This window comes from Canis lupus, chromosome 10 (assembly GCF_003254725.2).
Source record: "Canis lupus dingo isolate Sandy chromosome 10, ASM325472v2, whole genome shotgun sequence".
NCBI classification, from domain to species: Eukaryota; Metazoa; Chordata; class Mammalia; order Carnivora; family Canidae; genus Canis; species Canis lupus.
In genome coordinates, this window is record NC_064252.1 from 4,492,538 (window position 1) to 4,636,716 (window position 144,179).

The window sequence follows — 144,179 nt, forward strand, 5'->3', positions numbered from 1 at the left end:
CAACCGTTGAGCCACCCAGGCACCTCCAAACCTACATTTTGATCTTATATAATGATTATATATATCCGCTGCCATGGTCTGAATGTGATCCCCCAAAATACATGTGCTGAAATTCTAATACCCAATATGATGGTATTAGAAAGTGGGGCCTTTATAATAAGGTGATTAGGTTGGAGGACAAGGCTTTATGAATAGGATTAGTGTCTCTAAAAAGACTTTCCAGGATACAACTAGCAGCCTGAAAATCAGAAGAGTCCACTCATTGGACCATCCTGGCACCCTGATAGCAACTTCCATCTTCAAGAACTGTGAAAATAGGGATCCCTGGGTGGCGCAGCGGTTTGGCGCCTGCCTTTGGCCCAGGGCGCGATCCTGGAGATCCAGGATCGAATCCCACATCAGGCTCCTGGTGCATGGAGCCTGCTTCTCCCTCTGCCTATGTCTCTGCCTCTCTCTCTCTCTCTGTGTGACTATCATAAATGAATTAAAAAAAAAAAACTGTGAAAATAAATTTGTTTTTTTTTTTTTTAATTTCTGTTCTTTATAACCCACTCAGTCATGCTGTTCTTCCTAGTAGCCTGAGCAGACGAAGAAATCCTCTCTGCCCAAATAGAAGTCTTTAGAGACAATATATAAAAATAATAAATAATAGTATGTTCATTGCTAGAACCAAATAGAAGTCTTTAGAGACAATATATAAAAAATAAATAATAGTATGTTCATTGCTAGAATCTTAGTTTAAATAAAATAGAAAATGATCTGTAAACCCTATTGTTTTATAATGATTTTTTATATCAAAAATTGGATATTTGAAGCCATTTACAAAGAAGGATGAGGTAGTTGCTACTTTTATCAAGAGCTAGAGGGTGATTAAAGTTAGTGTTGTATGTGTGTTTCCCAAAATAACATATAATTAAAAATCAATAATAATAAATGACAAAATTTCAGGTAAATGTTTCTGGTTAGATCTAGTATGAATTTCGGGGAAGTAGGATTCATAAAGAATGATGTAGATGGGATGCCATCAGTTTACTCATGCTTAGTGGTGACATTAACATGGATTATTACAGTTTTCTTCTAAAGAATAAGTTCAGGAAGTTTCCCCCAGAGTTTCCAAGGTTACCATGATGTGGACATAGAGAATTTTGAAGCTAGGAAATTGGTAGTCTAGGAAGAATTAGAGATCTTGGGATTGAATGACATAAGAAAACAGTGACTGGCAAGATAGAATCTAAGTTATATAATTGGTCACCCAGTTAGCCTAAACCTGATATTGACTACATAGCCTAAGTTTTTCATTGTAAATCAAAGAAATTCACATATTCTTGTCTAAAAATGGGATTTATCTTTCTGGAAAGCCTGGAAAGGTAACCATGGCACAGCATCTAGATGCTCAAATTATTTCTTCAGTAGAATAACATAGCTCATGTACAAATTACACACTTCACTTTAATTTTTTTGCCATTATAGTTGACACACACTGTTACATTAGTTTCAGGTGTACAACACAATGATTGAACTTCTCTGTATCTTATGCAGTGATCACCACTTCTTTATTCTACATGATAGAGCTTCTGAATCTTCGGTTGCCAGCTTCTTTTCCTTAGGTAGTTTATCATGTCTGAGAATTTGTTAGCACCATTAACCATAGACTTTTCCTGTCAGGAATATGATCATTATGTGGAAATGTATAGTTCACACCCTCATGTGAGGGAAAATCAGTGCTACATGTGGGTGCTGAATACTAACTTTCTTATATTTGTCTAGGCTAGTAATAATTGAAAATAGATAATAGTGTTCATAGATCCTGATTCAGCTGAGTAGAATTTCCATCAAGGCTTCTGTTTGGGGAGTGCTGAAAAAGTTGTGTTTGTCCTAAGAACGTTTGCTAAGTAGAATGTAGTGAGACATCCACTTTAGACCTAATCTAGCAGTCTTAATCCTCTCACAATTCCTTATTCAGTAGTCTTGTGAGAAGTAGGGCTACTTTCTTACTTTCTTCCTCTCTTCCTCTCCTAGGGTTTTTTCATCAGAAGTGATGTCTATTTCTCATATTCACTTACTGCTAAGATTTAGGAGGACTAATGGGCTCATTAGTGCAAATGAGGTTTATATTACTCAAGAAGTCAGATATATCAGGGGTACCTTAGTGTCTCAGTTGGGTAAGCATCTGGCTCTTTGTCTTGGCTCAGGCCATGATCTCAGGGTTGTGAGATTGAGACCCATGTTGAGCTCTGCTCTTTCCTTTTACCCCTCCCTCCACTCTTGCATCTCTCTCTCTCAAATAGATACATTATTTTTTTAAAAGTCTGATATATTAGAACTAGAAAATTTGATGTATATATAACATGTATACATATATCTATGATATGTGTATATCTGTGCTGTATGTATATGTGTGTGTTAACCTATGTATGGGTCTAGGTTTGGTACATTACTTTTAAAAAACTACTCGGGGATCCCTGGGTGGCTCAGCAGTTTGGTGCCTGCCTTCGGCCCAGGGTGTGATCCTGGAGTCCTGGGATCGAGTCCCACGTTGGGCTCCTGCATGGAGCCTGCTTCTCCCTCTGCCTGTATCTCTGCCTCTCTCTCTCTCTCTGTCTCTCTCTCTCTGTCTCTCATGAATAAATAAATAAAACCCTTAAAAAACAAATAAAACTACTTATTTAATCAAAGCAGGCATCCCATATAAAAACACTGTTTCCCATTTCTTTTAGGATTAAATATAATTGCAATATATTTTTGTGAAGATTCCTAATTTGGATACATATCATGGAAGAAATTTCAGTAGGGCTCTCTTAATTACCAGTTCCAGTCAGTTGGTCTATTTGATAAGCTGTCAACCATTGGATCAAAACTCCATTTATTTAAATGGTTAAGACACTGAAGTAAATAATATTAAGGAACGTTTTTATCAGATTCTATAAACTACGTGTACTAGGTTACACTATTGTCAAAATATTTTGCTGCCCATTCTATTTGGGTATTCCTATGGGAGAATTATATTTGCAGGCTCAGTGATATGAAGTTTAGTTAGATTAGTAATTTTGGACATGAATGTGTGGACAAGTATCATGTGAAAATTCCAAGTGGAAGCCTTAGGACTCATTGAACGGTATTGCCACGTCTCCTTTCCTTCAGTTATGAGCCTGACAATATTCCAGATACAGGTTGCTCTGTCAGCCTAGCTCTGCAGTGAGGTGGGTATTGAACAGACTTAGCAGAAGTGAATATTATATAAGCCATAATGATTTGGTGCTCAATGTTTTTTTTTTTTACAATAGCATAACTTAGCTTAAGATTTATGGAGAAATGTTTTCCAAAATAATGTAATACAAAGATGTAATTCAGTTGTTTCTGTTATACAAGCACACAGGCACTAGGGGATACAGCAAATGCAGTAATTGTGTTAATGCTAATGTTATGAAATATAGTAACAGAATTACTGTTAGACATAAAATTAACGACTAGTATTTACAGTTCTGGCCTTTCATACAATACAATGGGAGTGTACATTGGTACATTTCCAAAGGGTAATTTTAAATATATGTTAAAAGTATCAAAATACAGTTTTTCATATAGTAGTCCTACCTTCAAGAGAAAAAATAACAATACAAACAAAACATGTGCAGTGGAACACTGATTTTTTTAAAGAGTAAAAACATTTTGAAACAGTCTAATGTTCAAAAGTAGTAGATTGGTAACATCGTCACCTGTAAAATGAAAATTTATGAGCTATTAAAATAATATTGTGTGAAGGAATAGTATAGGTACTTTTGGCAGAGCAAAAAGCAAGATAAAATTGTAAGTAATGCATAACTTCAGTTCTTTTAAATCCTAAACATACACAGAGACTGGAAAGAAATTAATCAACATTTAACAGTGGCTATTAGTACATAGTATAACTTTTAAAATTAACATATATTACTCTTAGACCTTATGAATTTCATTAAAAATAAAAGAAAGGGAAAAAAGGTAAGACTATCTTTTTCATATACATAAAATTTTAAAATGTGCTGTGTGAGTGGGGAAAGCTTTTTCCTTGGCTTCCCTGCCCAGTTTGTTTATCTGTGAAGTACTAGGTATTAGATCACCTCAACTTGACATGCTATTTTAATTTCATCTTCACTGGTGTTGAAGTTGGGCTAGTGATGGTGTTAAGTCAAAGAATCCCAAATCTTTAAAGTCCAACTAAATGCAAGTCTCTGCTACATTACTGCTATTTCTTTTTCCAACTATTATAAAGACAGAGAATTTGTGGTAATTAAATATTATTTAGTCATTAATTCCAGCTGGAACTGCTGATAATTATGTCCCAATATGATTTCCTCTAAGATATCTCACAGGCCATTGATAAACAGCTGAGAAAAAAAAATCAAGGGATTAACAGTAATTATCGCAAAGTGGTTTGCTATTAAATTAATTGAATAAAAAGTAATTGGATTATGTATGATCTTCAACAGCTATTAGAGTGTAAACTTTAATTAAATTGTCATAGTCCTCATTCAAAAATGAATGTTTGAGCATAAACTATTTTTAAACAACAAGAATAACAGAATACTAATCAGGACAGCTTATACCCAACCTGAAGTTGAAAGCTCTATCAGACTGATTACCAACCAATTTCCACACATTAAAATTATTGGCAAAAAATGTGTTGAGATATGGTAATCATTTGCAGGCTTTTCAAATATTATTACTTGATAGGAAGTCAATTAGCATTGACTAAGAAAACTCATTCTTAAACAATTAGCTCAGTTGTGTGCATTAAAGAAAACCAAGGCTTTTAATTCTGTCTGGGAGTTGTTGGAGTTAGAATCCCCCAGCTAAGTTCAAAATGACAGTTTATCAGCTATTTCCGTATCTACCATGAAAACAATTTTAAACATATTGATAAAACTTTCCATGCCCAGCTTACTGTATTAGTGTTCTAGGTAAAAATAAATAAATAAATAAAATATTATATGTGAAATAGTATGTATGTATATTTATGTGCATAGATACATGTATATAGCATCTGGGATATCTTTCCGGCAGCTACTTGAAGGCTGTAAAGTAAATTGCTGAAGCTTTCTCCAAAAGAAATACAAGCTGTTATTTTTTTCTTTTAATTTTCTAGTTCTGCCCTTCACAAACATGGTAAAAATAGGAAATAGTTTTATTCAGATATACAAATTTTCAGTGAGATCTAAAGGTGAGAATTCGAGTTTTCTGACTTAAAGATTTCTTTTAATGCAATACCTGTACTATCTTCAGAAAAACTTTTTATTAATCTTTTTGAGGCATGCTTGATAAATGATTCTCAATATGTACTACTTAGAATTTCTAAAAAAATTTTTTTTTGAGTTTTAATTTAAGCAAAAGGCTTATTTAACTCTCTATGGTAGATTTGGATCATTTGCCTTTTATATTAATATTTTAACTATAGATTTTTACAGTTTTAATCTTTTATCAATGTTTAATCTTATCTATTTCAGGAACATTTAACTTTTATTTTTAAAGGTGATCAAACAAAATTAAGAAACTACATTTCTATTTTTGGGTGCCATTTTATGAAGTGTACATTACATGCTCTATTTCATTCATCTCTCACAAAAAAAAAATACTGTGAGAAACTTACTTGCTTTTAAAAAGTGGTAACTGTAGTTCAGAAGGTCTCAATACTTTCTTTAAGGTCACATAGTCAGTAGATGCTAGAACAGAGTGTAAGTCTCAAAGCCCTGCTCATTACACTACCCATAAAAGACATGTGGATGCCCCAAGCCTAACATGGAGTGAGATGGAAGGTGAGGGGGGAAGAGGTTGAAAATCTTCTTTTCTTTAATTAGTTCCCCACAGGCAGTTCCTCTACCTCAAAGCAAATCCATTGGATTGACCCTTCCCACACTCCTTGATCCTAAACTTAATTTAGAAAGATTGACAGTCCTGTGTTTAAAATTAACTTGTCACATAATTTAGGCTACCTGGCAGCAAAGTTAATGCCACTGGTTAAATAAAACTAAATATAAAAGCAACTTATGTGAATAGTTAAAATAATACTGTCAAATAAAGATTTTTAAATATAATAACAGAAAAAAGTAGTATGTAATCAAGTAGTGTGTAATCATTTTGTTATTCTGAGTGTTTACTGGTCATTATTAAGGTTATTAATGAAGATAAAAGAAAATAAAATATCAGTAAGATCATACATTATATTGTAACCCTTAGGAACATACAAATCACACTCGTAATCAGTTTTATTCCCTCATTAGCTCAGTACATTTTTATTAGCCAGTTGCTTTGTGTCAGGCAGTGAACAAGGCACTGGAAATACAAGGGCACCTGTGATACAGAATCTGATCTTGAGGAACTCATAGATGAAAAAAAGATTCATGTCATCAAATAAAATAAGATAAAAACAGAGGGAGACAAACCATAAGAGGCTCTTAACTATAGGGAACAAACAGTGTTGCTGGAGGGGTGGGGGTGAGGGGATGGGAAAAATGGGTGATGGTTATGAAGGAGGGCAGGTGATGTGATGAGCACTGGGTGTTATATACAACTGCTGAATAGTAAATTCTATCCCCTGAAACTAACAATACACTATATGATGACTAAATTGGATTTAAATTTAAAAAAAAATCATGCCATCAAATCCATATAAGTTACTATGATAAATGCTTTAATAGTGGTAGAATCAGAGTCTTATGGTATTTAAGAAATGAAATAGACTAAATGATCTTGAATAGACATTTTCCGAAGAAAACATGCAAATGGCCAAAAGGTATATGAAAAGATGCTTAATCTCACTGTTCATCAGGGGAATGCAAATCAGCGCCATGGTAATATATTACATCATACTTGTTAGGATGGCCATTTGAAAAAAAAAGAGAGAGAGAAGGAGAGCAGGTATTGGTGAGGATGTGGAGAAAAGAGAACACTGTGTGCTGTTGGTGGGGATGGAAAATGGTGTAGCCACTATGGAGAGTAGTAAGAAGGTCCTAAAAAAAATTAAAAATAAGACTACCATATGATCCAGCAATCCCACTTCTGGTTATATCCCAAATCATTAAAGTCAGGATCTTGAAGAGATATGCTCCCATGTCCACTCCTGTATTAATCACAATAGTCAAGATATGGAAATAATCTAAATCTTTGATGGATAAATTGAGAGAATATGATATATACATACAACGGAATCTTATTCAGCTTTAAGAAAATAAAGAAACCTTGTCATTTGCAGCAGCATGGATTAACCTAAAGGACATTTTGCTAAATAAAAGCAAACTCCAAAATACTGCATGATTCCACTTACATGTATTTTAAAAAGACTCACAGTGAAGCAAAATGTAGGATGGTGGTTGCCAGGGGCAAGGGGGAGGCGGAAATGGGAAATGCCATTCAGTGGATTGTAGTTTTCTTCATGATCTCCTTGCTTGGGCTTGGTGAGCTTCTTGGATTGATATGTTTACTGTTTTGGTTGAATTCTGGAGAAAATCATTATTATTTCTTTAAATTTTTTCACCACCTCTTCCTTCTGAGGACTCCAGTTAACTTTCTGTTATCCCACAGAGCACTAAAACTTCATTTTTTTACATGTTTTATAGAAATTAGATTTTGATTTTTTTATATCTTCCATGTCTTTACATGTTCAAAATACATTCTAGCCTCTCAAAAAATGTGGAATAAAGGGGCATCTGGGTTACCCAGTCCATTGACTGATCAGCTCTTGGTTTGGGCTCAGATCATGATGTCATGGGTCATGAGACTGAGGCCTACATTGGGCTCCCCACTCAGCAGTCTGAAGATTCTCCAAGCTCATGTGTGTGCAAGGGCGCTCTCTCTTAAAATAAATAAATCTTGCAAAAAATGTGGAATGCAGTTATCAAACTCTTTCATAGTGTCCCTGTCCACAAATTCTATCATCTGTTTCATTTTTTGGTCGTTTCAGTTGTTGTTTCTCCTTATTATGGGATAATGAAGTTTTCCAGTCTGGCTGATGGAACCTGGTGATATTCTTATTCCTCTGTGAGCTTTCGACACTGTTCCTTTCAATTTTTTTCGTGGGATTCTTTTTCTGTCTTTTAATAGTTTCTTCATATTCATGCATTGAACATTACTCAACTGAATACTTGAGATGGACTCTTTGAAGAGCTCTAGATTTTTTTATTTCTGTATAATATGCTCTTCTCTGGTACTCTCAAAACAAAATCTTCCCTTGGTCCAAAGGGACACCATTTCCATCTTCCAAAGTTGTCTGCTATATGAACACATTGGAAAAGAAAATCCAGAACAAAAGCCAATATAAAGTATGAATAAATAGGAGTGATCTATGGAGAATTATATCTTAACAAACATCTACCTCTTACCATCTGACTGCCATTCTGAGCCAGGCCACCACTGTTTCTCACTTGGATTGTCTTAACTTCCTTGTAAACTATCAATACATTCATCTTTCCTATTCCAATCCTTTTTGCATATGGAAGCTAGGATGAACTTTTTAAAATGTGGCATCATATTTTTTTATAAACTGTTGGTGGACTACCAACTGTATATAAAATAAAATCAATCAATAATGAGGCCCGTTTATGAGCTGACACCTCTATGCTTTCCACATATACTCTTTTCTCTCCCATTTCATACTTTTCAGTTGCAATATCTTTATAAAGAATTCAGAACATTCCAAGTATTTCCCACTTTAGGGCCTTCATATATGCCACTGCATCTACCTAGAGGGCTCTTTCCCTGATATGGCTATGTCCTTCACATGATTTTGATCTTTAGTTATTAATAGTTCATTTAAAAAGAGCCAACTCCAACTACTAGTGCTATAGTCAATACCATTCCTTTATTTGATATATATATATAAGATTTTATTTATTTATTCATGAGAGACACAGAGAGAGAGAGAGAGAGAGAAAGAGAGAGAGAGAGAGAGGCAGAGACAGAGGCAGAGGCAGAGGCAGATGGAGAAGCAGGCTCCATGCAGGGAGCCTGATGTGGGACTTGATTGAGGGTCTCCAGGATCACGCCCTGGGCTGAAGGTGGGCACTAAACCACTGAGCCACCCAGGCTGCCCTTTATTTGATATTTTTAACCATCTGATTCCCTGATTTTACTTATCCATTTATTTATTTATTTATTTAGTTATTTAGTTATTTATTTATATTTTATCCACCTCCATTTATAATTTATAAACACGTGGAAAGGACTCATGTCAATATTATTCAGAGCTTATCACAGGGTCACACACAATAATACTTGATATATCTTGAATACATTGATAATTATTTAAAAGCACTGGTTCAATTATGTTATAATTATTTGTATATGGGATTTTCCCCATAGTTCCCAATAGTGTGATATTGAATTGTCTGAGCTACACTTTATCCATCTCAATAGTCTCTCCTGATTTGCCTGACCTAAAATGTTGTGTTCAAAAGTGACTTTGAATGTGATATAACCTATAAAGTCATTTATTCTGTTATAGATCCTGCAAACAGAGCACTGAACAAAACAGGAAATATTTCTTCTTTAGGTTTACTACTTAGTGGAAGGAAACAAATTCTAAACCAACAAATATTTGATATTTATGCTGATGAGAAGTACTATTTTTAAAGAGTTGGACTTGGTAAAGATAGTGAACAATGGGTGGCTAATATTTGATTTTGAACAGTCAGGAAAAGCTTTTTGGATAAAAGACCATTAAGCAAAATTATGTAATTTCAGAGGGAACAACATGTTTTTCTTGTATTAGGCATCCATAGACAAAATGGTGCACCCAAACTCATAAATGTGACACAAACAAAGGCAGTCCACCTCGCTCCAGGAAAGCAGTATTTTTAGACCATGTATTTCTCTAAATAGAAAAACAATTTATTGATATTATACTTTTAACTACAGGGTTTTTTTTTTTACTTTTTACGAGAATTTTTATCTCTGTATAGTCTTTAAATTGTACTTATGTATCTGTACTCTATCACTATGGATGTAATTTCTCAGACTTTTGCAAACTACAAACTTTTACTGTGTGTATGTAAAATGAAAGGTGGAATGATTCTGAACTATTAGGTTATTTGAATTTGAATGTTAATCTATATTGTACATATAAGAAAGTCAGCTTTTTAATGTGGATTTCTCAACTACGTAGAAAACAAACACCTCCAAGTATATTAGGAAAAAGCATGCTGTATTACATGATTTAATGCACATAGAAAGTGATCGATATGAAAAATCTAAGGTATATTTAGTGACCATTTTTCCTCCCCCTGTAGTAAAAATAAAACCAGAGGTAAGATATGACATGAGATTTGTTTCAGGCATGAGACACTGAATTACAAGGTAGAATTCTTAAGTGTTATAGATGTTGAAAATGAGGATGGAAATGAAAGTGCTAAGGCAACTTTTATTCCAAAAGTGCTTTCCTAATAAAATTTACAGGGTTCAGTAAAATTCGTGTGCCTTAGCCCATGTCAATCTTCTTGTGTACTCTTGGGATTTAAATGGATCAAGACATTGAAAAGAGTGACAACTTTGAAAATTACAATACGGTATTTAGTAATCAAAATATTTCTAGAAAAAAACTCTGGGGAAATTTGTGGTAAAGATGTTTTTCAGAGAAGGTATTTTTATTATGATGAAAACACTTCACATGAAATATACCCTTTTAAATTTATAACTGTGCAATATGATATTGTTGAAGTCAGCACTATATTGTGCAATAAATCTCTAGAATTTATCCATCTTGCATACCTGGAACTTTATATATCTGTTGGTCAACAACTTCAAATTTCCTCTTTTAATTACTTTCCTCTTTTAATTTCTTTTTATTCTACTCTCTGCATTCATGGGTTTGGTTATTTTAGATACCCCATATAAGTAGAATCTTATAATATTCTGTGACTAGTTTATTGCGGTTAGTATAATGTCCTCCATTGTTCATCCATGTTGTTGCACATGACAAGATTTACCTTTTTCTAGGGCTGAAAAATGTTCCATTTTATGTACCTCATAATCTTTAATAATCCGACAATGAACCTTTAGTTTTTTTTTTTTTCTTTTTCTTTTTCTTTTTTTTTTAAGATTTCATTTATTTATGAGAGACACAGAGAGAGAGAGAGAGAGAAAGAGAGAGAGAGAGAGAGAGAGAGAGAGAGAGGCAGAGACATAGGCAGAAGGAGAAGCAGGCTTCTTGCTGGGAGCCTGGTATGAGACTGGATCCCTGGACCAGAATCATGCCCTGAGCCGAAGGCAGACACTCAACCACTGAGCCACCCAGGCATCCCATAAGTTTCTTTCTTATCTTCAATTTTAGATAATGCTTCAGTGAACATGGAATGCAGATATATCTTCAACATCCTAATTTCATTTATTTTGGAAATACCCAGGAAGTGGGGCTGCTAGATCATGTGATAGTTATATTTTTAATTTTTTGAGAAATTTCTGCAAGGTTTTCCATCCATGACTACACCATTTTGCATTCTCACTAACAGTGTACAAGTGGTCTATCTTCCCTACATCCTAACAGTTATCTTTTTTAAAATAATAACCATCCATAAATATGAGGTAACATTTCATTGTGGTTTTGATTTGCAAAAATCAGAATAGACTGTGGGCACTAAACTCAAAGACTAAAAATATTAATCTAAAGGTGGAATTTTAAGAATAAAAGATCTGTCTTTTCAGTATCTATAAAAGCTAATTCTTTTTTGAAGAAGAGTTTAGAATCTCAAATTAGGACTCAATATTTCCTTTTTTTGTTATATTTAATATATTTGTTTTTATATATATGAAGCAAAATACTCCTATTGCCACCTGTAACTGTCCCTTTAAAGCCTACTTTTATTTACATATCTGATTTATCACCTTATAAACCTTAAACTAAGGTTTTCATGGTGATGTAACTTGTTTTAAAACTAGGAGATGGTTGCTTTAGATAGTCTGTTCGTCAATAACTTCGGTCATTTTTCTGAGACAAAACTAGTTTTGAAATGGTCTTGTATTTTTCAGAGATGTTTTGCTCCACAGAGAATGTATATCTATGGAAGAACTTTATCCAACCTCTATGAATATTCTTGCTATTTCTTAAATTTTGATAATCATACTGCACATCAATATCAAACCATGATGACTTATCCCCAGACCTGTACAATCAAAAAGCTCAGCAAGATTTCTCAAGCAATACAAACCATTTCTTATATAACATTCAGTATTTTTTCTTTATCTTAATTACTACTGGTATATCACATTTGCACATTTGCCATACACACATAAATTAATGACCAAGACAAGAACTGTGCAAGTCATCTGTATGTTCATTGCCCCATTTTAAAAGATTCTTGCCTACTATGTTACACATTTACAAATACTTTCTGGGCAGCCCGGGTGGCTCGGTGGTTTAGCACCACCTTCAGCCCAGGGCCTGATCCTGGAGACCCAGGATGGAGTCCCACGTCGGGTTCCCTGCATGGAGCCTGCTTTTCCCTCTGCCTGTGTCTCTGCCTCTCTCTCTCTCTCTCTCATGAATAAATAAATAAAATCTTAAAAAAAATAAAAAATAAAAATATTTTTCAAAACCATTTCTAAAATGAATTGTTTTAAAATTAAATTTTAATTAAATTATTAAGACAAATATAACTATTGAGTGAAAATAACTGTACTGCAGACTTGTAGCTTATGGTAATACTATGGTCACACAGACAAACTGATTTGGATAGTTAAAAAATAATATACAAATGTAAAGACTAAGTAAATCACTTGTAACACTTGACAATTCATGAGAAGATCTGCCTTTAGTTAGAAGAGGTGTCAAACAGTGGTTCTTGGAATGGTATTACAACTATTACTGGAATTTTTATGTTTAATATTAAAATAAATTGATATTTTTGTGTCATTCAAAGTATCTTTTTTTTTTTAAACACCACCATATCGGAGCTGGAATTTTTTTTAAACAGTTATTAAGAATATCTAGTAAGTCACAGTTCTTATAATATGAAACTTCAGGAATGAGAATGAGATTTACTTAGCACATTTTTTTTAATGAGAATGTTAAATGCAAAATAATTCCTTTTAGGAAAATGTTTGATTGTGAAGGCATGATTTTCAGTTGCTAAGACTATTCATGTAGAGTCATAGATAGCAAGAGTTTAAGATAAAAAAAAATAGATTACATTTATCACCTAACTAGTCATGTGACAAGAATTAGGCTGAGGTGTTAAGAGAATAGAGCAAGAATTCATTATATATCACAAAAAAGTGAATATGAAAACTTAGTACATAATTTGGAATTCATATTTAATATTCATGGCTTAAATTCATTACTAAGATTTTGCCATGTTAGTAAATATTTTGACATAATTGAATCATTGACGTGTATTATGGTGTGGCTGGTGCTTCACTTTGTTTTGTTTTCACTTTGGAAATATATTGAACTACCTGAGGAAAAGAAATAGAGATTTATTCAACAGGCTTGCCAGATGTTTTATGGGCACTGTGAGCAATTTTCTAAAATTCTACACTTGGAAGAAAATTTTGCTTTATTAAATTTCCTTCAAATCACATCACACTTTAAAAAAAGAAAATGGTTCCAAATCATCAGATTGAATGTGAACTTGTTGCACACAGCTTGGATTGGAATATTTAAAATTTTAGTTAAAATGTAAACAGGAAGATTGTCAGTCAGTAATTACTGCTTTAAAAAATAAACATTTGTATAAATGTAGATGACAATTTGAGGGGGGTATATACTCCACATCAATTATATGTATAACATATTTGGATTTAGATCCCGGAAAATAAATTTTGTGTTGTCATGTGTGGCTGTGTGTATTCAACAAGAACAAATTGAACAAATTTCTATAATCATTAAGGATCATATACCTCAAACACTGACATTTTATACCACATGATATTACATTAGTCTACAATTAAATATTGTTCCATCTCATATTCAGGAAGGACTACTTTATAAGATAACCATACTCTTTATTTTTTTAAAGTATAGGAACAGAATATACTGAAACTTTTACATGTGAGATCTAGGTGGGAAATTTTTTCAAATAGTAATTAAATCTTCTACTAACTTTATAGTATTCTTGTTAATAAAAATAACAGAATTTTATATTTTCAGTATGTACTCCATGAGAAATGCATTTTGTGGTTACCATGTCATGAATTAATAAAGAAAGAAAGAAAATAGAAGAATCAACTTCAATAAAGAAACAAGAGTATTCTAAAAATATTGGTGCCTAAATGTGGAAACTTAGTATAATTACCCTCTGGTACTATACATTACTGAAGCGAAATTTTCCAATTCTTTAGAACGTTTTTGATTTCAGAGGCTTCAAGCCCTCTTCTTTAAATATATGTTTCTACCAATGACTAGATTCCCTGATAATCTTTTCTTTTGAAACCTCTTTTAGGGTTTTGATGCATTTGAGGAGTTTTTTTGGAAGAATATAAGATGTAGGAGAGACCAAGAGGAATTGTGCTGACAGTAGCAGAAAAGAAGCAGTAAGTCACCCATTTAAACATTTTAAAATCAACTGACTGAGTATAAATTCTGTATAGTTCAAATAGTATTTGATGACATATTAAGAACTTTTTTTGCACAAGTGATGCTAAAGCAAGGATTCTAAAAATATGCAGTTGATTCTCATTATTTGCAGGATTCTGTATTTGCTGATTTGTTTACTAGCTAAAATGCATCTGTAACATGAAAGTCAACATACCCAACTCTTTCACAGTCATTTGTAAATATATGCACAGCAGCACTAAATTAGAGTTTCTTGACATGGACATTCCCAGCTCAGGTGGAACGTGGTAAAACTTTTTGCCTTGTTATGTCAGATCTTATGTTGTAAGCAAGTTGTCTTTCCATTATATTTAGTGCCACTAAACTGTTTTCTTAATTTCCTTTTTGTGTGGTTTTTAGTGTAGAGAAATACAACTTATTTTTGTATGTTAATTGTGTGTCCTGCAGCTTAAATGAATTTCTTAGTTTAAGAGGTGTGTGTGCTCTTTAGAGTTTTTTAAATATAAGGTTATGCAATCCATAAATATCAATTTTACTTCTGCCTTTTTGATTTGAACTTTTAAATTTTATTTTTCTTATTGAATTACTCTGGCTAGGACTTCAAGTATCATGTTGAATAGAAGTGGTAAGAGTGGTCGTCCTTGTTTTTCCTGATCTTATAAGAAAAGCTTTTAGCTTTTCACTATTAAGTATAATGTTAGCTGGTAGTTTGTTATGCATAGATTTTTATTATGTTGAGCTACTTTTTATTCTATACACAATAGGTAAAGGATAGTATCCTCAACAAATACTGTTGGAAAAGCTGGATATAGATATGTGGGGAAAAATTAAATTGGACATCTACCTTACAGCATATACAAAAACAAACTCAAAAGAATGACTCAAATGTAAGAGCAAAATGAAACAAGCAAACAAAACAAATATCTCAATTACAAACTAGGCAAAGGCTTTGAACATGGATTTCTCTAAAGAAGACATACAAATGATCAACAGGTATATGAAAAGATGCTCAGAACATTAATTATCAATAAAGTGCAAGTCAAAAGCACAATGAAATATGGTATTATGTATCATATGACCTGCTAGTGAGGCAATTTAAAAAACAAAGGAGATAATAAAAGTTGGCCAAGATGTAGACACATTGAGATTCTTGTACACTATTGGTGGGAATGTAAAATGGTTCAGCCACTGGAAAATGGTATGGAGGTTCCTTAAAACATTAAAAATAGAATGACCATTTGATCTAACAATCCTACTTCTGAGCATATATCAAAAAAAAACTAATATCAGGATCTTGAAAAGGTACGTTCTTTCATGCTCATCACAGCATTATTCATAATTGTTAAGACATGGAAGCCACCTAAATGTCCATCTACAGATGAATAGATAAAGAGAATGTGGTATAAACATACAATGAAATATTATTTCTCCTTAAAAAAGAGAAACTCCTACTCTTCGTGATAATATGGGTAAACATGGAGGACATTGTGCTAAGCAAAATAAGTCACCAAAGAACAGATACTGCATGATTTCATTTATATGAGATATGTAAATTAGTCAGACTCAGAGAAAGAGGAAACAACAGCTGCTGTAAGGAGCTAGCATGGGAGAAATAGGAAATTGTGGTATAAAGTTCTAGTTAAATTAGCTGAATATAGTAAATTCTGGATATCTGCTGTACAACATAGTGGCTATAGTTAGCAATACGCTATTTTGCACTTCAAAATTTGTGTAGATATCATGTTAAATATTCTTAACATGCACACGCAACAAAAAAACAAGAGAAGCAAAGAAATACAAGGAAACTAAGTTATGTAGTATACCCATTAACTTGACTATGGTAATGGTATCACAGGTGTGTGCACATTCTCCAAATCATCAAATGGTGTACCTTAAATATGTATAGTTCTTTATACATTAAGTTTTTCTTTGTAAATACCTCAATAAAGCTGTTTTATTTTTTTTTTAATTTATTTTTTATTGGTATTCAATTTACCAACATACAGAATAACCCCAGTGCCCGTCACCCATTCACTACCACCCCCTGCCCTCCTCCCCTTCTACCACCCCTAGTTCATTTCCCAGAGTTAGCAGTCTTTACGTTCTGTCTCCCTTTCTGATATTTCCCACACATTTCTTCTCCCTTCCTCTATATTCCCTTCCACTATTATTTATATTCCCCAAATGAATGAGACCATATAATGTTTGTCCTTCTCCGACTGACTTACTTCACTCAGCATAATACCCTCCAGTTCCATCCACGTTGAAGCAAAGGGTGTGTATTTGTCATTTCTAATAGCTGAGTAATATTCCATTGTATACATAGACCACATCTTCTTTATCCATTCATCTTTCGATGGGCACCGAGGCTCCTTCCACAGTTTGGCTATTGTGGCCATTGCTGCTATAAACATCGGGGTGCAGGTGTCCCAGCGTTTCATTGCATCTGAATCTTTGGGGTAAATCCCGAACAGTGCAATTGCTGGGTCGTAGGGCAGGTCTATTTTTAACTCTTTGAGGAACCTCCACACAGTTTTCCAGAGTGGCTGCACCAGTTCACATTCCCACCAACAGTGTAAGAGGGTTCCCTTTTCTCCGCATCCTCTCCAACATTTGTGGTTTCCTGCCTTGTTAATTTTCCCCATTCTCACTGGTGTGAGGTGGTATCTCATTGTGGTTTTGATTTGTATTTCCCTGATGGCAAGTGATGCAGAGCATTTTCTCATGTGCATGTTGGCCATGTCTATGTCTTCCTCTGTGAGATTTCTGTTCATGTCTTTTGCCCATTTCATGATTGGATTGTTGGTTTCTTTGGTGTTGAGTTTAATAAGTTCTTTATAGCTCTTGGAAACTAGCCCTTTATCTGATATGTCATTTGCAAATATCTTCTCCCATTCTGTAGGTTGTCTTTGAGTTTTGTTGACTGTATCCTTTGCTGTGCAAAAGCTTCTTATCTTGATGAAGTCCCAATAGTTCATTCTTGCTTTTGTTTCTTTTGCCTTCATGGATGTATCTTGCAAGAAGTTACTGTGGCCGAGTTCAAAAAAGGTGTTGCCTGTGTTCTTCTCTAGGATTTTGATGGAATCTTGTCTCACATTTAGATCTTTCATCCATTTTGAGTTTATCTTTGTGTCTGGTGCAAGACAGTGGTCTAGTTTCATTCTTCTGCATGTGGATGTCCAATTTTCCCAGCACCATTTATTGAAGAGACTGTCTTTCTTCCAATGGATAGTCTTTCCTCCTTTATCGAATATTAGTTGACCAAAAAGTTCAGGGTCCACTTCTGGGTTCTCTAATCTGTTCCATTGATCTATGTGTCTGTTTTTGTGCCAGTACCACACTGTCTTGATGACCACAGCTTTGTAGTACAACCTGAAATCTGACATTGTGATGCCCCCAGATATGGTTTTCTTTTTTAAAATTCCCCTGACTATTCGGGATCTTTTCTGATTCCACACAGATCTTAAAATAATTTATTCTAACTCTCTGAAGAAAGTCCATGGTATTTTGATAGGGATTGCATTAAACGTGTATATTGCCCTGGGTAACATTGACATTTTCACAATATTAATTCTGCCAATCCATGAGCATGGAATACTTTTCCATCTCTTTGTGTCTTCCTCAATTTCTTTCAGAAGTGTTCTGTAGTTTTTAGGGTATAGATCCTTTACCTCTTTGGTTAGGTTTATTCCTAGGTATCTTATGCTTTTGGGTGCAATTGTAAATGGGATTGACTCCTTAATTTCTCTTTCTTCAGTCTCATTGTTAGTGTATAGAAATGCCACTGATTTCTGGGCATTGATTTTGTATCCTGCCACGCTACCAAATTGCTGTATGAGTTCTAGCAATCTTGGGGTGGAGGCTTTTGGGTTTTCTATGTAGAGTATCATGTCATCGGCAAAGAGGGAGAGTTTGACTTCTTTGCCAATTTGAATGCCTTTAATGTCTTTTGTCTGATTGCTGAGGCTAGGACTTCCAGTTCTATGTTGAATAGCAGTGGTGAGAGTGGACATCCCTGTCTTCTTCCTGATCTTAGGGGAAAGGCTCCCAGTGCTTCCCCATTGAGAATGATATTTGCAAAAAAAAAAAAAAAAAAAAAGAGAGAATGATATTTGCTGTGGGCCTTTCGTAGATGGCTTTTAAGATGTCGAGGAATGTTCCCTCTATCCCTACACTCTGAAGAGTTTTGATCAGGAATGGATGCTGTATTTTGTCAAATGCTTTCTCTGCATCTAATGAGAGGATCATATGGTTCTTGGTTTTTCTCTTGCTGATATGATGAATCACATTGATTGTTTTGCGGGTGTTGAACCAGCCTTGTGTCCTGGGGATAATCCTACTTGGTCATGGTGAATAATTTTCTTAATGTACTGTTGGATCCTATTGGCCAGTATCTTGTTGAGAATTTTTGCATCCATGTTCATCAGGGATATTGGTCTGTAATTCTCCTTTTTGGTGGGGTCTTTGTCTGGTTTTGGAATTAAGGTGATGCTGGCCTCATAGAACGAATTTGGAAGTACTCCATCTCTTTCTATGTTTCCAAACAGCTTTAGGAGAATAGGTCCTCACTGTCCTGGGCCCTCCCAGCCTCTGCCTGTCCCGGGGGAGGCCGGATCCTGGGCTGTGTCCCGGCGCCCTGTGCTCCGGGGCCTGCGCTGTTGGATTTGAGCTCCCGCTCCGCAGCCCCCTCCGCGGAGCCGCCCCCGAGCCCCCCGAGCTGCTCCGGGTCCCGCCGTGCGCGCTGCAGCCCTTAGGGAGCTCGGCGCACTCCCCTGGGGCGCAGTTGTCTGTTAGTGTCCCCGGGAGCCCGAGGGCATCCCCGCCCTCCTGGGTCCTGCTCCACCTCCCTGCGAGCCCCTTTCCCCCGGGAAGGTCGGTGCAGCTCCTGCTCCTCCGGGACGGGGCTCTCCTGTCCTGGGGACACTCGCCCCGGCCTCAGCCCGGCTCCTCGCGGGGCCCCTCCCCCTTGGAGGCCTTTGTTCCTTTACTTCTTTTTCCCCGTCTTCCTACCTTGATAGAAGCGCGAACTCTTCTCACTGTAGCATTCCAGCTGGTCTCTCTTTAATTCTCAGGCCGAATTCATAGATTTTCAGGATAATTTGAAGGTTTTCTAGGTAATTTGGTGGGGACAGGTGGTTTGGGGACCCTACTCTTCCGCCGTCTTGCCCCTCCCCCTCTCAGTAAAGCTGTTTTAAAAAAAATCTCCCAAACATAGTGCTGAAGTGCTCTTTAGTGCTCCTAAGCATAAGTCTGTGGTGTGCCATTTAGAGAAAATGCATGTGTTATATAAGCTTTATCCAAGCAAGGGTTAATGAACTATTTACTGTGATTCATGTCAATGCATCAATAATATGGTCCATCCAGATAAAGGAAGAGGAAATTCATCAATTTATATGAGAGTTCCCCCTGAAAAGCACTAAAATGACATCTAAACTGCATTATGAATCTACAGAAACAAATTAAAAAGAGATGACAACCAATTTTAAAAAGCATGTTAGGAAATTGCAAATGTAAGCAACCATGAGATACCACTGCACACCTACTAGAATAGCTAAGTCTAAGATACGGACAATACCAAATGCTGGTGAGGATATGGATAAAAAGGTACTCTCATTTATTGCTGGTGGGAACACAAAATAGGATGCAATTATTTCTGCCAGTTTCCTACAAAACTAAATATAGTTTTACATATGATCCAGTGAAACCTGGAAGCAACCAAGATATGCTTCCCTAAGTGCATAGATAAACAAGCTATGACATATCCAGGCAATAGAATATTATTCAGCATGGGAAAAAAATGAGCTTACAAGTCATGAAAAACACTAACACAACTTAAATGTATATTGCTAAGTGAAAGAAGCCAATCTGAAAATGTTATATACTCCATGATTACAGGAATATGACATTCTGGTTTTGTGGGTTTTTTTTAAGATTTTATTTATTTATTCATGAGAGGCAGAGAGAGAGAGAGAGAGAGGCAGAGACCTAGACAGAGGGATAAGCAGGCTCCATGCAGGGAGCCTGACGTGGGACTCGATCTCAGGACCCCAGGGTCATGCCCTCAGCCAAAGGCAGACGTTCAACCACTGAGCCACCCAGGTGCCCCAGGAATATGACATTCTGAAAAAGCAAAACTGTGGAGATAGTAAACCAGTCAGTGGTTGCCAGAGGTTTGGGAAAATGAAGGGAGGTATATATAGGTAAAGCATGGGAGATGTTTAGGCCAGTAAAACTATTCCATTTGATGCTATAATGGTACACACATGTCAGCACTCCTAGGATGTACTACACAAAGTGAATCCTAATGTAAACTCTGGACAAATAGGAATACCCTATGCATTCAGTTTATTTTTCTGTAAACCAAAACGTGGTCCAAAAAATAAGGTCTGTTAAATAACAGCAAAAACAACAAAACCCAGAAAACATTCTGGATAGCATTCCTGAGACAGAAATCTAAGGAATTTGTCATTTCCCTTGGGTTAAGAAAATGTTAAACTCTCTTGGCCAATGCTGTCTGCCTTCTGCATTTCTAAAAGTGATATATCAGGCATGAAAAATGTTAAACCTGCAAATAAGGCAGGTTTTGCAGATGAGGAGATATGCTACATGTTGTATAGGAAAAGGTAATAAAATAGTGGATTTTCAATACTGATGCTACATCCTTATTTTACAAGGAAGTTGGCAAATGAATCTATATAATTCAAATGGCATTTCAGTTGACAAAAATATTGTGACCTTTGTCTCACAGAGACCTAACGCTATGCTTCCACTTGGAAAAATAGTTCAGCATTTGCTAACTGAGTATTTATGGCAATTTTAGAGAGCAGGACTAGTTAAATAATAATAACTGACAATGTTACACTTATATAAGTGTCAAATTTTAACATTAGGTCATGTCTTGTGAGTAAATTGTATGCAAAGCAACAGGACATGGATCATGCTATGCTTTATTTCGATCCATGTTAAGAAAAAAAAATTTTCCTTACAATTTTTTGTGCACTTATTGTTTGTATATAGTGTTTAATATCACATGGCAGAAACATTTTATGTAATAGGATTAGATTAATTGCCTATCAAACATGAAATGAAAGGAATTCATCAAATGGTAAGTTTAAAAAAGCTGTAAGTTAGTGTAATTAGCTTTTCTGTTACTGTTGATTCAAAGGTCCTCCAGATTATCATGAGGGTAGATAAGTGTTATACAAAAAAATATCCTGCTAATATTCTCCAAAGGAAAGGACAGAGGGTCCCAAATGAAAGACTGATAGATACACATTCTAATTTAACTTATTATAAATCATCTATTGTGAAATTCCCTTTACGAAGAATGAATGTAGAACTATATTTATATAAACTTTATGTGCTGAACTTTCCATAAATAGGAACAGGAGTGAAAGCTAATATGATATACTTGTCAGTAGAAACACCAGAAGTAGATGTTAAGGAACTCGATTTCTTTATTAAACCTCTTTAAGAAGAGTTGAAATAATTCTACTTAAAGAGAGAAGATCCTTTCTTTTAAAAGCTTTTACCTTTCCTATCTACTCTTGCCATGTACTTATCTTACTTCCTTTGACTCATCTTTAGTTATATAGAGTGTGCAAGATTACTGACCCTGATATTTGTTTCAAAGATTTAAAAAGGTATGCATTAATTTACAAATATATTACTTTAATGCGAAGAATATTTTTAACCTAAAACATTCTAGACTTTGTTTTGATAGCTGTAAAATATAGCATGAAGTGATGCAATCATTTTTAAAACAGTTGGTGAAATGAATAAACTGTTACCTTAATGGGAGGGACTTAAGTGATCTATAAAATACTGATTTTATAGAAATTATATCCCTTTATCCTAATGTGCAGAAGCATTTGAAAAAAGAAACAATGATGAACATACTTTTGGAACTTTTGAGTATAGAAGAGTTATTTGGAAAATAACCAAATAGCTGAGAGCTATTTGAATAAACTATTTAATTCTTAGGGTGCTACGAAGGCTACATCGAATAGAAAAGTAGCAGGTGCATTTTGAGAAAAGACGAATAAAGCAAATCACAAAATATGTTTGGTGAAGCTAGCTAGATGAACCAGTTTTAGAATAAGCTTTTTGTTTCGGTAGCAGTTTAGCCTCACATGCACTCCATTTTTTCCTCTGATTTTTTTGGGAGGTATCTTGTAGCAAATATGTTAGTATTTATAATTAGGAATAAAAGTAATCAATTACTCACTTGCTCTTAAACATTTTGGTAGAAGGTCTTCCTTTATTAATTTTTTCAGTTATATGTCTAATTTATTTTGGCACATTTTACCAGTGTAAGACAGGACAAATGAGACCATGACCGTGGCTCCAAGTAGGATTAATTTAGTAGTGGATTTACAGATAGAAAATTTAATTGACAGTGACCATAGTATATATCAGAAGCAACCATATGAAGTTGCAATTTTTATTTATTTATATTTTTTAATAATAAATTTATTTTTATTGGTGTTCAATTTGCCAACATAAAGAATAACACCCAGTGCTCATCCCGTCAAGTGCCCCCCTCAGTGCCCGTCACCCATTCACCCCCACCCCCCACCCTCCTCCCCTTCCATCACCCCTAGTTTGTTTCCCAGAGTTAGGAGTCTTTATGTTCTGTCTCCCTTTTTGATATTTCCTACCCATTTCTTCAAAGTTGCAATTTTTAAATAAAAAATGGTTACCTATTGGCAGTTTGACATAGACTAATCTAGTGCTGTGGTCTGAATGTTTGTGTCCCCTTAAAATTCATACGTTGAAGTCCTAACCACAAAATGAGTATTAAGAGTTGGGGATGTTAGGGGATTCTTAGGGATGGAATTAGTGCCTTACAAAAAAGACCCACACAGCTCCCTGGCCCCTTTTGCCATCTGAGGACACAGTGGGAGACCAGCAGTCTGCTACCTGGAAAAGAGCCCCTCACCTCTCACCATGCTGACACCCTGATTCTGAACTTCCAGTCTCCAGAACTATGAGAAATAAATTTCTGTTACTTATAAACTACCTAACCGGTGCTATTTTGTTGTAGCAGCCCAAATGGACTCTGATACTAGCATTTTAGTAATGTTATGATGAAAGAATACATAAGGTGCAATGAAAGTAAAAATACATTAATTTCAGATTGGAAAAAAAAAAGGACTTGGCTTTTACAAATCGTTGACGCGAATTACATCTTATCTAGGAGGCATTAGAAGATGATGGTGGGGCAGGGGGAGTTTGTAAAATCGCACACACAGGCCGTTGGACGTATCTCTAGTTCTCTTTCAAATCCTCAAGTCTGAATTGCATTTTCTACCAGAACAATAATTGACCCTACTCTTAGAGTGACAAATTCCAATGATAGTAAAATACCGTCTTAACTGAGTATCTGTAAGACGTGAACTGTATCCTCAACTTTGTGTGACACTACACTGGAATGCAGACTTTAAAAGTATTTATCCAGAATTGGTAACATTAGTTAAAAAGAAATCTTTGGTTTGCAATTCTTTCTGAGACAATATCTTGAGCTACTATCTATTAAATAACTTCTATTTTAAAGCACTTATATTCAATGATTAGACCAATGCGCAAAGAGACTCCAGTACACACAATGCGTTGCAGATATTGATTTTTTATATACAAACATAACCCCTCTCGTTGCCTTATATCTCTGTTTATTTTATGAGAATATTGCTCATTACCTCTTCAAGGTGATAGCATATGCTCTTTATTTTTCCTCTTAGGTGTTGATTTTTTTTATTATCTCCTCAACTTTTTATTATGTAATAAATCCAACACAGAGATGAGAATTAATGATAAAAGATGGCAAACCTCTGTGCAAAAGAGAAAATTTTGCAAATACGCAAGTTTTGTCAATAAATGACAAATTTCAAGTTTAAGAAGCTGCTTGTCAAAATAAATCTACTAAACAAACGGTAAATTAGATCTCAATAAAAGTAACAGCCAATCATAAAACCACTGCCTTTCCTTGCAGTATAAAACCCTCTCTTTTAAACACAATATGATGAAACATAGTAAAACAAAATAAAAAATGGCATTGAAAGTGCTAGTAATGTTTCTTCCCTAGCCAGCAAACAATGAGTATTTCTAGTACTTCTAATGTTTGCTCATGGCAAGGTCAGTTTCATCTTTTAGGGTGTCAAAAGAGTGAAATAAATAATAACAAATAAATCTCACTACTTCCATCTCTAGAGTAATAAATACATTGCCAAAGTTCACTGAAATATATTTGACTTTTATTTCTAGCTAAGCTTTCTTTACACACACATATAATTTTAAAATGTTTTATACAATGACTTGCTTTGAATTATATGCCATTGGATTGTGTTGCTGGGTTTTTTAACTTGTTTTCATTAATTTTAATTTTTGATTTATGATAACTTCGTAGCTTTTCTCTTTGATAGTGTTTGTAGATTAAACTTTTATATTCTCTTTTCAATTTCCATTTCTTACATATTTGCATTCTCAAGCAATTGAAGCAAGGCAAATGGGATGCTGTAGACTCTTCTACAAATTATTATTTGTATTCTTAGTTTGATAGTATTGGAAATAAAAGAATAATATATGGACTGTGACTGAATGCAGATTTATGGATTTATACTTTCAAAGTATGCCATTATTTAATCCTTTTATTTGCTATGTGATCTTTTACTTACTTGCTTATCGGGTGTGTATCTTCTTGTGGTCCTATATTAACAAATTCTATTTTCTTTTTTATTCCCTTGTTGAGTTACTTTCTACTTCTCTATGTTGTACAATATTATTAGCAGAAACAAATTCAGTTTTTTTATTAAGCAAGTAAAGTCTCTGTTTCAGAGTATATTTCAAGAGGGTGTGAGCATTTTTTCTTATTATTGACTGGAAAATAAGTTTTCCTTCTTATGAAAAAGTCTTTCTATCTTATCAGTGTTTATTAAATATTCTGTACACTTTTGAACCCATAAGTGGAACACTCCTTTTGTTTCATAGATCTTACTTATAATGTTCTTTCAAAATTATCAAATTAAAAGTGATTTATATAATTCTTAAGAATAATGAGCTATAAAATAAATAGCAATCTTCGTGTTACTTAGAAGTATTTGCTCCCTGCTTCATCATTTCCTGGCATAAAACTTTTTGGTATAAGATGTGCCCCATATTTTGTATTCTATATTCTACTGAATTTGACAAGGCTATGTGTGATCTCCCAGCTTTTGGAATTTCATTTGAAAACTAGAAAACAAATATCATAATGGGCCTATCTTAAATTATGCAAATAAGAAGACAAGGAAATCTGTGATAAAAAAGCATATATTCATAAAAGTAATTCTGTTCGTTGGTTGCTTCATGTCTGGTAGCATCTTGCTTGTCAGTTCTTATAATAGTTAGTGCTTAAGGCCTTGAGCAATGCAGAATGGGTGAGAAGCAGTAAGTGGAAAGCAGCAGTAGGCTCGAGATTTTGTGCTGTAGGATTGCCAGTCCAAACTGACATTTCTGTAGCTAGACAGAAAGTTGAAACAGATATGTAAGCATTCAATCTAGATTGGTAGTTGATCAATGCTAAGCTTCAAATTTAGTAAGAGTATCACCTAGTATCCTCCACTCATTGAAGGGAAGGGGGGAAAAAAAAGAAAAATTTTGAAAGGTGAGGGAACCTGTATTTGAACCTCTTTTGCAACTCATACCAATTCTTATGTATTCTATATGTTTATTTTGAAATATAATTTTTACTTCTTTAAAAAAATGGTTTGATTTTCTAGCACCAAGTCGCATAAAACCTAGGCAAGCTCTAATTCTCAGTTACTTGCCATTTTCAAAGTGTCTATGATTTCTTTGTCAAATCCATTTTATTTATAAAATTTGGGGAAACTCTTGTGTGCCTATGATCTCTTGTGAAACCAGAGCTAAAGAATTAAGAAATTGCATGGCTAGACTAAAAGTGCACATTTTAAAGTGGTATAAATAGTTTGGAGAGTACTTGGCAGGATTAGATTTTAAACCCCTCTTACTAAAAACTTTAAAGCAAATCCTTTCAAGTCTTTTTAAATAGGTAGCATTGTGTAGTGCTTCAGTTCATGGATTTTAAAACCAGGCTGCCTGGATTCACATCCTGTCTTTATGTACCTTTCAGCAAGGTACCCTCCTCCAAGAAAAGAAGGAAAAAAGTTGTTCAAACTACTGCAGATACCAGCCTACAGATGGCTAGAGCTGGTGCAGGAAGGGAAAAATTCACTCTTAACTCTATAGTTTCGATTACTAGGGCTGGTCTGGACTTAATAAATATTGAACATACACTATGCTTAGGAACTTAAACAGATTTTTGTTTCTTTGTTTACTTATTTTCATTTTAAAATAAAAGAGATTAGAAAAGTCTTGAGGACTGATCTTTTTATCTTTGGAGGCAATATCAAACTAGACAAATTAGTGGCCTGAAGGAATAGCCGAAGCAAAAATAAAATTGTTTTACATTTACTGCCCTAAGTCCTGGGTTTTTGCAATAACTGTTATACGCGGATTTTGCAAGTACAGAGCTACCATATTAAGAATTCCTCCAATCCACTGTAAACACTGAACTTTACTGATTGCAACTTAGTGAATAAATATAAAGGGGCCCTATTCCCTTCCGTGAAGAATTTTTCCTGGCATACCCCTTTTTGATTTATTTTTGCTAACCCTCTATCATATTATGGTTCTCTTTAAAATAGTCTTATGTATTTATTGAGTATTGGATTCCTATAATAAAAGAACAATGTCATGACCCCGGGGTCCCGGGATCGAGTCCCACATCGGGCTCCCAGCATGGAGCCTGCTTCTCCCTCTGCATGTGTCTCTGCCTCTCTCTCTCTCCATATCTCTCATGAATAAATAAATATTTTTTAAAAAAAATTAATAACAGCTCAGCACAAATTGTACAATACATAGGAAAGAGAAGTGAGAATAAAGATTGAAAATAATAAAGAGAGCCTTAGTGACTTCAAGGCAATTTCAGTAATTTCAGCATATTTAATTGGACTCCTATGAAAAGACTGAGACAAAATGGAATATTATACTTGAACAAACAATGGCCGATATTTTTTCAAAGTTCATGAAAAATTTAAAAGTTACAGTTCAGGCAGGTCATCAAGTTTGAGGCAAGATAAATGCAAACAAAATCACCTTCCGCATCATATGGTCACAATAACGGAAGCAAAACATAAAGATGAAAGTCTTCAAGGCCATGATGTGGGGAGAGAGAGGGAAAGATTTCATATGAGATAATATCATATAAATGGCAGGTTATTTTCTTGAGGAGCAATGAAATCAAGAAGATAAGGACACTATCTCTCTTTTTCCCTCCAATTTTATTGAGATTACCATTACCATGTAACATTTATAAATTTAAAGTATTCAATATAATGTTAATATATATATTAACATATATATATGAACATATATATATGAATTGCAAGATGATAATCACAATAAAATTAGGTAACATCCATCTACATAGTTACAGTTTTTCTCTAGTGACAGAACTCTTAACATTTACTCTCTTAGCCTCTTCCAAGTATACCATATAATATTGTTAACTTTAGTCATCATATTTATAATCAATGTAATGTACATTATGTTGCCAGTACTTACATATCTTATAAATGGAAGTTTGTACTTTTTGAACACCTGCACTTATACCTCCACTCCACATCCACATCTTGAGTAACTACAGATCTGATCTCTATTTCTATTAGTGTTTTGTTTTGTTTTTCTTTTACAACACATGTAAGTGTCATCATATACAGTATTTGTCTTTCCTTGTCTGACTTATTTCACTTAGCATAATACTCTCAGGTCCAGCCATATGTTTGCAGATGGCAAGATTTCCTTGCTTTTTATGATTGAATAGTATCCTTTTGTGTACATACACCACATTTTTTTTTATCCATTTATCTATAGACAGACACTTAGGTTGTTTCTGTGTCTTAGCTGTTATAAATAGCTGCAAGAACTGTGGAGGTGCAAATATCTCTTTGGAACAAAATGAAGGGGATCCCCGGGTGGCTCAGTGGTTTAGCGCTGCCTTCAGCCCAGGGTGTGATCCTGGAGACCTGGGATCGAGTCCCACGTCCAGCTCCCTGCATGGGGCCTGCTTCTCCCTCTGCCTGTGTCTCTGCCTCTCTCTTTCTCTGTGTGTGTGTGTTTATCATGAATAAATAAATAAATATTTAAAAAATAAGCAAAATGAAATGAATGGTGGTTTCATTTGCTTCAGATATATATACATAGAAGTGAAATGGCTGAATAACATGGTAGTTTTATTTTAATTTTTTGATGAACTTCCTTCTATTTTCCATGGTGGCTTTATCAATTTACATTACTACAAGAGTGCACAAAAGTTTGCTTTTGTCCACATTTTTGCCAGCATTTGCGATCTCTCGTCTTTTTAATGATAGCCATTCTAACAGGTGTGAAGTAATATCTCATTGTGGTTTTATTTTTTATTTTTTTATTTTTAATTTATTTATTCATGAGAGACAGAGAGAGAGAGAGGCAGAGATACAGACAGAGAGTGAAGCAGGTTCCCTGCAGGGAGACTGATGTGGGACTCGATCCTGGGTCTCCAGACCACAGGCAGACGCTCAACTGCTGAGCCACCCAGGTGTTCCATCATTGTGGTTTTAATTTGCATTTCCCTAATAATCAGTGATATTGAATACTTTTTCGCATACCTGTTGGCCATTTGAATATCTTCTGTGAATAAACTGTACAAGTCTTTTGGCCATTTTTAATTGAATTATTATTATTATTATTATTATTATTATTATTATTATTATTCTGTTATATGAGTTCCTTATATATTTTGGACATTAGCCTCTTATCAGAGGTGTGGTTTGTAAACCACATATGTTGCCTTTATATTGTTGATTGTTTCTTTTACTGTGCAGAGCTTTATAGTTTGATGTAGTCTATGGAATATTATCTTCAAAGTTCTGGAAACATAAATGATATAGGTACTTTGCATACATTTGAAGATTTTTTTTTACTTAAGGCTCTTCCTTGAAAATGTTTTTGGTGTTTGTCAAAGACAACCTACAGAATGGGAGAAGATATTTGCAAATGACATATCAGATAAAGGGCTAGTTTCCAAGATCTATAAAGAACTTATTAAACTCAACACCAAAGAAACAAACAATCCAATCATGAAATGGAATTTTGTATTCCTTATTACATAAGCTATTCACATGAAATATTGGTTATTGCTTTTCTTTTCCGTTTTTTAACAGCATGGAAACTTAGACTAATTGTGAACTTTATATTTTTAGGACCACTTTTCTCCAATTCTTAAATTTGCCTTGGCAATACACAAATTAATATTATTTTGGTAGCATGATCTTACCATATCTTCATAATTATTTAATTCAGTATTGACATAAAGAGCTGTTCTTATTTAAGCCATATTTCTTAACACTTTTATTTAATAAAATTTCATAAATAACCATTAATTGGTTTGAGTACAAATAAAACTAACTCTTGGTAAAGATATTCTTCAAATTGTGGGGGTAGAGGAAATAGAAGCTATGAAAGTTAAGCTTTCTCCTTATTTTCAATAGAGTGAATCTATGAATTTTCTGTTTTAAAGTTTTTTATTTAAATTCAATTTAATTAACATATAGATGTTATGAATAACCCAGTGATTCATCAGTTGCATATAACACCCAGTGCTCATTACATCACATGCCCTCCTTAATGTCCATCACCCAGTTACCCCCTCCTCCCACCTACCTCTCCCAAACATGCCTCGGTTTGTTTCTTATATTTAAGAGTCTATTATGGTTTGCTTCGCTCTCTCTTTTTCTCTTATTTTATTTTTTCTTCCTTCCCCATGTTCATCTGTTTCATTTCTTAAATTCCACAAATGAATGAATTTTGATTAAGTGTTGATTAAGTGGAAGTTGGGTAATAGCTTTTTACTTTATTCTGCTTCTCTTATTTTGGCTTGTTTGTTTGGCTGATGGCCTCTTTGTGAGTTTATTTCTGTAGATGGGTTTTTTGGTAAAAAAAAAAAAATCAGTATTAAACATTAAAATCAGTAAATAGAGACCTCTACTGTATAAGAAATGATGAGTCCACTCTTAACGAGGATATTCAAATCATGCCACAGTATAAAAGGCAGGACTGCACAGCTTCCATTCCCTCACTTACTTTACATGTATTTTCCCATTTTTCCCTTGAACCAGTAACAGGTAGCTTGACATGCTCCATATATCACACAGATCACAGCATGAGCTCTACATCATATGATCACAGGGACTACGGCATAATGAAAGACTTCTCTTACCAGCACCTAAAACTAAAAACAGATGCTTCAAGTTTCTCATGTCCAGTTGTACCTTCTTTTGACTGTGACTACCCCACATGCTGTCCTTTAAATGGTGGCTTTTGGGATGTCACATATGTAAGGGTTTGGGAAAAGAGAAAAAGCTTATTATCAATCATCTTTCATTGTTTTCAAATGTGAAAATCAAAATTCTTTGTGTATTAAATTACTATAGTGAAGCTGTGAGAGTAGTAACTCTCTTAAGCTCAACCTAGTTATTTTAGTGTAAGCATTTACTAAAAATGCTTAGTTAAAAATGAAAAAATCCAGGACAAATAAATATAACCCCCTCAGCCAAACTAAAAGGTACAATTATGTTAGTTATAAAAGAGTCACAATTGCATTATAGTTAAGTCTTAAAAAGACTGTTGTTACTTGAATGACTTTTTTGAAGGCTTGTCAGGAATTCAAGCTTATTCATATTTCTACTATGCCAGATACCTTGACTGCTTTTAGATATATAGGAGTCCAATGTTGTTTGGAAGAAAAAAATATATAATTTAAAAATGAATTCATTTATTATGTCACCAAAATCTGCTGTAACTCAGACATATGTTTAAGAGATAGTTGTTCAGAAGTGTTGTCAATGGAAATAGAACAGTGTCATTTTATACACAATAAGCAAAAGCCCATATCCCTGACTTTTTAGTATAATGGTCTAAATAAGTATAATAATTAACCAGAAAAAAATTATCCTGGGGACTATCTGTGGACCGCACTAAATTTGGGTTCTTACAGCTTGCAAGAGAAGTTAGATAACTTTTTAAAAGATTTTGAGAGGGAGTGAGAGAGAACGAGCGAGAGCTCAAGAAGAGGGGGAGGGAGAAACAGACTTACTGCGGAATAGGGAGCCCCACAAAGGGCTCCATTCCAGGATGCTGGGATCATGACCTGAGCTGAAGGCAGACGCAGGTGCCACAGGTAACTTTAAACAAAGTAAAAATCTTAGTTTAGAGAATCATTGTGAAAAAAAATAAAGAAAGAAAGAATCATTGTGTCCCCAGACTCTTCAAGTTTTATGCATTAAATATGAACAGCACTTTACACATTAATCATACCTTAATAAAGTGGTTTAAAAAAAAGAATCATTGTGAATTACTGTGAAGTAGTTCAACTGTTTGCACATTGTGAATCATTTGTGTATCATATGAACTAAACATTCTGTAGTATTAATTCAAAGGGCAATGCTGGAACATGCTCCACGACTGTGCAGAAAGCAGCAGCTATGTAAACATCCAATGGAAAGTTTCTGAAATAACTTTGGAGAAATATTTATGCAAATTTGAATTATATTAATATTGCTTCTGTAAGATTCTAACAGAGGCAAAGTCTTAGTAAGGCTGTTGAAGTTAGTAGATGGTAGTTAGCTGCCTAGATAGATAGATGTAGAATATTTTTCTGTTACTGAGTACATAATATTTTATTCTCTATGACCAGTATAAAATGTATGATAGGCATTCATGGCCTCAAACTTCAAGTAAAACAAAACATATTTTATGATAACATTCTTAGAAACCTCTAAATTTAAAGGCAAGTTGATGCTATGTTATCATTCATAATTCAGTTAAAGGAAATATACATTTAAAAATGGTGATATGAGTAAAGATAAGAAATCTAGAATGCAAGATGTTTATACTTTTTAAAGAATTCACTTTTACATTTACTTCTTAGTACTATTTGGCAAGATGTTGTGGATATTAATATAATTGGTAAGATGATGAAGAAGTAAATATTTAATGAATATAATGTCTTTGAAATTATCAGAGATTAAAACCTTCTCTGAGGCTATACAAAGTTATGTCTACAAAAAATTTAAGACATAAATCAGCATTAATACCAATTCCTCCAACTAAAAAACTACTAAGAAAGAAAGAAGTATGATTTGTGAATTTCACAATTGGTACATCCCATAATTTGTCTCAAAACTGTATGTTAATAAATTCATATTTTCTCTTTAGTTGCATCCAGAGATACAGCATAATGTTAAACCAAACCAAACCAAAAAAAGGACAAAAACCATAATCTACTGAAGAGTATGATGACCATTCCAGTGTAATAGAAACATATTGTACAATTTTTAAAGTTATGATGAATAATTGAAATTTACTAAATAAAATAAAATATAAGATTTAAAGTACTAAAGCCTTAGGTTGTGTAGGAATGCAATGGACTCTGTTAAGATATTGCAATATATTTTTCATAATAATTTTCTAAACATACATGAGTATGTGTGCATTTTAAATGTCAATAAGTATTTAAATTTTGTAATAGTACATTGTAGAGTGAAGTTTCCAAAATTAAATTTCTTAAATTACTTTGAGGTTTAAAGTATTAACAAAATACTTTCTAATTATGGGAAAGTAAAATTAAAAATCCACTAACAGAAATCTTTCTTAAAAGTCCTACTGGTGTAGAAATAAAACATTTATTTAAAGAGGAAGTCACAGGAGAAATCATAAGTGACAGATCTATGCATGTTGTTAAAATTTGTGTGGGACAGCTAAAGCAGAGCATAGAAAAAAGTTTAGAGCTTCAAATTTTATTTGAACAGAAATTTTGACTTTATTTGAACACAAATGAACTAGTATTCAATAGAGTTAGAGAATCAATAACAAGATAGGAATAGTTGTGATAGGATCAGAAATCAATAACAATAGAGAAAAACTGTTGTTTTGGAACTTCAAAAAGTTTGAGAAAGAAGTTAAACAACATTTTCATGAGAGTGACGAATATGATGAATAATAAAATGTGAAAGAAATGACAAAATGAGCAAAATAAAGAATGAAAAAAGACTAGAAAGGTAAGAAGGTAGGATATGGCGGACATGTATTTAAAACATAGAAACAAGTAAAGATGCACATCAAAACATGCAGTGCTCTGAAAGCCTGTATTGAGTAAATAAAATTTAGAACCCAAAGGTACTCTATAGCTTAGTAAAAGTTAAATGGAAAACATACAGACAAGCAGTGTGGATGGAGATGGATGGATGAACTGATTTTTTTTAGGGGCATATATCAAATATTATAGTAAACCCGATAGAGGGAACATATTTCAAATACATTAGGCCTAATATGAAAGACCACTGCTAATATCATCCTCAGTGGGGAAAAACTGACCGCTTCTCCTTGAAGGTCAGTAGAAAGACAGGGATGTACACTCTCACCACTGTTGTTTCATATGGTACTGGAAGTCCTAGCCTCAGCAATCAAACAGAAAGAAATAAAAATATCTAAATGGCAAGGGAGAAGTCAAAGTTAATGCTATTCGCAGGAGACTTGATACTCTGTAGAAAACCCAAAAGACACCACCAAAAACTTGCTAGAACCGATACATGAATTCAGCAAAGTTACAGGATACAAAATCAACATAGAGAAACCTGATTGCATTTCTGTATGTATAATGAAGTAGAGCAGAAAGAGAAATCAAGGAGTCAGTTCCATTTACAACTGCACTAAAACCCATGAGATACCTAGGAATAAACCTAACCACAAAGGTAAAAGATCTGTATTCTGAACACCATAGAACATTTATGAAAGAAATTGAAGATATTAGAAAGGGAAAAACAGTCCATGCTTATGGATTGGAACCAATGTTAAAATGTCTATACTACCCAAAGTAATCTACACATTTAATGCAACCCCTATCATTACCACCAGCATTTTGAACAGAGCTGGAACAGTCTTAAAATTTGTGTGGAACCACAAAGGACCCTGAGGAGCCACAGCAATCTTGAAAAAGGAAAGCATAGCTGGAGGCAACACATTTTCAAGCTATGTTACAAAGCTGCAGTCATCAAGACACTATGGTACTGGCACAAAAATGGACACCTAGATCAATGGCACAGAATAGAAAACCCAGAAATGGACCCACAACTATATGGTCAACTCATCTTTAACAGAACAGGAAGGATATCCAATGGAAAAAAAGATAGTCTTTTCAACAAATGGTGTTGGGAAAACTGGACAACATGCAGAAAAATGAAACTGGACCACTTTCTTACGCCATACACGAAAATAAATTCAAAATGGACGGAAGGCCTAAATGTGAGACAGGAGTCCATCAAAGTCCTAGAGGAGAATATAGGCGGAAACCTCTCTGACTTCGGCCTTAGCAGCTTTTTACTTAGACAGGTCTCCTGAGGCTAGAGAAACAAAAGCAAAAATGAACATTGGAACTTCATCAAGATAAAAAGCTTCTGCACAGTGAAGGGAACAATCAACAAAACTAAAAAACAACCTACAGAATGGGAGAAGCTATTTGCAAATGACGTATCTGCTAAAGCATTAGTATCCAAAATCAATAAAGAACTTATCAAACTCAACGCCCCCAAAAAACAAATAATCCAGTTAAGAAATGGGAAGACATAAATAGACATTTTTCCAAAGAAGACATCCAGATGGCTAACAGACACATGAAAAGATGCTTAATATCACTCATCATCAGGAAAATACAAATCAAAGCCATGGTAAGATATCACCTCATATACCTGTCAGAATGACTAAAATTAACAAGCCAGGAAACAACAAATGTTGCAAAGATGTGGAGAAAGGGGAACCCTCTTCCACTGTTGGTGGGAATGCAAACTGAGGCGGCTACTCTGGAAAACAATATGGAGGTTCCTTGAAAAGTGACAAAAAAAAAAAACTGCAGAGGGAGAGAGAGAGAGAAGCAGACTCTCCACTGAGCAGGGAGCCTGATGTGGGGCTGGATCCCGGGACTTCGGGATCAAGACCTGAGCTGAAGGCAGATACTTAACAGACTGATCCACTCAGGTGCCCCATAAATAAAATCTTTTAAAAAACATATCGCTGTAGGGACGTCTGGGTGGCTCAGCGGTTGAGTGGCTGCCTTTGGCTCAGGGCATGATCCCACGGTTCCAGGATTGAGCCCTGCATCGGGCTCCCTGCACGGAGCCTGCTTCTCCCTCTGCCTCTCTGTGTATCTCATGAATAAATAAAATCTTAAAAATAAAAAAAACACAACATATCGCTGTACACAACATATCACTGTAAAATACACATAAAAATTACCACCCAAATCATTTTTAAGTATACAGGTCAGTGACATTTACATTATTCACACTTTTGTACACCCATTACCACCTCCATTTTCAGAACTATTTCTTCTTCCCAAACAAAAACTGCCCCCATTAAACACAAACTCCTCCTCTGGAAGGCACCCACCATTCTACTTCCTGCCTCCACACATCTCTTCTAGAGACTTCAGATGAGTGGTTATATACAGTAGTTAGCCTTCTGTGCCTGTCTTACTTAACATCCTCTAGGTTCATCCATGTTGGAGCATATGTCAGAATTTCCTTCTCTTTTAAAGTTGAATAATATATTTTTTAAAGTTGAATAATATTTAAGATTCCATTGTCTGCATATGTCACAATTTGTTTATGCATTCATCCATCGACAGGCACTTGGGTTACTTCCACCTTTTGGCTATTGTGAATCATGCTGCTATAATAAACCGGAATGTGCAAATAAAAAAAAAATTGCACTGCTAGGTATTTACCCAAAGGATACAAAAATACAGATTGGAATGGGCAAAGGTGTCCCAGTGTTTATAGCATCATTATCAATAATAGCCAAATTAAGGAACAGTCCAAGTATCCATCAAATGATGAATGAATATACATACATATACGTATACATAGAAGCACATACACACAATAGAATATTACTCATTCATCAGAAAGAATGAAATCTTACCATTTGCAATAATGTGGATGGAGCTAGAGTATATTATCCTAAGTGAAATGAGTCAGAGAAAGACAAATACCATATGATTTCACTCATATGTGGAATTTAAGAAACAAATAGATGAGAGAAAGAGGAAGAGAGAGCCCGGCAACTGCTGGGGAGTGCTGGCCCTAACTCATCCCACAACACACTGAGAATCTCATGACCTCCACTCCTCCTAGACCCCCTGAGGAGGGAGAGGAACTTAGGGAGTCCTATCTTGTTATGTACCGTCAATAAAGTATACTGTACCTAGCCAAGAACAAAAAACAAAACAAACAACAACAACAACAACAACAACAACAAAAACAGAGGAACATAGGGGAAGGAGGAAAAAAAAGAGAGAAGGAGGCAAACCGTAAGACACTGAATTATAGAGAACAAACTGAGGGTTGCTGGAGGAAGGTGAGTGGGGGATGGGCTAAACAAGACAGGTAGTAATGCAGTTGTTGAGATGGGCACTGGGTATTATATGTAAGCGATTAATCACTAGATTTTACCCCTGAAACCAGTATTACACCATATGTTAACTAACTAGAACTTACATAAAAAGTTAAAAGAAAGGTAAAATGCTCTCAAAAGTTCCTAGTTATCTCTAGGCATTTGGGGGGAGGGGTAGAGGGTGAGGGAGCTAGGGAGTTTTAAGCAGGCTCCCCGCCCCCTGCCCCCAACACAAAGCCCAATGCAGGGCTCTATCTCACAAACCTGAGTTCGTGACCTGAGCCAAAATCAAAAGTCAGATGCTTAACCAACTAAGCCACCCAGGTGCCCCACCATCTCTAGACATCGTAAGTAAAAATCTAGTACCTGAGTGTCTTACTGTGTTATTCAATTTTTTCTTGATATTAAATATGTTAATTTTTTAGAAAATAAAAAAAAATCTAACCTTTATGAGAAAAGTAAATTAAGAAAATAAACCAGTGATAACATAAAGCAGAGAATATCAACAAATTCAAAAGTTTTTTATTTAAAAAGACTGACCATAACAGGAATAGTGACTCCACTAGAGATTCTAAAGCCATTCTTTAATTAGATCTTGTGGCACCACCCGTGCATCAGGAAGGGGAAAGACTAGGTTTGTTTTCTCTAACAGAGTCATGGGATGCCAGAACATTCCTGCCCTGATCCTATGTTTGGTAGGCATTTCTAAAGTATGTATATTAATCTCCAAGGGGCCTGGAACTTGTAGCCCCAAGAGAGGTCACCTAGTAAACAGAACAAGATGAGAGCCAAAAATAGTAATGTCAACGATCCTACACTTTAATTGCATGGCAAATGTAACCCACATTTAACATGCCTAGAACTGGTGTTTTAATTATTATTATATTATTAATTATAATAATAATATGCAAGTATATGTACAATTCATCAATTTCTTAATTTGCTCAACAAAGCTCTATTTTTTATACTTAACCTATTATATGTTGTTGAATAGGTTTGGATAATTTCACTTTTAAACTTGCTAGCGAAAAAAAAAAACAAAAAACAAAAACTTGCTAGCTCAGGGGATCCCTGGGTGGCTCAGTAGTTTGGCGCCTTCAGCCCAGGGCCTGAGCCTGGAGACCCGGGATCGAGTCCCATGTCGGGCTCCCTGCATGGAGCCTGCTTCTCCCTCTGCCTGTGTCTCTGCCTCTCTCTCTCTCTCTCTCTCTCTCGAATAAATGAATAAAATCTTAAAAAAAATAAAAATAAAAAAATAAACTTGCTGGCTCTACCTATTTTTGTTTCTGCCATCACATTGGATAAATAAAACTTTGTAGAAGGAAAGGAAATACTTTCTCTGTGGGGTTAAATGTATTCACGATAATGTCATTTTGGGAGCAGATTAAGTTATATGAGAAATGAGTACTTTGAGGCTGCAGGCTAAGAAGAACTAAACTAATGATTCATGTGATTGACACCATTAATAACTTCTATTATGTTTTCTTATTCAGACTGTCAGAACAGTACTTGGTACTGCATGTTTTCTTTCCTTTGCAGTGCCCTATATAGAAAAAATCAGTTGAGTTCAAAAGCCCAGTACTAATCAGAGCAATTTCCCTATAGCATTTGTTGGCTGGAGATTCAATATTACATTTTCAAATAGGGTTTTCAGTGTCATGTGAAGAAGTACAATAATAAACCCACTTTCAAATTTTACAGGCAGATAATGATACTTCCGATGTAAAGTGTATTATTTATAAAACAATCAAATATGTTTTTAAAAATTAATGGTATATACTGATGATACCAAAGTATAACTGAGATAATTAATATGAATATACATACTTTGGGTGATATATACAGAGATTGTATTATTTTGTTTGCTGATATATTTCAAGCACTGTCACATTACCTACTTCTATAAACTGCAAAGTCAAGGCCTATATTTACAAAATTATACAGTAATTCCTACAATAGTAGGGATAGTAAGAAGTGTACACCAGTGGTATACGCTAAATATATAATACTGAAACATATGTTAAAATACTTTAGTATGTAAACATACTCAAAAACTAAGTATAAATATGATATTCATAACTATATTATTTAAATTAGCAACACAAATCAAAGAAGTTAAGAATGTACTATTGTAGCTCTAAATATTTTGTTGGACATTCATAAAGATCATATTCTTTTCAATATAGTAAAAGAAGCATCATTATATTTAATATTTATACTTATTTTAAAAGCTACTGTTAATTTTTTACAAAATTTGTGTCCCTTCTTTCTTTATGAAACCACTCCATAAATTTACTTTCCAATTCCAACTTCCTTGCTACTTAATGAAAGCATATTAGTATGCAACTATTGTTTTTTATTTAGTATCTTTTCTTTTTAGAGCACTTTTAGGTTTTCAACAAAACTGAGAGGAAAGTATAGAGATTTCCATCTATAACCTGCCCCCACATATGCATACTTTCTCCATTATCAACATCCCCTACCACAGTGGTATATTTGATAAACCTACGTTGACAAATCACGAAAGTCCATAGTTCACATTATAGGTCACTCATGGTGTTGGACATTCCGTGGATTCAGAGAAATGTATAATGACATAGATCCACCATTATAGACTCCTACAGAATATTCCATGGTCTTGAAGATCCTTTGTGCTCTGTCTCTTCATCCCCTTCCCAAGAAGCCTGGCTTTAAAATGTTTCATTTTTTTTTTCAGAGCCTAGAACGTCTCAGTTATCAACAATATGACTACTATTTATTAGCTAATAACCTGTCTCAGAGAATATGTCCAGTAAATTACATTTGGTATCTCATTTGTTTTACAGTGTCCCTGTGAGGCTGGTTATTATTATCATCATTATCACTTATATTTTAAGCATGAGGAAATTGACCATATGAAGATTTTTTTATAACATACACAAAACCAAATAGCTTAAAAGCAAGTGAGCCAAGATTTGAATTAATTCTCTCAACTCCAATGTTAAGCTTTTAGCCACTATACCTTCTTTTGTGCCAAAACACATTAGAACCATTTGTGTCTAGACAATTGGAAAAGTCTGATGCCATAGTAGCAAAGTCATGTAACTCTAACATTAGAAGACAAAAAGAAGTTGTTAATTAATAGATTTTATATAGCAGGGATGCCCTATCTTCATGGAAACCTGTCGTTTTAGTTTTTCATGGGATATTTCTAATCCACTCTACCTAATAATGCATATATTTGCTGAATATTGTCAAGTTAGATGTATCTAAAGTGCCGTTTAGGGGCATCTGGGTGGCTCAGCTGAGCTTCTAACTCTTGATTTCAGCTCAGGTTATGATCTCAGGGTCATCAGAGTCTGCGCAGAGAGTCTGCTTGAGATTCTCTCCCTCTCCATCTGCTCTTCTCCTTCCCCTGCTTGTGTACAGGCACTCTACTCTCACTATCTAAAATAAAAAATAATAATAATTTTAAAAAGTAAGTAAAAATAAAAAAGTAGCTTTCAGAGCCTTTCCATCTGGTTTTTATTTTCTAAATATTTTTTTTAATATATTGAATGGACAGTGGTGGGAGAACAACCAGTTAATGGCCTTTCCATCCAGTTTTTAAGAAAATAGAAAATTCAGTAAACATAATTTGGACAGAAACACATGTTCTTTTTAAAACAATATTACTAGAATGTATTAATAAAACTCTCAAGGAAACTTAATTTTATATATCTTGTAGGTTGTGAAGTTTATAGATTTAACATTGTTCTAGGAATAAATTAGACATTTCATTTATTTTATTATTGCCAAAAACTGAAAAGGAAAATGCAAACATCAGTTTTGTAACAGTATAATCATAAAGAATCAGAATAAAAAACTAAACAGAACAATTGAAAAGGAGTTTACATGAGGTCTGTGGGGTTTAAGTATGATGTAAAAGCGAATATTTTAATATGGGATATTAGGCATATTATGAAATGATTTATTAAAAACATGATGGAAATAACTTCCCCTAAATTACTTAGATGCTGAGTAGCACACTTGGATGAGAGATGAAATGATTACTCAGAGTCTAAGATCTTGGGATGAAGAGAGGCCGGAGGGGGCTACACCATCTGACATGGCTACGAAGTGCAGGTGCTGAGGTGAAGCCCCCGGTTGAGTGCAGGTTGGCTGTTGCTTTATTACCGTAGAATGTAAGGTATAAAACAACTCAAGAAACCAATCATGAGAGGGGAGCAGGGAACTGTGCAGGTGACTGTCCACTCTGGTCTCCGAGGAGCATTAACCAGGCGACTGCAGGGAACAGAACTGACCTCCGCAGGCTTGGCTCTCATGCACCATCATTGCTGTTTTCAGCGTGTACTATTTTCGGTAGGGACCAATGGCAGAGACCATTGGCTTTTGCCACACGCATAAAGCGGTTTCGATTTATGCATGCCCCTATTCTTATTGTTTCTTTTAACCTGCTGAGATCTTCCTCTCCCACACTTAGAGATAGCCTGGAAATATTTTTTTATCAACCAAAAAGGACACTTTTGAGAATGAAAAGGGACACTATTAAGTATTACACTGGAATATCTCGCATATGGTTGAGACTGGTCTTGGGTAAACCTGGACCTTTGATCATCCTACTTGAAAAGAAAGATGTCTAAATCTCTGGTGTAGCTGGAGGTCTCTATCTGGAATCTCTTCTGTGTTTCAAGTTATAGTCTCTGAAGTACACCACACTAGGGATCTTTATATATTTGTAAATGTATTTTCCTTGTAATCCATGCGTTGTAAAGATAAGCCCTCTAAGGATTCCCAACATAGCTCCAAAATTAGAACTCAGGCTCTTTCTTGTAGGTTAGAGAGAAAAACAACCATTTCATTCTCCATGCAAGATCTCGTATGTTAGTATAGGAGCAGAGGAGGACTAATTTACCACTTGGTTATAAGTATCTATTGTTAGAGTAACTGAGAGGAAGCTTATATGCATTTGCACTAAATTGTCACCTAAATAATATGCACTTGAAAGATTATTTAAAGTAGTTAAAAAAATCAAGTCAGTAGTTTCAAGTGTCTATGATAAATTGTTAACAAGAGACCTACAATTTCAGAGTAAAAAAGGTATCTTAAAGAAAGGGAAGTTAACACTCTTAATTTATAATTAAGCAAACTGAAGTTTTAATCAGTTAATAGATTTACCAAAATGAAACAAAAATTGATAAGGAGCTTATTGATCTTGACACTACACATTCAGTGCTCTTTCCACTACAAAAGACTATTCCAAATGAAATGAACTATAGTAGCTGCAGTCTTGATTTGCTTTTGCCCTATTGCATCATGAGAAAGTATTAAATATCCAAGGATGTGAATGTTCCATACTATATATTTGGTTGGTCCCCTCCATGAGCCTCTTTGTAAATAAAGAGGCATCTGCTCACTCTAATCCAAATAGAATTTCTTTCCATTCTTAAACTCTCTATAAGTAGAAAAGATTCACTCTTAAAATCCTACAAAGATCTGATCAATATTGGTCTGTTTCCAGAATAAATAATTCCACGAAATATAATGATAAAATACAGAGTACACCATTGCAGAATTAAAGGTTAAAGTTCAAATGCTGTAATTTCAAGCTATTGATCAATGGTAATTTTTGGCACCTCTGGGTTAGTTCACTGACATATAGCAAACAAACAGGTTAAGTATGAATGATTGATATCAAAGTAACTAAATTACATCAAAAAAGTAACTCGGTTATTTTAATTTTCATCATTTACTAAACCAGTATTTTCTTTTTATTCCCTTGGTTGATCTATACTTGTAATCTACTTATTCATTTGTTTGTTTTTGGAAAATGATATTACCTCTAATTAGGACAGAACTAGAAGAAGCGTTAATTAGGACAGAGCTAGAAAAAAAAACTATCTTTAAATGAACCACTTCCTAAAAAAGTAGATCGGATTTCATCTTTCTAAAGGTATGATTAACCATCAAATAATACTGTCTCATATTAATAAGACAGTATAGCAAAACCACTATCTGTTGGTAACTTTTCAGTTCTCAAAAACAAGTATGTTGTATATTGACCTGCGACTTTGAAGCATAATTATCAATTAAAATATATTAATTTTTTTAGTTCAAATGTCATAGTATTTTTCATGTAAAAGGCTACATTTACACTATATATATGTATAATATAGTGGAATACAAATTAAAAAGATTAAGATTAAAAAGCGATTTTGGAGTATTTTGAAGATGATTTCCACAGAGCTACAAAAATTGTCAGTTATATTGTTGTTGATATATTTTCCATGATAGTTCAACAGTGTTAGATATTATATATTTTACTTCTAACTGTAGAGAAATAAAAGAGGTCAGTATTAAAATTCACATAGAACTTCAGGGAGTACAAAGCTGGGTTAACAAGTGAATCTATTTAATTTTAAGGTAGAAATAAAGACAGAAAGCTTTTGTATTTTACCTAACCTGCTTCTATTTATTAAGTTCAGAGTAACTTAGGTTTAATGGAAGTATGAGGGAGTCAACAAACTGCTGTTTTTATTTCAAATCCCAAGGTAGAGGCTTCACTGAAACTTTTAGTTCTTCAGTTCTTCCTTTTGTTCCGCTTTTGTTGTTGTTTTTTTCCTGGAGATGTCTCCTTAAGAGAGTTATCAACAGGAGTAGAGAAGTAGACAGTCGTTTCCAAATGGACTCAGGAAGCAAAGTTTGACCTTCAGAATGGTTTATGATCACAAATCCACCATACTTCAAGGTATATCTGTTTTTTTGCACTTGATAAGATTTCTAAATTTGTTTTAAAAAAGTACATGTTAACAAATAATCAGACTTCACTAGGATCCTTCAATTAATGAATCCTCTGAATATGTAACCCCTTTATAAAGATTTTGACATTTTAAACAAAGGAAATAATCAGGTGTCTTGGCGAGAAATGTTTTCCTGTTTTATATGTTGAAAAGTTGTTACCAGTACAAATTTACATTCTTCGACCTCTCTAACCCTTTACATACAAATATATACATGAACACACACATATGTACAACATGCAAACATGTTTGTGTATCATTCAATCTCTCCCTAGATTTCTGGGAGGAATAGAGTATAAAGAAAACTTGGGTTCAAAGTAACTGGATTTTTAAAAAAAATCTCATCACCTAAGTTCAACTCAAAGAAAGAACAATAAAATGTACTAAAGGGGTCACTGCTTATATGTCGATTCCTTCTGTAGTAATTAACCAAATTTGACCATCATCAAAAATAGCACATATCCCAGAAAAGGGAATAAATAATAAGACAAGGAAAGACTAGGTTTGAATATTTATCTTTTGAAACATATCATATTTAAATCAATATCTTCATCCTAAAATGTTTGATTTTCCCTGATCTTTAAAATGATCAGTTAAGCACAGCTGTGATTGTCCAGTCATTTCTGAGTCAGTTGGAAAAGGCTGTGTATCCTTTCTCCAGCCTGCCTATCATCTGTATTTCAAAGTTCCCAGGACTCTTACACTGTGTTGGATAAATTTGGATACTTACATATTTATATTTAATTATCAATGTGAACTATAACCTGAGAAAATTAAAATACATCATAAAGGGGGTTTAATTTTTCTTACAAAATATCATGGCCAGAGAAACAGAAGGACCCAAAAGGACTAAACTAAAACAAAACAAAATGAGACAACAAAACCTACCTTATTAGGTTTTTGGTAAATTACTATTTTTTACATAGCCCGCTAATTATTCCAATAAGAAAGTGATTAGAATAAGAAAATTAAGAAGTTTTCTATATTGCAGGCCATTTATGAATTTAGGCCTTAGACCAACAAAGGCAGAAGTTGTTATTTATGTTTGAATAGCCAGTTATAAAAATCACTAGAAAATTTTCCAAGTAACTGACAAGAAATAAACTACTTGTGTGTGTGTATGAAAAGCTGTGTGTGTGTGTGTGTGTGTGTGTGTGTGTGTGAGAGAGAGAGAGAGACAGACAGACAGAGACAGAGAGAGATACAGAGAGGAACTAATTCTCCTAGAGGTACTGATACACTCTTCACACATCTCTGTTTGCCATAGAATCTTCCAGTGGGTATCTCCGAGTCTCTATTTTGGCACCTATTTTCATCAGTAGCAGTATCTAATACTTTTAATTTTATCCTGAGGAAGGCAGGTACTGTATTTTTATTTTCTTGCATCCATCTAGATTGTATCAAGTTCCGTTCTGGCAAGCAGACGAATCAGCTTGATGCTGTCAAACCTTGATTTCAGGCATTGTTATGCAGGGTCAAGTCTATTCTTTTCTTAAGGCCTAGAGATGCCTTACTTCTAAACACCTTTCTCAGGTTACAATAGAATGTCCTGATGTTCACTGAAGTATCTCCACTCTGGCTACTTGTGTTTCCATATTCTCCCAACAACGTGACACTTCTAGAATAAGCATTCACCTCACTGTCCCCATTAGCTCCTCTCTGCCCAGCGTCACAAGTCTGTCCAGTACACACACAGGTTGGTGTCCATGCAGAGCCTGTAAGGGGACCCTGTGCAGTGCTCTAGATCTGCTTATCCATGCAACTCCTTCATCACTGGTTTCCTTTCTTCTAAATTCTGGTGGGGTCAGCAACCCCAGCCCCTGCATATCTTCTATATGGAGCAGACTCTAGGCTCTAATGCCTGTATCACAGTTGTTGGTGACCCCCACAGAAAGCAAGGGTGGATGTGGAGGTCCCCTCTGAAGTTCCTTTCTCTCTAGCATCATAGCTCAGTGTTGTCCAATACCCCATAAACAGGTGCTCCATGTGTGCTTACTGTCTTTACCTCTCAGTTATTTAAGGCAGAAGGATACATGTTAAACCTGCCACTCTGTCACAACTCCATCTCAAGTTCCTTTCTACTATTTTTTCTTTTAAATTTATTTACTTATATTAGAGAGAGTGAGGGGAGGGGGCAGAGGGGCAGAAAGAGTCTTAAGCAGACTCCACGTTATTCGTGGAGCCCAGCATGGAGCTCGATCACAACCCTGAGATCAGGGCCCCAGCCGAAACCAAGAGTCAGTTCCTTAACTGACTGTGCCACCCAGGTGCCCTGATCTTATTTACTTTTAGTGCTTCTTTTACTTTTTTTCATCCTCTAATTTGCCTCTTCAGTAATACTTTAAAATTATGCATGTGTTCCTATTATTATAATCATAAATTTTATAACTATGATTTCCCAAACTACATTAAAAAATGCATTACTCCTGATATCTTCCATTCTAGATAAAATATTTAATATGATTTTACTTTTTCTTTTCCTCTTCACCAATGATGTTGTTTTTGAAACAAAGCTGATATAGTTTTATATTAATAGATATTTCTTCAGGAATTATTTTTAGCATTTGTGTTGTCTCACTTTTTAAATGTAATTTAGATATCATTTTCTTTGTTTTATCTCCATAATCAATACCATTCCTTTATACCATATTTTCCCATTGCTGAATTTTTTATTACATGAAATAAAGTGTGGGAAACCTGGCCTAACACAGGCATTTCATGAATAATATCTGCTGTTACTGCTGTCATAATCATTGTCATCATCATTAAGTGGCACCACAATCACCAGCAACATCAAAATTTCTCAAGCTGCAAATTGCCTTTTAAATTCATTTACCAATCACAAAAAATGATAGATCTCACTCTTTTGGAAGAATCTGAGTTCTCTCTCCCTTCCTCCCTCTCTCTCTCTCTCTCTCTCTCAATCTGTCTCAGAACATTTAGATAACTAGTTGACTATACAAATAAATAATAGTAGTAGAGGAATAAACAAGTTCTATAGTATATTTTTCATAAGACTGTGATTCTAAGGACTAAATATTTCTGTGAGATTATCTGATTTATGGCCTACTTTAGAAAATTTAAGAAGCATCAAGTGTCACTATAAAGTCACTATCTAATTCTGTTACAGAGATAATTCACAGCATCTATAAATCACCATGATTAGTTTAAAATAAAAACACAGGTCTTCTATTCAAAGAGAAATACTGTCTCAAACAGGAGGCAATCTTATAGTGACTTTGACCATAACACCAAGGGCTTAGAACCTAAAGTATCATTAAGAACTTTTCCTGACCCAATTCTCTCAAAAAGGATTGCAGTTATGAGTTTGGAAGTGATGTATCACTGGATTCCAATCTAGTTTTATGTCAAATACCTACCTTAATTAATGGGAATAATGATGAGGCTCAAGAAGCCTAGAATTGGAATTCCAAGCCCTAGCTTTCCTGAGTACTCATTCCATGTGTAAGCTGGAGGAAAGAATAAATTTTGGATTTGTTTGTCAATGATAGGAGGAAGACTAAGACAAAAAAAAAAATGTACATTGATAACCACTTGGCTTTCCATTGTTATTCTATAAAGATTTTATTATATGTCAAAGATGACATATAAGTTTTCTGCGAATGCATTTGGGTATCCAATGACAAAACTGTACCCCTTATATAAAATAAGTATGGGAATTCCATAAATAAAGGTTTGAATAAAAATTGGAATTATTTAGAAGTCCAAGTCAGTGGTGGAATATATGTGCAGACTTAAAGTTATGACTGCATTTGCATTTTTAAGAGAGCTTAAATCAATTCTCTTTATACATACCTGTCACAATTTGGGTTTAAGGTTCCTAAAATATGGTGTGAGAAGTGCAGGCCATGTAGCCCTTGTAATACATGTTGTTGTTCCCATCTTAGTGATGATATAATGAATCATATTCATAATAAATCATTACAATAGCTTTCTCTGGTGGAATTCGGGTTCACACTTTCCTTTAGCATTTGATTCTTTAAACAGGCCATAGATTCATGGGCTGAGAAGCCACTTATGAAGCTGATGTCGTAGCTCTCCATATGACCTGATGATTGAACATAAATAAGTATGAACGCCAAGGTAAAGTAGGTTCTTGAATATGAAAACCTATCCCCAAAATCTTTCCTCAGATTGGAAAACTAAAGTTTGCATATACAATTCCCATACCTCGGCATCCCTTTATGTAAAATTAGAGTTGATTATGATTATCTTTAAATTTGCCTCCAGCTCAAAAGTCTATAATTTTATGAAAAATTCAGTTATACAAAATCAAAATCCTTCTTACTGAGTCTTAAGCTTTTCTAATAAGAATTTTATTTCCTAGAATTTATTAATGATAGAGAATTTGGAATCTTTTTTCCAAAGGACCATAAAACCCATGATGAAAACTTGTCATTCTGGAATTTTTCAGACCTAACTGCCATCTTTTCCAGCTATGTTATATGTAAAAATCTCACTGAACATACCTAAGATATAATCCCTTACATACAGAAGGGACACATAATTTGTTTGTGAAAGGATTTTCTTCAACTGGTGTATCAGTTTTCTATTACTTCCATAATAAGTCAACACCAATTCAGAAGCATTAAATGATGCAAACTTACTATTTCATAATTATGTAGGTCAGAAGTCAGATACGGGTCAAAAGGAAGTGAGTTAGAGGGCTGCATTCCTTTCTGTAAGCTCTAGGGGAAAACCTCTTTCTTTGTCCGCTCAGATGATCGGCAGAGTTCAGTTCCTTGCTGTTGTAGGACTAAAGTCCCTTATTCCTTGTGGGCTGTCAGCTAAGTGTCATTCTCTATTTTCCACCAGGTGCCTTACTTAGCTTGTGTCCTCCTTCCACCATCTTTAGAACTAGCAAAGCCTGGCCAAATGCATCACAAGCTTTGAATCTCTACTGTTTCTTGTTTTATCCCATCCCTATATGGGATACATGAAAGATTTTCTCATTTTAAGGTCTCATGAGATTAGAATGGACAGACTTGGATAATCCAGGCTATTTCCCTATCTCAAGGTCTAAATGCTTAACCACATCTACGATGGCCATTTTGCCAAGTAATGTAACATAGTCACAGGTTCCAGGAAGACAAGTTAGGGCAGCTTTGGAGCAACACAGGTAGTCTTTCGAAGATCTTCCAGTTCTAAAATCTGTGATTGTTCAATATTTTTTTCCTTAATAATCTCTCAACTTTCTGAGAAAACTCATTGTATATGCCTGTGGAGGTGTCTGGGTGGCTGAGTCAGTTAAGCATTTGACTCTTGATTTCAGCTCAGGTCATGATCTCAGGGTTGTGAGATAGAGTCTAATGTCAGGCTCTGTGCTGGGCGTAGAGCCTGCTTAAGATTCTCCCTCTCTTCCTCTCCCTCTGCCCACCCCCATCCCCACTGTCTCTCTCTCTCTCTCTCTAAAAAAATAATAATAATTAATTTAATGTAATGTAGTAGACAATTAAGTTAACAAGGTTTGGAAGAAAATCCTAACACCTAATGAGAGCAAAATAATTGGTAATTGGTTAGCATTTATGAGCAATAAATTAAAAAGTTATGTAAAATGTATACATTCCATTTGATAAAATAGGTTTTTATAATTTTTGACCTAGGCAGGACATGCTCTTTAAATTATTATATATAAAACGAGTGAAATAAGTAAATCCAGTTCCCTTAATTTCTATGATGATAGAGCTTTCTGTCATGAATCATCCTGGCTCTTTGATTTAAATGTATGTTCATGTAGTTTCAAAATGTTAATGCCTAAGATTATGAGAAGTCTAAATTTTCAATAGATTTGATTTAGTTTGATTCTCAAATTAGGAATATGAATATTACACTGATTTTTGTTTGTATATTTTAGTTCACTTTATTCCATAAAGAATTGAAACAGACCATAAGAATACAAGAAGTATTTTAAGACAATTTTACTTAAAATGGTGATAAATAGTAAAGAGAAATATGAATGAAAAATATTTAAACTAGGAAAAAGGTCAATTTATGCATCATAATCTGTTTTCCGTAGTCAAAATGAAACAATAAATCCATTATCTTATACAGTTGACCATGTAGATCTAAAAATACAGCTATTATATCTTTTAGAATATAATTCTCTAAAGGTAGGGGTGGTTTTCTGTTTTGCTCTTAGTTGAGTGTCCTGCACTTCAAACAGTCCCTGGAACATAACATGTACTCAGTGTATATTTGTTGAATAAGTATTTAAAAATGTTTTTTATTATCTGAAAAAATACCTACAAGGAAGAAAAAATCTTGAATATGTGGCTCAGGCCAAATACACAGTGGAAAGTTTTCTAACACCTGAAAAAGCGTGTCAACTGTCATTTGTTGATACATAACATCCGTGAATACTATGTATCTTAATTGAATTTCTGAGGAATCTTATGTAAAATTAGCTTAAGTTTTGTTTTCTTGGTCAGATACAAATAAGGCAGTTACTCTTTACTGTTTTCCCTCCCTTCCTGGTTTTATTGAGTTTTATTCCCTGGTGGCTCCAGAGTACAGGAGTGGAAAAGCTTGACTATTAAATTTGAGATATCATTTATGACATATGGTAATATTATTATTAGCAGTAACATTTATATTCCTTTAGTTTAATAATAAAATTAGCCCTTCATTTTAAGAATTATCTCACATGAAATAAAATTAGTTTTTACACAAAATTTTCAAAAATTGCTTTAAGAGAGGACATACCCTTTTCAGACATACAATTTTAAATTCATTATGAGTTATATATATATATATATATATATATATATATATATATATTTACTTATATATTTACCGATAAATGATCATTCTCTTCAATTCATGATGGCACAATTTATTTGTTCCTACAGGTCCTAAAAATCTAGATTTGTGAAAATTTGGGAATAGAAATAGCTGGGGTGAGGAAGGGCAATATGGTGAGAAAGCTGGAATACTAAGCAATAATGTGTTAATCATTTTTAGCACAGCCATTAACTTTCCTTGTTATTTTACCACTCCGATTAATGGAATAAAAGGGTTGGGCTGTCATAACAGAGCTCTCACAGCAAAAGGAGAGTGTCTCCAGTGTTGCACGTGGAGGAAACTGTGTGATTCATTTTGACTTTCTGGTTGCTAACCGGATAAGTTGCCCTGTAACATGACCTCACCTACTAGAAAAGAAAAAAAAAATATATGTATATATATAAACAAAAGTAAAGGAAACTCTCTGTCTTGCCTGTTTAGTCTCCCAGTAAAAAAAAATTATCATACCTGTTCATAAACTAATGCCTTCCCTGGGTTTACACCACACAGTAGCTTCAACAGTAGACTAGGTCACATTATAAGTCATACCAATTTGAATCCTACAATTTAATATTTTCTGAGAGAGAAGAGCCTGAAATCTAGAAGTCTGAGGCAAGGGCATATTTGGAGTCTCCAGGTAGACAGTGGTTAAGAAACAAACAAACTTTACTATCTCTGTTTTTCTTTTCTGAGAAGCAAGAAGCCCCCAAGGAGTACAATGGGAGTGATTCTGTCTGTGATAGTTTACAGTCATCCAGAAGCCTAAGGTTTTACAATAAAAGATGACTCCCTCGCCTTCATTGATGAATGGCTATAATTTTCTGTCGGACATCCTGAATCGGCTACCCTGCCAGAACAGGGAAAAAAGCTCTCTAACTCTGAATTGAAGGTATAATTCTAAAATATAAGACTTTACTGTGCAACAATAACATATTTTCTAGGAACCCCTGACATACAAGGAGTTGTAGAGAAGAATAACAGGATAAGTATTTGCAGAGCACAGGTGCTTAGATAAATTTATAAATTTCATTATAAAGAACAAAATGATAATGAGGTGAGGAAATAAATATTCAAAACACAATGGTTGGAAATTCAGTAAAAAATGACCTTCAGACAAAGCTGTCATGTGAGACACCATCAGCCAGAGCATCTTAAGTGCCCATTTCTTTCTCAACCCTGTAATAAAAAAATATGGTGATGGGGGCATGCACCCACTTCTACACAGCCAGAATCTCACATTCTATTTTAAGGAATGTTCAGCATATAATAAACTATTTGATAAATCCCTGTATGAGCATGGTTATGTTACTATAGGACAAATGATGCCTCATTTGGAGCTTATAAATTGTCTTTTTGATTACTTGTGTTCTTTCTCTGTGCCATGGCACCCCTGAAAGTAGTTTGCTCTTCTCTACAGAAATCCCAAGTTGATTTATGCATTCCTTTTTTTTTTGAAGGATCAATAGCAAAACTATTTTTAAACTATTACAGCATGAACTGTATTGCATCTAAGAGAGTATATTATTTTTTTAGAAATTAAAAAGTTAGTAATTTGGTCTAATTACTATAGTCACCTTGCAATTTGAATGTTAATATTACACTGTAATGCATCAATATTGGCAGCGACTGAACAATTTGCCCATTTAATGAACAGAAAGAAGCAATATTAAATATATTTAAACAAATATATATTTCCAAGACAGAGCTAATGACGAATAAGCAATAATCTAACTGAAATGAATAAGCAAGAAAACTGAGTTTCTGTTGATAAATTGGTTATTTAATAGTACTTTTGTGTAGAAAGTATCAAGGCTTCTAGGTTTTTGCCCAATGAATCCTTTCAACTTGGAGTCCAATAAAGTATTTTTTCCTCAAACACAAGTAGAATATTACTATCCCAGTGTATATATGATTCTCTAATAAAATAGATGGACAGTTAAGCCCATAAAAAGAGTTCATATGGGATAATAGAGCTGCAGCTAGTGGCAGTTCCTATGTTTATATAGAGAAACAAGCCAGTCCTAGATAACCAGGGATAGTCCCTGGTATCAGGTATTTGCTTGGGTTGTGTGCTTATGTAGAGTAGCTCAAGGTACAAGGTGGAGTATTCCCAAGATACCCTTTGGTGTCCACTTACCACATCACCACACAAAGAAGGCAGACAATTAGTTCCTAACATAATGAATAAAAGAGGAATCCAAATTTTAAGATTTTGGAGTAAGAACCACTACTTAACAATGTAACAGTGCCATGCACTTAAACTCAACTTTGAACAAATTCACTGAGAAAAGAATGTGAACTCTGATAAGGAGACAAGACGATTTCAAAGTGGGAAACAGTAAATTGAGTGTTTTTTTTTTTTTGTTTTTGCTCAGATGTAAATTTGAAATCAAAATATAATTGGAAGTACTAAATGTAGAGAAAAAATTAATTTATCTGTTATCTTCTGTATTAGTCTCCAGTGCCGGTCAGATGTGTTTGTTTCAGAACACATTTAAAAGAATAAGAATAGAAACAATGTGCAGAATCACGGGAATTACAGTGATTGTTCACTTGCTATCGAAGGCCCTTGAGAGCTTTGTATTAAGTCCAAATACTAAAATGACTCCTGCCATCCATAATACATGTTCAAAGCAAGAAGAAAGAAATTTTAAAAGCATTCTTGACTAAGGACTGAAAAGTGAGGGCCTATAGCTCTCCTTGAGGGAAGGATAGTTTCTTCTCTAAAATACTGCTAAATACTACATAGATCACACAGTAGGATTACCTGAAAACTGTTGAAACCCTGACCCATACCAATAAGTTTCAGGCACTTAGGCTTCTGACGCTAATAGATAGTCAAGCACAGCAAGCCTTATTTAGGCTTGTTGAGGTAGGACATTTTTCTTTTCTTGTTATGCTAAAAATTACCCCAGGGAAGAGTAGGGCCTCCTGAGAAACTGTATAGGAAAGTAAAAACAAAACAAAAAATCCTCCACATTCCACAATCAAGTGGAAATAGTATGCACCTAGAACTAGAGGATGCTTTGAGATTGTACCTTTTCTGTTGCCTTGGATTTATATAGCCACCATTTGCAGTAAATTTTTAGAAAATGAATAACTTTGTTTTAATGGGAAAACCGTATTACTTCTTAAAAGTATAATACAATGCTTAGGGCTCAGTCTTTATAACCAGCATACTTTAAAAATAAAATGTTCCTGCAAAATAAGGTAGGTTATAAATCATTATGCAAGTTTAGAGAATTCAAATCTGTTATACCCAAAATTGTACGGGGAGACTGATGAGTGATGGGGGGTTCTGCGAAGAATGCATAAACCTAAATTTCCCTTTTTCCTTATCCTGCTGGAGGCATACACGCTATGATAAACAACTCGTGGAAACTGGGAAAAACAAAACAAAACATGATAATGTTGCAGTGCTGACTCTTTAGGTGATAGATGTTGGTCTGGGAGACAATGTGTGTACAAAGGGTAGAGAGGCTAGAGAAGGAAAAACAAAACTGAACATAGATAAAAAATTCTTTTTTAAAAAAGATTTTATTTATTCTAGAGAGAGAGCAGGAGGAGGAGCCAGGTGAGAGGGATAAGAGGACTCCACACTGAGCACAGAGCCCATCACAGGGCTCGATCTCAGGACACTAGATCATGACCGGAGCCGAAACCACGAGTCAGGTGCTTAACCCACTGAGCCACCCAAATGCCCTATGAATATAGATAAAAATTCTGAATGGAGCCAGGTGGGTTAACCACTATTCCCTCTACTGGGAGAAGTACTTAGATGACTTTGATTATGCCCTTAAATTGAGCAGGGTTGGCACTGCTAAATTGTTTGTCATCCAGTACTATTGCTACTATTGCTGACAGGATTGGAGGTAGGTATAGTCTGTGCTGAGAAGTCTTCCTCCTTTCTTATTTCTGAATATAGATATGTTGTCCCCTATAAACCTCTAACCAGAGGTCAGAACTTCCCAACCTGAATTATATAAAATTTAAGAAGAAAAGGAACTCATCTACTTCTCCTACTGCTTACCAGTCCACGACTACCTGTAGATCTCATTAGGCAGACTCACCTGTGGATCGAGTGTTCCCATACTGGACTTAAATAGTCAAGAAACGAATGCAAGCCATTTATGAAGGGGGATCAGGAAACATAGGTCAGTGAGTGTTGCTGTGGTCAAGCAACATAGATTGATAAGTAACAGGTTTAGCTTTCTTTTCCCGCCATTTACTAACTTATGAGCTTTGGCAAATTGCTTAATGTTTCAGTGTCTCAATCTTTTATCTATAAAAATGAATGGCTATGTCTAGCTGATGGAGCATTTTTAAAGAATTAAATGAATTGATTTTTATATAAAGCCTTTATAACACTCTGTGCATACAAAATGTTATATATGTTAGATATTGTGAAACCCTAGCAAAAGAGTTGACTTAGAGGATCAATAAAAATAAAAGCCAAAGCTTCTAGATAGACACAATATAATATACTCAGGAAAGAGAATTAGAAAAGCATTAGCCTTCATATGCAATATTGAAAATAACAAAAATCAATGAACTAATATTGGACTATTGTAAGAAATGGCCGGTGATTTTAAAATAAATTACCTAGCTATAACATCATTCAAAAGAGGGCAAAATACATTTTTGGATGCACAGGTTTTCAGAAAAGAAAGCACTCTGATGGTATTTTTGAGAATAATCTCAATAAATTATCCTTAAAAAATAAACTTAAGTTTATAAAAATGTTATCCCAGAAATGATAAAAATAAAACAGATGAACACCATGAAAGAAGGAACAATATATAGTGAAAAATATTCTAACGTATTAAAATGAGGATGAAACTCTGATATATGCTAAAGTATTGATTTAAAACACATTTGAAGGTTCATGGAAGATACAACCAAGACACAACAACAACAGAAAACCTAAAAGTATCTTGATGATGTTAAAGTTGGAAATTAAAATATACTAGAGAGGGCCATAGGTTTTCGTTGATAGGAGCACCATTGACAGATAATTTCCAGCTGCAACTCCTTTTACTTTAGTGCACCATGAAGTTCATTCTGAGGCACTTTAACCTTGACCCAGTTCTCAGAGTTTAGAGACCTTTTTATTAGGTGACTTTGCTTGGAGACTTCCCGAATGCCTCATTGACCAAGAAATTCTTAGAACTCTGAATAAATCAAGCCTGGAGAAAGATATCTAACCTTTTTTTTTTTTTTTTTTTTAAGATTCTATTTTTAAGTAGTCTCCACACCCAGTGTGGGGCTCAAACTCACAGCCCTGAGCTCAAGAGTCCCATGCTCTACCAACTGAGCCAACCAGGTGCCCCAGGCTTCTGAGCATTTTTGGAATGTCAGCATCAGGTAATGGAACTCCTTTAAAAGCTAACCTGAAAAAAAAAAGAAAAAAAAAAAGCTAACCTGAGAGGGGCACCTGGGTTAAGCATCTGACTCTTGACTTTGGCTCAGGTCATGATCTCAAGAGTCATGAGATCAAGCTCCATGTTGGGCTCCATGCTTAGCAGGGAGTCTGCTTAAGATTCTTTCTCCCTGTCCCTCTGCACTCCCCCCTCCCCCCAGTTGCATGCACACACTCACATGCTCTCTTTCTCAAATAAATAAATCTTTAACAATAAATAAAAGCCAGCCTTAGAGTCACTCAGATGTAGACCCCTGCATTTCAAATTCTTAGAAGACATAATCTAATTACTAGGCTAGTAATCTAATTACTAGACTAATTACTAGGGGATAACGTTTAACCCTAGGTCTTATATACATCCCTTGGGAGGAAGCCCCTGGCAGAGGTAATGAGAAGATTATGCTGTGCTCTCAACTATAGATATGATTGTCACACATCAATGCATGGCAGTTTATTCTTTTTAAAGGAGTATCTCATTTCTTATTATTGCTGTTTACATTTTTTAGTGGGTCTTAGAGGAAAAATAAGCAAACATAAAATAAGTAAGTATTTCTGAATTCATCTTGAAGAATTACTGAGGCTCTGTGCTCTTACAAATGAAAATTTCAAGAGGATGCATAGAGCAGAGGAGCCCTGATTGCGTTTGTGGCTAATACGTTACACATCTTTCCCAATGATAAGTTGAACTTTATAAATTTTCTGAGAAATGTACAGAAAAAGCAAGCAGAAGCCGGGTCACAGTCTTGGTCAAACATGGATCTTTAATTCCCTGGCTACTGTCTCCTATATCCTTCCCTATGGAGAATGTCTGAGTCAACGGTCTTCAGGTACAGACATAGGAAGAAACTTGAAGGATCAGCAATTCATATCATTTATTCTCCTTCCTTCTTTGTCCAGTGGCCTCATAAATATTCTTTTATTGCTGCGACTCTTTTAAACCAGCATTTTAAGGTGCCATGTTAGCCAAGGAACATGAATGTGTTGAAAAGAATTAGAGTAGATTTTAATTCCTCTATCTGATTCAGAAGTCAGGTTTGATGGTCAACAGAAAGTTTCTAGCAAAGCAAGGCAATGAGTAAAGTTTGATTTTATTATATCTTTTAAAAACCTTAATCTTTCCTTCCTATCCCCCTCATCTCCAGGGAGCCCATCAACTCATTTTATCCACAGTGAAAATTTTCCCTGTACTGTTCTCAGAGGGGATTACTTCAAAATTGCACAATTGTCACATCAAATGATGCAATTCCCCAAGGGTCCAAGTTTCAGCTGCCTACCCCAGGAAATAATCACATGAACCATTCTGAGACCATGGCTGATACCACTGAATGTTACATAATTTCAGTTTGTGGTAGCTATGAGAATGCATGTGTGTAGAGTCAGCTTTCTAACAAATAAATAGAACATGGGTATTATTAGACAACAAAACGATAGCGAGAAAAAAAGTGTGTAATATTTTATTTTGTAAAAAAAAAAAAATCCCTAGCTACACTAACACTATTTACATTTTGGTGTCCTTCTTGTTCTAGACTTTGGGTTGTTATTAAGACTATGTGGGATCCCTGGGTGGCGCAGCGGTTTGGCGCCTGCCTTTGGCCCAGGGCGTGATCCTGGAGACCCGGGATCGAGTCCCATGTCGGGCTCCCGGTACATGGAGCCTGCTTCTCCCTCTGACTGTGTCTCTGCCTCTCTCTCTCTCTCTGTTACTATCATAAATAAATAAAAATTAAAAAAAAAAAAAAGACTATGCTTAGGGATCCCTGGGTGGCACAGCGGTTTAGCGCCTGCCTTTGGCCCAGGGCGCGATCCTGGAGACCCGGGATCGAGTCCCACATCGGGCTCCCGGTGCATGGAGCCTGCTCCTCCCTCTGCCTGTGTCTCTGCCCCTCTCTCTCTCTCTCTCTCTCTGTGTGACTATCATAAATAAATAAAAATTAAAAAAAAAGACTATGCTTATTTTTATCCCCTGAATTCAGTTAGTTTTTCAAATGTATCATTCTCTGCATACACGTGTATATGTGTTTGTGTATAGTTTTAGATATTTTCCCAATAAAAAGTGATTGAGATTATTTTCGTATTTCTAACTCCAGAGTAATTTTTTTCTTAAAACCTATTTTTATTAATCATATCATATTTTCCTTCAGTATTATATTTTAAGCATTCTTAACATGATGGAGAACATAGTGTTTGTAAAATTTTGTGTTACGAAATTAGGTGTTTTACCTAATGTAATTTTCATTGAGAAATAATCATAGAGTGCATAATATGTATACACATATATAGTAACAATATTTATGAAATGAACTAGTTAACTGCATTAGATTACATCCCTCACACCGTCTCTAGAGTTTATCACCATCTTGACTTTTGTGATCTTTGTTTGATTTTTAAAAGCTTTTCCAAATAACCCAAAAATGGTTTTATTTTTACCTATTTTAAATTTTATGTAAATGAATATCAAATTATATTTTCTTGGGTTACTTGTTTTTTATTTAATATTGCTTGTGAGATTTATGTAGTTTAGTGTGTTTAATTCTATTTAATTTTATTTATAGATTTAGTGTCCTGTTATAGGATACACTACAATTTATGTATCCACTCACTTGCATTATTCTGGTTAACAACATCCTGAGGTCAATGGAAAGACCTATGTTAAGTTGTCAAGAAGTAGCACATAGAGAAGCAGACAATTAACACCACTCTCTGGATCATTCTATTCATTTCTATTCATTTTCCTTCTATTCATTTTCCTTCAATATGCTAAGCAGTGACTCTCAATCATGGAAAAAGGAGTAGACAGTATGCAGTATTTGGTCCAGGGAATGGACTGGTCTCTGTTTCTACCTCTGTCTTTGTCTCCTCCTCTTTCCTCTCTTCCAACCCCAGCCTTGACTACTACACTCAATCCTGGCAAGCACGTCAAATAACCACTGCTTGTGGATATCAATACAAGGGATTGAAGTAGTCTTGTGATCAGTGTTTAGCAGTCTGCAGTTAATGCAACACCTTTTGAACCAGAGAATAAATGTTTGGTGTTCTTTGGCAAGGTTAGCTTATATGCCAAATGGAAGGATCCTGAAAACGTAGAGTGCATCTAATGATTTATTGGTCTTTTGTTGCATCAGCCATATTCTGATCGATTATACTCAGTGTTATATAACTCCTTACATGTGTTATATGACTGATTTACATAATATATAAGTTTTGTAACTCCTCATCAATATAATCCAGAATGTTCTGGTACTTTCCAGATGAGATCAGGCGCATTCAGGGTGGTATGGCCATAGACTGTTCTGGTACTTTCCAAAGCATATTTACTGCAATTGTCTACAACTTTCAGGTAACCCCTTTTAAAAGAAAAACAAAAATGTTTTCTAGCAACCAAAAATTTCTAGGGGAAAAGTCCATCAATGAACAATTTATACTGCTATATTAACATGTAAGATGAGGCATGCTTTATAAGCTTCATTTGACACATAGTTAACAATTCAGCAGTTGGCCATTTTATTAATTCAAGTCTTATGAGAAGAGAAGATGACACCAAGATAGTGTTAAAAATGTAAAAAATTTAAGGTGTCTGGGTGGTGCAGTCAGTTAGGCATCCAGCTCAGTTTCTGCTCAGGTGGTGATTTCAGAGTCATGAGATGGAGCTCCATGTCAGGCTTGTCACTCCAAGCAGAGTCTGATTGAGATTCTCTCTCCTCCCTCTGCTCCTCTTGCTTGTGCTCGCTCGCTCTTTCGCTCTCTCTCATAAAATAAAATAAAATAAAATAAATAAATAAAATAAAATAAAATAAAATAAATCTTTTTTTAAAAATGCAAAAAGTTCACTGGGTGATATTCTGTTAAGAATAAAGTAGGTAGGGACACCTGGGTGGCTCAGTCAGTTAAAGCATCTGCCTTTGGCTTAGGTCGTGATCTCAGAGTCCTGGGATCAAGTGCCACATTGGGCTTTCTTCCCAACAGGGAGTTTCCTTCCCCCTCTTTCTGCTCATGTTCTCTCTGTCTCTCTCAAATAAATAAATAAAATATTTTAAATAATAATAATAATATTAATAAAGTAGGGGCACCTGGCTGGCTCAGTAGGTAGAGCATATAACCCTTGATTTTGGGATTGTAAATTCAAGCCCCTCATTGTGTGTAGAGCTTACTTTAAAAAAATCTTAAAAAGAAAATGCAGGGTGAGTATTCAGGAGAAACCTTCATATTATGATGGAGATCTGATGGCAGTATGGGAAGAGATTGAGCAAGAAGAATCTCAGACTACTGGGCAACTCTAAGAGTTTTGACCAGATTAGTGATGGGCATTCCCAGAGCCAAAAATTTCTCATTATAAGAATGTGTCCTGCAGACATGGGCCAGCAGCGGCAGCCTACCATGTTCAGTCCTTGGCTGACTGCAGCCTGGTGGAAGTATAGTTGTGGTGTGAACACTGGTGTTTCACAAGGATGGTAGCAGGGCCATCAGTCAGCTGTGCTCCCTGTAGTCCTTCCTCATGATGGAGACTGAGCAGCACATGTCTACTGCTGCCACATACACCATTTGCCCCACACAAATACATTTCTCCCAAAGAGAGAGAGAGAGAAGCAGAGACACAGGCAGAAGAAGAAGCAGGCTCCATGCAGGAGCCCAATGTGGGACTCGATCCCAGGTCTCCAGCATCACGCCCTGGGCCAAAGGCAGGCACTAAACCACTGAGCCACCCAGGGATCCCAATTTGTTTTATTTTAAAAGATGATATTATATTACTCCCAAGGGGCTTTTTTTTCCCCAAGGGGCTTTTAATGGCTATTAGAATCATATTAATTTTATCCAAAATATTCATCTTATTTTTCACTTTTATTTATTTGTGTACTTTTCAACATAGTTTACTCAATGGTATATAGTGATTCTATGTCTCCATACATTGAGCTATGTTCACCGCAAGTGTAGCTCCCGTCAGACACCATACAATGCTATTACAGTACCATTGGCTGTGTTCCCTATGCTGTACCTTTTATTTCCATGATTTATTTATTCTGTAATTGGAAACATATCTTTCCCACTCCCCTTCACCCATTTTGCCCTTCCGCTCCTCCATCCCCTATGGTATTAGTTTGTTCTCTTTGTGTAAAGATCCACTTCTGCTTTTTGCTAATTTCTTTTGTTTTTTTTTTATATTCTACATGTAAATGAAATCATATGGTATTTGTCTTTCTCAGTCTAACATTTAGCATGATTCCCTTTAGGTCTATTCATGTTGTCACAAATGGCAAAAGCTCATCTGTTTTTGTTTTTTTTTTGTTTTGTTTTTGTTTTTGTTTTTGTGGCTGAGTAGTTCCATTGTATATGAACATAACATCTTATTTATGCAAGTATCTATCGATGGACATTTGGGTTGCTTGCGTATCTTGTCTATTGTAAATAATGTTATAATAAACTTAAAGGTGAATATATCTTTTCAAGTTAGTAATAGTAATAATACCTTTTTCAGGTCATAGTTTTGACGTTTGTCTGTTCACAGTTATAATAACACAAGCAGTATCAAAAGACACTCAAGTGAACAGTGAGAACTTACACATATTTTGTTTCCATTCTATAAAGGCAGTCATCTCTTCTGCTCATCAGGTACAATTACCCTTGCTTGGATGACAACTTTACCTTAGCCCTATGCTTAGACACTATTTGAAACAACAAAATCACCAACAGAATTTTTTTTTACTGTATCACTAAATAAACCGCAAGAAAGGATACTTATTTATAGTATAAGACGTAAAACAAGAAAGTAGAATGTCATTTAGTTTAAGCTCAACTAGTAACATAAATGTTGGGTGACTTCTTTTTTCCTTCTCTTCCCCTATGTTCATCTGTTTTGTTTCTTAAATTCCACCTGAGTGAAATCATATGGTATTTCTCTTTCTCTGACTTATTTTACTTAGCATAATACACTCTAGCTCCATCCACACCCTTGCAAATGCAAGATTTCATTCTTTTTAATGGCTGAGTAGTATTCCATTTAAATATATGCCACATCATCTATTTTGACTGTAGGAACTTCAAACTGTACTAATCATCTCTACAATTTTTTTTTTTGTCAAACATCTTGGCTGTTCTTCCCATCGTGATGGCTGTTACAGTAATTTTGGCCACATGCCTTCTGGCAGTAAAATGCTATCACCTGGACACACAACTTTGGAGTCCCATTATCCTTGTGACTTTCATTGTGTTAATAAGCTCAATCAGTATATACCATCAGCTCTGGTTTTATGGAAGAGCCACCACTGGCATTCTTAGTGATGTGGTGTTCCTCTCATCAGCATATTCCTGATGTCCTTGAAGAGTAGTTTGACTTCTGGTCCCTCCTGTGGAACACAATCTGCTGAATCCCCTGGCCTCACACATTATTAAAAACAAACCAAAAAACCTAATCATATACAAAAATTGAGGTCTTTTAAAAGATAAAGTCTCTAAAGCTTATTTGTAATCAATGCCAGGAGAAAGTAGTATTAGTCTTATAAAACTATAAATCTATTTATTCTCCCCTAAAGAATGTAAGTAATAAAACCCCAAAACAAAAATATATCTGGGTTAAATGAAGGTCTGCTAAGAAGCAGGGGTTTGTGGCTCACAGCAGATTGCATGAGAAACCGGATTCCTGGTGGCAACTAGAGTAGAACCTACTTTCCATATACATCAGAAGGGCAGACACAGAAAGACGCAGGGATGGGTTTTATTCTATTTTATTCTATTCTATTCTTCACCTTTGGAAGGACCTTGAGAGCTGGCAAAGGAGAGGAACTCTTTGATGTGGCCAAATGCTCCGTGGAGAATCCTACAACACGGTGTCCATCTCCTACACTGACACACCATAAACCAAGCACTTGTAACATAGCTTGTCCCTGGAAGAAGTTAGGGACTGATGCACAGAGAACGTAGCACTTTCTGCAATCAGTGAAGGATTCCCGGTGGCAACTAGAGTAGAACCTACTTTCCATATACATCAGAAGGGCAGACACAAAAAAACGCAGGGATGGGTTTTAGTTGGGGGGTGAAAGAAGAGAAGATTGTCTCAAATAATAGTTCTACATTTATTTTATGGTGATTATCATCCATAAATAGAGATTGTCTCCTTGAGCAAAGACATCATATTTTCAATAACTTCTGTCAAATTACAAATATCTCTTTAAAAAGGAACTATTCCATTATTGACTTCACATGAGATAGTTCAAAAACATTATTTCCCAAAAGGATTTGCCTGAGTATTAAGAGAAGCAGGCATGACTTTTTGGATGGTAATGAAAAAAAAAATTATATTGTCAACCTTCTTCAAGTATTACAATTTACTATCCTTTGCAACAAAATAAAGTCTATATTCTTGGCATGGAATATAAAATCTTTCTTAATCTAGGCCTTGCTTACTCGTATATTCTTTTTTTATCACCTGTTTCCGATTTATATGTCATTTTTTAGTTATATCATCCTTTTACTTTTCCATTGCCTCAATCTATCCCCTGTCAGTTAACTGATAATGAGAGTCCCAAAGCTGCAAAAGAGATGTAAAATTTAAAATACTACCTCCATAAGATATTTTGCTGAGAGTCACCCTAACCAAAATATATAAGTATTTATATTTAATATTGCATAAGTAATACATAAGCATACACACATACATAGATCTACATATTGCTGCATAGGCCCTGTGCCCCATAGTAAAGTTAGCTCTAAAGCTTTCTTGGAAAATTACTTTTATAAATTACCAGAGAAAAGATCCAGAAATGATAACTAAGTATTTGAGGCATTTGTTATAAGTAGTAACACAAAAATATAGTAAACTAGGTGGTACACATTATTAAAAAAATATTTTTTTCTTTTTCAAATTTAAAATTCCTTAACTATATTTAAATATTTAAGCTTAGACTCTGGAGGAAATGAAGGCACCACTGATGTCTCCAGTGAGATGCTTCCATCCACTGCTCCTGAACCAGTGTTAATATTTAAATGTTTTAAATGTCATCTTTAAACAGAAGAAATTCTTCATCCCAAAATAGTTCATCTGTGGTACAGCCTTTGAAACTACAGACGTTTATTTCAGAATTTACATACTAAAAACCCTCTTCATTTATAATGCAAGTTAATTTGCTATAAAGTCACTAATGTAAAATTCAACTTTCATTTTCCACTTCCTTTGCTTCTTTTAGTACTTGAGATAGTAACTATTTATTGAATGCTTTCTTTATTCTGGGGCTTTGTATGAATTATACCTAATCCTCACCCCTAAATAATTATGCTATCTTTATTATAGAGATGAGGGAGCCCATGATAAGAAGGGGTAACTGACTCACTCAAGTAGTAGTTGCAAGTATTTCAGGGTATAGAGTTATAGGAAGAAACTTTTCTGGAGAGTCAGTTGTTTAAGACTATGAGAAAAGTAAACTTTTAGTATTTGTAGGCACAAAAATGAAAAGCAAAGTAAAAGACCTAAAAATAAGCACAGAATCCCAGTAAGAAGTTTGGGACAAGAATGTGTGTGCCATGCAGGAAAGGATTAACAGAAGGCAGATAATAAAAAAATACTAATGAAAGATGCTATTTTCTCATCCTAAGAGTTTTCACACTTTGTGAGGAAAACTAGAAATTTATATCAAAATCTCACATTACATTAATCATTATTTTTTCTCTTTATGTATTTGCTTTCAGAATATGTGGAATTATTATGATGAGAAATTATCACTTCTGGTGATGAGATGTTAAAAATCCCTCCCCTCCCCTTCCCTTCCCTTTCCTTTCTATTTTTCTTACTTTTTCTCCTTTCCCCTCCCTTCCTTCCTTCCTTCCTTCCTTCCTTCCTTCCTTCCTTCCTTCCTTCCTTCCTTCCTCTTTTTTCCTTTCCTTTCCTTTTATCTATCTATCCATCTGGGTATCTGTGTGTGTGTGTGTGTATACAATAAAAAGTACACACACACACACACATATATATATACACACATACTGTGGTGTCAGTAGTTATTTCTCTTTCTTACATATATGCATATATGTATATATACATATACGAGAAATAACTACTGATACCACAGTAATACAAGGGATTATAAGAGAATATTATGCAAAATTACATATCAACAATTTGGACAACCTGTAAGAATACATATATTCTTAGTAAAAGATATTGACTCTAATACCTGCATAATGTATATATGTATAATATGTAAGTATTATAGTCAGAATTATAAAGATGGAAATTAAGATATTCAGGTGAATAGAGCACCTATTAATATATTTCTGCTCACTTATATTTGTTCATTTAATTGTTTTTTAAATTATATAAATTTAGTTCACTAATTAGTGAAGGTTGATAGGAAAAATTTGAATATCAACCCTAAAGCAGAGAGAAAGGAAGGGATAGAAAATAAATATGAGAAAGAGAAGGACAAGGAGAGGAGAAGAGAAATAGAATGATTACGAAGCAGTTTTACAAATTTTAAATTAAAGATGTAAAAATACTTTGGACCATATATGAATACATTATAGTGGGAATGGTATAATATCTTAGTTTATTTATTGTTTCAGCTGAGTCACTGTGCAAGAGAACAATAAAGATGTGAGTATAAAAGGAAGATTATTTTAAAAGTTAATAGTTAATCTTACAGCTTATATGTTAGAAGATGTCTTTGGGAGATCAGCTTACTCCAGCAATAATAACTTTTAAAATTATCACTTCAAATACTAGGTTTAAAAATGTAAATGAATTGCCTTGACTCCAAAATACATGGCTGAATTACGTGTCACAGAAAAATAAAGCATGAAATGATACCTAGAAAGCTAATGCACCCTTGCCAAGGCCAGTAAACAGAATACTTTATCATGAGCATACCTATCATTGGCCAAGAAAAGATCTGCAGGTGAAAGATGCTTCACCATTAGTAGTTTGCTATTTGAAGTTGTACTGATGCCAAAGAGAAGTTTCTCATCCATGATTCTCATACGGCATATACCACATTAAACAGTCAGCTTAAGCTCTCAAAATTATAAATATTACAACCCAGCACACTGGAGTGGTTATTTGGAAAAGCATGGCTGTTAAGGGAAAAAAAAAATAGATTCTCAATAAGGTTCTTATGAGACACTCATAGTGCTGGTCACAGAAATAACTTTGCTATGTCTCGAGAGGATATTTCCTTTTGTAAATTTTCAAGTTCTGCAAGAGTTTTTGAGAGAAAAACTATACAAAATGTATAACATGAAACAAACAATAACAAAAGAAGACTTATTGCAAAGAGCTGAAATGGGGGAACCACGGTCATTAGCACGTAATTGTAGATATCTAAAAGAAATCATTTCACATGAGCAGGAAAAGTAATGGCCACCTTGCCAGAACATTCTCTGGTTGCGAAATATTGCTTATCCCAAAATATGACTTACCAACACTTTTGGTGCTTAAATGGCCACTATAAAGTTGTCACTCTATTCTATCTCAGTGAGTAACCATCTGTAATAAAAAAATATCATAATGATAGTAATGCCATAAATCTTGACATCACCGTTAAAGTCTCTGTTCAAATGTCACAATATCAAAGATGCCTTCAAAGGTTGCTTAAGCCAAAATAGTTATCTCTTCATTTCTACTTTTTGTCTAGCTCATTAGTCTCTATGATTCACCACATAGGATCTAATCCTCTTTGGAATTACTCTAGCTGTTAAATTGATTATTTATTATCTAATCTCCACTCTTAATCGCAAGATTAATGGCTAAGTAGGGCTTTGTAGTTCCAATGCCTAAGGGTTAATAGCTCAAGAAATCATTAATAAATTTATTAAGTATTAATAAAATATTAATAAATAAACTATCAAATCTATTTAAGTTGTACTGTGCTATAGGTGCAGAGCTAAGCGTGTTATAAAGCTTCTCTATTTCATCAGAGACAATTTTAAGAATCTAAAATTACCCTTTTGTAAGACACGTGATATTAAAGAGAAATTTGAAAACAAACTTAGCTTTCATTTACTATCCATGTGACAAAATGTGTTATTGTCTTCTGTATACTAGCTATACAAAATTTTTATTTTACATCGATTTTCGGACCTAGTCCTCACATCTCTGTGAGGTCATTATTTTGTCAGTAGTGTAGGGTAAGGGAAACAGAATTAAAAAGTTGCAAGTAGTGAACCACCATCGCAAAGTAAGAATCAATGCTTCTGATCTTAAGACACAGTTCTATGTTTTACTGTATATTTTATTTATTTATTTAAAATTCCAGTATAATTAATGTATATAGTTGTATTACTCTCAAGTGTATGACATAATGATTCAACAATATGTTACTTAGTACTCATCACAGTTAAGTGTACTCTTAATTGTCTTTACCTATTTGACCCATCACTCTATCCACCTCCCCTCTGGTAGCCACCAGTTTGTCCTCAATAATGAAGAGTCTGTTTTCCTACTCTTTTCTTCCTTATTTTGTTTCTTAAATTCCACATATCAGTGAGCTCTTTTGGTATTTGTCTTTCTCTGACTTATTTCACTTAGCATTACACTCTCTAGACATATCTGTGTTGTTGCAAATGACAAGATTTCATTATTTTTCATGGCTAATATTCCTCTGTGTGTGTGTGTGTGTGTCTTTGTTTATGTAACATCTTATTTAAACACTCATCTATCAATGCACATTTAGGTTCCTTCATATTTTGGCTGTTGTAAGTAATGTTGCAACAAACATAGGCTCTTACCTATCTTCTTGCATTAGTGTTTTCATATTCTTTGCGTAAATACCCAGTAGTGGAATTACTGGATCATATGGGAATTCTATTTTTAATTTTTGATGAACTTCTATTCCGTTTTCTGCAATGGATGCACAAGTTTGTGTTCCCACCAGCAGTGCACAAGGGTTACTTTTTTTCCACATTCTTGTCAACACTCATTGCTTTTTATGTTTTCAATTTTAGCCATTCTGACAGTTGTGAGGGGATATCTCATCGCAGTTTTGATTTGCATTGTCCTGATGATCAGTGATGTTGAACATCTTTTTTTTTTTTTTTTGATGTTGAACATCTTTTCATGTATCTGTTAGCCATCTATATATCCTCTTTGGAGGAATGTCTATTCATATCTTCTGCCTGTTTTCAACTGGATTATTTTGTGGTGAGATGTGGCATTGTCTAAGTTCTCTATACATTGTGGTTATTAACTACTTTTGGCTCTATCATTTGAAAGTAACTTCTCCAGTTGAGGAGGTTGTTTTTCCAGTTTTGTTGATTGCTTCCTTTGATGTGCAGAATCTTTTTATTTTGATGTAGCTCCAACAGCTTCTTTTTGCTTTTGTTTCCCTTGCCTTAGGAGATGTATCTAGTAAAATGTTGCTGTGGCTGATTTAGAGAAATTATTAGCTGTGCAGCTTTTTAGGATTTTAATGGTTTCATGCCTCACTTTTAGATCTTTAATCCATTTTTTATTTATTTTTGTGTATGGTTTAAGAAAGCGGTCCAGTTTCATTTTTTGGGTTTTACCATCCAGTTTTCCCAACACCATTTGTTGAAAAGACCATATTCTTCCCATTGCATATTCTTGCCTCCTTTGTCATAGAATAATTGACCATATAATTGTAAGCTCATTTCTGGGCTCTCTTTTCTGTTCTGTTAATCTAGGTGTCTGTTTTTGTGCCAGTACCATATTTTATATACTTATCTTGAAATCTGGACTGTGATACCTCCAGTTTGGTTCTTCTTTTTCCAGATTGCGTTGGCCATTGGGATATTTTGTGGTTCCATAAAGATTGTAGAATTATTCTAGTTCTGTAAAAAATTCTATTGGTATTTTTATGGGGATTTCATGAAATCTGTAGATTGCTTTTAGTATTATGGACATTTTAACAATATTTGTCCTCCCAGTCCATAAGCATGGGATGTCTTTCCATTTGTTTATGTTATCTTTAATTTCTTTCATCACAATTTTATAGTTTTCAGAGTACAAATCTTTAACCTCCTTGGTTAAGTTTATTCCTCAGTATTTTATTATTATTGATGCCATTGTAAATTGGATTTTTTCTTTGTTTCTCTTTCTGATATTTCATTCGTGGAGTATAGAAATGCAACAAACTTCTATATATATTGATTTTGTATCCTGCACCTTTACTGAATTTATCAGTTCTAGGAGTTTTTGGTGGAATTTTTAGGGTTTTCTTTATATAGTATTATGTCATCTGCAAATAATGAAACTCTTACTTCTTCCTTATCAATTGTGATGCCTTTATTTCTTACTGTTTGACAACTTGTGGGTAGGACTTCCACTACTATGTTGAATAAAGATGGTGAGAATGGATATCCTTGTCTTGTTACTGATCTCAGGGGAAAAGCTCTCAGTTTTTCACTGTTGAGTATGATGTTGTTAGCTGTGGGTTTTTCATATATGGCCTCTATTATATTTAGGTATGTTCCTCCTAAACCTACTTTTTTGGTGGTTTTTATCATGAATAGATGTTATACTTTGTCCAATGCTTTTTCTGCATCTATTGATGATCATATGGTTTTCCTGTTTAATCTGTTGTATCATGGTGATTAATCTGCAAATATTGAACCACTTTGCATCCTAGAAATAAATTCCACTTGATTGTGGTGAATGCGTTTTTCCACTTGATTGTGGTGAATGCTTTTTAAAAACGCATTGTTGCATTTGGTTTGCTAATATTTTGCCAAGGATTTTTGCATGTATGGTCATGAAAGATACTGGCCTGTAATTCTTTTATTTGTAGTATCTTTACCTGGTTTTGGCATCAGAGTAATACTGCTAGCCTTTTGGAATGAGTTTGGAAGCTTTCCTTTCTCATCTACTTTTTGGAATAGTTTGAGAAGAATAGATATTAACACTATTTTAAATGTTTGGTAGAATTCACCTGTGAAGCCATCTGGTCCCAGACTTTTGTCTGTTGGTAATTTTTTTGATTCTTGATTTGGTTTCATTGCTGCTAATCAGTCTGTTCAAAGTTTCAATTTCTTCCTGATTTAATTTTGTTAATTTATATGTTTCTGAGAATTTTGCCCATTTTTTGGCATATAATTTTTCATAATGTTCTATTATAACCCCTTTGTTACTGTGGTGTTGGTCATTATTTCTCCTCTTTCATTTCTGATTTTATTTCAGCGCCCTCTCTCTCTCTCTGACTCTCGGTAAAGGTTTATCAATTTTGCTGAATATTTCAAAGAAACAACTCCTGCTTTCATTGATCTATTGTGTTTCTGTTTTTAGTTTGTCTTTCGTTTCTTTCTGCTCTAATCTTTATTATTTCCTTTATTCTACTGGTTATAGGTTTTGTTTATTCTTTTTTTTTCCTAGCTCCTTTATGTAGAAGATCAGTTTGTTGTTGTTGCTATTGTTGTTGTTTTGATATTTTTCTTACTTCTTGAAGTAGGCCTGTATTTCTATAAACTTCCCTTTTAGAAGAGCTTTTGCTGCTGCATCCCAGAGATGCTAAACTATTGTGTTTTCATTTGTCTCCAGGTATTTTTTTTTTATTTCCTTTTTGATTTCTTGGTTGACCCATTCTTTGTTTAATGGCATGTTATTTAACCTCAATGATTCTGTATTCTTTCTAGATTATTTATTGTGGTTGATTTCTAGTTTCATAGCATGTGGTCAAAAAAGACGCATGATACAATTTCAGTCTTTTTTGAATTTATTGAGACTTGTTTTATGTCCTAACATGTGATTTGTTTTGAAGAGTGTTCCATGCACCCTTGAGAAGGATGTGGATTGCCTTCTTTTAGGCTGAACTATTCTGAATATATCTCTCAGATTCACTTTGGCCAATGTGTCATTCAAAACCACTGTTTCCTTGTTGACTTTCTGTTTGGATGATCTGTCCATTGATATAAGTGGGGTGTTAAGGTCCCCTACCATTAATGTATTAGTATTAGTATTGATTACTTTTTTATGTTTCTTATTAGGTACTTTCTGTATTTGGATGCTACTAAGTTGGGTGCTTAGATATTTACAATTATTATATCTTCTTGTATTATCTCCTTTATGATTACATAATGTTCTTCTTTGTCTTTTGCTGCAGTCTTTGTTTTGAACTCTATTTTGTCTGATATAAGCATTGATACCCTGGCTTTCTTTTCAGTTCCATTGGCGTGTGAAATGCTATTCATCCTTTCACTTCCAATCTGCATATGTCTTTAGATCTGAAATGAGTCTCTTGTATGCAGCATATAGATGAGTCTTGTTGTTTTTTTTTTTTAACCATTTTTTTATCAGCCTATGTCTTGTGATTGGAATATGTAGTCTGAAATAAATAAGAAAATCATATTGAAGACAAAGATCAAACTGGCATCCCAGATCCAGACCAATTTTGTGAAGTAGGAAAGCAATTATGAGAACCTGAAGCTTCTTAGATCATTCTAATGAGGATCCCCAGGAATTATGTGTGTTTTTATACTGATGTTTCCTAAATTGGGGCCCTTAAATGCACAGTAAGGGGTGTTTCCCAGGAACAGAGGTGAAAATACTTTTATTTTGTTCAACCCACAAACTATTTGGTCAAATAAATATGTAAAGCTAAGTAAAAGAACATCTGGTAGAAATTCACAGCAATGAATGTTGACAAGGTGTGCTTGGATCTTGCTTGCAGCATCTGGCAGTGGGTAGCAGAACAAAGGTAAGAACTATAAGCCAAGTATTTATTGACTGGCATGTACTTATCCTCATTATTACTTTTTTATGGTTTTTTTGTTGTTGTTCTCTGTTCCTTTCTTCTCTTGCTCTCTTTTCTTGTGTTTGATGGCTTTTGAAATATACTTAGATTCTTTTCTCTTTATTTTTTTCCATATCTATTACCTGTTTTTGATTTGTGGTTACCATTAGGTTTATGTATAATGTATATCATATTTACATATATATGGGTACATACATATATATACGTATATATGTATGTGTGTGTGTATATATATATGTGTGTGTGTGTGTGTATCAGTCTGATTAAGTTGATAGTCACTTAAGTTTGAATCCATTCTTTACCTCTCTCCCTTCCACATTTAGGTGTATGGTGTCATATTTTCCATCCTTTTATTTTGTTAATTCCTTGACTGATTTTTATAGATATACTTCATTTTACTGATTTTGTGCTTTCTACTTTTCTTAGTCTTATGTTCTTTCCACTCAAAAAATTACCTTTAGCATTTCTTATAGGGTTGGTTTAGTGTTCATGAGTTCCATAACTTTTGTTTGAGAAACTCTTTATCTCCCCTTTATTATGATTATAGCTTTACTGGATAGAGTATTCTTGGTTATGTTTTTTTTTTTCTTTTTTTTTTCTTTCAGCACTTTCAATGTATTATACCACTCTCTTCTGGTCTGCCAAGTTTCTGCTGAAAAATCATTTGATAGCCTTAATGAGTTTTCATAGTATGTAACTGTTTTCTTTCCTATTGGTGCTTTCATAACTCTCTTTGTCACTACTTTTTGCCATTTTAATTATTATGTGTCTTGATGTGGACATTCTTGGGTTGACTTTGTTGAGGACTCTCTCTACCTGCTGGATTTGGATTTGTTTCCTTCTCCAGATTCATCAAGTTTTCAGCTCTTATCTCTTCACATACATTTTCTGTCCTTTTTCCTCTTTCCTCTTCTTCTGGGATCCCTAAAACATGAGTATTATTATGCTTGATGGGGTCACTGAGTTCCTGTAATCTATTTTCATATTTTAATATTCTTTTTTATCTCTCCTGTTCAGTTTGATTGCTTTCCATTCAGTAGTCTGTATTTCAGGTCTCTCATCCATTCTTCCTCTTCCTCTAGTCTACACAATTATTGCCTCCAGTATACTTTTAATTTTGAGTTATTGAGATCTTCATGTCTAATTGGTTATGTATTTGGTCTCCTTGTTGAGAGTCTCACTGAGGTTCCTCCACTCTTAAGTCCAGTCAGTATCTTTATGATAGTTATTTTAAATTCTCTATCAAGTATATTACTTATCTCTGTTTCAGCTCTCTTGCTATTCTTTCATTTGGGACATATTCCTTTGTCTCCTCAATGGTATTAAATACTTCTTTTTTTTTCTAGAAATCTTGCTTCATTTCAGGCATTCTGATTACTTATTTGTTATGATCTTGTGAATAGGTTTAGTCTGGACCTATTAGTAAGACTCAGAGGTGAGAATGTACAAAAAAAATTTTCTTAATTCAAAATTTGTTTTAAGAGAGCTAGTAGAGCAAGAAAATAAGTAAAAACGTTTCCATATTTATATATTTGCATGCACAGTTTACATTGTTCAGAGGTGCTGTAACCTATGGTGGGGAGAAGGAGAGGCAAAAAGGTATATGCAAACATGAAAATAGGTTTAAACGATGACTATTATAATATTCCTTATGATATAAAGGTTTGAAGATGGAAAACAGGAAGCATCTCTTTAAAGACACAAAAGTTCACATTTGTCTTTATATAGGTGTGACTAATGCAAGCAGACTGTCCTTGAGATTCTGAATTTCTATTTTCTCTTATTTCACTATCATTTTTCTTTTAACTCTTAAGATTCGAAACAACAGCCCTACCAACGTTGAAAAAGTAATAGAAACTTCTCTTTCTTGGGGGAGGTATTTAAAATCTATGGGGAATAAGGAGGTTATCAAGCCACTATGCCAGCCCACAGACCAGAGAATGTTACAACAAATCAGAGAGGAAACTCCCACATGAGCAGCTCAAAGCCACTCAGATTTAACCACATCCAGGACTGCTTCTCTCCAAAAGGAGGAGTAAGATTACAGTAAAGAAAGGACATGGCTATGAGTTGACAGACTGAAGTTATTTTCAGAAGTGCTCACTCCCCCCCAATATTATTTATTTAATAATTTAACACATAATGTACTTACTTTTATAAGCATCTAATGATAAATGCTTTTAAATTTGCCTATAAGTAAAAAAGGCTTGGAAATTATAATTGTCAATATAAGGGAGATAGTATTAGAATGATGTTGATTACTTCTAAGATCATATATTATAAATACCAGCTATGTTTCAAAGAAAGAAAGAAAAAATAGGAACTGAATTATTTTTCTCATTCTAGGAGGTAGCTATCTTCTGGGCATTTCTAATGTCCTAATATATCCCAGGATAACTAAAAAAATGTTTATTGTTTTATAAAAATAAAGAATTCCAGTTGAACTTTGGAGCATAGCCTAAAGGAAGTTTCTCATAGGTAAATGGCCTCATACTTGTAACAGCCCAGAAAATGAACCAAATCCCAGCCTTTACAGAGTGAACAACTGCTTTAGAATTAAATATCTATGGAAAAGGGGAAATATATTTGTTCTGCATATAAAATGCTATTTTCTAAGGTTTTTTTGTATCATGAAATACACCTATTATTTATTTGTTCTAATGGAACCTTTTGTTATCTTTGCATTTTCACATCTTCATGCATATGGTAGAAATACAGTTCAGGCTACACAATTGTGTTACTTTAATAAATGATCTTTCATGATATTCAAGTGGTTGATATATAATTAGTATATGATACGTAACTATTATACAGCATTTAAGTTTCTATGATCTTTATCTTAATTAAACATCCTTGACAAGAAAAATAGTTATACAATTTTTACCTTCCCTGTTAACTGTAGCAAAGTTAAAGTATATCTGTCAATAGACTCAGATTCTTTTTTTTTTTTTTTTTTTTAAGACTCAGATTCTTAATCAGGTATATGTGTGTGGGTGGAGAAAATGACAGGAATTTGTAGGCAAATGGAAAAAGTTAACAGAGGTTTCATATTTACAACCCATGTAACTGTGCCTTCCTGAGAATGGAAGATAAGGATAAGTTATACAATTCAGCCGGATAAGTATATACATCACAATGCACAAAGGGAAAATGTTACATAAATACACATGTCCCAAAAATCAAATCATTGTCCTCTGGTCCCTTTCAACATCATATTTTTTACAAACTGGTTCTGTCCTGGATTTGTATGCACCCTATCCCTTCTGCTGTCTTCATTGGTTATGTTGTACCACTTTGACCACAGGGGAAATTTCTGTGTATGTGGCTCCTCATAATGTTACCCAGCTCTTCTTAAAAATTCCACCTCATCAAAGCAAGTAGCAGTGACTGTTTTAACAATCAACCTCCTTTTGCAGTGCAGAAGACCTACCTGTATTTTGTGGAACAAAAATGTTAGCCCAAGTATTCAGCAGCTCAACTTTCCATTCTTCTTAAAACACGTTCTTTGTCTGGCTGCAAGGAGGCAGCTCTCTGCTTCTTCTTTTTTCTTTAGAGGTTCCTCCTCCCAAGCCCATGACCACAGAGCACCTCAGGATTCAGACCTTATGCTCCCCTTATATGCCTCTACTCATTTCTGGGAAGATGGGAGGGGGGAGAGCTCACACATAATGGCTTTAAATACTGTATACATGCCAGTGATGCCCAAATTCATGTCTGTAGCACAAGTTTCTCTCAAACTACCAGACTCATCCATGACAACTCAGTACCTCCATTTCAGTGCTTTATATACAATTTATATTAATGTGTTCTAAACCAAACTGTTTGTTCTGTCCCTGATATCTTTCCCCTGCCCTTCTTCCTAATCTCTGTAAATGACAGATCATCCTTTAGTGTGTTCAGGAGAAAAATCCTTGGAGCCATCCATCATACTCCTTTTTTTTCTGATATTCCTTAGACAGTCCATCAGAAATTCTTAAACTCAAAGTACATGTTGATTTTAACATATATCCACCATTTTTTTTTACCATTGTAGTACAAGTCATCACTCTCCTCTAAAGTATTGTACAAATATCTATTATAATCTTATTCTAAACCTGCTCAACATTGTTTAATGCAGTGTTTAAATAACTTGACCATGAAACCACTTTTTTGCTAATATTTCTTTTGTTGAAAATAGAGTATATTTTGGAAAACACTGCTATAAAAAAATTCTGATTTATTAGAGCAACCCCAGGCTCTCTTCTTTACTTACCTTGAAGTAATTTCTCTTTCACATTTTCAGTTTAACTAATTTTTGCTCTTATTATCTCTCCTCCCTGCCATATCTCAACTGGTCACAAATCAGATATAACCCCTGAGTGGACATACAAGATTAGTGGCTATATATATATATAAATTTACATATCAATTTGAAACCCAAGTACTTCTTTTTGTTAGCTCGTCCATGAACAGTCATGATGATGCTTTTAAACGTTTAAGTTTTTTTTTTTTATGTTTGGCTCATATGATTGTCATTGCTAGCCATTCTAAACTCTAAATATTACTTTAATATGAATAACATTGAAAAATTATATTTGACTTCTTCGCCACAAAATTTAAGGAATATTATGGAGTTCTAAAAGAAGAAAGGGGAATTAACTTCTTTTATTCTAAAGGAAGAAAACAAGAATGTATTTATGACCCTATACAAATTCTTCAAGCAGATGAAACAAATGGTATATTCTATCCTGCCACTCATTTTATGGTCCTTCACCTCACTGTTTATTGAAGCAATCAAGATTTTGACTACTTATCTACTCATTTATCTCTCTAACCAGACTATTATTTCTTGGAGTACAGTGATCATAACTCCTTAGTAGTTGTACCTCTTATTGCATAACAAAGTACAGTCACTCAATGAAATACTACTGAAATAAATGCTTGGTTAATCGATGCACTGAGATTTAGGCTTAAAAATTTACAAAGTAGTAAGAATAATAGAAAAAATAAACCTTCCATATATGCAACAAAAAAACAAACTCACCATCAATTCCATGATGTATTTTATCTATATAGTTAAGGAAAAGAAAATATTTCAATGTATTTAAAATAAAATATTACCATTCTTATTAAAATTGCCACATAGTATTTAAATGTGAATTTTGTTATTGATGGTTTAAAAAATAAATTACAAATATTTTTATGAATTATTTCACAGTCTTAGAGACTCATTTAGAAAATAGATTTGATCAAAGAATCCAGTCCTAGAATACTGATTAATTGGGAAAAATACATTATAATTAAGTAGATGATCTATAACAATTTCTTGACCAAGAAAGTTTCTTTAGGAGAAATGACTATTTGCAGAGCCAAAGAATATAGCCAAGTAAATTTGACACTAGAATGATGTTTCCCTTCATGTGTTCTTTAAAATATAAATTAGAGTGAGATTGAACTGAATGACTTTTATAATTCTTCTAGTTTATTGATTTTTACATAGGAGAGTATTTCTTTTCACTTCACCATAGTATTGCAGGGATGCTGCCTTAGAGGTTTAGTCACTCAGGGATATAATCCTGAGTCTGAGAGGTCAATGGTTCATAAAAGAGGCTCTATCTAGTCTGGCACAGTTCTGAATATTTGGCAGGATTTATTTAAAATAGGTCCAAGATGGGAATAGCAGAGGCATGCTGGCAGAAACATATCGGGATGCTTGCCTTCTCTGTTCTTGGCTCTAGCTGGTGCTATTTAGCTATCATTTTATAAAAAACATGAACACAAAGCTCAGCCATGCCTTTATAAATGGAGAAAAAAGCTAAGCTAAAAATAGGCCATCATTTCATTGAGCTTCAGTCATGCAGCCTTACCTGGTGTGCATTTGTTGTTGACTGGCAGACTTCCCCAAAGTAAATGGTGGAGTTTTCCTAGCTTATCCTTTCATGTATAGATATCACTCAGACTATGATGTTTTATTCAATTCTCAATGCTATGGACCAAAAATTTGCCTTGTAGCAGCATTGTGAATCTCTATCAACTCTAGCTGTGGAATGCTTTACCCATGTCTAGGTTAAGAGAGTGAAATTTGTTTCCTGTTTAAAATTTAATACATGATATTGTTGAATTTGTCTTCCTATGACTAATTTAGTTCTTATAACACATCTAATAGAATGGATTCTTTACCAAAAAATTCCTTTGAACCTAGGTGCTTAATGGGCATTCCTCAATGAAATTTAAGTTTGATTGTATTGTGGGGAAAAAGAAAACAAGTCTTGACAGACTGTTGAGAATATAACCATCATTTTTTTTCACCTAAACATTTTGAACGTATAATCCATTTTGCTTCTAGTAACATATTTTTGGAAGTGAGTTTTGTTAGTCATGTAAAATAAGTTTAGCAGATTTACAAGCAATATTTAATATTTTGCTTGCTATTTATTTCAATGCTTGCATCAATAATGTTCTCATCAAGGGGAGCACAGTTAATGTACAATTTTTTAAAATTTTTAAAAGGATTATATAGCAAAAATAGGATTTTAAAATCTACCTTATGATCTAAAATGTTCTCAAATGATTTACAACTTTTCTATGAATGCAATAAGAACAAAATGATAATAATAATAATAAATAATAATAATAATAATGAAAAAATCAGTGTTACTCTCTCCAATTCTGTAATCTGACCATTTTGAAATAACCAATAATGAACCCTTCATGTATATTTTTGAAACATTTTTCTTCTCAAATAAATATACTTGAAGATCAAATTTTCCATTCTCCTTTTTTTATAAAAATGGTATCAACTAATTCTAAATAATGAAGAGTTGAATTATGTTCACATTTTAAAAGTTGCTCCTTTCCAGGTTTGCCCCTGTTTAATTTTAATATTATTACAAAATCTTTCAGACAAAAGAATGGAATTCTTGATCATAAGGAACAAATTTCTGCAACTTTCTGAACTCTGCCAAGTTCCTATTAGTGGGTTTTAACAATTTTTATTCCAATTAAGGGAATTGTTGGATTTTTTTTCAATTCTCCAAAATGGAAATGCTATCTCATTAATATTTTAATTGGACTTCATCATTAGTGATTTGTCTGATTATTTTGCCTGCCCAACATCTCTACTGGAGTGTTTCAAAGACATGTCTATACTAAAATTCCTAAAACTGACTTTCTAATATTTATTCCCAAGATTGTTATTCCTATGGAATTCTCTATTTCAGTTAGTTTCAGTTCCATCTTTCCTTTCCTGTTCCCCGGGTCAAAACCCTTGAAATCATCTTTTACACCTCATTCATACTTCTCCGCAAATAATGTCATCACTACGTAAAAAATATATCCAGTCTCTATTTGACTTCTTCTTACCTCTTTTGCTGCCACTACTTGATTCCCAGCCATCATTTTTTTTTTCCTACCTGGAATGTGACAGGTGCATAACTGTTTTTTTTTTTTTTTTTCAGCTCTTGCCATCTACAGTTTTTCTCTCAAAGGTGAAATAATGGCATTCACTGTTAAAAGTTCCCCCCATTCTAGTCCTTATTAAAAAGCAAATCTTGGGATCCCTGGTAGGCGCAGCGGTTTGGCGCCTGCCTTTGGCCCAGGGCGCGAACCTGGAGATCCAGGATCGAATCCCACATCGGGCTCCCAGTGCATGGAGCCTGCTTCTCCCTCTGCCTATGTCTCTGCCTCTCTCTCTCTGTGTGACTATCATAAATAAATAAAAAAAATAAAAAAATAAAAGCAAATATTTACTTTGGTCTGTGAGTCCTACAGAATCTGGTGTGCTTTTGCTTCTCCCTTGTCCCTTTCCAGTATTCCTCTCCCAATTTACTCAGATGCTCTGTCTTCCTGGAAGTTCCAAGGAAATACTAGAGATACCCCAGCTTTAGGGTTTCTCCCCGGTGTGCCCAACCTCTCTACTTGGAATGCTCTTTCCTCAGTCATCATAGTCTCTTCATCCCACTATTATTGTTATTGTTGTTATTATTGTTATTATTATAATTTTGGTCTTCTACATCACTTTCAAAGTGAGACCTTATCTGTCCATTTTGTTTAAAATTGCAAAATACTCTTTGGTATGTTCTTGTTCTGTTTATTTTCTTCCACAGCACTCATCACCAGCTAATATATTACACATTTTACTGACTGACTAACTGATATTTTTATTTATCTGTCATACCAACATTTTGTCTTGCATCAATTCCATCAGGGGTTCAATTTATTTATCCCTTCATGGCAAATGCATTTTTTGTTCATCTGAATTTTTTCATCCCCCTGTTCTGATCATAATACATTAATAATTACTTTTCAGTGAGAATTTGGTTGGGTATAAAATAGATCCCACATGAATAGGAGACATTGTGGTATAGTAAAAAAAACACAGGTTTGGGAGTCAGATGACTTGTATTCATTCTGGTCTTCACTATTCAACAAATTAATTATGGGATTATAAACCCATATTTTATCTCTAAACTAAGTACAAAAGTGATATAATAAGACAACATGATCTCTAAGGTCTTTTCCTGTGCTAATATTTTACAATTTTAAACAGTACCAATTAAATAATATAGTATTCATTGAGGTTTTGTTGCTATGTCATGAGGCACAATGATGTAGACACACAGGATGACTCCTAAAAACTTCACTGATGTGGTAAGCCCCTGGATATCCGTAAGGTTTATGTACCACCCTCTAACGTATATACACTTATTACCAAGGCCTCCAATAATCTTACCAATTCTTAATTACTCAGTTCAATTAATATAGTTGACAGTTTTGATATTCAATATTCTGGTTGTGCAGGTGCCTGAAATTATATTAGAGGAAAGGAAAGTAGAGTTGATATGGAGCTCTGGGACCACTACTTTTTTAAATTTGTGGTAGTTCACCATTCTTCCACCATGATTTTTTTGTTTTCTGATAGAATCCAGATAGTGAATTACAGGGCAGGAACCATCATCCCTGAATTTTTAAGTCTTTGAGAGATTGAATTCCTGCCATTTACCTCCCCTACTGAAAGTCCCAACATAATTATCATCCCAAGATGAGTAGCATTGTTTTGCCGAGGGGCAGAAGGTCAGGGGGGTAATTTCAGGATTTTTGCCTATCCTTTCCCACTACAGTCTCTCTTACTCCACTCTCAAGGAATCAATGTGAAGGTTCTGCCAACTACCAAGTATGTTCATGATAATCATGTATCATGGACCTGACTAAAAGACCAATGGTTAGGCCCATGGATCTAGTAGACAACCTAAGATAGACCTTGACACCCAAGATTTCATTCGTTAACCTTGTCTGCAAATTATTTCCTCTTTAATGAATGGTCACGGTGAACTTTTGACTCTTGAATACCAATTCAGACCTCATGTCCAATAATTGAAGGGTTTGGTACTCTGTTCTCTCAATGAATAATTTCCCAAATGCATTAATCAGGGTTCTCCAGAGAAACAATATATATAAAGAGAGAGACAAAGAAAGAGATTGATTTAGAGGAATTGCCCAGTCGTGCATGTGATTATGGAGGCTGGCCAGTCCAAAATCTGCAGGGTAGGCTGGCAAGCTGACATCTCAGAGAAGAGCTAGGGTTGCACTTCAAGTTCAAAGGCTGTCTGCTGGCCGCATTCCCTCTTCTCCCAGGATATCAGTCTTTTTTCTGTCAAGGCCTTTATCTGAGTCGTTGTGCCTGAAACAAATCTACCCAAATTATAGAGGATAATCTGCTTTACTGAAACTCTACTGATTTCAATGTTACTCTTATCTAAAATAACTTCACAGAAACATTTATAATAATGTTGAACCATATATCTGGGTACTGCGGCCTAGCCAAGCGAACACATAGAATTAACCATCTCACCAAGTAAATAGGTCCCATTTGGGAATGACTGGAAAGATTACTTTTGAATATACTTACTGTCAAATTGTAAGGTCCTTCTTTAATAAGATATGTCCTCCCATTGAAAGGCCTAATGGTTTGAGAATGATCTCAGCTTCCCAGTCACGCATCCCTGATTTCTTTTGATTGCTTATGTTTAGCGATACAGTTGGCAGATGCCCAACTCTCTTGCCTCTAGGAATACCTTGTACAATTAACCATCACCATTGTGTCTGCAGATCACACAATCATGACAACCCTTCTGATCTTGCTGCTCATTTATAATAAATGTACCGACCTTGATGAGCCCTGAGTAGTACAATATGTTAAGTGGCTGACGCTTGGTTTCAGTTCAGATCATGGCCTCAGCGTCACAAGATGAGGCCCATGTCGGGCTCCGCACTCAGCTTGAACAGAGTCAGTTTGAAATTCTCTTTCTCCCTTTTCCCCTCTTGCTCATTCTCTCTCTCTCTCTCTCAGACAAATAAATAAATCTTTAATAATAATAATAATAAATATACCCATCTGAGTCTGATGTTTAAGCAACTACTCCTGGATTCTATAACTTTGAGACCCTACCACTGTAGTGAAATCCTACTGTAAACTCCTACTATTAACACTGGCAGGCAGACTATTACCATTACTGAGCTTCTGAATTATGCTAGTGCCATCTTACCATATCATCCCTGTTGCTTTGGTAAGCAGATTTTCCTTCAGAATTTTTGTAGTACATAGCTGGTTAATTTTCTGGCCTTCCTATTTTACCATTTTAGCTACCTCTCAACCTTTTGACTTTTTTCTCTGCTACCTAATGTTGTATTTCTAGAACTGTTAATTCATGTAGTGCAGTCCATTAGTTTTCCCAGTCTTCAAAGAGACGTCCTACTAGTATATTGCCATTTTCTTGCAGGGTCCCTGGCAAGGAATTCTAGTTTGGCAAACTTTTTATTTCATCATCTTAACATTCTTCCACTATCCTCTTTCTTCTAGCATCTCAGATAAGCTAGCTATCTGTTTTGTATTTTCCTTATAAAAGTATTTGTTTTCTTTTTCCTGGCTACCTTTAATTATTTGTAATATTTTCAATTCTCTTAAATTTTCCTTCAGATTTTAAAACTATTATAGTATGGATATTATGCAAAGTTTTTCTTTTGGCTCACTTATTTTCTTTTCATTTTGATTTTGGGAAAATTCTTTTGTCTCTAATATCTGCATTTTTTGATAATGGCAGTTCTAATCTTTCAACTTTCTTTGATATTTTAAATGTTTTAATAGTTAGTTTATAGATTCTCTTTGTTAATTACATTATCTGAAGTTCTTGAAAATGTAATCTGCTATTTTTAGTGTCTGGTGACTCTCACCATATCTGTGCTCATCCCGTCAAGTGCTCCCCTCAGTGCCTGTCACCCATTCACTCCCACCCCCCGCCCTCCTCCCCTTCCACCACCCCTAGTTCGTTTCTCAGAGTTAGGAGTCTTTATGTTCTGTCTCCCTTTCTGATATTTCCCACACATTTCTTCTCCCTTCCCTTTTATTCCCTTTCACTATTATTTATATTCCCCAAATGAATGAGAACATACAATGTTTGTCCTTCTCCAATTGACTTACTTCACTCAGCATAATACCCTCCCGTTCCATCCACGTTGAAGCAAATGGTGGGTATTTGTCGTTTCTAATGGCTGAGTAATACTCCACTGTATACATAAACCACATCTTCTTTATCCATCATCTTTCGATGGACACCAAGGCTCCTTCCACAGTTTGGCTATTGTGGCCATTGCTGCTAGAAACATCGGGGTGCAGGTGTCCTGAGTTTCACTGCATCTGTATCTTTGGGGTAAATCCCCAGCAGTGCAATTGCTGGGTCGTCGGGCAGGTCTATTTTTAACTCTTTGAGGAACCTCCACACAGTTTTCCAGAGTGGCTGCACCAGTTCACATTCCCACCAACAGTGTAAGAGTGTTCCCTTTTCTCCGCATCCTCTCCAACATTTGTGGCTTCCTGCCTTGTTCATTTTCCCCATTCTCACTGGTGTGAGGTGGGATCTCATTGTGGTTTTGATTTGTACTTTCCTGATGGCAAGTGATGCAGAGCATTTTCTCATGTGCATTCAACCAAATTTTTTTAAAAATAAGCATTTGTGCCTTATCCAAAATTTTGTGATGTTTTAACATGACATTTTTTAGATAGGAAGACTTATTTTAGAGGAATGGTTTAGAGGACTAAACTATGAAGTTTAGTCTTTTATAACTTCTGAGAATATTTGTATAAATTGGTTTTACTTAACCCGTCAATAATTCTTCATATATTTCCATTTAAACACATATGGTTCTGTTAATTCTCTTTGAAAACTATTCTTTCATTTTTTAGTGTACTTTGTTTCACTGTATCCACCACTTACCCAATCTCCATTTGTTATTTTCCTATAGAAAACATTGCTGAAATAAATGACATTTTTATATCTTTATGGACTAGAAATATTATGTTCTTTATAAAATTTCTCAAAGTAGGCTTTCTAGATTGCGGATATGGAGACTCTAAATTTAACACACTAAATAATCAAATGTATATGATTTTATTAGTCTCTTGGTTTCAGCTTTAGAATTCTATGCCATACCTGCTTCCTCCTGAAACAGTGTATCACTACAGTCATAGACACATAGAGAAACATATGGAATACAGAGCATGAATCAGCCATGCTGTTGTATAGAAACACAGTGGGCGGGGGGAGGAGGAGAGAGACAGCAGGGAGAAGAAAATCCACTCCAGCAATTTTAAGTACAATAAAGATTTATAAAATATTGAATTTGTCAATCAAATCTTAGATAAGACAAAAAAGCATGACCAAAAAAAGAAAAAATATAAGCATATTGCACTTTGTCAAAATATAAAAAGCTCTTGTGCATCAAAGGATCACACTATCAAAAATGTGAAATGACAGTCTATAGAATGTGTGAAAATATTTGCAAATCATGTATCTAGAGATTAAGTATCCGAAATGTGAAAAACGTTTACAACTCAATAACAAAAAGACAACACACCCAATTTAAAAATGGGCAAAGGATTGAGTAGAAATTTCTCCAGTGAAAATGTATAAGTGCCAACAAACATATGGAAATATTAGTCATTTGGGAAATATGCATTAAAACCTATAAGATACTCATATTTACTAGGATGGCTATAATGATAATTTTAAGAAATAGATGATAACAAATATTGGTAAGAAGGTGGAGAAATTTAAATTCTTGTGCATTACTGGTGGAAATATATAATGGCACATTCATTGTGGAAACAGGTTGGTGGTTCCTCAGATAGTTAAACATAGAATAAACTTATGACCCAAAAATTCTATTTTTAGTTATATGCCTAAAAGAATTTAAACCAAGTATTCAAGTAAGTACTTATATACAATGTCAATAGCCCAAAAGTGGAAAGAACCAAATTCTCTATGGCAATGGAATATTATTCAGCCATAAAGAATAATGAAGTATTGACATATGCTAGATGAATCTCAAAAACATTATGCTAAGTGAAATAGGCCAGGCACAAAAGGTCGAAAATTATATAACTGCATGTATATAAAATATGCAGAATATTTAAATCCATAAGACAGAAAGCAGGAGGAAGGGGACTGACTCCTAGATGTTTGTGAAAAACAAAAGAAATCAAAAGCTGGTGGCTTGAGAACATCAATAAAATTGATAATATCTGGGCAGATGGATCAGAAAAATGATAGAAAAAAACATAAATTATCAATACCAACAATTAGAATGTTATCATTGTAGAGTGTATAGATATTAAAAGCATAAGAATATATTAAGAGCAACTTCATACCTGTAAATTTGGCAACTTAAATAATATCAATAAATCCCCAAAAGGATCCAAACTAGCAAAAGTTGTTCAAAAAGGAATAACCTGTTTAGCTTACTCTCTATCAAATAATTTATTTATATTTAAAAATCTTCCCATGAGGAAAACTCCCAAGTACAAATGTTTTTCACAAAAATTTTTAAGACAACTGAAAAAGAGAGAATAATTCCCATATTATTCTGTGAAGCCAGTATTACTATGATACCAAAACCAGATAAAGATATAACAAGAAAGTATTTCTCAAAATTTTAGCAAAGTGAACTCAACATTATACAGAAAGGATACTATAACATGATTAACTATAGTTTGTCCCAGAAATGAAACTTTCATTTTGATGTCCAAAAATAAACTTATGTAATTAAACACATTAACAAGTTACAAAAGAAAAGCCATACGATCATGTTAATTTCTGTAGAAAAGGTATGTAAAAAAAAAAAATCCAACATCCATTCCTGATTAAAAAACAAAAAAACTAAAAAAGCTTTTAGCCAAGAAGAGTAGAGAACTTCCTTAATCTTTTTATGGATTTCTGCAAACAAACAAACACATAAACTTATAGTTAACATCATACTTAATGGTGAAACAATGTATGTTTCCACACTAACTGGAAATAAGTCAGGGATGTCTATTTTTAGCACTTCTGTATAACATTGTACTGACTGATCTTGTCCATGTTATCCAGCAAGAAAATGAATTTTTAATATCCATATTGAAAATTAAGAAGGAAAAAAAGAAAATTAAGATCTATTCATGTGCAAAATGATCATTATACAGAAAATCTGTATATGAGAATCTATGAATGAGTTAATAGAATTAGAAAATGAATTTAGCAAAATTATAGAAATCTATAGATAAAATCAACTATATTTTTGTATGCTAGCAACAGCAAATTCAAATTAAAAGTAATTCCATTTACAAGAATACAAACATATATGAAATATTTAGGACTCTATTGTGACAAAAGATATGAAAGACCTGAATGTTGAAAATTATAGAAAACATTGCTGAAGGAAATTAAAGACCTAAATAAATAGTGAGATATACATACTTATGAGCTGGAGGATTCAGCAACTAAAATGTAAATTCCCCTCAGATTAATCTATAAATTATATAATTTCACTCAAATTAGCAGCAGACTTGGGGGGATCCCTGGGTGGCCCAGTGGCTTGGTGTGTGCTTTGGTCCAGGGCGTGATCCTGGAGTCCTGGGATCGAGTTCCGAAAATTTAAAAAGCAAAGTTGGAAAACTAGTATTACCTGCTTTGAAGATTTTATGTAAAGCTTCAGTATTTAAGATAGCATGATGTTGATACAAAGATAGAAAAATGGAACAAAATCAGATCATACATATATGATCAACTGATTTTAAGCAAAGGAATAAAGGCAATTTGATAGAGAAATGATAGTCTTAAAACATATTGTTGAAATAGTTGGTTTATGCAATTGTATATACAAGAAAAAAGGACCCGTGATATATGCCTGATATCATACTCAAAAAATTTCAAAATACATCTTACATCTAAATGGAAAACCTAAAGTTATAGAAGAAAAATAAAAGCATATATCTATAAAAAACTTCCTATGAATGTTCATAGCAAAAATCTAATAACAGACCATGTGTATCAATAGCTAAATAGATAAATGAAGTAGTTATATATACACATAGTGGAATGCTAGTCAGTAATAAAAATAATGAACTATTGATACAATCTGCTACATGGATGTATCTCAAGATAAGTATGCTGATTGAAAGAAGCAAGACAAAAGAGTGCATGTTGTATGATTCTATTTAAATCAATGTCTAGGAAACACAAAATAATTTATAGTAAACAAAACAGAAGTTGCCTAGGGATGGGATGGGGTAGGGTATGATTGTAGGGGAGGATTACAGAGGTTCATGAGGAAACTTTGAAGTGACGACTATGTTTATTATTTTGATTGTGTTGATGTTTTCATGGTTATGTACACATGTCAATATTTAACAAATTTTTGTAAAAAAAATTTAACAAATTTTATACTTTAAATATGTAGAATTTATGTAAATTAAATCTACATTTTTAATGAGATAAATTTGTATTTGTTATTTTTTATTATTTTATTATTTTTTCCATAAACTGTGGAAATTGGAACAAATTTGATGTCTGGAGCCTAACAGTTTTTGAACTTTGGTTTTTGAATGTAAAGAAAGATAATAAGGAGTGGGGAATGATACATATAAATGCTTTAGTATTGTTTACCAAATTGGTAAATAAGGCAGATGGTGTTTTAACCTTCAGTACTTCTAAATAGTTCATTTGTTAGAAAGAATACAGGTTTCAGATGTGCTATAGATTGTGGTTTATATAGTATAGGTTGATCAGTCTGGAGTAATCTGGCATGGGTGGATGGATGGATGGATGCATATAAATCCATAGATGAATGTAGGAATGGGGAAATATGTTATAGATAGCTAGATAAATGAATCGATAAGTGCACATTTTCGTCCAACCTTGAACTTTACATTTTTGGGTGTTTATGTAATCCAGGTTAAACCAAATGCTTTTTCAAATTCCTTTGTCATGCCAGGGGAAAGAATCACCATATGGATGGATTCTTAAGCACAAGGGAGTCTCATTTGCAACTGATAACCCACAAGAGAAATGAAAATGTGATTAAGCTAACCATGTACAACACAATTCTGTTTTTATCTTTCTACACATTACCTTTCCTGCAAAAAGAATTTTTTTAAATGACGCTATTACTTTAATAGCTTCTATTTGCATTCTGAATTTTCATTGTGCCAGTTATCCGATTCCACTTATATGATGAAATTTGTGGGCCTCATGGCTATTTTAATGTGATGCCTTTTATAATGTAATTGAGAGAAGTCTCCAATGAATAAAATAAATGGTTTCAGAGGGTTCTTAAGCCCTCAACAGACATCAGCTAAAATGTTAAGAGTGCCTCCAAATCCCACTGGTGCTATATTTTCTAACCATGAAAGAAATGTCATTATTGTAAATTCCCAGCTTTTGTCTGAAAATCTTGTACTAGATCCCTTGAGCGCCAGTTCAGTTAATTAATTCAAACAATTTCCTCTCTAATCTCTAAAACATTTTTATATTTAAGACAATAAATGAGGTACTTAAGGGGCTCACTCATTGTTGGTCATTAATATGCCAGGGAATTAGAAAAATTACCCCTAGTCTTCAGTGACATGAATAATGTCTTTTTTTTTTTCTTCCAATGGTTCTGACCTGGACAAGGTTAAAAGCATGGTTTCTGTGCAACTGAATTTAAGATAATCCTATTTTCCACTTGCTTTGGTTTTAGCACATATATCCAAATACTCTTCTTTCAGCAATAAATTTAATACAGAGTTTGATAGGTTATACCAATTTAAAGATTAAATTAGTTAATAATAACTTTGAAATTAGTGATTAGTTTAGAAGAAGAATAATTGCATTTTCCTTGAACCAGTACATAAGGTTAATGTAGTTGGGAATGCGATGGCTCCAGTAACTTTGACACTAATTGGCGATTGTGTTACATGTTAAGATAAGGAGTCAGCATGAACAAATTCTCATGAGATTTGCAGGAAGACAAAGCTATTTGTTCAGAAACCTACTTTTCTCCATTTGAACGATTGGTTTAATTTCATAAAAGACTGGAATGTGACCTTCAGGATAAAATTTCATAGCATTTCATGCCATTGACTCTGAATTATCAAACTGAAACAAAGCATAGAAAACAACTTTTTACGTTAGGCAGAATCAGCTATCTGTTTGTCAGTATGTGAGTCGAACTGTTCAATTTCCTAAATTGACTATCTCTGGGGAAGAAAAGTGTTAGATGAAAGGAACATCAGGCTTGTAATTGTTCATAATGCTTTGTGTTTATGTAGCCCTTAAACCCAAAGTCTTCTAAGTCATTTTGTAGTAGGTAAAACAACAAAAATAAATATTTTGTAATGATTATAAGTTTAATTTCTTAATGTAAACACACACACTCACACATATTCGTATAAGTGTGATTTTGAAGAGTTGAAGAAGATTCTATATATTTGGGGCTAGGGTAGCAGGATTATGCATAGCAAATTGCCCATAAGATAAGTGAGGGAGAAAAGAGTCAATTTCCATAAATTCTAGTACAGGGATGTATCTGTTGTGGGATCAATCTTGTCTCTGGCTATCAATTGAAAGCAAGAATGTTTCAGCTCTAAACAAAAGCTCCCTATTATGTTTTTCTCATTAGCCGTGTATGCTAGTCTCAGATCAGTGTTTTCCTAATCAAACTATTAAAATTTGACATTGGAAATGTATAATTTATTTCTTTATTTGAAGCATTCATTCACCTATGTCATCTTTATAATAATATTTTCATAGAAAAGCATGTTTACCCAAAACAATGATGTAGGTAGTTGTTACAAATATATTGTGTAACCTGTTGCTAATTACATAATTGCGCTGTTTTATTTATTTAATGATGATGTTTCAAGACACAACCTTTAAAAAAATATTTGAAGTGTTGAGGAAATTTTTTTCTTTACCCTTCTCACTTCTTTGGCTGATCTAATAATCAAATTAACATAGGACATGGTAACAGAAGAAAAACAAGTTTAATTATATGCATATGGGACCCCCTAAGAACATGAGACCTAATATGCTATTCTGAACTAAGGAGTAAGGGTGTAGGGATCTGGGACTTCAAAGGAGAGGACAATAATTCTTAGGAAGATGGGAATAGCAAATATTAGGTAAACAAATATTTGTCATGCTATGCAAAAATAATATGAAACAGAGAGGAACTTGATCTCCAGGCCCTACTGATCTCTCTTACCTCTACCCCAGCTTATTGTTCCTAGCCCATATTCTTTGTACTTATCTCCAGTGATTATTCTCTTCCTGGCCCAGGCCCTCTATCTAAAATTTTATACTTACAGAGAGACAAAGGTTTCACTTGAATCTGCAGGGTCCTGGTGCCTTCAGCTCAAAATAGTCTGCATGCCAAAGCGGCACATTTGGTGAAGACTTGTTCTGAACCCCTTCAGTGGTCTGTGTACTTGACATTGCTTTTCCTCACCATATATAATTGTTTTTGTAACTTTCAGAATTCAGACAAATATTAGGATACTGTTCATATTTTCCATTTTCAAACAGGCTTTTATATTAAAAATAATTTGGGGGGATTCTTTTAGTAACTAAATGAAGGTCAAGGCTAATATGGTTTTAATATTAAAAACTAGAGACTTGTTTTCCATGTAACTGAAATAAAATTAATATAATACAAATTAAAACATTTAACCCATGGAGGGAATCCACTTAAAGAAAATATTTGAATAGCTTTAAAACTAACACATCTGGGCATCCCCGGTGGCTCAGCGGTTTAGCGTCACCTTCAGCCCAGGGCCTGATCCTGGAGACTCAGGATCGAGTCCCACATCGGGCTCCCTGCATGGAGCCTGCTTCTCCCTCTGCCTGTGTCTCTGCCTCTCTCTCTCTTTCTGTGTCTCTCATGAATAAATAAATAAAATCTTAAAAAAAAAAAAACTAACACATCTAATTATTTTCTGGTCAAGCTCCTATCTAAACCCAGTATTTAAAAATAAATATCTTCTTAAATATTATTCAAATAGGTACAGCCAAAAGACTTTGCATTAGGATGGATGAGCACTGAAGTCACAGTGTCATAAAAGCTTAAAATGTTTTGTGTTGATTTAGAGAAAACATAACACACCTGAATGATAAGGTGCCTACTGGCAGCTGTATTACCCAATCTGAGCAACCTATAATTTTCCTTATTTCTGCTTCTTCCTCCAGAAACTGTTTATTCTAAAAATGATAATAAACAACAACAACAAAAAAAGGGATGTTCAGAGAGACTAACAACTTTTAAACAATGTAAGGAGGAAAAATAAAAATGTATAGATAAATACATATTCAGTATGGGAATACTTTCTAAATTTTTTATTGGTAGGGAAGATAATCAAAATTTATTTGAACATATTTGAACATTCTGTTCTTTAATAACAAATTAATAGTCAATTAGACTAATTTCCCTAAATATATTCTAGTAATCCTGTATGAAATTCTTACTACTTTTAATTTAAAGTTAATTCTTAGTGCTACTTGTCTAAAGTATACATATGTATAAGAAAAATATGAATAAATTTGCTACCACCTCCCTTATACCCCCATCACCACTTTTTAAGTAGTTTTAGCATAATCTAACAGAGTAGATAAATATATTTTATTCAGCCACTATCTTGATTTTTTTTTAAGATTTTTATGTTTATTTATTGATGAGACACACACACACACACAGAGAAAGAGAGAGAGAGAGAGAGAGAGAGAATGGCAGAGACACAGGCGGAGGGAGAAGCAGGCTCCATGCAGGGAGCCCAAAGTGGGACTCGATCCCGGGTCTCCAGGATCATGCCCTGGGCTGAAGGTGGCTCTAAACCACTGAGCCACCCGGGCTGCCTACCGTCTTGTTTTTTATTTTAATGGAGTTGAATTGTTGGCTTAAAACATAGACTGATTTCTAATTTTAAGAGATCATGCCAGAATCATTCTCAACAAAAGTGTAATAATTCACAGTATCCTTAGCAATGGAGGGAAATATTTCTTTCATATTTTCCTGATTTTCTCACACTAGTAGATGATATTGAATGTCATATTTTGTTTGCTTGGATTTTTTGTTGTTTCTATTATATTTTGTTTTATCCTTTGACGTTATAAAAATAATGGTTCTTTTATTGTTGAGTTTATTTGCTTTTTTAAAAGCCACTCGTGAATATCTTTTCTTAAACTTATCAGTCATTTACATTTCTTCTTTTGTGAACAGAGTCTTTTATTTTATTCATAAATATTGTTATTTCTAAGATTTACCACATATATTTTTTCAGTGTTCTCCAAAGAAACAGAACCCATAGGATATATCAGGAAGGAGAGATTTATTTTAAGGAATTGGCCCATGTGATCACAGGGGCAGACAATTCAGAAATTTGTAAGGCAGGCTGGCTGGCTGGAAATTGAGGTAAGAGTTGAATTTGCAATATTGAGTCTGAAATCCATAGGGCAGGCCTGCAGGCTGAACTCAGGCAGGAGTTCTATGTTATAGTCTAGGGGCATAATTTCTTCTTGTCTAAGAAACCTCAGTTTTTGCTTTTAAGGGCTTTAACTGATTGAATAGCATACCCAAATTATGGAGGGTAATCTGATTTACTTAAATTGATTGTAAATTCTAATCTTCTTAAAAAGTAATATCACAATAATATCGAGCATGGTGTTTGACAGAACAACTGGGCAACATTGCCCAGCCACATTGATGCATAAAATTAACCATTGTATTTGCACATATCTCTGATTCATTCATTATGACTGCTATATAATAGTCCACTGAGTCTTCAGTTTATTCTTCATCAATTTTTGTGTATTTAGGTTGTTTCTTATTTTTTGCAGTTGTTGCATAATGTTTCTATAGATATTTTTGTACATGTATTCTTTAATAAGTATTACAGTTTTTCTTGGGTAACTAGTATAATTCTAAATGAAAAGCAGGGAGTTATAACATGTCAAGACCTGTTATGAATCTATCCTAAGTAACAGGGTATGAAAAGGCACAGGGGTAGATAAACTGACCCATGGAATAGAAATGAGAGCGTATGTGTGTATAGCATTTTAATGACATGTCAGATAAGTAGGGAATATAAGGACTTTTCAAGAAATATAAATGCAAGAAAAATCCCTATGAAGACAGATGAATTGAATTTCAACTTCCTATTATAAGGAAAAACAAACACACTATATAAAATGAGAAGATGATGGGAATACAAATCAGAATAGATTGTCATAATACAAAATTGAAAAAATACTGAAAATGTATGTAAAAATACCCTTTACAAGATAATAACAAAAGCACAAAAACTCAAAAGTAAATAGGTAATTGGACGCCTGGGTGACTCAGCAATTCAGCATCTGCCTTAAGCTCAGGGCGTGATGCCGGAGTCCTGGGATGGAGTCCCATATCCGGCTCCTTGCATGGAGCCTACTTCTGTCTCTGCCTCTCTGTGTCTCTCCTGAATAACTAAATAAAATATTTTTTAAGTGAATAGGTAAGGGACATAATCCAAAAAACATAGATAGAACAATGTTAAACATTACTGCGATTCATAAAAAATATACCAAACTCTCAAAATCATTCACACAGGTACAATTGCTATACTCATCAAATTATTCACTTTTATAATGTGAGATGCCTTTATTGAATCAGTTTATAGTCATTTATTGTGTATTAGAGATGCTGCTTTTTGCTTGCTGTCTGTGTTAAACATATATTCTAGTGTATTATTTGTCTTTTTAAAAACTGTATTATTTGTCTTTTTAAAACTTGTTGCCTATATTTTATATTTTTGGTGGCCAGGATAATTGAGCTTTTATATTTACTGTAGCCAACATTTTTCTCTGCAACCCAATATTACACAAACAATATCTTAAGTATTATTTTTAAAATCTCACTCAAAACCACCATGAAAATATCTTATTAAGTAATGAAACTGAAAATCTCTTCAATAAAATCTGGTAAAAATGTTCAGGATGACAATTTTCTCGATAGTATTCAACACTGACTTTATGTCCTTAGTGAAGACATACACAGAGTAGTAGATGAAGCTGAGGTCCCTTCCACTGAGTTTTTAGAAAACATCATTTGACAGGTGATGTAATTATTGTTGGAAGGCATTATTTTAATTATAGCTGTCTCATCATTTGGGCTTAATTGTTCAAAAGTACCGTGACTCACTTTGATGGATCAGTTGGAAATTCCAAATATACTCCAGATATAAGCTAAACTGAATCTCTTTGAGATAGAAATAAAATGTCCTGAGACTTTTATTATAGCAATATTAAAATATGCATTGCCCTCTACACGATATCAGAAAATTCCCAAGAGGCATATGTTCTTATAATTATGTATGGCTCATAAATCCTGCTTCTGCTAAATTCCTTTCAGTTTAGCAATCATATGCCATTACATTTAGGCTATTTTTGTTCTCCACTACATGTACGCAACTATAAAACTTAGCCCTTTAGTTTCTTTTTACATGCATGCATGTGTACACGCACTCATACACACACACACACACACACACACACACACACACACACACCACAAACCCCGTTTAAGTCAACTGTGTATACGATGTGTTCTAGTGAATGTCAGTAGACAAAAAAAAGATGCAGAGTATATATTATCTCAACTTAAGTGCCATATCCTGATCATTACCTCCTATTTTCCAGCTCATTTCCTCTAATAGCCCAACTTAAACAATCCTCAAACAAATCTGAACCTTCTTTAATCCTTAGATCCTTTCTGGTTTTCACCATCTATGACCTTGTCTATGACCTTCTTCATACTCTTCCTTCCCTCCTTGCTTATCTTACACTTCAAGGAAGATCATAATCACCTCCTCACTTAAAGCTCGTAAATTCTTTCTAGCCTTGTAATACTGAAAAGGTTAAATCGCAGTCCTGGTTAAACCCAAAATTCTCTTCATAGGTCCTTACACAGGTGAACATAGCTGAGAAAAACACATGAATTTCTTTCATCTTTCGTGATCAAAACCTCAAACAAGCCCTTACGTTGCTGGCAATTAGACTGCATTGAATTTGGATATTCACATTTTCACTTTTCAGTTAATTATTTCATAATTTATTCTCTTTCATCAAACTTCAGTACTTCCTTTCACATTATCACATCAAATTGGTGACTTTACTGCTTATTTCAACTAGAGAATTTCTCACTACAACATCTACTTTCCGTCCACTTACTCTTTTTAACTATCCTTTTTCATAACCACTTTACCTATACAGTATATCTCAGTATTTCTTACTTATCCAAATAGTTTGTTCCAGAAAACTTTCACTTCCTCCTGATTCACTCATATTTATGACTCTTTTTGGATTATTACTATAAAGGATATAAACAATGCTATTATTTTCCTACTTTAAAATTTTTGAAAATATTTTCAGTTATGACCAATATGTAATAACTGGAATCATACTTAATTCTGTTATTAATTATTCAAGGATCACTATACTATAGAAACAACTGTTTAAAGAATTTGGACAATTGGTAAGTCTACAGTCAGTGGAGCAAAGGAAGAAGGGAAACAGTCAGTGATTCCCTATATGAACTTGGACTTTCTCCAGGAGAGCATTTTCCAGATAATTATGGAATAGGGATTTCAAGTTACAACTCTCTTTCTGAATAGAGGATACACAGATTGGAGGCTGAGCTGTCTTGTTGCTCTGGATTCTTTCTGGGGCCAGGATTCATTAGAGAGAGATTTGCAGAAAAGTAACTGCATAAATTCATGTGAGAATTTTCATAGTTCCTTGGCTGACCCCTATTATTGTATGTACAAGGTGAACTTACAAAAAAATTTAACAGAGAAGAGCCATGATATGCTTGGAATATCTACCAGAGATTTCAGAGATTTCTCAAGGCTGAGAAAATATGGAGATCAAACACATCTAGAGTGGAGAAATCTTCTTTTAAAATGCAGCGGTTTAGCGCCGCCTGCAGCCCGGGGCGTGATCTGGAGACCCTGGATCGAGTCCCGCATCAGGCTGTCTGCGTGGAGCCTGCTTCTCCCTCTGCCTGTGTCTCTGCCTCTCTCTCTCTCTCTCTCTGCATCTCTACGAATAAATAAATAAAATCTTTAAAAAAATAAAATAAAATAAAATAAAATGCATAGAGAACATCTTCCAAAATAGACCATATGCTGTCCATAAACAGAGTTTTGACAGTTTTCAAAGAACTGAATTTATACAGCTATGTTCTTTGACCACAGCAAGATTAAATTAGAACTCAATTAGAGAAATTTTCCTAGAAAATGTTTTTAAATTAAGCAGTATTCTGCATAATCAATGTCTTAAAGAAGAAATTAGAGTAAATATTAGAAAGTAATGAACAAGGGCACCTCGGTGGCTCATTCAATTAAGTGTAGATTCTTGATTTTGACTCAGCTCATGATCCCAGGGTAGTGAGATTGAGCCCCATGTTGGGCTCTCTGCTCCACGTGGACTCTGATTGAGATTCTCTCCCTTCCTCTGCCCTTCCCTTCACTTGTGTGCTCTTTCTCTTTCTCTCTTTCTCAAAATAAATGAATAAAATCTTAAAAAAAAAAAAACAATACCAAACTATAGCTGAATAATGAAAATTCAAAGTTAGAACTTGTAAAAAAAAAAAAAAAGAACTTGTAAAAATACAGTTGAAGTAGTAATAAGAGGAAATTTATAGCTTTAAGTGCATATATTAGAGGAGTAAAAATATTTAAATGAATATCTAAATCTCCAAGGTGCTAGAAAAATAAAATAAATTAGACTAAAATAAATTGAAGGCTAAAAATAGCAATAACAGCAAATAAGTAATCAATTTAAAATAAAACAGAAATCAATAAAGCTTTGAAAAATTATCAAAGTTGATAAATTCCTAGTATATCCAGTTATAGAAAAAATAAAACATAGATTATAGATTATATATATTGAAAGTTTAGATGAAATAGATGAAATCACTTGAAAAACATTTTTAATAGAACTGGCACATGAAGAAATAGAAAATATAAATAATCACATATCTGCTAAAACAATGAATCCATAATTCTAAACCTTCACAAAGAGGAAATTCCAGGTAAGATGGCTTCAGTAGCGTATCTATGCAAATACTAAGGGATAAATTAATAAAATTCTGAAGTTTTTCAGAGCATAAAAAAATGAAAACAATTATAAGATAAGCATAAATGAATATCAAAACCTTAAATACACATTAAAGAGGGAAAATAAGGTCATATACCTCTTGTGAGCCTTGAAACAAATATCATTAATAAACTATTAACAAATAGAATAAAGTGATCTATAAGAAGGATAATATACCATGATCAAGTTATATTTATTCTAGGAATGAAAATCATTTTACACTTCAGAAACCATTTAATGTGATGTTCTAAGAGGATAAAAGAAAAATCTACGATTTTCTCCACACATACAAGCAATGGTGTCTCATATTTGTATATGGCATGATTGTGTATGTGGAAAATCCAAAGAATCAAAAATATTTAGAAATAAGTAAATTTTGCAACATTTCTTGACATAAAGTTAGTATTTTAAATGAAATTCTGTCAATTAGCAACTAAATACAATTGAATATGAAAAATATAAATGTGTAATAGAGTCAAATATATTTAATAGCTAAAAATACATATAATGAAAGGTATGCAAACATCCACAATTATAAAACATTGACATGAGAAATCAGTGATGATCTAAACAAAAGGAATCCACTATGTTTTTTTTTAAGTCAATATATTAAAGTTTCTATCCAAATAGCTCTATTGATTCTATATAATATCAATAAAAAATTGACAGGTATGTGTGTATGAGAGAGAGACCTGGCTTTATATTTTATATGGAAATACAAAAGACCTAGAATAGCCAAGGTGACATTATAGAAGGAAAGAAGTATTATTATACTAACTAATATACTAAATCTTACTATAAAGCTATAATCAGGGACGCCTGGGTAGCTCAGCAGTTGAGCATCTGCCTTCAGCTCAGGGAGTGATCCCAGAGTCCCGGGATCAAATTCCTACGTAGGGCTCCCCTTGAGGAGCCTGCTTCTCCTTCTGCCTAAGTCTCTGCCTATCTCTCTGTGTCTCTCATGAATAAATAAATAGAATCTTTAAAAGAATTTTAAAAATCAAGCTGTAATCATTGACATCATATATTAGTGTAAATATAAATACAAGTTCAGATAAAATGGGGCAATATAACAGAATGATGTACACAGAAACGGATCGACACATACACAGGGCTACCTGACTTCTGACTGCAATTCAGTGTGGCTCTTTGATGTTTCCCAAAATTGATACTGAACCAATTATATGTCTCCAGTGTTCTTTTAAACTTTTTATACATTTAAATGAATATCCAAGAGAATACTTATGTTTTTGATATAGACAAAGATTTTTTTAAGATACAAAGTCAATAACAAAAGAAGTAACGATAAAACAGACTCCAATAAAATTAAGCACAACTGTACATCAAAGTCAACTTGAAGAAGTTAAGATAAATGCAAATTACAGGTTAGGAGAAGATATTAACAGTACATATATCTGAAAAGATTTCATATCCAAAATATCTGAAAACCTCTACTGAATTTTTTTTTCAAATATGCCAACTTCATTAAAAATAGTTGAAAAACTTGAACAGGAACTTTGCAAATGTGAGTTTCAAAATGGCCAATAAACAAACAAGGAAAGTTCTGTAACATTATTCATGTGAGAAATGCAGCCATCAGCATGACTCAGTCTCATGTCTGATATTACCCAGTATTAATGAGGATATGGAACAGAAGGAATGAATATTCTTACACTATTAATGAGAATATAAATTGCTGCAACCACTTTGGAAAACTGTTTGAAAATATCTACTAAAGCTAAACATATGTATTCCCTAACACTTACCAGTCTATTCCAAAAATAGTATTAATACCCATGAAAAGATATGTACAAGTATGTTTGTAGAAGTTTTATTAACAGTAATTTCAAATTGGAAACAATGGGGCACCTGGGTGGCTCAGTGGTTGAGCACCCGGCTTAGGCTCAGGTTGTGATCTCAGGGTCTTGGGATTGAGTCCCACATCGGGCTCCCCACATGGAGCCTGCTTCTCCCTCTGCCTGTGTCTCTCATGAATAAGTAAATAAAATCTTTAAAAAAGAAACAGCCTAAACATCCATCAGTAGCAAAATGGGTGAATAATTTCCCTACAGTCAGAAAATGGGTACTGTACATTGTGATATTAAACAATGAAAATGAATGAAGCTTTTCACAAAAATGAGTATACATTTATATAAATATTTTATATACCTGTTATTAATTTTTTCATATTTCTGTCTTCGGTTTCTTTGCTTCAGATTATAGTCTTCTTCCATGTTTCTCAGGCTCAGCCTCTTGCATTCCCTCCTGAGATGTTTTATGAACTTTGACTTCTTACAAATCTAACACATAGAGCAACTCAGCTCTCTCAATTCCCAAACTCATATCCAGGTCTTCACATTCTTACACAAATCCGTAGAGATTCTCAAAAGAAAAAGAATACCTTTATTTAATGATATTTACCTTTCTAAAAAAAAGTTGCCTTTCTGTTACATAAACATGGCTTAATTCAGTTTCAAAATATACATGGATCTATCCCTCCATCCCCCACAATTCTTGACGTCCACTAGGGTATATGAGTGTCTTGTCAACAGGATTGTTTCCCTTATTTTTTCATGGAAACTGATGTAGAAGACCTTTGTAAGTTTTGAGGTGGAAGGTATAATCAGGGTATTACTGTGTATAATTTTTATATAGAATATTTAAGACAGGACATAAGCAAGACTCAGAAGATCAATAGGGTACTAATTCACTTTTATAGGCCTGAAGTTTAAAATACCTATATTCATATAAATAATCAGTACAGAAAGAAAAGGACTAATAGGTGAAACTAAGGGATAGGAGAATTCAAATGATTATTTTTATAGATGAATATTTTCCCTATGGAAAAAAAGAAATTAATAAGAGTCAAGATGGGAGCATCGGGAAAGAATTAAACCATTCCTGTTATTTTGAGATCGTGCCTTCTCTAGAGATATAACCTTTTAAGTCATAAGTTATAAAGATAGCACATTAATGCCTGCTGCCATATCAAAGGCATCTTTTCAGGCATATTCAGAGTACATTTTCATAAAACATCAATTTAGGTCCTGTCAGTTACATCTGCTCCTGAGAGATTTCATCAGTCACATTGTGTTAAATCACATGACTATACATGAAATGATTGATGGTATACAGATAGAACACATCCAAATATGTAGGTTTCATTAGAAACTTTTTAAATGACTCATGAGGATTTCTTAGGCCTCAAATGCCAAATATTTTAGCATGACTTTATTTGTAGGTTTTTAAAACCTACAAACAGGTTTTAACTGAGGGAGTTAAATACACAAAGCACATTAAAGGGTCAAATTAAAAAGGTGATTTTTTTTTTCTCTCAAAAATATGTAAGGCCTTATGGAATTTTCTTGGAAAAAAAGTACAGAATATCGAAATCTTTTAGTGATTTAAAAATAGCATTTCATTTCAAATGATTACATATTTATTATCAGGTCCAGAGTGTTCAGTTACCAAATCTTTATTCAAAGGAGCCAAAGTCAGTGTCAGTGAAAGAGAAATCATACTGGATGAGCCTTTTGTGAGACTATTTTTATGAAATTCATTTTATTATTACTTTACATAAAATCTGTGAAAACTGCCTCTCTAATTCCTCACCTTTTTCCTCAATCTCCTGTTTTCATTATCTTCTGAGATGTCATAGGGTATATAACCTGCAAGAAATATACTGAAACTTATTTGAGAGAAAAGAGACTTAGTTTAAGAACTTATTTTAAAAATCATGTTTAGGGATCCCTGGGTGGCGCAGCAGTTTGGCGCCTGCCTTTGGCCCAGGGCGCGATCCCGGAGACCTAGGATGGAATCCCACGTCGGGCTCCCGGGTGCATGGAGCCTGCTTCTCCCTCTGCCTGTGTCTCTGCCTCTCTCTCTCTCTCTCTGTGACTATCATTAAAAAAAAAAAAAAAATCATGTTTAGATTTCACAGGAACTAGAAATCCTTACAAGAAGTCTTTTAGTCTCCTCCTGTTTTCTGAGTCTGCTTCATCCTCTTTTCTGTAGACCACTTCCCTTCCTCTATAAGGTACACATCTTTAGTTTTCCAGAAATTTCTTATACACCTTGTTTGGTATTGTCACGAGGTAGACTTTTGTCTCAGAACTATTTAACTTTATGGGTCCAGTGCTCATCAGAGTTTGTCAGATTCAGGTTCTATCCTTACCTAGGGAAAAAAAAATCTAATTGGTGTAATTTTGTCCAAAAGTGTAAGGCTCCAGAGCAAGATTTCTAAGAAATAGTTAAGGTGGTACAAAATGATGGTAATTTTTAATACCCAGGACTGAAATATGCTTGATGAGCTTGACGGGTCTAATTTTGGCCTAATTTTTCTGCACCCAGAATTTATTATGTCAAGTTAATTTATCACACAATTCTTCCTTTCTTCCTTTTGGTAACTAGTCTTTTCTTGAATGTTTATTAGAATAGAACTGATTTTTAGATCTATGGCCTTTCATTATTATCAACAGTTGTTGAACATTCTTTTAATTAGCAAATTAATTACACATTGTAATTGTAAGTATGGTTTACTATCCCCGTAATCACAGTTATATTTTGCCAAATGGCAGCTCTCAAATACTCCCATGGAAAAGTGTGGTTTATTGGGGTGTCTTATTACAATACGGATTTCAAAACTATTTTGGCTGAACTGATGTTACCATTTTATGGCTTACTTTTTTTCAGGCATTAATTTCAACAAAATCAGCTAGATAAAAAATAAACTCCAAATAAAATGTCATATATAAAATGTGACTGGAATATCAATTTCCAGGTAGTTATTGTATTTCTGTTTCAAAATCTGTCCATTACCTTCCATTTACATTTAATTTCATCATTCATTTAACAATTAATTGCACACTAATTTATGACTTTGCAGTATTACTGGGTGACTCTTCAGGTTAGTCTTGTTCAGGATGATATAATGAATTGTGAATGATCCTATTAAAAGAAATTATGGAGGTTTCATTATAAGATGCCAGGCACTGATGAGGAGTTGTAAATAGCTAACCAGAGAAGGGAAGAGCAAATGGGAGATTTTATAATGGGAACCTCACCTCGTTATTAAAATAGCTACAGAGAAAGCAATATCTGGATCCATGAGCCCTGATAAGAAAACAAATAGTACTTTCAATGTAACACTGTGCTCTTTTTCTTTACTTTTCCTTCTTCCCTTTGCCCAACATAAATAGAGAAACCAGAGACAACAGTTTTAGAGTGATGAAAGAAGGAAATGAATGGAAATCCACACTCTTCTCTTCCTCAGCACCTAACAACAGGGAGTCAGATCAGTTTTTTGAAGGAGAGATACAGGGAAGTGAAGGAGAGGGTACATTTTTAATTTAAATAACAATGGATTACAAGCCCACCTTTGATTCATTTCCTCTCTATGCTCCTTTTTTTTTTTTTTTTTTTTTTTTTTTACTATTTTAGTAGTATCTCAGGTGATGTTTGAATGTTACAAATCCAGCTTCCCCATTTGTTAAATGCAAATAATTCCATAAAGAGTTTTACTTTTCTATTACCTACCTGCTTCAAATAGTTCCTTGTACATTCTATTTTTCAAAATTCTGATTTTTAGCTTTGGGCCCCTGAGTAAGAGAGAACCTTACACCTTAAGGAGACCAGTTCTGATGATCTGAACATGAATATAGGACAACAGTAGTTATTCCTAAAGTACAAAAACCTTTTTTTTGTTGTTGTTGTAGTTATTAACAGTAGTTAATAACAGTAGTTATTATAGGAATAACGATAATTATTCCTGAAGCACAAAAACCTTGGTACACTTGGAACACACCTAATGATCTTACCCTGTTCAGTACATGGTTCCTCGGATACTATGTATTATGACCAATTATTGACACTTTATCCCTTTGTTCCTTTGCCATTATCAGACTTTTCTATGTTGCCAGAGCAGCCTGCAATCACATCAGAACTTATCTTTCAGGCTCTCCTTGACAATTATAATAAACATTAAAAGAAATCCTCCAGAAGGGACCCTTACTTCTTGAATCATAGGAAAGAATCTAAATATATAAATTAGACATTATCTTGAAACAAATGATTACAGAAATTATGAATCTATGATCAATATGCAAAATCTATGTTTGGCACAAAATTTAGCAGGTATTTTCATACAAGAATGTTTCCATAAAAAAATCAGATATGTAGATTATCATGTGACTATGCCCTTAAGTCTACACTCCTACTTGTCAAAAATCAATATAAATGTTATTACTCAGGTTCTCCAAAGATACAACCAATATATATGTAAAGAGATTACAAGGCATTGGCTTATGTAAATATGGAAGGTTGAGAAATCCCAAAATCTGAAGTTGCTGGGCTGGAGACCCAGTACAGCTAATAGTATAAATTCCAGGCTGAAAGCTGGAAGACTCAAAATCTAAGAAGAGCTGACTTTTCAGTTTGAGTCCAAAGACAGAAAAATACCAATGTCCCACCTAAAGCAAGCAGGCAGAAATTTCCTCTTACTCAATTTTTTTGTTCTATCCCAGTTTTCCATTAATTGAATGAGACTTATTCATATTAGGAAGAGCAATTTGCTTCCTTCAGTCTGTAAATGTTAATCTTATCTAGAAGTACCTTTACAGCACACCTAAAATTATGTTTGACCAAATGTCTGGACACCATAAAATTAACCATTACAGCAGGCATGATCCCGAGGTCACAATTTTATAAGGCTTTAGAGATAAAATCGGTAATAAACTCATTCAAGTGTCCAACCATGATTCATTCTCAATTCTGAATCTCCATTTTTGAGGAGTTTGTGTTCTGCTTTGGGAATAAACAATAAATTAATAAGTTATAACTAATGTGTTAGTAATAAAATTTCTATATCCATTTGGCCTTACTACAGAATTATCAGCCAAATCTCTGAAAAATGTGACAAGTCCGCCTCACAACTGTGGTAGTGTTAATCATACTATTGCTTAGGGATTGACTGGTTGCTTGACAGCCAGTCTTTGGCAACTCTGATAGAAATCTTGTAAATGTTTACTTGAGAGTTTCAGAATATAAAATGGGCATATCTTAGTCAGTACCTACCACCTATGGTCCCTTCCAGGACTTATGTGCAGGAGGATTCTCAAATTTTCCAATTAGATTATGGACACCAAGAGCTCCCATCAAACCCTAACCATCCACAAACAACAGCAACACTCTTTCTGCTCAGATACTCCAGGAAAATGGGGAAATAAAAGTGAACACAGATCATCTCTTCCAAAAGTATCAGATCACAACAATAGAGTTTATATATCCAAACAAATACATTCATCTAAGAAAATCCCTTAGCGTGGAGGAGAGCATTTTGACAATATGAACCGTAACCTTGAAGTTAACATTAGAGGAAGCAAATTAAAACACTTATCCTATAAACTTAACAAATAGAACTTGTAATCTGAAAATACATCTGTTTCACAGAAACATGAGGTTATTTCTTTTTACTTTCAGATAATATTTTACAGTACATATATGAAATGTAACTATAAAACATTCATATATGAAATGTAACTATAAAACTATAAAACATATAAACATCAAAATTATGTTTATGAATTGGAGAGAAGTCAAAGAATAGAAATATGTTGTTATCTTAACTATTAAATTTCTTTTTATCTATAGAAGATTAAGGAAATATTTTATTTCCTTCATTAGTATAACATTGAAAAGTATGGGGATCCCTGGGTGGCGCAGCGGTTTGGCGCCTGCCTTTGGCCCCGGGCGCTATCCTGGAGACCCGAGATCGAATCCCACGTCGGGCTCCCGGTGCATGGAGCCTGCTTCTCCCTCTGCCTGTGTCTCTGCCTCTCTGTCTCTCTCTGTGTGACTATTATGAATAAATAAATAAAATCTTAAAAAAAAAAACATTGAAAAGTATGTCTAATATCCAGACTGTATTGAGTTATATTAAGAGATAGTATGGGTTTTTGTCTTTTTAAATTGCTTAACATTTTGTTGGTTTCTCTGAGTCAGTTTTTTTTTTTTTCTTCCCAGATCTAAGAGCCATTACCTAAAGTGACTGATTTTAATTAAAATCTCTTTTTTTGGTAGTTCTTTCTAATAAATTATATCTAACTTAAATATTCACTGTAGTGTCAAACTATACTGTTTGAGCCAACATTATAAATCATGCCCATCCAAAATGAGATTAGAAAAATTATCAAGAGTAATTTAATCTCAGCTTAAAGCAGTAGGTATATATAGAAACACATGTATTGTAATATTCCAACTTGAAAAATACCTGGTGAGGGGTGCCTGGCTAGCTTAGTTGGTACAGCATGTGACTCTTGATCTTGGGGTCATGAGTTCAAGCCCTACATTGAGTATAAAAGTAATTCTCTGTTCCTGAAAGTAATGTGGTTTATAGTTAGAGAACATTAATCTTTTATGTGTTTAAAAAGTAATGTGTTCCTGGGGCATCTGAGTGGCTCAGTAGGTTGTATCCGACTCTTGGTTTCAGCTCTGTTATGATCTCAGGGTTCTGGGAGCAGGTCCCAAGTCAGACTCCATGCTCAGCTTGGGGTCTGCTTAAGATTATTTCTCTTTCTCTCTCTCTCTGTCCCTCCCTGCTCCTATCTCTCATTCATTCTCTCTGTCTCTCTCTCTCTCTCTCATCAAATGAATAAATCTTTTTTTTTTTTTTTTTTTTTTTAAGTAACGTGTTCCTTATGTTTCTTATTGCACCTAAAAAGTGGCCATGTTGAAAACCATGATCCGAAACAAATTGGATTCCTGCCTTCTGGATTTATTGGCCTATAAGCACAACTTTTCAGATTGGGTATTCTTTTACCACACTGTTAACTGCTGTCAGTCCAAGTATCATGGTAGAGGCCTTAATATACACCTATATCCATTGTTCTCTACTGAGTACATGGAAAGATTACACTTGCTTATTTTTATTTATGTAGTATCAAATAACCAATGGAGGCCAATGAAATATATGTATAAATAAAGTATGCCCTTCTGGGACAAAGTATTTAATTGCTAATAATACAAGAGTCTCCAGCAGCCACAGAAGCTACATATTTCAGATGGTGCAGTGTCAAGATATCTCGGCAAAGTGTTCTATATATCTGAGTCACTCTGTATAGCAGAGGCCACAGTGATTCAAGATACACGTTATGTGAGCAAAAAATAGATCTTGTTGGGTTAAGCTACTGGAATTTAGGGGATAATTTGTTATGAAATTATCTAGTCTAAACTAATACACATGTGTTTGCATATATTAGCATCATTTAAGCATTTAATAAATAGTATAAATTTCACCTCTCCTACTGGCCATTAAAGATGATTCTTTTTTTTTTAATTTTTTTTTTTTATTTATGATAGTCACAGAGAGAGAGAGAGGCAGAGACATAGGCAGAGGGAGAAGCAGGCTCCATGCACCGGGAGCCCGACGTGGGATTCGATCCCGGGTCTCCAGGATCGCGCCCTGGGCCAAAGGCAGGCGCTAAACCGCTACGCCACCCAGGGTTCCCCTAAAGACGATTCTATTGACTTTTTCTCATGAAAATCCAAATATTTTATGTAGATGTCTATTTCTCTTTTCTTCTATATATTCTATTTTCTGAAACTAGTTTCATAACAGTTACTAAGAGATTAACCTCTTTATTCAATGTTATTATTAATTTTTCTGTGGTTTATTTAGAGCCTTCTGAGTTTTATTTTGTTTTTTGTTTCGATAGCAAATAGGGAACAAGTGTTCATTGCTATTTTTTATTTAAAGAACGTTAGCTACCACTAAGGTTGCAAGTATATATTATACAACCAGAACTATGTCTTGTAGAATATTTTTTCACTGTTTACCCTTTATAACAGAGACACTATGCCTTGATGTGTTATATGGATAGTTTTTTATAAATAGTCTATGCATCTAGAACACCTGGATTCTGCATCCCATCTCTGTTCAGTATTAATTACTTTTTTAAAAGAATTTTCCTATTTTTAGGTTTTCCTTTTTTCCTAGACTCCATGCACTATAGACTCCAATCTTGTTCCTTTCTGTATCTGATTCCCCAGGCATAGCCACCTGCTTCTGCTTTTTTTTTTTTTTCGCTTTTAGTGCTTTATGCTGTTATCTAAGAATAATATGTTTTATAGGGTGCATACTTCGTGATATTTTCAAAACAAGGTTTCTTAGAAAATAAATTATGTCAGATCATAATTTTTCCAGTTAATTTTAGATAAACCAAGACAGGAAGAAATCTACTTATAAATCAATAAAACAATGAAAATTACTTTATCTCTTTTTGTGATCGATGTATATATCTCAGCTGTTGGTTTCAGCTATAAGAATTTTCTATATCTTGTCTTCCAGGACTGTATACTTACTTAAGTTAAAAATGACAACTGCTTGAAATATTTCTTATATCCAAGTAAACATAAAAGGAAGGATATTATGCATTCATAATGACTAAGTAATACTTCCCTGATAACATTTATTTACATTTCTTTAGAGAGCCCTTAAATTTGACACCTCATCGTAAAACAAAGCAATATATGTGTAAAGCAAGCTTTGTGTTTGAATCAAAGCAATATATTTTGAAGTCTGTATTAAAATTGCGTAGAAATGATGTGGTTCTGTGACATAGTTTCTATTCTTAGAAAATGAACTAAAGTGGCAATAGGAGAGAGTAAATGGCCATTAAATAGGAGTTCTTTTTGGAAACAACATTGTAGTTTAAACTTAATATCATGTATCAAATTAAAATTATTAATTATCTTACTCCAGTCTGTCATATTTTACTTAAGGAAATCAAATAAGAGCATTCATTATGACAACTTATGAAAGACTGTTAACATTTCATTGAGTCAAGAGGAGTTAAGATGGTGGCATAGTAGGAGGACCTGGTACTTGTGTCCCTCAAACACAGCTAGGTAGATATTAAATCATTTTGAACACCCAGGAAGTTGATCTGAGGCCTGAGGGAACAAACTGCACAACTAGATGGAGAAAAGAGGATACACTGTGGAAGGCAGGAGGTGCAGAGGCATAATTTGAAGGAGAAAAAAACTGCCAGTGCTGTGGAGAGGAGGGAGCCCTGGAAACAGAGAGGAGAGAGACAGAGAGCAAGTAGGGATAGGGCATTGCACAAAAAACTCTTTCCCAAAACTACTGATGAGGAAAATGAAATGGGCTGATTATCTCAAGTTTTTACAAGCAGTAGAGCTCAAAGACTGAAGTTTTAGAAGTCTGTACCATCTCAGAGTGCAGCCTGGCAGGCATATTGGTGCTTCTGTGGAGAAGAGTGGCAGAGGTCTGGCAGTGGACATTGTGGTCTGAAGATCCCCTGGGTCACACTGGGAGAGATAGTTTCCCTTCTTACAGTGCATTAGAAAGAGGTGGCACTTCCTCTTGGGACAAAAGGGCCATCGGGCACCATGGTCCTGCCCTGTTCAGCAGCACAGGAGCAGAGACACCTGCTGAGGGCAGCTAACCTGGATACTTGCTTTTTGGTGCATTTTGCCATAAACTCCAAGTCCTTGCATGTTTGTGTGACTGACCTTCTGGGACAAACTGGCACCAGCCACAGCACAGCAAGACACCCCTCCCCCCAAAGCATCAGCACAGGTCCCTAAAAAATTTGCAGTTTTGAAACCCAGCCAGCATAGCTGAGATAAAACACAGGAGCACTGTACCACCAGGTGGGCAGATGACTCAGATACAGAGTGAAAGCAAGGATCTAAGGGATGCTGGGACACATGAGGAGAGATTGTTTGCTCTTCTCTGAGGACTTCTGAACAGCAATGATCAGGAACTCCCCTCTCTGGGGATGAGAGACTGGACCAAAGTGATTTGTACCCATATCTTTCAGCATGAATGGACTTAAGTGAGTGGCATAGTGTCCACAGCGGAAGCTTGAGCCACTTACACAAGCCCCATCCCCTGCTCTGCGCAGGTGTGTCTGAACTGAGGCAAATGTGCCTGAGAGTCAGTGCAGCAGTGGATCCCTCCCCCAGAAGCCTAGCACAATAACACCCACACACATCAAGTCTACTGACCTGACAGCCATAACAGAACAGTAGAGTGTACACAGCACACATTAGAAACACTTGCTGAAGCAACAGGCCCTGGACAATATTTGACCTCTTCTTCATATAGCTATTACCATAAGGGCAGGGAACATAACAGGCTTTCCTAACACAGAGAAGACAGAGTCCTAGACATAATGCCAAGATGGAGGAATTCACCCCAAAAGAAAGAATAAGAGGCTATGGCCAGGGATCTCATCAAAACAGATATAAGTAAAATATCTGACCAAAATTTAAAACAATAATCATAGGGATATTATCCGGGCTTGTGAAAAAGCATAGAAGACACTAGGAAGTCCCTTTGCATGGAAATAAAAGACCTAAAAACCAGTCAGGCTAAAATTAAAAAATGCTGTAACTGAGATGCAAAACCAACTGTATGTAATGACCCCAAGGATGAAAGAAGCAGAGGGATGAAAAAGTGATGTAGAAGATAAAATTATGGAAAATAATGAAGCTGAAAAGAAAAAGAAGGAAAACGTCAGAACATGATTATAGATTCGGGAAAATCAGCGACTCCGTGAAATGTAATAACATTCATATCATAGTATCCCAGAAGAAGAAAAAAAGGAAAAAAGAAGCAGAAGGTTTAGTTGAGCAAATTATAACTGAAAATTTCCCTAATCTGGGAAGGACACAGATGTCCAAATCCAGGAGGCACAGAGGACTCACATCAAAATCAACAAAAGCAAAAAAAAAAAAAAAAAAAAAAAAAACAACAAAAGCAGGCCAACACCAAGATATATTATAGTAAAATTTGAAAAATCCCTTTCACTATTATTTATATTCCCCAAATGAATGAAATGAGAACATACAATGTTTGTCCTTCTCCGATTGCCTTACTTCACTCAGCATAATACCCTCCAGTTCCATCCACGTTGAAGCAAATGGTGGGTATTTGTCATTTCTAATGGCTGAGGAATATTCCATTGTATACATAAACCACATCTTCTTTATCCATTCATCTTTCGATGGACACTGAGGCTCCTTCAACAGTTTGGCTATCGTGGCCATTGCTGCTATAAACATCGGGGTGCAGGTGTCCCGGCGTTTCATTGCATCTGAATCTTTGGGGTAAATCCCCAACAGTGCAATTGCTGGGTCATAGGGCAGGTCTATTTTTAACTCTTTGAGGAACCTTCACACAGTTTTCCAGAGTGGCTGCACCAGTTCACATTCCCACCAACAGTGAAAGAGGGTTCCTTTTTCTCCCCATCCTCTCCAACATTTGTGGTTTCCTGCCTTGTTAATGTTCCCCATTCTCACTGGTGTGAGGTGGTATCCCATTGTGGTTTTGATTTGTATTTCCCTGATGGCAAGTGATGCAGAGCATTTTCTCATGTGCGTGTTGGCCATGTCTATGTCTTCCTCTGTGAGATTTCTGTTCATGTCTTTTGCCCATTTCATGATTGGATTGTTTGCTTCTTTGGTGTTGAGTTTAATAAGTTCTTTATAGATCTTGGAAACTAGCCCTGTATCTGATACGTCATTTGCAAATATTTTCTCCCATTCTGTAGGTTGTCTTTTAGTTTTGTTGACTGTATCCTTTGCTGTGCAAAAGCTTCTTATCTTGATGAAGTCCCAATAATAGTGAAAGGGAATATAAGAGAAGGGAGAAGAAATGTGTGGGAAATATCAGAAAGGGAGACGGAACATAAAGACTCCTAATTCTGGGAAATGAACTAGGGGTGGAAGGGGAGGAGGGTGTGGGGTGGGGGTGAATGGGTGATGGGCACTGAGGGGAGCACTTGACAGGATGAGCACTGGGTGTTATTCTGTATGTTGGTAAATTGAACACCAATAAAAAATAAATTTATTTTTTTAAAAAATAATAAAAAATAAAGGGTTAATAATTTTTTTTGAGAAATCCAGAGATAAGGAAAGAATCCTGAAAGTAGTAAGGAAAAAGAAAACCTTAACCTACAAGAAAAGATAAATAGGGTTAGCAGAAGATCTCTCCCCAGAAACTTAGCAGGCCAGAAAGGAGTGACATGGTATACTCAACCTGCTGAATGGGGAAAATAGCCAAGAATACTTTATCCAGCAAGTCTGAAATTCAGACTAGAAGGAGAGATAAAGAGTTTCCCAGAGAAAAAGGAGTTTGTGACTACTAAGGCAGCTCTGCAAGAAATATTAAAGGGAACTCTTTGAGTGGGAAAGAAAGATCAAAAGCAACAAAGCCTAGAAAGGAACAGAGAAAATCTCCAGAAATGGCAACTTTATAGGTAATGCAGTGGCACTAAATTCATATCTATCAATAATCACTCTAAATGTAAATGGACTAAATGTTCCAATCAAATGATACAGGGTATTAGAGTGGATAAAAACAAAACAAAAACAAGACCTATCTATGTGCTGCCTATAAGAGACCAAATTTTGACCGAAAGACACCGGCATATTGAAAGTGAGGGGATAAATAAATATTTACCATGCTAATGGATGTCAAAAGAAAGCCAGAGTAGCCATATTTATATCAGACAAAGTAGATTTTAAACCAAAGACTGTAACAAGAGATAAAGGAGGGCACTATATCATAATAATGATAGGGCTCTATCTAACAAGAAGATCTAACAGTTGTAAATATTTATGCCCTCAACTTGGGAGCACCCAAATATATAAATCAATTAATAGGGGATCCCTAGGTGGCGCAGCGGTTTGGCGCCTGCCTTTGGCCTAGGGCGCGATCCTGGAGACCCAGGATTGAATCCCACATCGGGCTCCCGGTGCATGGAGCCTGCTTCTCCCTCTGCCTGTGTCTCTGCCCCTCTCTCTCTCTCTCTGTGACAATCATAAATAAATAAAATTTAAAAAAAAAAAAAAAAAAAAAAAAATAAATCAATTAATAATAAACATAAACTCACTGACAACAATACAATAATAAGAGTGGACTTTGACACACCACTTAAAGCAATGGACAGATTATCTAAGCAGAAAATCAACATAGACACAATGACACACTAGATCAGATAGAATTAATAGATATATTCAGAATATTTCATCCTAAAACAGCAGAATACACATTCTTTTTGAGTGCACATGGCACATTCTCCAGAATAGATCACATACTGGGTCACAAATCAGTCCTCAACTAGTACAAAAGATTGTGATCATACCATGCATATTTTCAGACTATAACACTATGAAACTTGAAGTCAACCACAAAAAAAAAATTTGAAAAGACCACAAATACATGGAAGTCAAAGAATATCCTACTAACGAATGCTGGATTATAACCAGATAATTTAAGAAGAAATTTAAAAAAATATATGGAAGCAAATGAAAATGAAAACACAGTAGCCTAAAACCTTTGTGATGTAGAAAAAGCAATAGTAAAAGGTAAGCACATAGCCTACCTCAAGAAGCAAGAAAAATCTTGAATGCACAACCTAACCTTACACCTAAAGGAACTAGAAAAGGAACATCAAATAAAATACACAGCCTAACCTTACACCTAAAGGAGCTAGAAAAGTAACATCAAATAAAGTCTAAAGCCAGCAGAAGAAAGGAAATAATAAAGATTAGAGCAGAAATAAATGATATAGAAATAAGAACAAAACATTAGAACACATCAATGAAACTAATACCTGGCTCTTTGAAAGAATTAAAAAGGTTGATAAACGCCTGGCCAGACTTATCAAAAAGAAAAGAGGAAGAACCCAAATAAAATCACAATGAAAGAGGAGAGATCATTACCAACACCACAGAAATACAAACTATTATAAAAGAGAATTATGAAAATTTATATGACAACAAATTGAACAATCTGGAACAAATTGTTAAATTCCTAGAAACATACAACCTACCAAAACTGAAAGAGGGAGAAGTAGAAAATGTGTACAGATCCATAACTAGCAAAGAAATTGAATGAGTATTCAAAAATCTCCCCAAAAAACAGAAATCCTGGGCCAGATGGCTTCCCAGGCAAATTCTACCAAACATTTAAGGAAGAGTTAATACCTATTCTTCTCAAAGTGTCCCAAAAAATATAAATGGGAGGAAAACTTCCAAGTTCATTCTACAAAGCCAACATTACCTTGATTTCAAAACCAGACAAAGAGCCCACTAAAAAGGAGAATTACAGATCAATATCCCTGATGAACATGGATACAAAAATTCTCAGCAAGAAACTAGCAAATCAAATCCAACTACATTAAAATAATTATTTACTACAATCAAGTGGGATTTATTCCTGGGTTGCAAGGGTGATTCAATATTCAGAAATCAATCAATGTGATACACTATTTAATAAAAGAAAGGATAAGAACCATATGATTCTACGAATAGATGCAGGAAAAGGATTTGACAAAGTACAGTATCCATTCTTGATAAAAACCCTCAAGAAATAGGGATAGAGGGAACATACCTCAACATCACAAAGGCCATATATGAAAGACCATAGCTAATATCATCCTGAATGGGGAAAAACAGAGCTTTTTCTTGAAGGTCAGGAACAGACAGGAATGTACACTCTCACCACTGTTGTTTTAATGTAATACTGGAAGTCCTAGCCTCAGGAATCAAAAAGAAATAAAACAAAAAGAAATAAAAGGCATCCAGATGACAAGGAAGAAGTCAAACTTTCAGTATTTGCAGATGACATAACAGTATGTAGAAAACCCAAAAGAGTCCACCAAAAACTTGCTATAACTGATACATGAATTCAACAAAGTCATAGGATACAAAATCAACATATATAAATTTGTTGCATTTCCACACACCAATAATGAAATCGCAGAAAGAGAAAACAAGGAACTGATCCCACTTACAATTGCACCAAAAACCCTAACATACCCAGGAATAAACCTAACCAAAGAAGTAAAAAATATGTACTCTGAAAACTATGGAACATTTATGAAAGGAATGGAGGAAGACACAAAGAAATGGAAAAACAGTCCATGCTCATGAATTGGAAGGAGAAGAATTGTTGTTAAAATATCTATATTACCCAAAGCAATCTATGCATTTAATGCAATCCCTATGAAAATACCACAAGCATTTTTCACAGAGCTAGAGCAAACAATCCTAAAATTTGTGTGAAACCACAAAAGACCCTTAAGAGCCAAAGCAATCTTGAAAAAGAAAAGCATAGCTAGCTGGAGGTGTCATAATTCCAGACTTTAAGCTATATTACAAAGCTGCAGTCATCAAGACACTATGGTACTAGCAAAAACACAGACAGATCAATGGAACAGAAAAGAAAACCCAGAAATGGACTTACTTCATAAATGAAGATGAGTCAACTCATCTTCCATAAAGCAGGAAAGAATATCTAATGGGAAAAAAAAACAGTCTTTCCAACAAATGGTGCTGGGAAAACTGGACAGCCACATGCAGAAGAATGAAGCTGGACCATTTTCTCACACCATTCACAAAAATAAATGCAAGATGGATGAAAGACCTGAATGTGAGACAGGAAGACATCACAGTCCTAGGAGAGAACACAGGAAGTAACCTCTTTGATATTGGGTATAGCAACTTCTTACTAGACATGTCTCCTGAGGAAAGGGAAACAAAAGCAAAAGTGAACTCTTGGGACTTCACAAGATAAAAGCTTCTGCACAGTAAGGGAAACAATCAACAAAACTAAAAGGCAACCTACAAAAAATAAAATGAAATAAAATAAAAATAAAAAATAAATAAAAGGCAACCTACAGAATGGGAGAAGATATTTGCAAATGACACATCAGATAAAGGGTTAGTATCCAAAATCTATACAGAATTTATCAAACTCGACACCCCCAAAATAAATAATCCACTTAAGAAATAAGCAGAAGACATGAGTAGACATTTCAACATCATTGATCATGAGGGAAATACAAATCAAATTCATGAGATAGCACCTCATACCTGTCAGAATGGCTAAAATTAACAACACAGGAAAAATCAAATGATGGTGAGGATACAGAGAAAGGGGAACTCTCTTATACTGTTGGTGGGAAAGCCAAACTGGTGCAGCCACTTTGGAAAACAGTATGGAGGTTCTTCAAAAAGTGGAAAATAGACCTGTCCTATGATCCAGAAATTGCACTGCTGTTTACCCAGCAGATAAAAAAAAATACAGGTTAGAAGGGGCACAAGCACCCTGATGTTTATAGAAGCATCATCAACAATAGTCCATTCTTGGAAAGAGCCCAAATGTCCATTGACTGATGAATGGATAAAGAAGATACGGTGTGTGTGTGTGTGTGTGTGTGTGTGTGTGTGTGTGTGTATTCTGTTATGTATGACAATATTATTCAGTCATCAAAAAGAATAAAATCTTGCCATTCGCTAGAGCTAGACTGTATTATACTAAGTGAAATAAGTCAGAGAAAGATAAATACCATATGATTTCACTCATGTGGAATTTAAGAAACAGAATAGATGAACATGGGGGAAAGAAGAGGGGGGAAAGGGAGGCAAACCATCAGAGACTTAACAATGGAGAACAAGGGTTTCTAGAGGGGAGGTGGGTGGGGGATGTGCTAAATGGGTGATGGATATCAAGGAAGGTACTTGTGATGAGCACGGAGTGTTATATGTAAGTGATGAATCACTAAATTCTGCTCCTGAAACCAACATTACACTCTGTGTTAACTAATTCGAATTTAAATAAAAACTTGAAACAAAAATATTAATATTAATATTAATTTAAAAATATTCACTTCTACCTATATTATTAATATTTTATTAATATTATTTAAAGTGAGGTTAAAAGGAAGTTGTAGCTAAAATTGTGGCTTAATCTGAATTTATTTCCTAGCAGAAAACTATCTAGTAAAAAAAAAAAAAAAAAAAGAAAAGAAAACTATCTAGTCATGAGGTGTCAAAGCGTTTTAGAGCTTTAGGTGAAAACAGAGATTATCTGGATAAACCCTTCACTGAAGTATTAAGGAGACTGGTTCAGAAAAGTGAGCTTCTCATGCCAGGCAACTGTTGACTTTTAACCTTTGAAAGTTTAGTACTGGTTTTATTGTTTGTTTCTTTGTGTGTTTTTTGTTTGTTTTTGTTTTTGTTATTTGTTAGTCACCCTTAGGTGTTTTTTTTTTTTTCCTTTTGATGCTGTAATATTGTTGACAAAATTGGTTTTAGTTCTTAGACAACTCATAACATTTAAGCATACAGTTATGTTCATTTTGTATTCTAAAGCAACTGGGAAAAGACCCAAAAGTCATTTCTTTTTCTACTGAGCACAGATAATTTTTGACTACTAGAAAGTTGGTACTTGGGCCCTATGGCCAAAGAGCCTACTGATTACATGTTTCAGAAAAGCCTCTCTGCCCCAACATTGCTTTTGCACTTCCTTTCTTGAAAACACACTCTCTGAAGTTAGGAAAGCACATTTACCTTCCTCTAGGTATTTAGGAAATGATTTCCCTAAGGCTGCCTAGATATTTTACTTTACAGCAAAACTTGGATAGTTGGCATGAGCTGTGTAATAATCAACAGCATTTTTTCAATGTTATTCCAAATATTCTGTATTTACGTATTTCATATTTTTCAGTTTGGATTTTTATATTTTACTTAATCCAAATAAGTAGTTTATGGCTTAAAATATTTTGAAAGTCACTAACTTTAGGCACTTGTTTGGTCTTTACATATAATGTAAAGTCTTTAAGTCTTTACTTGAAGGTAAAACTGGTCATTTGACCAAAATTTTTGTGGTAACCAGAAATATTATTTTTTAATTCTTTAAGGGCAAGAGTGTATAGGAAATATGGTAGATGTTTTAAGGAGAATAGAATTGATAAAATCTGTGGGGAATACTTTAACTTCCTGGGAAGTAAGCTCAGCAATCTGGCATTGTAAGAGCTTGCATGTCAGCCTGTTCCTTTTAATTTCATATACACTGTTTAAGGCTTCTAGAAATTTCCAGTAGGCAGCATTAATTCAAAATCTCTACCACCAGTGCAAGGAATGCTAATAAGATTCATGTTTTATTTAGGGCAGGATTAACACAATTTAATTGAGTGTATTATCCTGTGAATGTAAATGGCAGAAATGCTGAGAAGTGACGATTGAGGGACAAAAGGAAAAAGAGGAAAGGATTTGGGGCTGGGTTTTAGGAATTTATAAATGAGGACACCACTATGAAAGCTGATAGCTTGATTATGTGTGTGGGTAATTCATATCCAGTTCCTTCAGCTAGCATTGTTACTCACTGGGAATAAAGAGGGAGTTAAAATGTCACTATGTTGTCTCTGGCCTATTTATTCTCACTCAGTAATGTGTGGAGGTTGTATCAGCATGCACCTAGGATAATCATCCTATTAAAATTAAGTGGGAAAAAGAAGAATCAAATACATTAAATTGTTATTTTATAATCAATTTTGGAGAAAGTATATAGCTGGACAAAATAGTATCACCTAGGAAGTGAAACCTGCCAGTCAACTTATAGTCCTTTCTCTCACTAACTGTCCATCTAAGGAATACCTAAGCCCAGCTGATTGTCCTTTCTTAAATGTCCATTCACATTGTCACTCACCTCTAACCACATTTTCATGACTGCTGATCTGATTCTCACTGCTGCAGTTTCTTGTCAACTCCTGCCTTCAAACTTCTCACTGCCTTTAATCATCTTCTCTCCAGACCGTTCTCTGTATTGTCTCTAAAATGCAGTATTGCTCATTAACATCCAGTAAAGATTCTTCATCACAATGATCAGTGATTCTCAAATGTTAGTGTCCATGAGATTCACTTAAAAAATTTATAGTCTGAGGCACCTGGGTGGCTCAGCAGGTTACGTGTCTGCCTTTGGTTCAGTCATGATCCCAGGGTCCTGAGATTGAGCCCTACATTGGGCTCTCTGCTCAGTGGGGAGCCTACTTCTTCCTTTCCAGCTCATCCTGCTTGTACTCTCTCTCTCTCTAATAAATCAATAAAATCTTTTTAAAAAAGTATTTTATAATCTCACTCAAACTGAGGGCTCAAAGCTGTGTGTTGTGAAAACAGAGTCACTCAAGTTTGTTTTTTTTTTTAATTTATTTTTTATTGGTGTTCAATTTACTAACATACAGAATAACCCCCAGTGCCCGTCACCCATTCACTCCCACCCCCCGCCCTTCTCCCCTTCTACCACCCCTAGTTTGGTTTTAAAGTAGGGATAGGGATGAGCTAGGTAGAAAAGACAGGATATTAATGCACATTTTGTGAAAGAAAAGAGGTAGGGTTTTTTATTACAATTTTAGTGGGTCTATAACAGATTTCCTACTTCTAGGCCATAATTAGCAAACATCTAATAAAGCATAATATATATGTATTGTGTGCATATATATACATACTTATACATTTATGTTTATTTTAAAAATTGAAAGGAATAGATTTAAACTTTTTAATTCATGTAAAAATACTATACCTGGGATATCTTGTAACTTGTTGTATATTTCAAAAGACTTATCATTATCTGAAATACACTTTACCTTATTTTAAAATGCTAACTTCAAAGCAGTATTAACTGGGACTTCGTCTTTGATGTGACGATTACCTGACTGGTTTCTCTGTATAAATAACTATAAAAGTAGATAAATTATAACTTAGGAAGTGAAGGTTTTCAGATTTTGATCAACAAGCAGCACAGGATAGTATTCCCTAATAAAAGCAAAACAAAGCAAATGTTGGGAGTCAGTTTTCCTTGGGTGTCTCACATTTCTGCACATTGTCAACAAAGATATTAACACCTTTTGTCACAATCCTTCTTTTCAAGTACATTTGTTAACAAATAGCCTTGGAAATAAGTGATAGTATCTCCTTTCTGGACAAAAATTGGGCAAGTTTACTTGCAAATCCCATATAAAGTTTGAGGTTTGCTACACTCAGGATTCTTCAATTCTAACACAAACTCAGCGCATGTGTAGCATCCACCTTGGCCCACTTCTGGGTCATACCCATTAGTCTTGGGGGATAATAGACATTCACATGAACATTAAATTTATTATGTCTGCTATACCATGAGTAATAAATTGTTTTGTCTCTGACCTAAGGACACTAGTCTCTTCTATGAGCACATGAAACTATGGCAAGGCAACTGATTAGCTTGTAAGAAAGGTGAATCCCAGATTCATCACAGTTTTTGACATTAAGTCAGGTATTCGTTCTGGCTTTTGGTAGTCGTGTCCAAAGTGTGATACAAAAAAGGCAAGTCCAGAGGATGATGGTCTTATCATGAGAAAAGGATATTAGAGTTTGAGGTTATTGAATCAGCTGGGATTTGTGAAACAGAGTACAAAAGAGAGATTTGTTTTTTTAAACTTCCAGAAATTTTATGGGGATTCCCTTGAATATTTCATCATATACTAAGCTACTCATGTTCAGGTCAAGGTTCCAAGAGGTCAAACAAAGGACAACTTACCATTTAATCAAATTTACCATCAAAAGAACAACTATTAGGAAAGTGTAAACTGGACAAATACTAGAGCTCACATAAGGTGGCGATATGTTTGATTTTCAACTAGTGAGAGTGAAGAGATCTGTTGGGCTTGCCAACAATTTTGTATATGCCCTAGAAAGGTAAATAACTTGAGAAAAAGGCTAATCTAGTTTTAGGACAAAGACTACTCTAGATCCAATATAATGGCTTAAAAACAAGCCTATAGAGGACCAAAGTGATATGGAAGTAAATTAATTTAATACTCTAAGAAGAAAGTAAAAATTTAAAAAATGAAATACTATAGCATCCATAATGTTCTTAAAAATTATTATACAATGGAGGAAGCAGAATATGTGACCTATAAGTAGAACAAAACTCGAAATAATAGAGACTATTAATGTCAGAAATTTTAGAATCACTAAATTCTTTAAAATACCTATTCTGAATACATGTAAGGATGTAAAGGAAAACCTGAAAACAATGAGGGAACTAGTAGGATAAAAGAGAAATAGAAGCTGAAAACAACAACATGATCCATGGGACACTATCAAACAGTCAATGAATGTACATGTAACTGAAGTGCAGAATAAGTGAACAGGAAGGTTGGATCATAAAAATGTGAAGAATTAGGGGCATCTGGGTGATGCAGTCTTTTAAATGGCTAACTCTCAGTTTTGGCTTAGGTAGTGACCTCATCGCTTGTGAAATAGAGCCCGGGGCTCTGTGCCCAGCACAGAGTCTTCTTGAGTTTCTCTCTCTCTCTTTCTCTCTGTTCCAACCCCCCATGCACTCTCTTTCTGTCTCTAAGTGAACAAATCTTTTTTTTTTTTTTTTTAATGTGAAGAATAGCTTAAAATTCTCTTTGTAAAAGTTATAGGACCAAAATTCCAAGAAGCTCAGTGAGTGTCAAGTAGAATGAAGACAGGAAGTAATATCAGCACATTACAAAAATTGTTAAAAATCAATGATATAATGAAAATTTTAAAGGCAAACAGGAAAATAAAGACATTGCATTCATTCCAAGAGGTAATGATAATTATAAGAAAGCAAACAATTATAACCCATGAAAGTATTCAAATATAACTATATTTATTTTTTTGAGCACAAGTGATTTTAAAACTTTTTTTATCATTTCTGAAAAGTGGGCAAATCTCTGCTCCATTTAAAGAATTCGCTTTTCTTGTCAGCTTCTATTCCTAAACTATTCATATTTAAGTCATTATTTTGGTCTAAAGCATTGCAAAATATATTTCAGTCAAATAGTTACACTCTTGAAAATTAAATACAGGAAATCATTTTTAGTCCTTTTCCCATTTTGAGAAATTATCTATCCCCTTGCTTCTTGAACAGATAAACAGTGGAGAGAACATGAGGAAATACATGTTTTAGTAATAAGACATGTTATATAATAAAAATAAATCGACAAGTATTGATTTTTAACCCCCACAATCTCAGTTCAGATATTGAGCATAAAAATAAACCAAGTCCATGTTAATCTCTTAAAACTTATCCTCAAGTTGGCAATTTTCCTTCTATGGGCACAAATCTATTGCTTGCCTCTCCTAAGCAAAAGATCAAAATCAAGAGAAACAGAAGCACGTAATAAGTCAGAGGATAGGCACTTGAATAAATTTCTTTACATTCATAATTTTGATGAAAATAAACTGTGAGACTAAAAATTGGGTTTTGAGTAAAAATGATTCTACTATCATGGCAAGTGAAAATAGTTCAGCATTATCTTTTAAAGTTGAATATCCCTATTTGATGACTAGAAATTCTACTTGTGGACAAATACATTATTTAAGAAATGTATGTATGAACAGGAGATGTGTATAAAAACGTTCTTAGCATCAGCAAATTTTTTTAAAGTGAAAATATGTAATTTTTGTCTAGTGAAAATGAACTGTAGATTCATGCATCATAGTCAATGAATATAAAATTGAACCCTAAATAAACAAGTCACAGAGGAATACATAAGGAATGGCTTAATTCATGCAAAATGTCAAATAAAACTAAGCTTTTTAAGATTTAGGGAAACAAACAAATGGGATAATACCATAAAGAAAATCAAGGGAATAATTACCATGAACTTAAAGTATCTTCCCCCTGAGGTTTGGAAGAAAGATGTGACTAAAGGAGGAAATATGGAAAACCAAAAATCCTTTTTCTCTAATATAAGCTAGTTGCCTATTCAATATGTGTTGCTTTTTAGTTTGGATGCATTTTAATGAACAGTGGAGTGTGGTGTTTGAGAGCATGATATGGGTTTTTAAAAGACTCAGTTAAAATACTGGTTCTACTGCATGAAAGCTTTGGGCTTTCAGCTAATTACTTAAAATTTTTCTGCCTCAATTTCCTCTCCTGGCTGTCAATTGGGAATACTTCATGGAGTTGTTGAGAGAATGAAATAATAATATATATACAGTTCCCAAAACATGTCAGAAAGGAATAACTCTTTGATGGTAAGCTGAGATTGGTAATTTTTTATAATTATTAGGAAGCTTTAACTGTAAATGTCTCTTCTAGAGACTGAATTTGTGGAGTGATTTTTCCTTGTTTTATTTTAAAGTCTTTCTCAAATTACATATATCTTCTGGAACATTAACAGGGTCTTTCCTTATCAAAAAAATGTATTTTCACCTGCATAATTAAAATATTTACTATAAATTATACAGAATTTAAAATATATTGCCACAGAAGCTTATCTTACAATAGTAAAACAGAAATAAGAACAACTATCAGCAATTTTGATGTATTAAAAGGTATAATCTCAAATTTTAATTTCAATGAATTTTGAAAAAAAAATAAGTTAATTTCTTTTTATTAAGATTATTAATTTATTTTGAGAGACACAGAGAGAGACAGAGACACAGGCAGAGGGAGAAGCAGGCTCCCTGTGAGGAGCCTGTTGCAGGAATCGATCCCAGGATCCCGGGATCACGAACTGAGCCAAAGGCAGATGCTCAACCACTAAGCCACCTAGGCATTCCATGAGTTAATTTCTTTAACTAATATATATTTATTTAAAAATAGCTTATGGGAACATTTTTGAAACATCAGAAAAGTAGAACATTTTATAACAATTCTATAATTTTATAGAATTTTATATATTTCTATGATTTTAGGATATATGCTTAATTAATTTAATTTTTGAGAAATAAAATATCACTGGCAAGGGTATGATTGCTTTTATATTCATCCACAAACCCCTATTCTCATCCCAGGAGGCAAACACAAATTGGTGAATAGCCATCCAATATATATATAGATAGATAGCACAGTTATATGTAACATATATAGATATTATATGTATGTGCATATACCAATATATAACATGATTACGTGATATCTGATCAGTTATATAACTATACTGTAAATATCTTTTTAAACCCCTTTTTCACTTAATAACATTTTTGAAAATCTATCCTCAGAGATGCATCATTTTGCTGCTGTGTGATATACACCATGTTTTGTTTAAAGAATCTCTGCTAAAAGATATTTAGTAATTTTTTTTATTATCTTATGAAAATTTGTCAGTTTCTATATATTTCACAAATTCAAACAATGCCAAAATAAACATCATTAAACACATCTACTTGTAAACTTATGTTAAAGTTTTACATAGAATAAAATGACTTCTACTTTCCAAAAGAAAATTACATTCCAGAAATAAACAGAAGAAGTTTTTTTTTCCTCAAAAATTAGAAATGGGGGAACCTGGGTGGCTCAGTTGGTTAGGCATCTGGCTCTTGATTTCAGATCAGGTCATAATCTTAGGGTCCTAGAATCAAGCTTTCCATTGGATTTCATGCTCAGTAGGGAATCTTCATGAGATTCTTCCTTTCTCCCTCTGCCCCTCCCCACACTCAAGTCCTCTCAAATAAATAAATAAATAAAATATTTTTTAAAAATTAAAAATGACTACAATTAAATACATAAACTTTTAAGTTACCTCTGAAGAGTCTTTCTGAATAGCAATCAGAAATATTTGGTAGATTTACCAATTTAATTAAAAGATGAATTGTTTCTTACTAAATTATGTATTTCTACTAAAATATGTTACTTTTTATGTAGTATGTTATTTTGAAAATGGTATTGCCCTATTAATTCAATTCCATTTCTATCCTATTTCGTTTTTTACAATGGTTATATGAAATCCATTTTCTTAGTAAGAAAGATAAAATCATAGAAGTTACTTGTTATTGAATAATTGAAATTATTGTTATTTCTACAAAAAAGATGCATAGTAAGACAGAAGTTATTCTCATCTTCCTCTAATAAGTATCTATGTCCAACAGGTGTCTGTAACTTTTTAAAGAAAAGGACGGCAATGCGTATGTATTGCGTAAATGACATGTTCTGACATACACACATATATTATGAAGGAAATAGGCCAAATAGTATACGTTCCATAAAGTACATTTAAAATTCTAGTTGTTTTGATGGGAGCGATATCTACTCTCTTGATATGTTGTATTTTTGACTTATTTTAGTCAAACTGCAGTTAGAACAACTCTCAAAATAAAATCTAAGGTTTTGGAAACATATGTAAATTTTCTTAACTATCCTTTCTGAAATATCAGAATAGAATTTGGTGAATTAGAATAGGAAATCTAACAAGAGTTCATTTATTAATCTGGACTCTTTTCCTATAAGATGAGAAAAAATTTCCCAAAAGAAGTACATTTCCCGTTTAAACCCAGTTTCTTTAAATGTTAAGATGAAATTGGACTTTTGGGTAAAATGAAATAACTAGTACTGGATTTGCATTGCAATCATAGTCTTTTACAAAAATAGAGTAAATGACCGAACTGTTTTATACATTGGTCAACGAGAGGCTCAGGATGGTTATCTCTGAGAGAAGGGGGGAAATATGATTCCTTTCTTTCAAAGAGAGAACTTCTCTCAAAGAGAGAACCCAAGCTGAGCATGGTACTCACACTAAATTTTGGAGACAAAGTTGAAAATTTGGAGAGCAAAATTTGTAGGTAGAGTACTAGAAAGGAAGAAACCACATCAAGAAAGAACTCTCAATAGGGAATACTTTGGGTCTTGAGATGTTAAAGTACACCTGGGTTGTTGAGACAAGGCAAAGAGTGAGTAGTTTAAAATGAACAATTACTGGAGCTCATCAAGACCTGGGAGATAATTGAATTCTAATCAGAGAGAATCCAGAGACTGAGAAAATGCAAGGTTTATTTAATATTCAAAAATAATAATCGTATTAACAAAATCAAGGATAAAAATCATGATTATGTCAATAGATGCAAAACAAGCATTTCATCAGAATTCAACATCCAGTCATGAGCAAGTTCCTCAACCTGATTAAAAAGCATCAACTAATATCATACTTAGTGATAGAAGTAAAATGTTTTTCTTCCAAGACCAGAAACAAGACAAAGTATTCAATCTGATCACTTTTACAGAACATTGTACTAGAAGTCCTTAAAAAAGAACCCAAAAAATGCAATGGGTTAAGAAAAGGAAATAAGATTTATATAGATTGGTAAGGAACAAGCAAATTTACAGTTATTTATGCAGAATATCTCAAGGAAACTCAAATAGACCTGTAAGAGCTAATGTGTGAATTTAGCTGAATATCTATAAAACAGCAACAAACAACTGGAAAATCATTTTTTTAAAATGACAAATACAGGGATCCCTGGGTGGCTTAGCAGTTGAGTGCCTACCTTTGGCCCATGGCGAGATCCTGGAGTCCCGGGATCAAGTCCCACGTCAGGCTCCCGGCATGGAGCCTGCTTCTCCCTTCTCCTGTGTCTCTGCCTTCCTCTCTCTATGTCTATCATAAATCAATCAATCAATCTATCTATCTTTTAAAAAATAAAATAAAATGACAAATATAATAGCATCAAAAAAGTAAAAAAAAACTCATTTAACAAAATATAGTAAGATAAACACTAAAAATTATAAAATGTTACTGAAAGATTAAAGACCTAAACATTATCAAAAATATTCTATTCTTATCAACTGACATTTTCAAGATTAAAATGTCAGATATCTCCAAATTGACCAATACATTTAAGGCATCTTAATGAAAATTCTAGGAGTTTTGCTTTCTTGTAGAAATTAGTAAGCTGGTCTTAAAGTTTATGAGGAAATACAAAGTAACTTAGGTGGCTGAAATGATTTTGAAATGGAGGAACAAGGTAGGAAGATATTTGCTGATTTCTAAACTTACTGTAAAGCTACAGTAATCAGGATATCATCCTGGCACAAAGATATACATGCAGAGATCAGTGAATCAGGGTAGAGACTCCAGTTATAGACCTATGGAGGTATTATTTAATTCTTTTTATACAAACACAGCAAGGTAATTAAATGGGGGAAATAGTCTTTTCATCAGATAGTGCTGACACAATTAGCAATCTGTAAGAAAAAATAAGTTAAGTCTTGACTCTTAACAAACACGAAATCTTGAAATAGTTCGTATACTTACATACAAAATTAAATCTATAAAATATATTGAAAAATAATATAAGAGAAAATCTTCATGGCTTCGGAGTAGACAGATTTCTTAGATGTGATAAAAAGAAAAGCAAAGTTCAAGAAAGACGAAATTGATGAATTGAACTTAATCAAATAAAGTACCTCTATTCGTTAAAGACAATTTTATACAAATGAAAAGGCAATTCTCAGACTTAGATAAAATATTCAACTAAATATATCTGAGAAAAGGCTAATATCCAGGATATATTAAGACCTTCTACAACTCGGTCTCAATTTAAAAACCAAATTACAAATGTGCAAAATGTTTGAAAAACAAACAAACAAACAAACACTTCACAAAGGTAATGTACAACTGACCAACAAGGAAATTAGGCTATGCTCAATATAATCTGTCATTAGGGAAATGCAAATTAAAACTACAACTAGATGTAAACCCATTATAATAGGTAAATTTAATTAATGGGCAATAGTAAATTTTGGCAAGGGCAGGATGGATCAGCTAAAACTTTCATACATCACCTGTGTGAATGTAAAATGTTATTTTGTAAAAGCAAGTTATTTTGTAAAGTTAAATATACATTTTTAGTATAATCCAGCAATAGCATGTCTTGGCATTTAGCCACTAGAAATGAAAGCATATATTGACAGAGACTTTTTATATGAATATTCAAGGCAGCTTTATACATAATAACCTCGAATTGGAAACAACCTAAACACTCATCAATAGATGATTAAATAGGCAATGGTAACTCCATACAACACAATACTACTCAGAAAGACATAGCCTATCGATATATGTAACAGCTAGAATAAATCTGAAATTATTTTTTTAAAGATTTTATCTATTTATTCATGACAGAGAGAGAGAGAAGCAGAGACATAGGCAGAGGGAGAAGCAGACTCCCTGTGAGGAACCTGATGTGGGACTTGATCCCAGGACCCCAGGATCATACCCTGAGTCAAAGGCAGATGCTCACCCACTGAGCCACCCAGGTGTCCCTAAATCTGAAATTATTAAGCAAGCAAACTAACACATAGTAACAGAAAACAGATTATTGCCTGAAGCTGTTTGACTGCAAAGGGACGCAAGGTAATTTGGGGGATAATGCAAGTATTTATGTCTTGTTAAGAGTGATGATTACTTGAGGGTATACTTTTATCAAAACTCATCAAAATTTGTACTAAAAATAAATTTTATATAAATTATAACTCAAGTTGACTTGAAAAGTTAATAGAAAAAGTTGGGGTGCCTCAGGTCATGATCTCAGGATCCTGGGATGTGAGTTCCACCTCAGGCTCTACACTCGGTGTTTCCCTCTGATCCTCCACCCCCAGCTTCTGCTCTCTGTCTCTCTCTCAATTAAATAAATATAATCTTTTTTTAAAAAAAAGGCAATAGAAAGAGAATCCAGCTCCGCCTAAAGTTTTTCAGTTGCTGAACTTTTTAAACCATAACTTAATTCTCATGGAGCACCCATTAAAATCAGAATGTGGTAATGGTTTTCACCACAAACTGTTATGACTGGATTTTAGCATAAATGGTATATCAAAACCCACAAACTTCAGACACTTTCAAAATGCAGCTCACACTTAGTTTACATAAGCAGTTCACAGTTTTGCCTCTTATTTGTTTATTAATGGTATTGTTTAATATTTGTTTTTAAAAGCAAAAAGCCACAGGGAAAGTTGAGTAATATAAGCGAAAAGTAAATCCATCCAATTGGTAGCATAAGTATTAGGTTCCAGAAGAGTCACTGAGCACTAAAAGGATGAAAAGGATGACAGAGCTGATCCCATCTAGTCTATAAGGAAATTGTCATGTCTTAACAAATTATAAAATAATCCCACTAATATCAGTGAAGAAAATGATATTCCAAATAAAAATAAAAATAATAGGCACTTGGGATAAAGATGTGAGGTGAATTTTGTTTTCAGTTGAATAAATTATACAAAAATTAATATATATATTATAAATCATTAGCTACTTATACTTTAAAAATAAAACATTTTATGCAAGGATCAAATGACTGTTTCACAGCCTTAACTAAATGAATTTAGTTTACCTGAAAACGGCATTATATTTCAAAATCTAAGTCTGACTTGATGAAATTGTGAGTTTGTATATATTTGTCTATTTAATGTCTTTTTTTAGTTCATTATCACATTTAAATTTGATTGATCAGTTGGGCAACAAATAAAATAATAAAGAATCAGACCAGTATAATTATGAAAAAATAAAGAATGGATACAGATTCCAAATATATGTAATTTTTTGAACTTTAAAAAGTCACAAACACTTTCTGTGAATTTTAAATGAGAGGGAAATATTGAATGACAAGAGATTTTTATATACTCACTGTCTATGAAGTAGACTATTCAGGATAAAACTGTATGATTAATGAGACTGACTTTATCCCCAGGTCATGAATTATTATAATAGTTTAATGACATAAGACACATGTAGTTAAATATCTGATACAGTGCCTGGCACATAGTTGAGACTTTATGAATATTTAAATGTGTCACCCCCAGAATACATGAAAATATTATGAGTTTTAGAACATTGACAGAAGCCAAAAGCTAACTAAATAAGAAAAAAAAATGTTAATATGATTATCTGGAATGATAGCAGCTCAGCAATAAGCAACCCAGAAAGATGAGTGGATAAAGAAGATGTGGTTTATGTATACAATGGAATATTCCTCAGCCATTAGAAACGACAAATACCCACCATTTGCTTCAACGTGGATGAAACTGGAGGGTATTATGCTGAGTGAAGTAAGTCAGTCGGAGAAGGACAAACATTATATGTTCTCATTCATTTGGGGAATATAAATAATAGTGAAAGGGAATATAAGGGAAGGGAGAAGAAATGTGTGGGAAATATCAGAAAGGGAGACAGAACGTAAAGACTGCTAACTCTGGGAAACGAACTAGGGGTGGTAGAAGGGGAGGAGGGCGGGGGGTGGGAGTGAATGGGTGACAGGCACTGGGGTTATTCTGTATGTTGGTAAATTGAACACCAATTAAAAAAAAAAAAAGAAATATCTTGCCAAAGGGGAAAAAGAAAAAAAGAAAACAGGCATTTGGGGTTTGTGGTAATCATAGTCTAGGTGTTTGAGGGAAAATATGGTGAAAAAGGACAGTTAGTGATTCAAGGTGCCTTAGGCACAGTTCTTAGAGCAATGAAGCATTAGATGAGGGCTAATGTTCACAAGTACCATAGAATCTCTGTGTTTTACAAATAGTTCGAAATGCTTAACATGCATAGTACTATTAAATCCCGTCAGCCTATGAAGTAGGCACTGTTAGGTACAGATTAGGAAACTAGGCTCAAATATATTCCACAGTTTACTTCAGTCATACAGTTAGAGGAGAAGATAGAATTTGAATGTAGGCAATTTAAATCAAGAGATTAGAATCTTGACTATTTTGCAGTACTGCCTCCTCATAAACCTAAGATTTAGTTTAAACCACTTTGGGAAACAACAGTCAGAAGAATTGATTGAAGCAAGGATGAGGAGACTTGTAGCCATCAGGTTTTAAAGTTGTCACATTGCACTCAAACAGAGGTAGACACAGGCAGGAAAAGTACAGTGATGAAGAATGTGGATAGATTACCAGGTAAGGAATTTATTAGTTAATTTGTACATATTTCAGGAAAGTTATTCATAGGCAGAATGATCCAGAAACTGAGACAGTCTTAAAAAAAAAAAAAAAAAAAAAAGCATTATTTGAAAAAACTGGATAGGATGAAGGATGCATGGACAGAAAATAAAAATCAATTCCTTCATTGTGGTGATTTTTAAAAATTTCTTTGTCACTTGGAAATATTAGGCACTATGAGCACCCTTGAGAGCACTAAATCTCTTCCTGTGAGAACTAAAACAAGCCTCTTCCATAGGCTAGCCTGGAAAAAAGACTTATGCATGAAATGATTTTAAAAATTTATGATTAATAAACGTTCTTGGGATGTGAGAAATTGAATTCTGCTTTTAAGATTGTGATACATTGGATAGAATTGATTTTAAGGTCAAGGACATGGCCTTTTGAGAAGGTAAGATGTGAGCAAAACTTGTCTTTGATAGCACCTGCCGATTTTCAGAATTTCTCCAGTATTGCTCCTATTAGCAGATTTCTATTGATCTTTTGTTTCCTGGGACCATATCGACACCATAGTATGTTTTTAATTTAGGGTACAAAATGATTGTATATTTTAGTATTTTATATTATAAGGACACTAACTCTTATGTGTTGTTGATATTAACTATAAAATTACTGTTTCATGTTAATTGCTGAAGCCCTGATTTCTCCATCCATGGCTATTAAAGAGGAGAATGAATTTAGAAACCAAAAATGATGAATGTGTTATTCCTTATGAGAATTAAAGTGAGACTATTCACCATTTTACTAGGCTAACAGAAAGCTGAATATTTCAGCAGAGACTGGTGACAATCCAAATTTCTATAGACCTCAAATTCTTCAGATACTGTCAAATTGGTATTTTACCATCTCTGACAAAATTTGAACTAACCCTAGGAGTCACTCAGGAACAACTTTTTTTGTTTCCTCTTTCTGAGTTTTTATTGAAATTCCAGTTAGTTAACATACAGGGTGATACTAGTTTTAGGTGTACAATTTCATGATTCAACACTTCCATACCACACCCAATGCTCATTAGAAGTGCCCTCCTTAATCCCCATCACCTATTTCACACATCCCCTTAGCCCCTTCCCTCTGTAACCACCAGTTTGTTCTCTGTAGTTAAGAGTCTGTTTCTTGGTTTGCCTCTCTCTCTCTCTCTCTCTCTCTCTCTCTCCCTCTCTCTCTCTCCATGCATTTATTTATTTTTAGACAGAGAATGGGGGAAGGGACAGAGGGACAGAATCTTAAGCAGATTCCCCTCTGAGTGTGCAGCCTGACATAGGGCTCAATCTCATGACCTTTAAGATCATGAGAAGAAATCATGAGCCAGAAGTTTAACTGACTAAGCCACACCAAAGCACCCCTTTCTTCCTTTTTTTCCCTCTATGCTCATTTATGTGTGTTTTTTCTTCTTAAATTCCACATATGAGTGAAATCATATGGTACTTGTCTTTCTCTGACTGACTTATTTTGCTTAGCATAATACTCTGTAGCTCAAACCATGTTGTTGCAAATGGCAAGGTTGTGTTCTTTTTTTTTTTGGCTGTGTAATATTATATTATCTATTACATATAACATATATAATAGAATTTTTATATATGTAAATATATAAACTTATATATAATAAAATATGGCTCAGCCATAAAATATAGAATGAAATCTTGCCATTTGATTATACACACACATACACATATACCACCCCTTTATCCACTCATCAATCGGTGGGCGCTTGGGCTGTTTCCGTAGTTTGGCTATTGTATATAATCCTGGTATAAACATAATGACACAAAAATAGACAAAGATCAATAGAGCAGAATAAAAACCCAAAAAGAAACCCATAACTATATAGTCTATTAATCTTCAACAAAGCAGGAAGGGATAAACAATGGGGAAAAGACTATCTCTTCAACAAATGTGTTGGGAAAACTAGACAGCAACATGCACAAGAATGAAACTAGACTACCTTCTTGCACCATACCCCAAAATAAATTCAAAGTGTCTTTAAGACTTAAATGAGAGACTTGAAACCATTAAAATCCTAAAGGAGAACACAGGTAGTAACCACCTTGACATTGGCTGTTGCAACTTCTTACTAGAAATGTCTCCTGAGGCAAGGGAAACAAAAGCAAAAATAAACTATGGGACCTCATCAAAATAAAAGGCTTCTACACAGAGATGACAACAATCAACAAAACTAAAAGAGGGCAATCTACAGAATGGGAGATACTTGCAAGTGATATATTTGATGAAGGGTTAGTATCCAAAATATATAGAGAAGTTATAAAACTCAACACCCAAAACCCAACTAATTCAATTAAGAAATGAACAGAAGACATTAATAGACATTTTTCCAAAGAAGACCTACAGATGGCCAATAGACACATGAAAAGATGGGCAGCATCGCTGATCATCAGGGAAATACCAATCAAAACTATAATAAAATATTACCTCACACCTGTCAGAATGGCTAAAATCAACAACACAAGGAACAACTTCTTACTGAAAATATAGACCAGAGTGCATGACAACCATAGTCAATAGTAATTGATTTCAAAATTTATTGAGTGCATGATAACTTGCAAATTTTTATTTTAAATGGAGATTTTAAATAGAAAATGGCATGGTCAGAAGTGTGTTTTATTTTTTAAAATAATTTATTTTTAGAACAATTTTATATTTGCAGAAAAAAATTTGAAGGGAACACAAATGGTTCCTATTTACTCCATAGCCAATTTCCTCTATTATTGCCATTTCACATTAGCATGATTCATTATTATAATTCATGAGCCAATATTGATACATTATTAACAAGATTCATTCTTTATGCAGATGTTTTTTGTTTTTACCTAATGTCCTAATGTCCTTTTTCTGTTTTAGGACCCTTATTCAGGTATCCCTATTATATTTAATTTTCATGTCTCCTTAGGCTATGTTAGGCTGGAATATTTTACACAAATTTTCCTTGCATTTTATGACTTTGACAGTTTGGAGAATTAATGGTCAGGAAATTGGTATGATGACCCCCTGTAGGAATTTTCTTATATTATTCTCATGATTAGGCTGGGTGTGGGGGATGTAGGGAGGAGGATCATAGAAGCAGAGTGCCATTTTTATCATATTATATCAAGAGAATATTCTATCAACATGATTTATAACTATTGATGTTGACCTTGATCACCTGGACAAGGTAATATTTGCCAGGTTTCTCCACTTTAGTTACTCATCCCTACTTCCCATACTGTACTCTTGCTTGGATGGAAGTCATTACCCAGACATAACAAGTGAGAAGCTAGTCTTCCTCTCCTTTAAGATGGATTATCTATCTAAGTTATTTCTTTTGCAGTGAAGATTTGTTTCTTCATTTGTTAAACTAATCATTTATTTAAATCAATATGGAATACTGATGAAGACTCTTCCTGTCTTTATGTAGGTTCTAAATTATACCATTTTCTTTTTCTCTGAAGAACTTATTGTAGTTTTGTTTTGTTTTATTTTGTTTTTTCAGGGAAAGTCTGCTATCAATGAATTACATCAGTTTTGGTTTGTCTGAGAAAGTATTTCTTCTTTACTTTTGCTGGGAGATTTCACTAGACATAGAATAAAAGGTAAGCATTTTTTTTTATCCTTCTTAGTACTTTAAATATTTTATTCAAGTATTTTCTTCCTTGTATGGTTTCTGACTATAAGTCCATTATAATTCTGATTTTTGTTCCTCTACAGGTATTGTGATTTTTTCCCCTTAGACTTCATTCAAGATTTTTCTCTGAATCTTTGGGTTTTTTGCAGTTTGAATATGATATGCCTAGGAAAAGGTGTTTTTGTTTGTTTAATTGGTTGGTTGGTTGGTTAGTTGGTTTTGTTTTGTTTTTTTTTTTATTTATTCTGCTTGGTGGTCTCTAAGTTTCCTGGATCTATTAATTTATGTCTGTTAGTCTTTTTGTCAGTTAATGTCCATTAGTACTTTTGAAAAATTCTTGGCTATTAACATTTCAGATATTTCTTCTGCTCTATCCTCTTTTTCTATTTATATTGTTATTGCACATGTTGAGATTGTCCCACAATTCTTGGATACTCTATTCTCTTTATGTTTCAAAATAATGAAAAAATAGAAAAAAAAGGAAAAATATGTCAAAAAATTAAAGGTTGGCATAAGTAACTCAGTGTGTCATTAAGAAAATATAAAATAATATATCCAAGTATGTTTGTAGGATGCATTGCCATGATGGCAATGGGGATAAAGTAACAAAAACAATAATGAATCTGTCTGTTATTATGACTGACTGCAAAGACATGTTTACAAAACATAAAGACGCTTATTTTTTGAGATAAAATATGTTAGTAAGTTTCCACTTTTATGTATTCATTCCTTCATTCAATAGCATCCTATAGGGCATGTATTAAAGTGCAGGGAATTTGCTCAATCTAAGGATAAAAATATAAAAACTCATTCCCTGCCTCCAACTTTGAAGAACTCAAATTTTAAAAAGTGACAGACATAAAAAAGAAAGCTAATAAAAACAATAAAAATTTGAAAATTAAATTATGTGTTTGTTGTAGAACATAAAAGAAAGACCACATATTGTTGCTAGGAAATTTGGAGACAAATTAGAAAAGCTGGCTATTAAGTTTCCTGAAGAATGGATCAGAATTTTATGATACGGACAAGGATAGGACATAAGATTTGTTAAAACAAGTAAGACAGCTCAATATAATTATGAGCTATGAGTTGTATAGTATTTCTGAATTTTAGAGGGAAGAAGGAGAGTTATAAAAAGTGAACCAGAAATGTAAACAGGGTGGGCGGATAAGGTAACTGGGTGATGGGCGTTAAGGAGAGCACACAGTGAGATGAGCACTGGGTGTTACACTATATGTTGGCAAATTGAATTCAAATTAAAAAAAAAGTGTAAACAAAGATCAATTCATGCAGGGCTTTCTACAATTGTATACCAAGGAAATTCAACATGACTGTTACTGCATACGTTTCTGGAAACTCTGGTGGTGTGGTTCCAGTATAATTATTTTTGTAAGAGGACTGAAGTTTCTCTTTAACTTGAATCAAGAAAGAGGCTTGAAAATTTTGATGTCCCAAAAAAAGCTAGTTGTCAAACAAGAGCTAGTAATCAGTAGGACATATTGTCTATATCTCAAGACTTTGAGAGAAGTTTTAGGGAACTCCAAGTATCCTGGGCTTCAAAACAACTCCAAAATATTTCCCACTCAGTCTTTGCTTCAGAACACAGTCTTTACCTGAAAAAGGCATTCCCTTCATTGTAGAGGAAATTACAACTTGCCCTCACGCCCACCTACAGAACTTGTGGAGCAAGAAAGCAAGCTTCCAAATAGTAAGATGCACAAATACCAGAGGGTAGTTATTAAGCCCACTAATATACAACAGCCTATATCCTCAGTGAAGTCTTTGAGAAGCTAATAAAAGGATTTATATTAAATCACATGATCTCTAGAATTTCTTGCAGGAGATTGATTGCATTAATTTATTGACCAAAAGAGCAATTCAGAAAATCTTCTTTAACACTATTAAAAAGGCAATATTTTGAAGCAAATTAATTTTTGTAATTATCTGAATACATTTCTAAGAGAACTGCCTGTAAGATAAAACTTTTACAACTAATTCCTTTCACTGAAACTTTTTTATGCATCTAAAATTTAATCTAATGAACAAAAACCCTCTTATTATCCATGCTTAATCATTCATGCATCCGAATATGGAAAATCCGTTTTGATATTTTAATGATAAAATCAAATGTATGCAGCATGCAAAGCAGATCGGGTTGAAGCATTTTATTACATACAGATGTTTTGGTACCAATTTGGAGGTATTTCTTTCTGTAATACCTAGTGATATAATTTTATAGTTTATTGCTGAACATTCCATTAAATCATAAAATAATAATAATTCAATTAAATCATCAAAGAATATATTGTGATAATTTAAATTATGTCTTAACAGTCTCATTAATATAATTAGTCTTAGATAACAAACATGATTGGGTCCCAGTAAGAGATGAGATTTAATTGGCTCATTTCCATAATTGGAGCTATCCAATTTAACTTATAATTTTTCTTTTTTAAAAATACAGTTGTTTAATTTTCACAGAATAAGCCTTCTGAATTAGATATGAGAAGTAGAATTATGGCGAAACTTAAGCATTAGTTTCCATTTATCCCTGAGATCAAACCCAATAGACCTGCTCCTTAATTTTAATTACTGATCCATGCATGTTGTACACATTTTGCCTGTGGCATTTCTAGACAATTCAGCTCTGCCTACATTTGGGGTTTTAGTCTTTAAGAAACAAAAAGGTATTCCTCCTCATGTGGATATTAAATTAATAAAATCAAGACTAAAAGACAACCTACAGAATGGGAGAAGATATTTGCAAATGACATATCAGATAAAGGGCTAGTTTCCAAGATCTATAAAGAACTTCTTAAACTCAACACCAAAGAAACCAACAATCCAATCATGAAATGGGCAAAAGACATGAAGAGAAATCTCACAGAGGAAGACATAGACATGGCCAACATGCATATGAGAAAATGCTCTGCATCACTTGCCATCAGGGAAATACAAATCCAAACCACAGTGAGATACCACCTCACACCAGTGAGAATGGGGAAAATTAACAAGGCAGGAAACAACAAATGTTGGAGAGGATGCGGAGAAAAGGGAACCCTCTTACACTGTTGGTGGGAATGTGAACTGGTGCAGCCACTCTGGAAAACTGTGTGGAGGTTCCTCAAAGAGTTAAAAATAGACCTGCCCTACAACCCAGCAATTCCACTGTTGGGGATTTACCCCAAAGATACACATGCAATGAAACGCGGGGAGACCTGTACCCCGATGTTTACAGCAGCAATGGCCACAATAGCCAAACTGTGGAAGGAGCCTCGGTGTCCATCAAAAGATGAATGGATAAAGAAGATGTGGTTTATGTATACAATGGAATATTACTCAGCTATTAGAAATGACAAATACCCACCATTTGCTTCAACGTGGATGGAACTGGAGGGTATTATGCTGAGTGAAGTCAGTCAGTCGGAGAAGGACAAACATTATATGTTCTCATTCATTTGGGGAATATAAATAATAGTGAAAGGGAATATAAGGGAAGGGAGAAGAAATGTGTGAGAAATATCAGAAAGGGAGACAGAACGTAAAGACTGCTAACTCTGGGAAACGAACTAGGGGTGGTAGAAGGGGAGGAGGGCAGGGGGTGGGAGTGAATGGGTGACGGGCACTGGGGGTTATTCTGTATGTTAGTAAATTGAACACCAATAAAAATAAATTTAAAAAAATAAATAAAATCAAGTCATAGCTTTCTAAAACTGCAATATTTTGAACTTAATTTCCAAAATGCAATATTGGTTCTGCTACCTCTGGTAATTTAGAATTTAATATGTATAGTTTTCTGATTGCTGAAGTTAACACAAAACCCTTTTAGAAGCTGTCTGGCCTGATTCAACATCACTGAAGTTTTTAGCCATGTTCTCTGAAATGAAACGTTGAGCCAATTCACTAAGGAGAGTAGTAGGGGACCCAGGACGTGGCTTACTTCAGAGTGCTTCATCCATAAGCATTTAAAGAGACCTATAGGAAGTGACTTAAGATTTAGGAGAGCATCACATTAAAAAGTATCACTCAGGAACGCCACCACTAGATTTGTGCTAAGGAATATGTGGTTATCTAAATATACCAACCAAAGTGGTAAATTTGGGACCAAAACATACATATGCCCTTCCTATTTTCTAAGTGAAGATACAGTGTTTTCTTAAATACTACCTCCAGAACCAAGTTAAAATATCAGATAATTTCACCTTCTTTGATATATCTTGCCAAAACTTCCATTTTTGAAAAAGCTTCAGTGCTTGAGAAATAGTAATACTAATACAAAAAAAAAAGTCTGTTGAACTCTTACTATGTTCCAGAAAATGTTTTAAATATCTTAGATATCAAACACAATCTTTTTTTTAATAGTTTATTTATTTATTCATGAAAGACACAGAGAAAAGCAGAGACACAGGCAGAGGGAGAGCAGGCTCCATGCAGGGGAGCCTGATGTGGGACTTGATCCCTAGACCCCAGGATCATGACCTGAGCCCAAGGCAGACCCTCAACTGCTGAGCCACCCAGGTGCCCCTAAACCTTTGTCATCTCTACCCTATCCTGCTTCTCTTTCTGCTCTTTATTCTCCATTGGTTACATTCCCTGCAGCGACAGGGGAACAAAGGCCTTGCTTCCGTGAATCTTTTCCATCTCTGGTTTCTGTTTTCTGTTCTCATCATTTCCATCAGATTCCTAATATTTTTCCTGTGTGTATGAAAAAAGACCAAACCCTAAGAGGTATACAAAATAGTTCAAGGGATATTCCTCTGAATTTAAAAAGCCAGATGGTCAACGAAAGACTTCTATAGGGAAGTGAGTTAAATTGTCTTTCATGTGTACAAGTTTATATTTATAGCTTTGGATCAGAGTAAACACAACTTAGCCTATTGCTTGACAAAGTGAAATCAAAATTTTAAATTCTGCACATTTAACTTAGATACACAACAAATGAAATTTTGTTAAAAACAAATAATTTAATTTAAAAGCGTGTTAACTTGTAGACATTAAGCTAACAACTCATTTGGTGATCAGAAATCTATTTCTGAATAAAGAGGTTACTAAGATATTTATATGATTAATGGTTAATCAGATTATTTAAATTTAAACACTATATAAAATTAATATTATTGCTTATAAGGTCCTGAATTAATTTCCCTCTGTATTTAAGAAGTTTTCTCTCCCAAATTCCTAATGGGCTGTTAGATTTGTACATGAGTCAATTTCAGCATTTGATCCCTAGAAGTCCTACTGATATCAAAATGTGTGCACATATCTTGTAATTTTAATTTTGAAGTATGTATAGTATTAATGTGCAATAATAACAAATACTTATATAGCACATATTAGGTGCTACTTACTACTGGTAAGTAGTTTACTCATATTAACTCCTTTTGCCTTTATAATAACCATATATAATATGTACAGTTTTTAGTTTATAGATGAGAAAACTGGGATATAGAGAGGTTAAAATAATTTGAGGTCACTCAACTAGTAAGAGTGTACCCAAGATTCAAATTAAGGATTGTAGTTCAAGGCAATATTCACTCAGTCACTATTCCCTAATACAGTTCTACATAAATGATATGAATCTGGAACATGAGAGTTTTTAAAGTTGACTGTGGTTGTCTCAAAATACATATTAGGTGTCAATGGGGACTTCTTTTTAAATGTTTGCATTCTCTTCAAACTAAACACTCATCTATAACAACTGTTTCTAACATCTGACTCTTGATCTCAGCTCAGATCTTGATCTCAGAATTGTGAGTTCAAGCCTTGAGTTGGGCTCTATCCTAGGCATAGAGCCTACTTAAGAAAAATAAAAAATGAATAAATAATAAAATAAAATAAAATAAAATAAAATAAAATAAATAAAATAAATAAATATTATATAGAAAAGGAAGGTACCTGGTTGGCTCAATCGGTTAAGCATAACAACTGTTTCTTTAACTGAAAACCATGTATTAGTATGCCCTTAAAGAAAACTATTTCTAAACCTTCAGGAAATTGAACTTGTTTTTAGAGTCAATATGTTTTTACTTATAGGAAATGCTTGTAGGAAATTATTCAGTGCTTGCCCTTGAGTCATTTTTTTTTCCTAGAACATAAACTAAAATGAAGTAAATATTAAAATATTATGTACAGTTTTAGGTAAATAATTTCTTAATATTGCACTGTTCATTGTTCTGAATGATGACAAGTATATCAATAATGGAAGTAAAGATAAAAATAATTCTCAAGTAGATATATATCATTTCTGTTTTATGCTGCTGCATAGTATATCATCAAAACCCTAGTGGCTTGAAATGACAAAAACTATTTCTCATGTTTTGGTGTGTTGACTGGATTTACTTGGTGTCTAATAGGGTGTCAGATAGCCAAAAAGCTAAATATGGCCTTACAAGGTTGGCAGTTGGGACTGGCCTCCAGGTGGGAGATCAGCTGGGACCATTATCAGTGGCCTCAGTACTTCTGCACGTGGGCCTGTCTACATGATTTCTTTGACTTCCTCACATCATAATGGTTTAGTTTCAAGAAGGAGCATTTCAAGTATCTGAACGTCAATAAGTAAGCTCTTATCCAGCCTTCACATTCTCAGGCTTGTTCATATTCCCTGGCCATAGTTAGTCACATGGCCAAATCCAAAATCAATATGGGTGGAGACTACAAATGGGCATGAATAGAGGGATATGGCTCATTCAGTGCCATCAAACTAATGACCATTCAATAAGAGAGTAATATTAGCCTTTACCTAATTTTCCATCTCTGCTTTAAACAATGGCAAGTAGAACTGAAAATCTAGACCCTGGGAACCTGGTGGCTCAGTGGTTGAGCATCTGCCTTAGGCTCAGAGTGTGATCCCAGGCTCCCCACAGGGACCCTGCTTCTCCCTCTGCCTATGTCTTTGCGTCTCTCTCTCTGTGTCTGTCATGAATTAATAAATAAAATCTTTGAAAAAAATTAAAGAAAAAATTAAAGAAAAAAATTAAAGAAAATCTAGCCCCTACTGTCTTTGCAGAATCAAAGCTAGCATTATATAGACAGCCTCAGCATGACAATAGTGTGCGGTATTATTTTTCCCATTGAGTCTTTTCCATATTGTAATTTAGGAATGAATATAGACTTCTGTAATGTCCTGTGGAATCTAACTAAATCCCTATCCATTTTTTGAATAATTAGCATTTTGTCTTTACTCTCTTTTCTGACATTTTATCAAATTATCTTAAAATTCATTCCTTCTCTTAGATTCAAGCCTTTTTTCTGAAAACTAAGTCTGCTTATCTAGCTACTGACCTCTGTTAGAAAAGTATCAGAAGCATAGTATATTTGTTTTAGTAAAATTCTAGCAAAAATTCAGTTATACACTTATGTGCTTACTCAGCTTTGGAAGATCCCATTTTCTAATGAAGGATCTGAGTAATTACAATAATTTTTTAAGCAATTATAATGTTTGTGCATTTCTTAGATGCTATACCTTGCCAAATTGGCTACACTTTCAGTATCCATCTAAGCATGTCATCATAAATCTCCAAAAACTTACACCACTCAGGTCATTTATTTTATTGCTACATCACAGGTCTTAGCTATCCCCTCCTTATTTTGATCAGTTTTGACAAATTTATGCATTCATTTAACCATATCCCAAACAAGATTGAGGATATTTCCATAAACCCGAAAAGTTCTCTTATGTTCTTTGCAAGTTATTCCTCACCTGTCACTTTCTCAATCATCCGATTTCTATCCATTATGCACTAGATTCAATGGTATGTTGACTTAACAACTATCTCAAACAACAACAACCCTATTTTGGAAAGTTTGCCAGTTTTTTTTTAAGATTTTATTTATTTATTCATGAGAAACACAGAGAGAGAGAGAGAGAGAGAGGCAGAGACACAGGCAAAGGGAGAAGCAGGCTCCATGCAGGGAGCCCGAAGTGGGACTCGATTCCGGGACTCCGGGATCACGTCCTGGCCAAAGGCAGGTGCTAAACCCCTGGGCCACCTGAGCTGCCTGTTAGTTGGATGTAAAATCAGATTTGACACCTAGAGTTCTTATCTATGATATTTCTATGAATGTTACTTAAAGAAATAATAGTCAAAATTCTGGTCAATATAGAATGGATCAGCTCTTTTTTTCTTGTGATACCAGCTTATGTTATACTTGACATTATGTTCTATTAAGGTCATTGTTATTTCTCCATTTCTCCATTTTATTCATTGAATACCATATATTATAGGCCAATAGAATAAATCATAAACTCTTTAGTAATATGCATAGTTGACAAAGTTGTTAAATGACAACTGGTTGGTATTTGCCATTCTGAAAATTTGATAATTTGAAGCCAGATTAATGAGTTTTTTTAAATTAAGCAACGATAATTTGAAAGTTTCATTACAAAAATGCTCCTAATGTATAAGGTATTATGGTCATGATCTAATTTTTCCTATTTGCTGGAATAATATTTTGCTTATGAGACTTTAAATATCAAGTCATTTTTATTTCATGTTTTAGAAAAAGGTATTAATCACTTAAAATAATAATTCTATAACATGTGTATATAATTCTGGTACTTGTTATATAGTACATGTCTCTCATGAATAAATAAATAAAATCTTTAAAAATAAATAAATAATCCAACTACCGTTGTGATCATATCATGTCTCCAGATGTTTAAAATAAAAATTTGAAGATTAATTATTAATGTGAATATTCCTGAGGAATCTTAAAAATTTAAAAATAAATTTAATATTAATAATTTTGAGGGGTTCATATAATATACAGTTTTCTATCACTATCCATGTTAAATGAAAATCAGGCCATAAACATATTAAAATGATAATTAATTTATAAATTGCATTTTTAACTTAAGTGTCTCATTAATCTTTTTGGTGATTTTGTGAAAGTATATACCTTGATATATCTTTTCTTTTTTTTTAATTTTTATTTATTTATGATAGTCACAGAGAGAGAGAGAGAGGCAGAGACACACAGGCAGAGGGAGAAGCAGGCTCCATGCACCGGGAGCCCGACGTGGCATTTGATCCCGGGTCTCCAGGATCGCGCCCTGGGCCAAAGGCAGGCGCCAAACCGCTGCACCACCTTGGGATCCCCGATATATCTTTTCTTTACAAGAACTCACCTATATAGAACTAAATTCCCTTTTGTATTTAATAAAGCTATATGTATACATGTAGACATCAGTAAAACTGCGTAAAAAGTGTGAATACATACCTGGAAATAAAATTTTAATCTGATTTCCATTGAAAGGGATATATACCTACACTTGGCCTGCCCAGTTTAAGCAAACTAGTTATATAGTAGAAAATATGACATATCAAAAAATGCTTTGGCACATGGGAAGGCTGAAACCAGATGGAGGGGGATTTGTTTTTATTTTTCCGAATGAATATTTGTAATATATTTTGCTGGAAGAGATTCTTAAATCAATGTATAGTTTGTATGTCTATTCCAAATATATATTAGGTATTATAGCAGAATTTTCTAAAGGAAAGAATATGGAAAGAAAAGATATTTGATTGATAGGAGTTTTCCAGATTACTCAGAATTGAATTTTTTCTTTATCTGCTATTGTAGTATTATTTTTTTCTCAAATTCCATTATGGGAATAGAAATAGGTATCCAACAAAATATAATGAAGCCTATAGATAGAAATTACATTGCAGTAATCATTCTAGAGATACTAGTAGGCACAACCATTGACCTTTTTTTAAAAAAATATTATTAGAAATATAAAGGGCAGCCTTTTGTTTAATAGCAACTTTTGACATTTATTACTTTGCTTCTAACCATTCTTTTTCTCTTCCATTTATCAAGTTATAAGTGTATCATCTATCTTCTTGAATATTGTATTATCACTAATATTCTAACTGGTTCTTATTTCTTCTGCTCTAAATGCATAGGGTTCTAATACAACGTCATTGAATAATGAGCACAATATTGTGTTTGTATAGCTAGTATTTCCAATAATAGCAGTAAGTTTTTCTATTCAATGGGAGATAAGCTATAGCTTAAAAAAATAAAACAAATTAAAGTATGTATATGCCTGGCCCTCCAGTGCTTTATGTGTTCTTTTTTTAAAAAAAGATTTTATTTATTTATTCATGAGAGACACACCGAGAGGCAGAGACACAGGCAGAGGGAGAAGCAGGCTTCACGCAGGGAGCCCGGTGTGAGACTTGATCCCAGGTCTCCAGGATCACTGAGCCACCCGGGGATCCCGCTTATGTGTTCTTATATGAGTGTGAGTAAATCCATGCATATAATTGTGTGGTAGGAAAACATGTAAACATATCATCTATACCAGACTACTGGCTACTAATCAAACTGACTTTATTTTTTTATAGTTATGTGATGCTAGTCTGTTGTACTTCCTAAGAATATTTCTTTAGAAGAAAGAAGAAAGTCCTAACTTAAATGGCTTTTAGATTCTAAAGCAACAGAAAATAAATAAAATAATTAACATAATTTCATTGTTCCTAGAGTTCTCTATGTTTGTTGACTTTCCTTTGCAAAATTTAATTATACCTTTATTTCAAATTTTCAAAACTATTAACGAAACATACTCAAGTAAATAAGTTCTATAGCAAAGTTTAATGGTGGAAAACAGGACAGAATAGAATTAATGAAATCATGGAGATTCGGGTACTCAGCAATGCCATCAAATGCTATTTTTACATTTTAGATACTTTATAGATATATTTCAAGGATTTATTAATAAAAGGATTTATTCAGTCTATAAAACTATATCTGAAAAAATATATAGTCTTCTCTATTAACTCATTATATGATTTTTGCTTCTTCTATAAATTTTTATGTCATGATTTACTTCATCTCT